The sequence below is a fragment of the Pelobates fuscus genome, chromosome 3 (assembly GCF_036172605.1).
Source record: "Pelobates fuscus isolate aPelFus1 chromosome 3, aPelFus1.pri, whole genome shotgun sequence".
NCBI lineage: Eukaryota > Metazoa > Chordata > Amphibia > Anura > Pelobatidae > Pelobates > Pelobates fuscus.
Window position 1 is genome coordinate 130,365,087 of NC_086319.1, and position 144,179 is coordinate 130,509,265.

The following is a 144,179-nucleotide window of genomic DNA, read 5'->3' on the forward strand; positions in this document are numbered from 1 at the left end:
TCTACTATTGCAAATGGTATGCCATCATAGGGGTAATTTTCATTCTTGGGCTACCATAGGGTCATAAAGGCAACGTAAGCAATCTGGCGAATTTTAATGTGAAAAAAATTAAACACAAGCCTTATATTTGACGCTGTAATTTTTGAAAACACCATAAAACCTGTACATGAGGGGTACTGTTGTACTCAGGAGACTTCGCTGAACACAAATATTTGTGTTTCAAAACAGTAAAAAGTATTGCAGCAATAATATCGTCCCTGTAAGTGCTGTTTGTGCGTGAAAAATGCAAAAACCGTCACTTTTACTGGCGATATCATGGTTGTAATACATTTTACTGTTTTGAAACACTAATATTTGTGTTCAGCGAAGTCTCCCGAGTAAAACAGTACCCCCCATGTACAGGTTTTATGGTGTCTTGGAAAGTTATAGGGTTAAATATAGTGCTAGCAAATTAAATTCCCTATACTTTCGGCATGGGTGGTCAGGCAGGTCCCGCTAATTGTAATTAATTAGGATACCTAATTATGTAAAATTATTACATAAATATATGTGTAGAATTAATATATGTATATATATACATATGTGTATATATACGTATATATATATATATTTTTTTTTAATATTTTTATTTATATATAGGTATATATATATAGTGATATATACGTATATATTTATGTATATAGATATATATATTATTTCGTTATAAGTGTATTTTGATATAAATATATATATATTAATATCAGAATACAGTTAGAACGAAATAAAACACATCTATATATTTTTTAATATTTTATTTTTAATTATTTTTTTTATTTAATTTTTTTACGTATTTACATATTAATTTTTTTTATATTATTTATAAATATATATATAACAATAATTATATATATATTTAATCAGTATCAGTCTACGTGTAATTTGATATTAATATATATATATAATTATATATATATTAATATTAAAATACACCTAGACGGTGTATGTGTATGTGTGTATATGTGTATATATATACTTAGATCATATATATATAATATATATATATATGATCTAAGTATATAATTTATTTATTTTTACACTGTTTTAACATTTTTTTATTTGATTTTCAGCCAGCAGGGGGACCAACTGTCATTACAGTTGGTCCCCCTGCTGGCAATGCAGCAGGCAGCTATACCGGCCATGTGATTGTGAGGTCCTCGCAAGGACCTCACTCTCACATGGCCGGGAGGGCTCCTGGAGGGCGGACGTGCCGCGGGGGGCTCCCTGGGAGTCCCCCGAACCGCGATCGCCGGCGTGGGACCGCCAGCGACCGGGTAAGTTACTAAAAACCGGAGGGCGTACTATTACGTCCGGCGGCGTTTAGAGCCGCTTTTAAAAGGACGTAATAGTACGCCCTCCGGTCTTAAGGGGTTAATAAAGGAATATTTATATGAGTAAAAAATAGTCACAGTGCATATGCAAAATAGATGATAAACTATTTACACCAACAACAGATAAAAACAAAAAGGATAAAATTACAGACGTCCTAATCACTTACTCAGCTTTTCAAGGTAAAACTTCTGCCCCAGGGGGTATATGGTAAGACACATGGTCACATAGAATTAGATTCTGGCCCCTCAGGCAAGTACAAAGACACATTTCAGAATCATATATATATATATATATATATATATATATATACCCTGTGGATTACCGAGCCCCACCCAGAAGTGGAGATAAAGCGTACATACAGTAACTATAAGTGCTGGTCACATTCCAAATATAACAAAAATGAGACTTAATTATTATTCTGTGGTAATATTATTAATTTAGGGCCCCCACCCACCGCTCAGGGGTGGGGGCCAGGGGGAGACAATAGGTACCCCCCCCATTATTTTACTTTAGGGCCCCCCACCCGCCGCTCAGGGGTGGGGGCTTGGGAGGGGGGACCCAGTTTAAAAAAAAAATGTTTTAATCTTTACTTAGTTTTAGTAAATTTGGCTTAAAGACCAATTCAGATCTTTCAGCCTTTTAGTAGATAGCTCCCTAATAACGTGGGAATTAGGGAGTTATGTACTTATTCATTCCTGTCATTACACTGACTGGCCAAGTAACTTACATTTTATATGAATGTATGTTACTTGATTGTTGTAAGTGTTGCAAATGCTTACAGCTGAATCCTGGCTATGTTTGTATACTTTTTATTTAAAATTGTATACAGTGTAACATTCTTCTTCTTCCACTGGGTAAGTATATTAGTACTTGGGCAATAGTGTGCTTCTGAACTTCGGCAATTCGACACTTCGGAAATTCGGAAGTACCCGAATGTCCGAAATTCGTCTGAATTCATATTCGGCCCGAAACAAATTGCACATGTCTAGTAGAATCTCACACTCATCCATCCAAATGGTAAACCATCTGACCCCTTTCACATTCCTATGCAATTTACATTACCCCTTCTGTCATCTGACCTTTGTGGGGGTCCCAGCTTCAAAGAGGAATTAAGGCTATAAACCTTCTGACCTCCCATACAATCAAATTAACCCCTTTTGACATTGACAACACCACCTCTACCAGGCAGGCAGGTCATCTATACACTACAAAAATTACATTATAGGACAATAATACATAGCGCAATAATAAATTATTCACCCTTGCCATAACAATATATATCTATAAAAATAAAATATAAAAAGAATGGAAAAAAATTAAATGTGTATATATATATATATATATATATGTGTGTGTGTAAACACGTAATTTCAATTTACAGTTGCAAGAAAAAGTATGTGAACCCCTTGGAATGATATGGATTTCTGCAGAAATTGGTCATAAAATGTGATCTGATCTGGGGGCGTGGCCGACAGCCGAGCTACATGGCAGCACACTGAGCGAGCTCCTGTGATACACGGACAAAAAACGCGAAAAACTGAGGTAATCAGCAAAGATGGGGAATCACAAAAAAGCCCCAACGGCGTCTCAACACACAGGGAAAACCCCTGCAGGGAAAACAGGCACTGTGACCCGCTTATTCCGGGACTATTCCGACCGCGTGTCGGAGCTCGGCGAACCCAATATGGCGCAGGCGGCAGCACACGCAGATTCAGACCCGCCAAGCCCCATGGGATCGGAGACATCACACACCGCGGTAGATGTCGATATTAAAGACCTACTACGAAACCTGCCATCCAGAGCTGACCTGGCACAGATGCTGGGTAAACTGGAAACCAGCTTTCAGCACAACTGGAGGGCCTTAGCTCAGACATAAAGCAGGTAGGCCGCAGGGTGCAGAACCTAGAGGATGAGGGATGAGAGGGGGTCCCACCAAACCCTAATGCACTCTCTCTCAGCTAAAGTCCAAGCCCAAGAGAGGCACCTCTCTATGTTACAACGCTCCTTAGACGACATAGACAACAGGGGCAGAAGAAATAATCTTCGCATAAGGGGGCTGCCTGAAACGGACGGGGAAAATCTCTATAACATTCTGACTATGTTATTTAACTTAATACTTAACCGTAAACCAGACTCCCCAGTGGTCCTAGATAGAGCGCACCGTTCTCTGAGACCCAAAACAGTACTGGTGCTGTACCATGAGATATTATATGCCGTATTCATTATTATGCTCTAAAAGAAGATGTACTAAAACACCTCAGAGATACCTCAGCCCCCATGTTGTTCCAGGGACATGAGATACAGATATTCCAGGATTTATCCTGGCACACCCTACAAGCAAGGAGAGCCCTTCGGCCCATAACAGACCAGCTCCACACACGCAATCTGAGATACAGGTGGGGCTTCCCTTTTGCCCTCATCGTAAACACCCGCGGAACCACGTTCACAATCTCTACGCATCAGGACATCATACCGTTCACCAAAGCGCTGACTCTTACAGAAACAACCATCCTGGACGGGTATGCACCGGACCCAGCGCTAACCACCCCATCAGCACAGCAAAGACCACGCTGGAGATCCCCGGCAAAGAGGCAAAGGCTGGCTCAAGCTGAATAAGAGCAGAATAACACCACCGATGACTAGAAGATCTCATCTAATAGTTCTCAGACAAGCTTCCCTACTACTCATCTATGTGAGACCACCTTATGACCCACGGACGCTGGACTGTCTACCTACATCGAACTCTTTCCTCGGATTGGGACTCTAGTCACATTACGATCTTCAATGGGACTCAGCCCTTACATTTACATGAAAGTACCTACCCCTCTCAGGTCGTATGATTTTGTGTGCATTTTGCTAATTGTGAATATATCATTGACTAATTATGGTACAACTAGAGGTGACTAGCCACCGCGCCCAGACCAGACCACAGACAAACCCAAGACATTTGCACAAAGGGAAAATGTTACGTCACCAGCTGAAGTGGGAAACCTTAGACAAATGACTGACTCAGGCTAAACCAATTACAGGGAACGGCAAATCCAGACTTGAACCTGACACTATCTAGCTAGGCAATAGGAGTTGGGGACAACGCAGCCTGACATGACAAAAAGAAGGGCCTATATAGGCCAATTCCCTTCCCATGCCCGGGACTAGCCCAAACGTCTCTGAACTTCAGGAGATTTCACTCTTTTTTCACCCCCTAATGACTGACTTGCCAATATACCTCCACGACGCACACACAAGCTCAAATGCGGTTGTAACCAGTGTGCTCCGCGAGCCCATTATGTTGCGGTAGAACACAAACGGTAAATATAGATAACAATTACAGACATAACAGAGTTGAGAAAGAAATTATAAAAAAAAATAACAGTAACGATAAACCCTACCCCCATTTCAACGGGGTCACTTAAAAAATAGCCCACTGCAGACTACGGGACTTCTCAGGGGCAGACCCCAGTTGTTTTCATAGTTGCCACAGAGCAACCACTGTTCACACACATTACCATAATATTTGACTTCGCCGACCGACACAACTTATTGTACATAGTTCTGTTACAATTCTATAACGTTTATATTGTATGCTGATTCTGCTTGCTACAGGAGCTTCTGCCTGTCTATGATATTTTGTTCAACACCTCACATTGTGCTCAACACCTACTGAGCTAATTTTCTTAGGCAGTGTGCTTCACGTACAGTAGCTAAAGGATAGGATACGAATACCCTGATCACACTATCCCAATATCCCTTCCCTCAACTTCCTTCTCCTAACTGACATAGTTATGGCAACAATTACGGTACTATCACATAATGCAAGGGGACTGAATACCCCCGAGAAACGCCACATGGCGCTCACAGACTACCACAAACGCAAAGCAGAGGTAGTATTCATACAAGAGATGCATTTTCGTAAAAAGCCCCTCCTTTGAAATCTAGACACTCCACTAAGGGTTATTTTAGCAACTACACAGAATCAAAATCGAGGGGGGTAGCGATACTCCTCGCCCCACACTTACCTTTCACATACAAGGAACATTTGTCAGATGACAATGGAAGATATATATTTCTCAAAGGTCACGTGGGAACAACTCCAATTATACTGGCTAACATCTACCTCCCCAACAGGAAACAATTCTAGGCCTTACGCAAGATAATCAAGAAACTAGAAACCTTTATCCCAGGCCTAGACTTACCAAGCCGCAACGCGAGCGCTTATCCCAAAAACTTCTAGACTCACACCAGCTTTATGACTGTTGGCGAGTTCTACACCCTACCGAACGTGAATACTCATACTATTCACACTCCTCATGCTCATACTCATGGATTGATTTGCTTCTCATGCCACACAGATTCTTAAACCTGGTCGGTTCATGCAACTATGGCTTAATCACATGGTCCGACCATGCGCCACTCTCTCTCTCCGTCACGATCCCATCCCTCCATCCCACTAGGACGCAATGGAAGCTCAATGACACTTTACTCAACTACCCAGACAAATTGAGGTCTCCCTAGGCCACTACTTCGAGCTTAACACACACCCAGACTCCGCATTTCCCATAATCTGGGAGGCACATAAGCGTACGATAAGGGGAACGCTCATTCAGGCAGCCTCTAGACTCAAAAAGCAGAGGGAATCCCGCACATTCACTCTGACCGAGGAAATCAGGAAATTAGAGGAAACACATAAAAACGATCTAAATCTGGCCACATACAAGATTCTGGTAGAGAAAAGGACCGAGCTAAACACGATCCTTAACGTTAACACTAAGCACGCTCTAGCTAAAACGAGATGTACATTCTACGCACAAGGTAGTAAATGTGGGCGCCTTCTGGCCCACGCATTAAAGAAGCAAAGGGAACATACCTTCATAGCAGCCATTCGAAATAAGGAGGGAACACTCTCACATTCAATGACTGACATTCTCAAGGAATTTAAAGAATTTTACTCTTCACTATATAATTTGAGACAGACCCCTCCAGAGGCTGCAGATATCCATGATTTTCTCTCTCACAAGATACACAGCACCCTACCACATAATATCCGAGATTCCCTAGAACAGCCCATCTTAAGAGACGAATGCCTACAAGCAGTTAAACACCTCCCATTAGGGAAGAGCCCTGGCCCAGATGGGCTGACAGCCAAATATTACAAGACGTTCGCCACCTTATTAGCGCCCCACTTTCAAAACTCGTTCAACTCTCCCTCCACAGGCTTTGAACGCAACAAACACACTACTTCCCAAACCTGGGAAGGACCCGACCCAATGTGGCAGCTACAGGCTGATTTCTTTGATAAATATTGACCTGAAGTTGTTCACAAAAATTCTAGCCAACAGGCTCTGCCCACTGCTGCCTGGACTGATCCACGCTGATTAATCAGGTTTCATCCCCAATAGGGAAGCCAAACACAACACTACGAAACTACTGAACCTCATACACAAAGCCACGAGAGAGAAATGTTCCGAATTGGCTAAAATGGTACAACACAATCTACTCACAGCCCACAGCTAATATACGCGTCAATGGCCAACTATCGGAGCCGGTAAAACTAACAAATAGCACTAGACAAGGGTGTCCCCTGTCGCCCCTACTCTTCGTCTTGGTCCTGGAGCCCTTTCTGCAGGGAATCAGGGACAACACTCATATCAGAGGCATTACAGCAGGCAAAGAAGAGCATAAGATTGCAGCATTTGCAGACGATATGCTTTTTACAATTTCGGACCCCTTAACATCAATACATCACCTCATGACTGAGATGGACTCATACGGCAAGATCTCCAATTTCAAGGCCAATCTCAGTAAATGCGAGATACTGCCACTTCACGTTACTTAACATGATCAGGTCTCCCTACAACGAGACCATCCCTTTGTCTGGGCTCCCCGCAGTATTAAATATTTGGGAATTCATCTAACAAAAGAAGCATCCCACCTATTTGAGAGTAACTTCCCCAACTTGATGAAGGGCATAAATTCGGATCTCAGCTCTTGGAACAAACCTCAATTTGGTTGGTTCTGCAGGCTGAACATCCTAAAAATGAATGTCCTACCGAGATTACTATATGTCCTGCAGGTATTGCCAATAATGCTGCCGAAATCATGGTTTACGATGGTTCGGAAACCATTTACAAACTACATCTGGGCGCACAAAAACCCACGGATCGCATACACACTCCTCACGAGACCAAAAGACGAAGGAGGCCTTGGCCTCTCGGACATAGAGAGATATCACCGAGCTATCCTTCTTACCCAACTGTATGACTGGACATGCCCACATCCTGCCACGCAATGGATAAACATAGAAGATACCTTTTTCAGAGCACCCATTTGCACAATACCCTGGCATAAATCCGGACAGTCACTATTGCAACACGCTCCCCACCCCACAATCTCACCAACCCTACGCATGTGGGCCAAGACGAGAACACACCACACAATATCTCCATACCCCTCCCCGCTATACCCACTCACCCACAACCCTTTATTCCAACCGGGAGAAGACGGAAAGGCATACAAACACTATCACAATTCAGAATTCCTGCACTTACCGTGTTTCTCCAAAAATAAGACCGGGTCTTATATTAATTTTAGTCACAAAAAACACACTAGGGCTTATTTTCAGGGTAGGGCTTATTTATTTACGGTACCGGTATGTACATTGAACCCCCCCTTTAATTAATCCACCCCCCCTTTAATAAATCCACCCCCCTCTAATTAATCCACCCCTCCTTTAATAAATCCACCCCCTCTAATTAATCCACCCCCCTTTAATAAATCCACCCCCCTCTAATTAATCCACCCCCTCTAATTAATCCACCCCCTCTTTAATTAATCCACCCCCTCTAATTAATCCACCCCTCCTTTAATAAATCCACCCCCCTCGAATTAATCCACCCCCCTTAAATAAATCCACCCCCTCTAATTAATCCACCCGCCTCTAATTAATCCACCACCCCTTTAATTAATCCACCCCTCCTTTAATAAATCCACCCCCCTCTAATTAATCCACCCCCTCTAATTAATCCACCACCCCTTTAATTAATCCACCCCCCTCTAATTAATCCACCCCCTCTAATTAATCCACCCCCTTAAATAAATCCACCCCCTTAAATAAATCCACCCCCTCTAATTAATCCACCCCCCCTTTAATTAATTCACCCCCCCCCCTTTAATTAATTCACCCCCCCTTTAATTAATTAAGTCCCAGACATAAAATACCGGTATTACACACAGTTCAAAGAGTCCGACCACTGGGTGCCTCACCGCCCGGAATGGATCCTTCCGCTGAAGATCCGTGAAGGCAGACTGACAGCGCTGCGCACGTCGTCATCACGCTGCGCACGTCGTCATCACGCTGCGCGATGCCGCGGCCCGCAACGCACCTCCCCCTCCTCCTCATAGAAGAAGGAAGTCCTGCCGGGCCACAAAGGTAAAATGCCTAGGTCTTATTTTCGGGGTAGGGCTTATATTGCAGCCCACCCCGAAAATTCAGCTAGTGCTTATTTTCTGGGTAGGTCTTATTTTCGGGGAAACATGGTAGAAACCGTCATGGACACCTCGGGTAAACAGATCAAACCACTACATGCTATCACAGATAGACAAAACGCAATTCAATTACTCCAATATAGACAACTCACTCACTTTGTTCGTACAGGCCCGCTCGCCCACAAACCATTTCGTACTCACACACAATTAGAACAACTGTTTAAACATCACACTCTAAAGAAAAAACTAATCTCAGTGATGTACTCAACCCCCCTCTAATTAATCCACCCCCCTCTAATTAATCCACCCCCTCTAATTAATCCACCCCCTTAAATAAATCCACCCCCTTAAATAAATCCACCCCCTCTAATTAATCCACCCCCTCTAATTAATCCACCCCCCCTTTAATTAATTCACCCCCCCCCCTTTAATTAATTCACCCCCCCTTTAATTAATTAAGTCCCAGACATAAAATACCGGTATTACACACAGTTCAAAGAGTCCGACCACTGGGTGCCTCACCGCCCGGAATGGATCCTTCCGCTGAAGATCCGTGAAGGCAGACTGACAGCGCTGCGCACGTCGTCATCACGCTGCGCACGTCGTCATCACGCTGCGCGTCAAAAGTGAGGGGAAATGTCTGTGCGTCTTATGGAGCGACTATGAAGTTTTACTTACCTGTCTTGCAGCGTTGGCCGGCAGCACAGGGCGCACCGCGGTAGTGGAACTTGAATTTCATGTTCCGGTTTCCGGCGGGACTGAAAGGAAGTGTGCACAAGCTGAGTGCGCACTTCCTTTCAGTCCCGCCGGAAACCGGAACATGAAATTCAAGTTCCACTACCGCGGTGCGCCCTGTGCTGCCGGCCAACGCTACAAGACAGGTAAGTAATTATGGGACAAGGGGAGGGGGACAGTATGGGAGAGAAGAATATGGGGAGGGGGATGAAGTCTATGGGGAGGGGGGGATGAAGTCTATGGGGGGGGATGAAGTCTATGGGGAGGGGGGTGAAGTCTATGGGGAGGGGGGGATGAAGTCTATGGGGAGGGGGGGATGAAGTCTATGGGGAGGGGGTGGGTGAAGTCTATGGGGAGGGGGTGGGTGAAGTCTATGGGGAGGGGGTGGGTGAAGTCTATGGGGAGGGGGTGGGTGAAGTCTATGGGGAGGGGGGGTGAAGTCTATGGGGAGGGGGTGGGTGAAGTCTATGGGGAGGGGGGGTGAAGTCTATGGGGAGGGGGTGGGTGAAGTCTATGGGGAAGGGGTGGGTGAAGACTATGGGGAAGGGGTGGGTGAAGACTATGGGGAAGGGGTGGGTGAAGACTATGGGGAGGGGGTGGGTGAAGACTATGGGGAGGGGGTGGGTGAAGACTATGGGGAGGGGGTGAGTGAAGACTATGGGAGAGAGGAGAAGACTATGGGAGGGGGGGACACTATGGGACAGGGGAGAAAAAAATATTCTGTACAAACTGTCCCATAGTAAGAAACACTATGGGACAGTTTGTTCAGAATATTTTTTTTCTGGGTTTCTTCCTCTAAAAACTAGGTGCGTCTTATGGTGAGGTGCGTCTTATGGAGCGAAAAATACGGTAATTCTCAGGATATTGACCTAAACTAGACTTAGACCTTCGAATCCCAGACCCACCACATACCCTCTCCTTCTCCCCTCCCCTCCCCCCTCACATGCAGACACCCTGGGAGGTGTCAATGTAGATCAGGTACTAACAGATGCCTTAAATAATACGCATTGTGATACTTAACCGATGTTATCCACCACAATCTAAACTGAACCAATAGTGGTATGACCGCGTATTCTTTAACCCCTTCAGGACCGCTGACGGTTCAGGACCGTCAGCGGTAAAACGTGCGTTTGGACCGCTGACGGTCCTGAACCGTCATAACGGTCTGGGGCTACTTACCTGATCGCCGTCGGTCCCACGGCGGCGATCAGTGCTCCACTCGGTCCAGGGGGACTGCCTGTCTGCCCGGGCAGTCCCCCCATGGCAGATCAGGACCCCACGGCCATGTGATCACTCGATCACATGACCGCAATAGGTGTCTGTGTATCTGCCTGCAGGGGGACTGTCTGTGCTGACAGGCAGTCTCCCTGCAAGTGAAAAATCCAAAAAATAAAGTAAAAAAAAAAACAGTGTAAAATCAGTGTAAAAATAAATAAATAATATGTGTATATATATATATGATATATATACACATGTATTATATCTATATATAATATATGTATATGTATCATATATATAATGTCATATTAAGTGTATTTTTATATTTATATATACGTATATTAATATAAAAATACACTTATATTTAAATTACACACGAATATATACAATATATATATAATTGCTATATATATGGTATATATATATTATTATAAAATACAAATAATATGTTAATAAAAATAAATAACAAAAAATAAAAATAATTTTTAATAATTATAAAAAAATATTTATATATGCAATTTTATTCTAACAGTATTTTGATATATATATATATATATTTATATCAAAATATACTTAGAATGTAATGATATATATATCTATGTATAAATAAATAAATAAAAACAATACGAAATATACATATGTCCATATACATAATTACATAAATAATTTCATAAATATACACGTAGACGTCAAATATATAAATATGTATATATATTAAAATTCTACATGTGTATTTATGTAATATTTTTACCTAATTAAGTAATTTTAATGATTGCAATTTGAGGGACCTGCCTGCCAACCCAGGCCGAAAGTCCAGATAATTTAATTTGCTAGCACTGTGTTTAACCCTGTAACTTTCTATGACACCCTAAAACCTGTACATGGGGGTACTGTTTTACCTGGGAGACTTCGCTGAACACAAATATTAGTGTTTCAAAACAGTAAAACATATCACAGCGATGATATTGTCAGTGAAAGTGAATTTTTTTGCATTTTTCACACACAAACAGCACTTTCACTGAGGATATTATTGCTGTGATACATTTTACTGTTCTGATACACTAATATTTGTGTTCAGCGAAGTCTCCTGAGTATAACAGTACCCCACATGTAGAGGTTTTATAGTGTTTGTGAAAGTTACAGGGTCAAATATAAGGCTTGATTTTACTTTTTTTTTTTTATTGAAATTTGTCGGATTGGTTAGGTTGCCTTTGAGAGCGTATGGTAGCCAAGGAATGAGAATTAGCCCCATGATGGCATACCATTTGCAAAAGAAGACAACCCAAGGTATTGCAAATGGGGTATGTTCAGCTTTTTTTAGTAGCCACTTAGTCACAAACACCGGCCAAAGTTAGCGTTTCTTGCATTTTTAACACACAAACAAATATAAATGCTAACTTTGGCCAGTGTTTGTGACTAAGTGGCTACTAAAAAAAACTGGACATACCCAATTTTGAATACCCTGGGTTGTCTACTTTAAAAAAAATATGTACATGTTAGGTGTGTTTCGGGGATTTATGACAGATAACGGTGTTACAAGGTCACTATTGATACATTTAAAATATATATATATTGAAACAGCAATTTCCTACTTGTATTTATAGGCCTATAACTTGCAAAAAAAAGCAATAAAGCATGTAAACACTGGGTGTTTTTAAACTCGGGACAAAATTTTGAATCTATTTAGCAGTTTTTTTCATTAGCTTTTGTAGATAAGTAAAAGATTTTTCAAGTAAAAGTCCAAAAACATGTTTTTTTTTTAATTTTTCACCATATTTTATTATTTTTTTTAAATACAATATTGGACATAATACAAATAATGGTATGTAAAGAAAGCCCCTTTTGTCCTGAAAAAAACAATATATAACTTGTATGGGAACCGTAAATGAGAGAGCGGAAAATTACAGCTAAACACAAACACCACAAAAGTGTTAAAACTGCTCTGGTCCTTAACGTACAAACATCGCAAAAACAGGCCGGTCCTGAAGGGGTTAAAGAATTCTACTGTATACAGCACGTTCTCCTGTCGCATTACTGTTAAGAGATGCAATATTTTTGTTACTCAACATATTGTCATACACTGATTCAATGTCTTATAACGTGGACCTTTTTTTGACATATTGTTGTAAATGTTCTAAATCTCAATAAAAATTTATAAAAAAAAAAATGTGATCTGATCATCATCTAAGGGAAAACAAGGGACTGGCTGCACTCACCTACATGCTTAACATGCTTAAATGGGGTGCTGCTGGGGGCCAATAAGTACAGCAAAAATAGAAATCCATGCTGACAGATTTGACTAGTTTTATTAAAAACACCTAATCTAGGCAAAAAATAATGGGGGTTTAGTTACACTATATGATCATACATTGCATAAGCCTGCCACAAGCGTCAATGTATCCCATCTTTGGCAGGTCCTACTCTCACTGCCAACTGTCTACTAAATGAGCGACTCACTTGGGAAAATCCTTCCATCTCCAATTCTCTGCAGTACAAGGCTTAAATAGAGTCCTGAGATGAGACACCTGTGACAGGGGGCGGTGCAAAACCAAGGAGCTGGCTAGACTCCTAAATATATATGGGAAAACTGATCATCATCTAAGTCACAACAATAGACAATCACAGTCTGCTTAAACTAATAACATACAAAGAATGAAATGTTGCCATGTTTTTATTGAACACACCATGTAAACATTCACAGTGCAGGTGGAAAAAGTATGTGAACCCTTGGATTTAATAACTGGTTGAACCTCCTTTGGCAGCAATAACTTCAACCAAACGTTTCCTGTAGTTGCAGATCAGACGTGCACAACGGTCAGGAGTAATTCTTGACCATTCCTCTTTACCAAATTGTTTCAGTTCAGCAATATTCTTGGGATGTCTGGTGTGAATCGCTTTCTTGAGGTCTGCCACAGCATCTGAATCGGGTTGAGGTCAGGACTCTGACTGGGCCACTTCAGAAGACGTATTTTCTTCTGTTTAAGCCATTCTGTTGTTGATTTACTTCTATGCTTTGGGTCATTGTCCTGTTGCAACACCCACCTTCTGTTGAGCTTCAGCTGGTAGACAGATGGCCTTAAGTTCTCCTGCAAAATGTCTTGATAAACTTGGGAATTCATTTTTCTTTCGATGATAGCAATCCGTCCAGGCCCTGACGCATCAAAGCAGCCCCAAACCATGATGCCCCCACCACCATACTTCACAGTTGGGATGAGGTTTTGATGTTGGTGTGCTGTGCCTTTTTTTCGCCACACATAGTGTTGTGTGTTTCTTCCAAACAACTCAACTTTGGTTTAATCTGTCCACAGAATATTTTGCCAGTACTGCTGTGGAACATCCAGGTGCTCTTGTGCAAACTGTAAACTTGCAGCAATGTTTTGTTTGGACAGCAGTGGCTTCCTCTGTGGTATTCTCCCATGAAATCCATTCTTGTTTAGTGTTTTACGTCTTGTAGATTCGCTAACATGGATGTTAGCATTTGCCAGTGACTTTTGTAAGTCTTTAGCTGACACTCTAGGATTCTTCTTCACCTCATTGAGCAGTCTGCGCTTTGCTCTTGCAGTCATCTTTACAGGACGGCCACTCCCAGGGAGAGTAGCAGCAGTGCTGAACTTTCTCCATTTATAGACAATTTGTCTTACCGTGGACTGATGAACAGCAAGGCTTTTGGAGATACTTTTATAACCCTTTCCAGCTTTATGCAAGTCAACAATTCTTAATCGTAGGTCTTCTGAGAGCTCTTTTGTGCGAGGCATCATTCACATCAGGCAATGCTTCTTGTGAAAAGCAAACCCAGAACTGGTGTGTGTTTTTTATAGGGCAGGGCAGCTGTAACCAACACCTCCAATCTCATCTCATTGATTGGGCTCCAGTTGGCTGACATCTCACTCCATTTAGCTCTTGAAGATGTCATTAGTCTAGGGGTTCACATACTTTTTCCACCTGCACTGTGAATGTTTACATGGTGTGTTAAAAAAAAAAACATGGCAGCATGGCAACAATTCAGATGCTGTGGCAGACCTCAAGAAAGCGATTCACACATCACACCAAGAATATTGCTGAACTGAAACAATTTGGTAAAGAGGAATGGTAAAGAATTACTCCTGACCGTTGTGCACGTCTGATCTGCAACTACAGGAAACGTTTGGTTGAAGTTATTGCTGCCAAAGGAGGTTCAACAAGTTATTAAATCCAAGGGTTCACATACTTTTTCCACCTGCACTGTGAATGTTTACATGGTGTGTTCAATAAAAACATGGCAACATTTCATTCTTTGTGTGTTATTAGTTTAAGCAGACTGTGATTGTCTATTGTTGTGACTTAGATGATGCTCAGATCACATTTTATGACCAATTTGTGCAGAAATCCATATCATTCCAAAGGGTTCACATACTTTTTCTTGCAACTGTAAGTGTAGAGAGAGATAAATAGATCTAGATCTAGATATCAAAATACATTTAGAATTACATTTTATAAAACACTTAGGTACAGAAATATTTGAGCACTGACACAATTTGCATAATTTTGGCTCTGTACGCCACCACAATGGATTTAAAATGAATCAACCAAGATCCAATTGAAGTGCAGACTTTCAGCTTTAATTCAAGGGGTTGAACAAAAACATTGTATGAAACATTTAAAGGGACACTATAGTCACCTGAACAACTTTAGCTTAATGAAGCAGTTTTGGTGTGTAGAACATGCCCCTGCAGCCTCACTGCTCAATCCTCTGCCATTTGGGAGTTAAATCCCTTTGTTTATGAACCCTAGTCACACCTCCCTGCATGTGACTTGCACAGCCTTCCATAAACACTCCCTGTAAAGAGAGCCCTATTTAGGCTTTCTTTATTGTAAGTTCTGTTTAATTAAGATTTTCTCATCCCCTGCTATGTTAATAGCTTGCTAGACCCTGCAAGAGCCTCCTGTATGTGATTAAAGTTCAATTTAGAGATTGAGATACAATTATTTAAGGTAAATTACATCTGTTTGAAAGTGAAACCAGGTTTTTTTTTTTTCATGCAGGCTCTGTCAATCATAGCCAGGGGCTGCATAAACAGAAACATAGTGATTTAACTTCTAAATGACAGTGAATTGAGCAGTGAAATTGCAGGGGAATGATCTACACACTAAAACTGTTTTATTTAGCTAAAGTAATTTAGGTGACTATAGTGTTCCTTTAAGGGGCTCAATTGCTTTGACAGTACATTTTGGGTCATTGTCCATTTGTAAAGTGAAGCACCATCAAAATCAACTTTGCTAAATTTGGCTGAATCTGAGCAGTCAATATATTCCTATACACTTCAGAATTCATCTGTCTGTCTTCTGTCACATCAGGGAAGAAATGGCACACCATAGTGCAAAACTGTATACTTTTTTTAAAATTCTTTAATTATAGAGTGCAAATAAATAACATAGTGTTCAGTAAGCCACAACTGCCTCTGTACACAGATTGATAACAAGTCATATAAAACAGAGTTATGGCATTTTACAGGCTAACTAGTAGATGTGTGGAGCTACTGTTAAGGGAGAGTGGCTGAGCTTTGCATATACATAGGCATGTTGCTAATCATCATGAGATCATGAGAAAATGCATAGAGCTAATAGCTAATAAAGACATACTGAGTTGTTATGCTCGACAAGTAATGCCCGACAAGTAATGTTCCGATAGCCAAGAAGAGTGTTCTTTATCTGCCATGCCAGATAGACATGTGCAATTCGTTTCGGTCCGAATATGAATTCGGACGAATTTCGGAAATTCGGGTACTTCCGAATGTCCTAATTGCTGAAGTGCCGAGGTCCCGAAGTTCCGAAATTACCGAATTTTCGAAGTTGCCGAAGTTCCGAAGCACAGTATTGCCTAAGTACTAATATACTTACCCAGTAGAAGAAGAAAAATGTTACATTGTAAACAATTTTAAATAAAAAGTATACAAACATAGCCAGGATTCAGCGGTAAGCATTTGCAACACTTACAACAATCAAGTAACATACATTCATATAAAATGTAAGTTACTTGGCCAGTCAATGTAATGACAAGAATGAATAAGTAGATAACTCCCTAATTCCCACGGTATTAGGGAGCTATCTACTAAAAGGCTGAAAGACCTAAATTGGTCTTTCAGCCAAATTTACTAATACTAAGTAAAGATTACTTAGTATTAGTAAATTATGCCCGTACTCGCTATACCGCGAGTAGGGGCATGTCTATTAAACAGTGAGCAGCCTGTGGCTGCTCACTGTAAAAAAACAAACAAATTTGACTCATAACTCTGATTGGTTACTTAATCCACCAATCAGAGAGTTATGAATCAAATTACAAAGCATGGGAAAATTCCAAAGAACTTTCCTACGCTGTGTAAAATGACACAGAGCACTCTGGTGGATTTCAAACAAACCAATCAGAGTGCTGTGACAGGTAAATGTAGAGACTTACCTGTCAGTCTCTTCATTTACCTGTCAGAGCACTCTGATTGGATGGCTTAAACCCACCAATCAGAGTGCTTTGAGCCTAATTGCAGGGCGGGGCAAGGCTTATACAGAGCTCAGTCTGCGCGGAGCCCTCCATGGGTGAAGATGGATTATTATTTTTTATATAATTGCGTCGGTTATTATGGTTTTTTATTTGGCCTTTTTGGGGCTGAAAAAAGAAGATTTTAGAAGAAAGAAAACATTGAATGGTAAGTTTTTTTTTTAATATATTTTTTTTTATACAGGTACTTAGTTAAAGGTCCTCCCCTCATTAGTTTTTAGGGTGAGGGGGGTAGGTAGGGGGATAATTTGTATTGGGGGGAGGGGGTGACTTGGGGTTTGGGGACTCCTAGTCACCTGGGGGGGCGGGGACATTTTTCTTTAGGGCCTTCATAGTATTTAGGGCCCCCACCCGCCCCTCAGGAGTGGGGGCCAGGGGGAGGACATTAGGTCCCCCCCCCCTTATTAGTATTTAGGGCCCCCACCCGCCGCTGAGGGGTGGGGGTTAGGGGGGAGGACACTAGGTTCACCCCCCCTTATTCTTGTTTAGGGCCCCCACCCACCGCTCAGGGGTGGGGGCCAGAGGGGAGGACATAAGGTCCCCCCCCTTATTCTAGTTTAGGGCCCCCACCCACCACTCAGGGGGGAGGACATTAGGTCCCCCCCTTGTTCTTGTTTAGGGACCCCACCCACCCCTCAGGGGTGGGGGCCAGGGGGGAGGACATTAGGTCCCCCCCTTATTAGTATTTAGGGCCCCCACCCACCGCTCAGGGGTGGGGGCCAGGGGGGAGGACAATAGGTCCCCCCAATCATTTTACTTTATGGCCCCCACCCGCCGCTCAGGAGTGGGGGCCGGGGGGGCACTTCTTTTTTCTTTTTTTTTTTTAAACAGTGAGCAGTCACAGGCTGCTCACTGTTTACTAGACATGCCCCTACTCGCGGTATAGCGAGTAGGGGCAAAATTTACTAATACTAAGTACTAAACCTAAATTGGTCTTTCAGCCTTTTGGTAGATAACTCCCTAATATTCTGGGAATTAGGAGTATCTACCAAGCGGCTGCAAGAGAAGTCCCGAAATGCCGAAGTTTTGAAGTGCCGAAGTCCCGAAATGCGAAAATCCTGAACCGAACCGAAAATTTTAGTAGTGTGTCCAGTGGGGAACGAGGTGTCTGTGGTTGTTTCCTAGGATGCGTGGTCCGAAGCAGGAGATTGGCCGCCTTCCCCAGCCGTTGGGCCTGCAATCCTGGAAGGCCGCAGAGCTAGAGGGTAAATTACTTTGTCTGGAGCAAGTAGTTTTGGGATCATCTGTGTCCCTGTCGTTTGAGGTGCCTGTGGAGTAAATTTCTGAGCCTCCTGCCACTATTTTGTAGTAGATTAGTTGCTTTAAAGTTTGTGCTGGCAGGAGCTCCCAGTGAACATGTCTGGCCAGCTTGCGAGTCAGGCACCGCCCCCACATAACTGTATATTTAAATGATTTAACCCCTTAAGGACCAAACTTCTGCAATAAAAGGGAATCATGACATGTCACACATGTCGTGTGTCCTTAAGGGGTTAAAATTGTGTCAAATGGCCACTCACAATTTGTAGGTAAAAAGGCCTTCAATGTGTTATATGTGGATACAGGTCTGTTCGTGATCTTGAGCTTTCAGTGTCTCTGAGTAAGAGGAAACAGGAAGTAATCCGATTATAAGGCAACAAAATAACGTGCACAGTGCAAATTTATTAACTTACATTCAAGTTATCATAAGCAGATGTAGATGTCAGCATGAAAAATGTAGTCCTACGCTTTTCATCCCGTTCAAGGTCTTCATCAGGGACAATTCAATATATTTTAACAAATTAAATATATAAAATCTTGTGTGGGGTCTTGTTCTAATATAGATTATGTATCTCGATCATCGAATATTAGATCAAGACCCCACACAAGATTTTAATCAAATCTTAAAAGAAATACTACATTAGCACAACAAAAGGATTTAATCTCTAAAAAGAATGTAGAGTATCTCTTTAATCAATATCCAGTCATCCCAATATTTTATTTTCTCCCGAAGTTGCACAAAAATGCACGAGAACCACCAGGGAGACCTATCATAAGTGGGATCAACTCCATAACGGCACATCTGTCTGAGTTCATAGATCATCATCTGCAGAAATAGGCACAGGAGGCACCCTCATATTTGAGGGACTCCTCACATATTCTTGAAATTATGGAAAATGTCAAATGGGAAAATGATTTTATATGGGCAGCAATTGATGTGACTTCATTGTATATGGTAATCAAGCATAAAATGGGGGTAAAAGCAGTAGAAAAAATTATCAAAGAGGATATATTGGTATCTGATGATTTAAGGAACTTTTTAATTGACGGCATAATTTTTATTTTAAATCATAAATATTTTATATTTTATGGCACATTTTATTTACAACAAACAGGCACGGCCATGGGGACCAGGTTTGCCCCCAGCTATGTCAACATATACATGAGAGACTGGGAAGCCAGCTCCGTGTGGAGGGGGCATGGCTGGGTAGCAAACCTGGTCCTCTGGAGACGATTTATAGATGATCTCCTTTTAGTTTGGAAAAGAACATCAAGTGAATTGATAACGTTTTTAGATTTTGTCAATATTCACAATTATGGTCTTAAATTCACACACACTTTTCATACTGAGAGAATCAACTTTTTGGATATCACCTTTTATGCAGAAGGTCAAAAAAATCAATCCAGTTGTTATTTTAAAGAAACAGAAGGCAACAGTTTTATTCACAAAAAAGCTACTGTTATACTCAGGAGATTTCGCTGAATACAAATATTAGTGTTTCAAAACAGTAAAACGTATCACAACAATTATATCATCCGTGTAAGTGCCATTTGTGTGTGAAAAATGCAAACAATTTCACTTTCACTTATATCGTCGATGTAATACATTTTACTGTATTGAAACACTAATATTTGTGTTCAGCGAAGTCTTCTGAGTAAAACAGTACCCCCCATGTATAGGTTTTAAGGTGTCTTGGAAAGTTACAGGGTTAAATATAGTGCTAGCAAATTAAATTCCCTGGACTTTTGGCCTGGGTTGTCAGGCAGGTCCCGCAAATTGTAATTAATAGTAAGAGCTAACTTAACTATGTGAAATTATTACATAAATATATAAGTTGAATTATTTTTTTAATTATTTATATATAGGTATATATATATATATTGTGAGCGTAAAAGTGGCATTGTGGTTGATGGAAGATACATCAGGCCGGATTTGCTAAACTGCAACCTGAGATTTTTCAGTTAAATGCCCCAGGGAGATGTTAGTGTTTGCAATCTACATTGCTGAGGTTCTGCAAAACATGGTATGGGTCCCTGGGGCGGAGTATTTGGAGAGTAGGGTGGGCCAATGCTCCAACAGCCTTAGTTGCTGTGTAACAAACCACACTTTAGATCTGACTTAAGAGTTAACTAATTGACACTCACCTGTAGCTGGTCAATTAGTAGACAGGCCTTTAAATGAAGAGGGCAGCCTGCTGCAGGGTGAGGGAGGAAAAGACAGCTAGGAGAGTGAATGACAACTGTGTTTGTTGCAAAGACATTTCTTTTGTTTGGAAAATTGGTAAGTGGGAAAGCCACCCAATTGCAGATAGCAATTTCCTGTCTAGTAAGAGCTCTAGTAAGAGCAAGGATTTTGTTTGTTTTTGTTATTATTTAAAGCACCTGTTTTCTTATTGAATAAAAAAAGGAAAACCGAGCTGACTGTGTCCTGGACTTTATATACCCTAGAAGGCGGTGGTTACTGCAAGATCTGTGACAACCCTACCTGTAAAAGAGGTGGTTTGTTACAATATATATATATATATAGTGATATATACGTATGTATATAGATATAAATATTCGTTCTACGTGTAATTTGATATCAATATATATTAATTTTAAAATATAGTTAGAACGAAATTGTACATATATATATTTTTTATTTATTTTTAATTTTATTTTTTACGTATTTACATATTTATTTTATATATAAATATATATATATATAATGATAAATATATATATTTAATCAATATCATTCTACGTGTATTTTGATATTAATATATATAATTATATATATTAATATTAAAATACACTTAGACAGCATATGTGTGTGTGTGTGTGTGTGTATATATATATATATATATATATATATATCCCACACTTCTGAGGAAGCCTTCTACAGGTGAAACACGTCAAGTGGATTGCTAGAGACTATATACTTATAATTTTTATCTCTTTTTAATATTTTTGTTAATTAAACTATCCTTATTTATTATATTTGGATTTTATTATTTTTTTTCACTCCTGGTTACCAACTTGTTCCTTGGTGGGGACTACACCACCTATGCCATTAATACTAGAGCAAGTTCTGCTCTAGCAAATGTGAGTATTTTATTTTATTATTTGTTCACATATTTTACCTATACATATTGCACTATTTGAAGTCCTCTTATCTTTTTATATATCGCCCATCTGAGATTGTGAAGACACCTACATATCCTCAGACGGGGATTGTTCCATCCAGGCGTGTTAACAGCTGAGCTCTAAGTTAGCTCTGGGCCATGTGAGTGTGGATTACTTACCACTACTTATCCACCCACTATACTCGACATACTACACCATTATTGTTTTTATGTTTTATGCTTTCTTTGAGGTCAATTGGTTTATCAACTTGTTCCTTGGTGGGGACCATACCACCTACGCCATTAAGACTAGAGCAAGTTCTGCTCTAGCAAATGTGAGTACGATATTTTATTATTTATTCACATATTTTACCTATACGCACTGCACTATTTGGAGTTCTCTTATCTTTTCATATATCGCCCATCTGAGATTGTGAAGACACCTACATATCCTTAGACGGGGATTGTTCCGTCCAGGCGTATTAACAGCTGAGCTCTGAGTTAGCTCTGGGCCATGTGAGTGTGGATTACTTACCACTACTTATCCACCCACTATACTCGACATACTACACCATTATTGTTTTATGTTTTCTCTGAGGTCAATTGTATAAGAAGACTGTTTACTACTACCTTTGTGTACGTATATTTACTTATATTTTTACATATTTATATATTGAGGGCGCGGTTTCCTTCCCTTTTTTCTTACATCTATTCACTACAAGGTTGGGGTTCCTTGTATTGGTTACTGCTGCCATATAATCTTAGACCATATAGTGAGCGCCTAATCCAACAAAACCTATATATATATATATATATATGATCTAAGTATATATAAGATCTAATATGATCTAAGTATATATAATTGAATTTTACACTGTTTTAAACAATTTAAAAAAAAATTCAGGCAGAAGGGGGAGTACCCCCTGCTGGCACTGACATGGACGGCTATGCCGTCCATGTGATCGCAAGGCCCTCACAAGGGGGGCCGTAACGGACAAAGTGGTACTCCCTGGGCACCCAGGTAAGTCCCCACACCGCGATCGCCCTCTGTCTGTAAGGGGTTAAAGAGCTGTAATTTATAAATCCTTCCTCCAATTTGGATGTGAATACCCTCAAATTAAAGCTGAGAGGCTTTGTCAGTGTCCAAATTTTTCCAGACCTAACTGTGTGTGTGTGTGTGTTTGTATATATATATACACACATACACACATTTATAGTGAGGGAATATAAGAGCTATAGTGTGTGTGACTGTGTTTATGTGGGTTAAGGGTTGCAGTGTTTTTGTTGGGGGGTTAGGGGCTGTAGAGTGTTTGAGTTGTGCATGGATGGGAGCTGTAATGTGGGGCAGGCCCGGACAGGCCATCGGGCACACCGGGCAAATGCCCGGTGGGCCGCGGTGACCATGGGCCGAGGCCGGCAGAGGAAGGTCCCAGGATCTCCCCTGCCGGTCTATGCAGGGCCGGCACTTTCCGAGCGACGGCCCCGCTGTTTTCAATGAAGGGCCGGTGAGGAGATCAGAGATCTCCCTCACCGGCCCCCTTGGAGAGACATGCGGCTGGGGAGGGAGGTAGAGGACCCGGCGGAGCTCTATCTTGCAGCTCCGCCGGGTTCCTCTCGCGAGATCCGGCGCGTTGCCATGGCAACGACCGGATCTCGCGAGAGTGAACTCTAGCCCTCAGGCTAGAGTTCACTCACCACTGGACCACCAGGGATGGTGTCGGAGTGCCGGTCCCCCCCTCCCACTCACCAGCATGCCGGTCCCCCCCTCCCTTCTTACCTTTAGCCTAGGAGGGGGGGACCGGCATGCTGGGACATAATGCATACTCTTTTATTTTATTTTACCCCCCCAACACTCAATCCCTTCTAACATTCACACACAGCACACACATCACTATCACACACAGCACTCTCACTCCCATCACACACAGCACTCTCACTCCCATCACACACAGCACTCTCACTCCCATCACACACAGCACTCTCACTCCCATCACACACAGCACTCTCACACCCATCACAGCACTTTCACACACAGCACTCTCACACACAGCACTCTCACTCCCATCACTCTCACTCCCATCACTCTCACTCCCATCACACACAGCAGTCTCACACCCATCATAGCACTTTCACACACAGCACTCTCACACCCATCACACACAGAACTCTCACACACATCACACTCAGCACTCACACACATCATCCACAGCACTATCACACTCGGCACTCTCACACACATCACATTTAGGACTCACACACACATCACACTCAGCACTATCACAAAACACATCATACACAGCACTCTCACACACATCATACACAGCACCCTCATACACAGCACCCTCACACACATCACACACAGCATCCATCATACACACATACTGCACCCCTCACATACACACCGAACCTCCCCAACACACTGCACCACACACATACACAATACTTCCAAATATATATATATATATATATATATATATATATATATATATATATATATACACGCACACACACACTACATTCCTGACATACACACTCTGGATACCCTATACACACACTAGATTCCTTGTAAGCAAACACATACTACACCCCTAAACACACACTCTCTACAAACACTACATCACATATACACACACACACACACTATAGCCTTTATGCACACACTTGCTACATCCCCTATACACACATTCTTTACAGACCCTAGCCACATATGCATTACATTACACCACAAACACAACACGACTAAAACCGACCTTATTACACAATACCACACCACAATCAGCTCACTCTATACACACACACACACAATCCCACAAGCAGGCTCCAAGCACAGCACGATACTCTTTCCTGGCATTTTTGTCTCCTGGTATCCATTTATATAGACACCAGAGACAAGTTGCAAGGAAACACAGTGCAAGCATGTTATTAAATTTGCTTGCACTGTGCAGAACCAATACAGGGCTTTTTTCTCATGCTAGAGCTCTTTAGCAGAGCTCTGCGCATACTCTGCCCTGGCCTGCACTTTGAGAAGGGGGCGTGTTTGTCGTTAGTGACGACAAAACACACCCTCTCTGCACCGCCCCTTCTTAGTGGGCCGCTGTGATAAAAAAATGCCCGGGCCGAATTTTTATCCCAGTCCGGCCCTGATGTGGGGGATTCGGGTTTTAGTTTAGGTGGGTATAGGGTTAAAAAAAATTAGGGCATATTGCAAAAATAATGGTGTCATTTTAATTTGGGGGAAAGGGGCTGTATTATGGGGGATATATGTGCATATTTGTGTGGGGGATAGAGGCAGAATTATGAAAAACTGTGAGCTGATAGGGGTTCAAAATATATATATATTTTTAAAAAACAACAACTAAAGTTTATTCCCCCCTTCTTGTTACTTACCTTGGCCAGGGAGGGGAGAAAGTTGATTCCTGTTGGTGTGGTGGGCGCATTTAGGACTCTCTCAATCAGAAATCACAGCGTTACCGTGATAACCTGTGGCAATGCTCTGATCTAGTACAGGGGCCGATTCCCACAGTCTGAATCTGCTGGAGGTGCAAACCCCCGAGGTCTTCATAGCACTATACCAGGCCAGTATGCTGGCATCAGAGACAATACGTTTTGGCAGACCGGTGCATGGTGGTAGTTGCCTTCTTTTGCCCCACTTCACTATGCCTCTGCCCTGTTTCAGAAATCAATGTGTGGCATCCAGTGTGCACATTGAAACCTTAGTTAATGGAACACTAACTTTAAAAATAAAGTTTCATTTTTTGCTCACATATAGTGGTAGTACCGTTTTCATGTTTGTTCATTTGTTCCTTTAGATGTCTGGGGACTTCCTATTTTAAATAAAAAAGTAGAAAATGCTATTACGCTTACCTGTTATCCAGTGAATATGTCCTTGCAGCCTCTCCTCTTCTTCTGAGATCACAAATGCTGGTGATCTCGGTCCAATCCAGCGCTATTTCATGAGACCTATGGCACATGTGTCAATCGTGGTGCTCAGATAATTGGATGCCTCCCCCCCCCCTTTTATACCAGGCACAGATTTTTTGTGTGCACTGGTGAATACTCCAATCAGAGTTGTAACTGCAAGCGTGCACATGCAATATCCTTTTTCTAATTCTTCTCAATGAGAATGAAAACTGAAGCTAAGAAAATCTACATGGCTTTCCAATTATAAAAGTGCAGATTTCTATTGATATAAGTACTTTTATATACTGTTCAATAAGTGGCAGAAAAGCATTTAAAACACATTAAAAACAAAAAACACACGTGCTTTAGTGTCTGGGGTGTTCCTTTAACATAGTTCGGCATCAACACATCCAGCATGATGACGTGGCACACTGTTAAAGCTTTGTGAAAAGTTTTGATTGTCGAAGGTCTTTGTGAGGAATATCCTCTAGGGACCGTCAGTTTGACACCTGCTAGAGGCGTGGTTTAGCCAAAATTTTAGCACTTACACTGCCTCTTTAATATAACGCACTGAATTTGTTTAGTTTTCTGTGTAACTGCTTCTTAGCGGTCAAGTCCGTTTTAAAATGTATTGCATTGTCTGGCAATTTGTTTACTTCCTTCATTTTATTATTGGTCTCAATTTACTCATATTTTAGTCTGGTCTGTTTTTATCACTTTAGCTCAGCAACAAAGTTACAAAATTAAAGCTTGCATGAGTCTTTTTTTGTATGACGCAATTTCACCTTTGATATGAATAAAGCATCCAGCCTTTGACTCTGTTTGCTGCATCAGATAGCAGCGTGTATAGAACTTTGTACTCTGCTGATAAAAATACTCACACCATCATGAGTCAGATTGTGCAAAGGCCTTGTGATTTACCTTTACTGCTACAAAAAGCTGACTATGTGTGTATATATACAAATATTTTGTATTGCTCGAAATTACCTAATCTACAGAAACACATTTCTAAAACATTTTGTGCCTATTTGCATAAATATGTGTCCAATATTACAAAATGCTATTTAGGTCTTACATAAATTTAATATATACAGTTTTTTTTCTTCAGAAATGTACGGGTTAGATATGCTGTGAGTGTGTCCTGGAGTCCAGAATGTCTGAAGAGCTTGCCCTATGCCTAAGGGCATCTGTCTATAGTTTGTCCCAGCAACTGGGTTCCTAGGGCAACCCCAGGTGGTTATTGCCGGACAGTCCTATTACAGTGAAAACAATAACTATCCCTTACTGAGATAGTGAGTGATATACTAAAGTGCCTGAATAAAAGCAGCTCAACACAAAAAGTGGAATACCTTAATCCACAATAAAGTGCAAAATATAAGAATAAAAAGGTATAAACAATATACCAGCGAGTGGAGCGCTATAATGAATATTAATATAAATAATGAGGGGGTATACTCACCCCTCCAACATAGTGATACAATGTGTCCAAATGTACATACAAAGTAAAACAACAAAAAGAGAGAATATAGTGCAGATGGTTTACAAAAATAAAAAATGAATAATAGTAGCAATTGGTTGAAACCACTCACGTGGGTTGGAGCCTATAAGCTATTGGCTCCGTAAGTGACTCCTTTTTGCTCTTGAGGCAGCAACACACCCCTTTATCCCAAACGATGTTCTCCCGAAGATATGGAACAAGCAGAGAGAGAGAACCTCATAGGTGGTATTGTACAGATAGTGTATACAAAATAGTGAGATAGTAATGGTTATGCTCACCTTAGACAGAGCCTTGAATTCCTGGCTCTGAGGTTTGTTGGCAATATGCTAATTTATTGGGATAGCATTCCCCACATAGTGTTCCTGGAGGCTAGAAAGGACTATATGGACTGATATAAAAAAATAACGATTTATTGTAGAGATAAAAAATAATAAAAACAATATTAAGACTTCTCAAAAGCATATAAGCTAAATGGTAGAAAGTCCAAGTATAAAAGTCCAAACTCCAGCTAAACGCATTTCACTCTTGTATGAGCTTCCTCAGCTACTATCATATCATAACATTAGTGTGGCATACTGTAGCAGACATTGGCACAATTTTATTTTTATATTGTGATATCGTTATCTGCAGGTTGATCCACTATGGTGTTCGGGAGTGAGAGTGCTCAGCTGGGATGTTCGATGTATAGCGAAATCCTATCTGTGGACAGTTGTGTACACTAGTGGATGAGGGTTTAATAACAGAAAAAAATAATAGTAAGAAGTCAGCGAGTAGTGGAGACTGAACTCGCGATCCCTGTGTAGTGTAGGGTGAGGTGTGACTAGTAGTTAGGGGGTGTCGCGGGTCTCGATCCTCTTGCGGTGCATGAGAGTATACTTGCATATCAATTGAGTGGCAAGAGGGTGGCACCCACATCGGTCATATATTAGTGCTGCTGCAAGAGAGGCAGCTGAGTGAGGGGGTGATAGAGGGAGTGTACTCCCTTTTCCAGCGTGTATCTGAAGGTAAGGGGATGTGTCCCTGGGAGTATGTTAGTTGCATCAATGTGTAGAACAAACATCAAAAATAAAAAAACAGAAAGAGTGAAAGTAGTGTAAACCACATAACAAGCAATAACAAATATAAGGAATAGTCACTGGTTGCAGTTCGTGGCCGTTCAGGGCACAGCAGTTGTGGCAGGATCACCCTGCAGAGCAACAGGAACAAACGGGCGGACCTTCGAGGTGTCCCAGGTGCTCGGCTGTGTGACCGGAGCTGAGGTCGGCGATCTCTCTGGGGTGGTTGGTAGCCTGAGTTTCTGTAGAGTGCTGGGTATGTCTTCAGCCTCCAGCACTTTCAGTGTCCCGGATTCTTGGGCAATCAGAAGGCTCCTTGGTGTTCCCCATCTATAAGGCACCTGGAATTTTGTAAGCACTGCTGTTAGGGGTCTCAGGGACCTTCTCCAATCTAAGGTCGCTCTAGAGAGGTCCGGGAAGAAAGTCAGTTGGTGTTCCTCAAAGGTGTAGGGCGATTTGTTACGAGTGGCTGCCATGAACGCCTGTTTGTCAGGACCATTTCTGAAGCAGATTATGACGTCCCTATGCCCTCCTGTAGCACTTGCAGGTGGTGCTGGGAGTCTGTAGCTGCCGTCTAGTTGCATTATTTTGACTTGTTTGGCTGAGAATAATTGGGTCAGGAGCCTCCGGATTAGGTGAGGTATTTACGCTGTGGTGACTGTATCAGGTAGGCCGCGGATCTTTACATTCTTCCACCGCCTCCGGTCTTCTGCTGCGGCCATGCGGTGTTGTATCTTTGCTTGCTCACACTCAAGTGCTGTAAGTCTCGTGGCCTGCTGTAGTTACCTCCGTGTTATGGAGACGGGCCGAGACTCCTCTGATTTCATCCCGAAACGCGGAGATGTCTGTGGCGATGTTACGTCGTAGTTCGTCCAGGAGGGCCTTTAGGGTGTTCTCCAGGTCTTTCAGATCGGTGAGGGAAGTTTCGCTGGATGAGCACGACGGCCCATCTGTGAGAGGCGCCATGTCAGGCCTCATGGAGCTCTGGGGCCTCCAGAGGAGATCGCCGATATCGGCAGTTGTCAGGGGCTTGTCTGCCCGGTATTTTTTCGACTTGCGCCCCATCGTGGTTGCAAGCTGTAGCCCGTCTTTGGGCAGGATTTTCGGGTCAAAGCTAGGTTTTTTGTCTCTTTTGGCTGTTTGTGTAGCCAGAGCTACCGCAGGACGCATCCGTTCGCTTAGGCAGCTGGCTCCGCCCCCGCTATCTCAATTTTGAATTCCTACATATAATACAACAAAAATATATAATTCTTTGTTTGTTTTAGGTGAAAAGTTTTCAGTCACAAAACCATACAATTTATGTTTTGTGTACTTTCAAAATGATTGATAAATGCATTGTTACTTGCTATGTTTTATAAAAAAATATTTATTTGGCATAACAATGAAGTGGCCTGTGTACAGTGGTCCTGTCATTTTAAAGGAACACTATAGGGTCAAGACCATATATCCCTGATCTTATAGTGTTAAAAACACTATGAACCCCCCTCCTCCCGTAGCCTCCCTAAATTTCTGAATGATGTTGATGGAGGACAGGTCAGCAGCGCCAAGAAAGTCACTGCACTGGTAAAATGTAAGTAATAAACTTAATTTTTATGGGACACAGGAGGTGAGGGGATAGTGACCTCTATAACTGGGGACAGGGACACTAAAACGTTAGAAATACAGGTATGCATTCCTAACGCTTTAGTGTTGTTGTTTTTTTAAATAGTGCTAGGATTGCATGTATGTTTTGTGGGGATATTGAAGAAAGCAAAAGAGAAACTCAATGCTGGAGAGAGACAGAGCACCGAACAGGCTCAGTAACAAAGAGGTTAAAGGTAACCTTTTTATAGAAATACATGAAAATGTGCAACTTTTCATACACTTATTGCTAAAAGATGGTCAGAATTGTGTTGCTTTATGTATTTACTCAAAATTATATCATAGAGAAGCATTAAAACAAAACAATAGAGAAGCGTTGAAACCAATGTGTCTCTTGAGAAGGACTTGCTTCCACTTTAAACTGTAGTGAGTGAAGAAGGAAATCGACTGGCTGTCTGCTTGACAGTCAGGTCATCTTACTAAGGGATTACTAAAGTGCCAATTTCTCTTAAAATCCGATTTATTACAAAAACTTGCAATAGCACCACCAATTTACGAGAAGACTGGATTTTAACCTGTCCTGCTCCAGCTGAATGGCTGATGTTCAGAACTGAATTATGGAAATACTCAACTGAATCTTTAGATATAGTTTAACTTGGACCGAATTAGCACTTAAAACACTCAAAAACGGTTTGATTTCGTACAATGGGAGGAAGGGGGTGCCAGGGCACTCCTGGAAAAGTAACCACTACAGAGGGTTGTAGTAGTTATGGTGTTTGAAATGTTTCGTTAAGGGCTCTTTTAAAAAAAATATATGCGATTTCCATGCCTAGGGGCAATTTCAAACAAATAGCCATAATCGAGAGCAAACCAGTACATTATCCTATCATACTACACTTTCTTTCTTAAAGGTACACTATAGCATTAGGAATAAAAATCTGTATTTTTCAAGGTCTGTCCGTTCCTGTTGGTGAATAATGGGTTACTAATTAGCTCTCCTCCTCTTGCGATGTCACAGCGATGGGGAACTGTGGGGTATTTGAAGACGTTCGATGTCCTCATGTAAAGTGTGAGGAGATCCAATGTAATTTCATGTAATAAAACACTATTAAGCATCAGGAAGCGCCTCTAGCAGCTGTCCGAAATATAGAACACTAGAGGTGGACTTAAAGAGGCACTGTCAACCCTCTGCAAAATGTGTATTTCATAAAGATGAAATCTTTATGAAATACTTATATTGACTGTGTTGGAATTTCACTGACTATTAGGGACTACTTTGTCTCAGTAATTTTCCTACGCCCTACACTTCGGGGCACAGGCTGTAGTTAGTGTCACCTAGAAGTGTCAGTCCTAGTGACTCAAGCAGGAAATTGGCTCTATCTATGGGATCCTCCATCGATCTATATGGGATCTCAAGGGATCCTCCTTAGACTTCAATGCTGTACTCTGCCTCTTGCTGAAGAGCCAGGAGCAGATGAGGACAGACTGGAAGGGACAAGATCTGATAAATTAAACTCACCTTTGCCTGCCCCAGAGGCACTGACACAGTTGGAGGTCTTTGCAAAGTCCCCAAAACCGTGGCAGTCCCGATCTAACCCTGCTGAGTAAACATTGCAATTTCTCTGAAACGGCAATGATTTACATTGAAGGGTTAAACAGGCAGGAGCACTGCACCCAGACCACTTCAATAAGATGAAATGGCCTGGGTGTCTATTGCATCTTTTTTTTTTTTTTTTTTTTAACTAATACTGCAAAAACCATAATAGTAAAAAAAAAAAAAAAAAATGTTTTTTATATGTTATTATTGTGATGTAGGCAGCAGTCCACAATCATCTAAATTCTAGTTGCTCATGAACATTTTCTCCCCTGCCCCCTTGCCAGCACTTCCCTGCTGTTGTTTGAGCCCCACATTCTCCTGGCAGACTTGTAACAGGGATCACACACTCTCAGATTTACTCAACACAGTAACATAGTAGCTATCTTACTGTAATATGTCTTTATTACTCGTCTGTGAGAGACTCCACATACATATAAGTGACAGGTGTATGTCTGAAGAGCTGTGTGAGCAGATCACTGAGTGACAGCGGAAGCTCTAATCAGCTGTGTGAGTGCAGAGGTTGCAATGAAAGGGAGGAGACTGCTGAATTCCTGGGATCACTGCAAGTGACTGTCTCTAAATCGAAGGAACTGGTGGTGACTGCCGTTTCGAATCCCTAGCTGACCTTTCCTGCCAAAGGTGACCACATTTATAATAACCACTCTGATTTCCTATTTTTTTTACCATCTGACTGAAGAAACTAATGATTACTTTCTCCGATCCACCTGTTGATTTCTCTTGAATTGCATTCTGATCGAGTGTAAAGATTTATTGCGGTTATACAATCTCTTTCTGTTTTACTTGATGACTTTTTAACTCTACCCACTGTATCTACTACTTTCAAATATGTTTATGGATATGAAGCCATTTTGAAACAATTGATTCTGACTGGTGGTTGAGTTAGTACAGTTTGAGAATTCTGTTTACATATGAAATCTGAAATCATATTTTTAAAATCTGTAAAGTGTAGATTTATGAAGCTTCTTATTTGAAACAGCATAAAGAGTGCCATTGAGAAAAAACTTAGTTGGGATCTGTTGTAGCATCTAAGATCCAATGTAAGATGCTAATAAGGAAATCTTACTTTTTCAAATGCATAATGTATTCAGGTGCAAAAACACTTACATGAAAAAAGATCACTAAATTTGTGTCAAATATCTTATGATCTTGGGAGACCATGTGGATTGATTCTAACAGGGTTATTCGCTAAAATGAGAATTTAAAATGAATTTAATGTAAATTTAAAGTTTTTAAAGCCAAAATGGCCAAACTGGAAGAATTTCCTAAGTCGCATAAGCTTTGAAATCAGCTACTCTTGCCTTTGATTTGAAATTCACTTTGAATTCTCCCTTTAGTAAATAATCCTGTAATTCAATTGAACCAGCAATACTTGCAGAGAATTCCCATGCAAACACAGTTAAATTACAATGTACATTCTAATATTGTACATTTTATTATGAGAAAATATGTTTATGCTTTTTTGGATGGATTTCCCTATTTTCTTAAGTTTTATTGTTATTGTTTGCTTGCTAAAAATTTGAAAAAACTTGAATAAAAACTAAAAAAGAAACCTTTTTCTAACTTAGTATAGTAGGGTATCTAATTTTATATACCCTATATAAAACTATATCCTTTCTGTTAAAAAAAAGAAAAGAAAATGCAAATCCCTTTTTGTAAACTTTATAATACAAGTTATATGCGATTTTTATATATGTGACTGCATATACCGATAAACGTCCATAATTTTTATCAGGCTTGTCTAGTCTAAGCTACTTGATTTCTGCTTCCTACTGGGCAATCATGTATAAAGTTGTTTTTTTTCTGCTATATTCCCTCTTGTCGATCAGTTCTGGTGGATCATGTTTAATTGATAATAAATAGATTCACTATGTAGGTATAAAGGGGAATATGTCACTGTACAGATAAAAATATATATGTTAACATAATTCAAAACATGAGACAATGTTTTTGCAGTTGCTTAGAATCACTCTGTAAAACCCCCTATCGTGTAATGAATAACCTTCTCTAAGATAAGTTACTATCTTTATACGCAATCTTGTTGGCTTGTACTGCTGTACTTGTGACTTTAATGCTTGTCATTTCCTATCGAAGTGTTTCAAACTAGAATCATTCTGTTGTATCCCATCAGCTATGAGAATTAATGGAGCCCTTCTCCAATCTTGACATTTCCATTTGCTTGAGATAGAACTGCTGTAACTCCAGTCTACTGTTCCTGTCCATATAGATCAAATGTTTTCCATCCTCATATTGAAAAATATAATTAGCTAACGTTTATTTGTGTTATGTTTGAGATTAGAGAAGCCACACCAGTTTAAGTCCAATATCAAGTTTGGAAGTGATTTTCTAGGATGCTACACAAAAAAAAAACCCATATCATCTGCATAAGTTTTGACTGTGTGTTCAGTAAGTCCATGCTGACTTCCTTTAAATTAAAAATAAATAAATTATAAAAAAAAAAAAAAACAACAACACAACGTACTGTTTAATAATAATAGTTATGCCACACAATGAAAACATGCACTCATTTAACAATGCATTTTGTTTGCATGCTGGGTATATCTAAAAACAGCTTGCAAAAAATGCAAATTGTGTGTCTGCATCCTTTACAAGCCCTCTCCTTCTTCCTCAGTCTAGATTTTCCCAATGCAGCTCAATGAGAAGTATTTGCAAGGCAGGTGCAATTTCTGCCTCTTGAGTTTAGCTCTACAGAGCTAAGCATACAGGAAGTAACCATGCCAATTGTCAAACTGACAGTCAGTGGGTGTAACAGGATTTATTTACAAAGGTTCCTGTTTCTATTGACATATGCACAATAAACAATAGGACATACTCATCATACATAAAGCATCTCAGCAAGCTAAATTGCTTTAGGTGTTTTGAGTGTTGCTTTAATGATATGATTTTTCCTGACTTCTTCACGAAGGGACTCCAATGATAAGGCAAAAAGCAGAGGGGAAAGTATACCTTGATAGTTACCATTTGTAAACTATATGGTATGTGAAAGGGCACTGTTCAGTAAGACACATCTTCAAGTCTGTTCTCCAACCACTATCTTCTTCAGTGTGACACCAAACATTCAACTTGTAAGTCTACCACCTTTGTTTAAATTCTCATAAAATAATCCTTAGAATATTGCAAGGCTCTATGGAATCTCTGCAGGAGAATAAACTCTGTACTGGCCCCCAGCAGGTCCTGGTAAACCACATGTATCAATTAGCTTTTCTATAACATTTTAAGTTCCCATACCTGTCTGGTCAGTATTTCCTGTTGTGAATGATGTTCAGAAGTCTGCGTAACACACATTTTTGTGTTTCCCTCAGGTTCAATTTAGGTTTAGTGAGTGCATTCCAAGAAATGGTGTTTGAGTTGAGGGCCCGCAGATCAGGAGAGTATCATTTAATTTCCACAGCCATTTATTTGATACTGTACAGATGACATGGATATATAAATTGAGCTACAGTTTGACTAAGTAATCGGGCCAACATAGTGCGGCTTCAGGAATACCAGAAATTCTTGTTGTATGAACAGGTAATACATACTAACATACAGATTATGTAGAATGGAATAAAGATTGTAATCTACACAATCTGGTTCAGGGTTGTCCTACTGTGCAATTTAAGATCTAGGAGAGCCCTGTCGATTTTTGCTGGAAACATCCATTCAACTAGTGATGAGAGGTTTGGGATCAAAGCAAAATGTTAGAAATATCTTACAACAAACACAACCCTGTTGCGATTTTTCTCTATACCAAAGGGCCACTGTCTCCTCCAGGGACTTCCCTTCACACATTCATATAGGAAATGTGATTGTCAGCAGTCTGACTGAAGATATAAATTAGTCCCACTGAGTTGCACAGCGTTTTATGAAATTGCATCCAACAAACTACTAAATTCCGTGTGGGTGTTTCTTTCTCCCTTCCCCTGATGTGTAGGCCTAGGAGTATCTACAATCAGCGGGACTGTTCACACCATCACAAAATGCAATATACATCTTATTACCTATTAACATTTTGTGAAAATTAACCTCAGGAAAACATAGTGCGCCTGTACTGGCATTTCTGTTATGGAGAGATCATTATCCTTAGGTAAGCTTAAATGTATTTTAAGACTTGCCGGAGAGCCTTAGAAACGATTAACAAATCTGAGAACATGTGAGAATATGTGTGTCTAAAGCAAAGAATGCTTACCATCCCTGGTGGTGTACCAGATGGGGATGCTGAGAACTTAATCCAGTAAGTTCGACAATGTGAAGGGTGTCATCTGTGCATCGAGTACAAGTGTAGGTTTAGAACTCCAGTTTGTTGCCTTTGAGATTTTATGAAACAACTCCGAATGAAGGTGCGCTGTGTCTTTAAGACCAAATTTCTAAAGTGCCACAAGTGCAAATTATAATAAAGTGCAAAGTGATATAAAGTGCACTCAATGTGTTAAAAAAACTTATATATACATACATACATATATGTGTCCTCTCCAATGGCAGTAAACATATGAAAGGGAGAGACATAAAAAAACAATAATAGTGTAAATCTGTTTAAAAAACCAATTAATAGTATAATACAAAAGTTTACACTCACGAAGATAGAGCAGAAAAAGCCTGCTCTAACTGTATCAGCTTCTTCAAATATTTATTTAAGGAAAAGGACTGCACGGACGAATAATTTCATTCACATATTTAATGCCCAACTCTGCACAGGTACTTCACCTTCCTCTGCATACAGTACACGATAAGTGGGTGTCGACAAGTCCCTCAGTTTTCAGCCGATACTGTCGCTGCTGTCTCGGGTCCAGACTTCCGGGAGGAGAAGTTACTGGTAGTGCGTGATGCGTGGTGCGTGATTTGCGTGATGACGCGTTTCGCCGTGTTCACGGCTTCATCAGATCTATCCGTTCTCGTCCTCTTGGATCTTGTATACACATCTCCATGGGTGTGTTTAGATTATTAGCATCAATAGTCTTTATTGCAATCTTCCAGCCACTCATTTACACTTAAAGAGTTAATATACCTCTTAAATATGCAAAAAAACTTTAAAATTCAACTTTATTCAAAATTCCATCTATTAAAACGTTTATATATAGAAATGTTGGCTTAAAAATGTATTGGCTTAAAAATTTATATAGCCAATACCAATATATCATAGTCTATATAAACTTATATATAAGTAAATACATTTAAAGGAACAGTACTAAACATTCTCTGGTCATATAAAAAAAAAAAAAAATCAAATTTCTTAAAAATTATATCTCATTTGAAGAAAAAAAACAACATGGAGAACTCCAGAACATAAAATACAAGGGGAATGGACTAAGGTAAAAGCAAGAAATAGCTCCAATTATACAGAGTATAGAAATCATAGCCCTGATAAAAGACGAAATACAAGGGACATTGAAACTAAAAATCGTTTTGAAGTCCTATCTGAAGAAACACCTAAACATGTATGCAATGATTTTTTAGAGAAAAGAAGAGAGAGAGTAGTTTTTTCACCACAAAAAAAGAAGGAGGAACAGAGACCAAGAGGATGCTGAGGAGGAGTCAAATTACAGATTCGGAAAGAAAGGAAAAATAATGATAAAGGGCTTAAATTTGCCCCTAGTAGGAAATTTGACTCCTTCTCTGCATATGTGGATATGTTGAAATATTCAAGAGGTTTAACACTTAAGAGTTTTTTTTTTATCTAAATAAATGCAAAGAAAAGGTTATAGATAATACGCATACAACTCTGAAAAACAAATCCAGTTTTTATCCTAGGAATTTTAGAACCAGTGATATTGACATCTTTGAGAAGTCAGTAATAGAAGATTTTGAGAAACTAGAGAAAAGTACTAAAAATAGAAGGAATAATTTAAACAAAGATGAAAAAGAAGCTTTACAACAACTAAGACGTAATAAAAAATATTATAATAAAGCCAGCAGATAAAGGGGGCAGTATAGTGATACAGGATTCCGATAATTATATAAAAGAATGTTATAGACAGTTACAAGATATAAATGTTTATAAAGTTCTGGAAAAAGATCCTATAGAAGAAATAAAAAAATCCTTGTATGGACTATTGGACAGGGGGAGGGAGGATGGCATCTTGAATGAAGATGAATATAAATTTCTACACAACGATTTCCCCAGGATGCTAGTCTTTTATACCCTGCCCAAGGTCCATAAGAATAAGGAGAATCCCCCCGGGAGACCTATTGTCTCGGGGATAAATTCTTTTTCGGCTAATCTTTCTAAATATGTAGATACATGGTTGCAAGATTTAGTCAAAATCATACCTTTTTATTTAAAAGATACATTAGATGTGATTAATTTTTAAAAAAATATTAAGTGGAAAAGTTCATATATATTGATAACAAGTGACGTATCTTCTCTGTATACTTCTATTCCACATATTTTTATTTAACCCCTTAAGGACACATGACATGTGTGACATGTCATGATTCCCTTTTATTCCAGAAGTTTGGTCCTTAAGGGGCTAATTCAAATTTTTATCTACAGTGTCAAGGAACTGCCATGGGGACCAGGTTTGCCCCCAGTTATGCGAATTTGTATATGTCAGACTGGGAAAATAAGTATATATATATATGAGAGCCCAGAATGGGGGGCAAACCTGGTCTTATATTATAGGTACATCGACGATTTGTTTTTTATATGGGATGGACTTGAGGAAGATCTTACCTGGTTTCTAGAAAGACTTAATAATAATAATTGGGGTATAACCTTAACTTGTGTTTTTAGTAAGTCAAATTATTATTATTTAGATCTAGAAATATAGAAATATACGTAGAAGATAATGAGATTAAAACAAAACATTTCTTTAAAAAGGTGGACGCTAATAATTGTGTTCTGTATAATAGCCGCCACTATACTCCTTGGCTTAACAATATCCCTAAGGGGCAGCTACAAAGAATTAGGAGAAACTGCACTGATAAAGAAACATTTGAGGAACAAGCCAAGGTAGTTATAGATAAATTTAAACAAAAAAAGTATCCACAGCAAGTTTTAGAAAAAGCGTATAATGAAGTGATTAATTTAGAACCTAGTTATTTACAAAATAATATAGAAAATTTAAATATGAGAAAGAAGAAAGGAGAAAGTATTACCCTTGGTTTTCAATTCTAATCAGGATTGTAATAAAATAAGATCTATAATCAATAAACACTAGCATGTTCTTAAAAAAGATGATGAACTCAAAAAAATAATCCCAGAGAAGCCTTTTATTACTTTTAGAGGAGCACCTAATTTTAAATGTATTAACTTTTAACCATCCAAAAAAGGTAATTCCCAAGACTTTTTTAGACAATAAAAAAGGGTTCTATTCATGTAATAAATGTGCAGGATGTAGATGTAGTAGGAATGCGACTTTAAAAGGCATTAGTAAGTTCAAAAGTAAAACAAATGAGGCCGAATTTTTTATAAAAGATTTTATTACTTGCTTTAGCAAAAATGTGATTTATTTATTAATATGTCCATGTGGACTTCAATATGTAAGGCGAACAATTCGCCCACTACACAAAAGAATATACGAACAATATTATTAAAGGTTACGATAATCACAGTGTTTCTGCACATTTTAAGAAATATCATAATAAAGATCCAAAGGGCTTAGCATTCTTAGGAATAGAGATGGTAAAGAAGTCGTGGCGAGGAGGAAATCATATTATAGATATAGGCAAAAAGGAGATGCAGTGGGTCTACAGATTAAAAACTTTAGAACCTAGGGGGCTCAATATAGAATTTGATTTGTTTATTTTTTTAGGTTAAAAAATTAATATTTTAGGCTTCAACTAAAAAGAAGGAAAAGAGGGGCGGAGCCAAGCAGCGCACAGGAGCGGTCGCCATTTCTTACAGCTCCTGTGTGCACCACTCATTAGGGCTAAATATCGCCGGAATCCTACTAGCCACGACATACCCGGCACCAGAGCTGCATTCAGGGCACCGACCGGGAACGGCCGATGCCTTTCTTTTCAACTCCGGGCAAAAAATACCGCAACCGGGGCTTTGGGGGCTACCGCGCGGCCGGCAGAACGCACGGCACCGCAGTGGAGCACTTTCTCTGGGGGGACCCGGACCTGATAGACCCGCTGCCACCCTGCCAGACGAGCAGAGGCATGGGGAGAAGATCACAAAAACCACCAGCGACCGCTGCTAAAACGCAGCGCGACATAGGCCAGATGTGGACGGCCTCAACGCCATCACGAGATTCAAGGGAGTCCTCTCCCACAAGAGACCTGACACCTCAACAGTCTGACAGTGAGTACTTACCCCAGAGCTCACATCGGGCCACCCACGACACAGCCAGCACATCAGGACTTATGACCCCTGCCACTAAACAGGACATACAGGAGATGCTTATAAGCCTCCAGTCTAACCTTAAGAAAATGTGGGAAGCTGATCTGGCAACATTATCCACTGAGGTGCAGGCTGTCACTGTACGCACAAACGCCACAGAAACGGAGGTACTAACCCTGAAACAGGAATTCCAGACACTAAGCGACAAAGTGCTTCAACTACAAAAGGCCCAACTTGAAACCAACAGACAAGTGAGCACTCTAGATGACAGAGGCAGAAGAAAAAATATAAAGATAAGGGGAGTTCCAGAAACCATCCCTCTAGAGGAATTACCACACTACATGAGACGGCTGGTGGCATCCCTCCTGCCGGCGAAACAAGCTAAGTACTTTACGTTTGACGGGGTATATAGAATAACCAAATCCCCTAGGGCCCCAGCCACAGTACCAAGAGACATAATCCTCAGATGCCAAACAGTGGCCGACAAACTAGGATTAACAGCAGCGCTAAAGGGGATAACTCCGTACAACTTTGAAAACGGCCCCCCCAACGCTCCAGGGTAAAGGGGTAGAAACCAAAGGGGCACAAACAGGATACCACATGACCTCTAGACGCCCGTAACATTCGACATAACCCACGTGGCACCTGACAACCCCATACTACCTTAGCCAACGACATACGACTCATTACTTGCTCCCCGGACAGACAGCTTACACAGCTGTAACAGAAGACAACGTAATGGAGCAGCACCTCCATGACATAACTCGAACAAATACAACGAACGACCACAGAAAAGTTCCACCCCGAGCTCACAATATATCTACACTGACTTGGAGGTAAAACGAACACATATACCTCACTCGGCTATCAGAAGGTACACAAAGCCCTCAGAGATTTGAGACTGGTGGACACATGGAGAGCGCTACACCCCGACGATCGGGATTACACGTACTACTCCACAATCCACGACAGGTACTCCCGTATAGACTACCTCTTTATCCAACAGGAGGGTCTCTCATACTTGCAAAAAGCGGACACCCTCACCACACCATGGTCAGACCATGGGGCAGCACAGATAACGCTGCTATCGCCCCTGTACCGACCCACCAGGATCTCATGGAGACTCAATGATGCGCTCCTGACGGACACGCTCCTCAAGACCCAAATCCCGGAACACCTCAACCACTACTTCGCCGAAAACGCAATAGAGGGGGTCTCGGATATGACGATATGGGAGGCACACAAAAGCGTCATCAGGGGACACCTGATCCAAATGGCCACCAGGAGGAAACAGGATGTCGGGCACCAAGTTGCCGACCTGACACGGAAGATCTCTGAACTGGAAATGGCCCACAAACGAGACCAGCAGGACCAATCCTACAGGGACCTGATAGCACATAGACGACAACTTTCCGATCTACTTGAGCACAAACACGCCAGTAACACCCGACGGTCGCATGCATTTTTCTACATGCATGCCAACAAGAGCGGAAGACTACTGGCACGGATGCTACGGGGCGAACACAAGTCCGCGCCATACGCACAACTCGGGGCACAACCACCCAGTTCCCGGAAGACATCGCAAACAAATTTCACAGGTTTTATACCCAGTTATACAACATACGAGGGGACGAGGTCGACCCGGTTCGGAATGTGAGAAAAGAGGATACAACACGATACCTAGAGAGCTTTCAACCGGACGCCCTCACCCAGGAAGAAGCGGAGGCATTGGAGGTACCCATCACCGAGGAAGAAATTAAACTGGCACTGAAAGCAGCAAAAACTGGAAAGGCCCCAGGACCAGATGGCTTCCCGATGGAATACCTAAAAAAATTCGGATCCATCCTCATACCCCACCTCACTAAGGCCCTCAACAGCTTGCGGGAAGGAACAAAGTTCGGCAGGGAATCACTGGCCGCCATAGTCACGGTTATCCCCAAACCAGGCAAATGCCCGGAACAAGTAGGCAACTACCGCCCAATATCACTCCTCAACACCGATATAAAACTCTTCTCCAAGGTGCTGGCGATGAGACTTCAAACGCACCTGCAGAGACTCATACACCCTGACCAGACAGGTTTCATACCGGGCAGAGAGGCTAGGGACTGCACCCTCCGTCTCTTCGCAGTACAACACTTGGCCAGATTAACAAAGACGAAACTACTCCTACTCTCCACAGACGCCGAGAAGGCTTTCGATAGAGTAGACTGGCACTTTATGACGGAGGCGCTACGCAAGATGGGCATAGGACTGGGTATGCTCACATGGATTACCGCATTATACAGTGGACCGAACGCTAGAGTCAGAGTGAATGGGGCCCTCACGAACAGCTTTGACATTCAAAACAGCACAAGACAGGGCTGCCCGCTCTCCCCACTCATATTTGCCCTCACCCTGGAGCCGCTTCTAGATCGCGTTCGGAAAAACCAAGGGATCACGGGCCTCAACTTTAGATCGCACGAACATAAAGTTGCCGCATACGCGGATGACATGCTGTTTTTCCTCCGGGACCCGACAAACTCCATCCCGCGACTACTCGAGGAATTCGATGAGTATGGAAGCATCTCAGGACTGAAACTCAACTTCACAAAGTGCGACATCCTTAACATCACGGTACCCGAAACTGAATGCACACAACTGAGAAGACAATTCCCTTTTCACTGGTGCCAGGATCGGATGAGGTACCTGGGACTGTGGATCACACACGAAGCAAAAGACTTCTATACGTGCAACTATCAACCCCTACTGACCACCATTCTGGGGGATCTGAAGAGATGGAGCTATGCACACATATCATGGCTGGGGAGGATAGCGGTAATTAAGATGAACATCCTGCCCAGGATTTTATACCTCTTCCACGCGGCACCCCACCCGGTACCTCCCGCGTTCTTTAAGACACTGAAAACGGCGCTTATACAATATGTCTGGAAGGGGGACAGAGCACGAATTAGCTACGAAAGACTCTGCCTCCCAACGAGATGGGGAGGGCTAGCTATGCCGGACATACGAAAATACCACCAAGCCACCATCCTCCAGAGAATAAGAGAGCTTCATGTGGTCCCTCCTGACAAGCGATGGGTGCGACTGTGGAGAGACTCTACAGATCACCGAATACACACACTGCTGTGGCACAGGGAAGATACGACACAGGCCACCCTAGGGGTTGACTCACCAGTGGCACACACGCTCAAACACTGGGATAAGCTGCGAAACGACCAAAGGATTTCGCCCAAACCGAGCCCACTGATACCCATAACCCACAACCCAAACCTGGGGGATGGACTCGCCCAGTCCGCATGGCCACTAGCTCATCAAGACGGATACATACCGATACATGCTGTGCTCACAAACACAGGAGTGAAATCACTAAGAGAACTATCGGACGATAGACCACCCACGCTCATGCACCAGTTTCACAACGCCCAATTGCGACACTATTATTTTAACCTTCCGCACAGAACCAAAATTCATAGAGAACTAACATGGTTCGAGACACTATGCTCGCAAACACCAGACTCAGACGGGAGAGTCTCAGTTCTGTATCAGACCCTGATAACCCGCTCGAAAAACAACCTGTTCAAACGTCCATGGGAGGAATGCACAGCCAAGACCTTCTCGGACGATCAATGGGAAATAATCTTAACCCTGCTGCACAAGAGTTCCTCTAGCACACACTTCCAGGAGGTCAACTACAAGTTGCTGGCACACTGGTACCGCACGCCAGCCCAACTCAACCGATACATCCGACTATCCCCAACATCTGCTGGAGGTGCCATGACGGTGAAGGCACGCTACGCCATATCTGGTGGGATTGTCGGAAAATTAAAGCATTCTGGAGGAACATTGGACAGGAAATAAACATCATACTAGATGAACCTCAGGACCTGACAATGGAAGTGGCCCTCCTACATTAGACAGAAAAACCCTTGCAGGCTTACAAAAAATCGATATTGAGGCACCTGCTAAATGCAGCCAAAGCCTTAATCCCACTTTACTGGAAGAAGGAGGACACACCCACGATGGAACATTGGAAACGCACAGTGGAGGAAATAAGAACGGCCGAAGCACGGATAGCAGATCTCCAGGGACGGGGAGAGCGACATACGGAATCCTGGAGGCCATGGCTATTATACATAACGTAGGAGTTCACACAAAGCGGATGACGAATTGGACCCCACTGAGTGGTGCGGGGAACGGACCTGGGCGCGCCGAGGATGCGGAAGCATACCCGAGACCTCATGGTCCTCCCCCCCTACCCACCCCTCAACCTCTAATTGTTCCCCACACCCCTACCCACATAGGACCCGCACACGAACACCTGCACTCACGACACAACAAGACACAAAACATTCAACACCGATGTCGCCTGGAAGGCGACTGGTGATGAGACTTGAGACATGATAGGAGTACACTTCATGGCTTAGACCGACTCACCACTGACATATAGGGACATGACGCCTCAACACGCCATATGGAGCCTAGGCTACAAAGTACAACTAAGATTCACAGAATATACCATCACCAAGCACGATACAGGGATTGAGGACAACCACAGATACACACCAACCAACACAAAGACGGACCGCTAGAAGACCGACATTACACCCAAGGGACCTAGAGACTACCCACACTTAGCCTAACGACCTCATGGCCACACTTGGAACCCTAATGAACATACACATAAACATTGACCGCACACGACAACACTGGGCTGTTCCCGAAGGGAGACCAGCAATTACAGTGCAATCTAGAAGACGATGACATCCAACATGACCTACTAGCAGGCAGATACGCAAGGGAAGAGTACCCTGGGGAGGGGAGACGGGGGACAAAAAAAAAAAAAGACTAGGGAGGACTGACCACAAAACACTCGAATAAAGCTTCACAACTACCAGAGGCACACCGGACACATTAGACAGACCTTAGATGTGACACTTCCCCGAAGAGTCGACAACGACTCATTCTATGACACGAACCCGGGACCCGGCATAGGGAACATATATCTTACATGGGAACAACACTACAACCACAAATTCCCTACGGAGGTCCTCATAGAGGGTCTTAGCCCACCAACCGACGACACGTCCTACCCTAGCTATACGACTCGCAGCCAGAGAATCACGGTCATTCACAATGAGCCAGCGAGTCTGATTAGGATACTTACCCAGAGAGGAGCACAGAGCACAAGGGACCCGAAAGGGAACCCATTACCAAGGGTGCCTAAGAATTTGCTACAGGTAGTCACACAATAGGCAGGGTTGTATGAGCACAAACCTGAGACCTGCGCGGCCTTACGCCCACGCAATCTATTACAGTATACATGCTTCCCCAAACACGAAAATCGTCTTACACGCCAGCAGAACACTGCTAGGTCATGTTGGAAGGACATCGAAATTGTTACTGTGCATCAATGCAAGACATATGCATACTGTATGAAGAACACTCAGTTTACCTTGAGACCTGTGTGTCTCCCTTACCATGGTTACACATGAGATCTGCGTATCTCGATTGAATAATTACTAATTGTTTTTTGTTCATTTGTTCATCTGAAACCTGCGCGTTTCTTAGCATTTCAACCTTTCTTGCTAACTATTCTGAGAATCTTTTCAATAAAAAGATATTTACAAAAAAAAATACGAACACATAGGTCACCCCGTTATAACCACACAGACCACCACCTCAAAAATGTGCAAATATACTGTATGCCACATCAGATGTTTAACTGTTATTCTTTGACCACATGGAAGTGGCACCTACAATGGTTATGTTATGTGTCACGCAACATGCACCAAAAATAAAGAATTTAAAAAAAAAAAAAAAAAAAGGGAAAGAAAAATGAGAAAAGAGAGAAAAGTTTCTTTGTTTTTTAAATGGTTTTCCTTGGAAATTGCTTAGTCTATATAGTACATTACTGTATTCTAATTGATATATGTACTAATTTTCAATTTTTTATATTCTATACAGCAGTTATGTATCTTCTTAATGTTATAAATATACTTCTTATTATCTTCAAATGAGATATAATTTTTAAGAAATGTGATTTTTTTTTTTATATGACCAGAGAAGGTTTAGTACTGTTCCTTTAAATGTATTTACTTATATATAGGTTTATATGGACTATGATATATTGGTATTGGCTATATAAATTTTTAAGCCAATAAATTTTTAAGCCAACATTTCTATATATAAACTTTTTAATAGATGGAATTTTGAAGTTGAATTTTAAAGTTTTTTTGCATATTTAAGAGGTATAATGAGTATGTGAGTGGCTGGAAGATTGCAATAAAGACTATTGATGCTAATAATCTAAACACACCCATGGAGATGTGTATATAAGATCCAAGAGGACGAGAACGGACAGATTTGATGAAGCCGCGAACACGGCGAAACGCGTCATCACGCAAATCACGCACTACCGGTAACTCCTCCTCCCGGAAGTCTGGACCCGAGACAGCAGCGACAGTATCGGCTGAAAACTGAGGGACTTGTCGACACCCCAAAGTATATACGGCCTGTTATATTTTATCGTGTACTGTATGCAGAGGAAGGTAAAGTACCTGTGCAGAGTTGGGCATTAAATATGTGAATGAAATTATTTGTCCGTGCAGTCCTTTTCCTTAAATAAATATTTGAAGAAGCTGATACAGTTAGAGCAGGCTTTTTCTGCTCTATCTTCGTGAGTGTAAACTTTTGTATTATACTATTAATTGTTTTTTTAAACAGATATACACTATTATTGTTTTTTATGTCTCTCCCTTTCATATGTTTACTGCCATTGGAGAGGACACATATATGTATGTATAAGTTTTTTTTAACACATTGAGTGCACTTTATATCACTTTGCACTTTATTATAATTTGCACTTGTGGCACTTTAGAAATTTTGTCTTAAAGACACAGCGCACCTTCATTCGGAGTTGTTTTGTATTGTATGAGTGTTGTGTTGGAGCTTTACACTTATTTAGGTGCAGCTTTTTCTGTTTTATAATATTCCTTGGTATTTGTATTTAGACTTTTAGACAATTTTTACTAGCGCCTATTCTTTACTTGCTTTTGGTGTATATATTTGAGATTGTATGGGTGGAGAGAATAACCGTTTAAAATTCAAAGAAAAGGAGTAATATCCTGATTTCCCAGCTTGTCAGCCTAAAGGGGAGCTAATTACATTATCTATGCTTCAGAATTAAAAAAAAAAATAATGGTAGGGACAGTCCTCAACCCTCAAGGGGCCCTTAAAACCCTGCTTAAGCTGATGAGGGAGGAGTGGCTTCCTGGTTCTGCTAGGTGTAATGTGGAAGCATGATCGTTCACAGCATAACTTTTGCCATTACTTGTATGTGCTTCCAGCAGTTGCAGTACTCAACTCTGTACCTAAACTTTAGATAAATATTTTAAATTTAGATTATAAAAATGAGCGGAGCTCTTCTGACCAGCACACTCTAACCTGGTGTTGCCCTTGTGAGCTTGGAGGCTGAATGACAAACCCCATTTACATTAAATACGTTTGTTTGTAAGCAGTCTTGTCACTGGGCGCCATGCTGTACTATTAGCTTTCAAGATGAGATGTAAAATGTCTTGAAATAAGGTGAAGCACCGAGTCTCACTCTCTCCAGAGGCATATAACCTAGCTTTTATCATAATGCAGCCAACAGAGTATGTCACTAGGGATTCCCTCCATGTGCTCAGATCACCCATTTGAATGCAGTCCTCTGATGGTTATCTTCAACCAGTCAAAGATTAAATAGGTTGCTGAAGACCTACTGCAGGTATTAACTTTCTGGGGTTTCAGGGATGCCATGGATTAGAATATAACATTAACATATATGGTTAAAACTGGCTCACCTCTTCCCTTCTACATGTTTCCCTGATTGCTAACTTCCATATCGGTGACCTGGTAGAACGGTGATCAGTGTCAGACTGGTGATTCAAGAACCTGTCCTTGGCATTCATTCAGGAAAGTAATTTCCATGTGGATGTTTTATTTTAAATCAGCCATGAGCAACACAAGATCAGGTTTTGTTGTCATTACTTTGGTTCTGGCTCTAAGGTCTACACCTATTTGAGCAAGTGAGACGTGCTCCATCAAGTCCTCTGAAGAATCAGAATTTGATGGGGATGAGGGTTTTATCTTTGATTTTTTTGTCATGGAGTGAAATGTATCCATCAGCCCTGCTTGCAGTTAGGGTGTGGGCTCATGAGCTGCACATTTCTTATGACATCTGATCATTGTCAAAATTCCTACCAGATCTATAGAAACTCACCTCGCAATAATAGTTATATGTGTCAACTAATATTACGCTATATTACAATTCAGTGTCAGTAACCAATCAATCATGTTTTCTGAATTTTTGGTCTAAGTGTGACCATTTTCAAAATATTCACAATCGGGATTTTTTACAAACCTTTATTCTATATGAATATGTTACAGGCGTTTTATTAACCTATTTTCGTTAACGTTGCTTACAAGTGGCAATTATTCGGTCTGGTAATGCTCTGACACTGAGAAATATTTGCGTATTGGTTATTGTTTTTAGGAAGGCTTTTTGCCCAAGTTATTTGAGATGTTAAATTCACTGACAGGTTTGTTCACTTAAGTGAGAATTCCTGGGATCTCACAGTGAGTTAAAAGTAAATTTTAAATTGACGATTAAAATAGCCAACCTGGAAAACATTTCCAAGTCAGCTATGCTCCCAGCTTGGCTATTTTGGCATTGCATTCCTGACAGTTTTTTTTTCTTTTTTGAATGGGCAGATTCTTTTTAAATGTTTTAAATATAATATTATAACCAAACAATAATAATGATAATACTAATATCAAATAAGCAAGGAAAAGGGGGAAACATACAAGTACTATTAATCATAATAAAATTAAATAATACTATTAAAAAATGAAAAATTATAAATAATTTAAAGAAATTGTACACTAATAAGTATAACTGTACCATTGGTAGTGCCTTATTTAACAACCATAATGCGGTGCAAAGTGAATTAACAATAAAAACATGTAATAATGCTTGGTGACTGGTCGGGGGGAAAGAACTAACATGATATTGATGCCTAATATCTTCCCAAATCGTCCAATCGAGTTGTAAGGTGGTTGTCATGGCATTCTTGTAGCTAGCTCACAATGTTTGTTTCAAAAAAGTATCTGTAATACCTCGTTAACTGAAGGGACGGTTAATGATTTCCAGTGTAGTAGGATCACAGAAGTAGCAGAAATAAGGAGTTGACCCAACATAACTCTATGGCTTTTGGATATATTTCCAGTACATTTATAAATAAACAAAGATGTGGATATATTTCAACTTCCTGACAGTTTTTTTTTTTTGCTGAACCTTTTAAAAAATGGGTAATCCCTTTTCTGCAGGGACAGTCCAGTCCCGAGCACGCAGCCTAGGGCAACGCCAGTCCTCTACTTAGGATGTTGCTGGTCTTCTGCCTTCTGCTTAAAGAAATATCTGACATTCTGCTCAATGAAGGAAAGCTTTAAGACAACAACAGCCGCATACGATGCATCTATCTAAGGACTCAAAACACAAACAGTGAGAGACTCTGATGCCAGAGTCAACTACTCTCAAACTGGTGAGACCCAACCATTATTATTGGTTTTTGTGTTTTTTTGGGGAGGGGGGGTTGGGTTTGGGGGGTTCTACCTTTTTTGGATTTTCTTTCTTTTTTTCAACACAATATCCCGAGACACTATACACACACCACTGTTTACTGGACTTCTATGTTGATTTTTTGTGGAGTCTCTTGGAGGCATACACATAGTGCTCAAGAATACGGTTTTCTCTATTGAGAGATTTACACAATATATATACTTTTTTTTTCATGAGGTGGATCCACCAGATCATAAATTACTGTTGGTGTACCGATGAAGTTATTCTGATGAATTTAGGTCTGATTTGTTTGATTTGTAGATAATATGATTTAGAGGTTTAATATCAACTGTTTGTATATAAATCATTTTTTTTGTATATAGTTCAATTTCTTGCACATATATCATCATATAGGAAATTATACAGCTCCTGTTACTGACTCCTTACAATGACAATATAATTTTTTTTTAATTTAAACTATTCTTTGCATCTATTGAGTGCGGTATCTTGGATTATTTTATTATTTTGCCAGAAATATCATCTAGCTGTGATGGTGTATTTCTGGATTCCCTGAAATGGTCATTCTATCTCTCTGTGCATTAAGCCTGACAATTCTAAGGATCAGTAATATGTTCTATCTCTACCTTATTTCTTGTATTCTGACACATTACTTAAAAAAAATTGTCAATCCCTGACAATTGCAAAGGTTATCATCAAATGAAAATTCTTGGGAGGTCTTTTCAGATGTCCATGCCTTAAGATTGATGTTATCTTTCTACAGATTGCAGCATGTCCAGTCTATATTTCAGGTCATTCAAAATTTGCCCATAAGCAAATTTCCTGTGTTATACTGTCGCTCCATAAGCCAAAATCACAGTATTGCAACTTACTGTTTTGTAAACCTTCAGTTCTGAGGTACTAGTGAATATAGCTATAACAGTGCTGGTTTCTCCTTAGAAACCCCTTTTCCCAGACTAGTAGATGCTTTTGGAAAAGCAATGCCTGTTCTTGGACAATTCATTTTGTGACTTTATGGGTATTATCAGAAACACATCCCATACTTAAGATATTTATATATTTTATTCCTCCTTCCAACTGTAACTGTGCTAGGTAATTACTTATAGAATTGATGTGCCATTTCAGTTGCTGTATTTAAAAAAAAAAAAATAATAATAATAATAATAATTACTGAATATAATTTTGCTTTCCCCACCTGGGTAACTCTGGGTACAGCTTTATTTGTATAAGAAGGCATATTGTTTTTTTGAGAGGAAAGGTGGAATATCAGTACTTGTAGTATGTGGCTGCTGGAGCTTCCCCAAAACCAGAGTCTCTTCTTTTCTGGTGATACGATAGGTGTATAACAATAAGGTCAGGAAGCAGCACCTGTGATGGTAATACCATGCTCGAAGCAATATAGGGAAGAGAAGGAAAAGACACAGATATAGTGTAGATCTCTGGTAATAATAAATGGAGGGAAAAGAGTTGCACTTCCAATTTTCTGGAGCTTATATTCATCTCCAGATATATGCGCCTGGATGATATAATTCCCTATGTCTATGTGTCTATGTGTTGATGATCCTTGGGTGTCTTCAGACAAGGCCTTCAGAGGTAGTTAGGCTGTTTTTCTCTCCAATAGCAGTAGGTTGGGCATTCAAATAATTTTTGGTATCTGTCCGTTACGCTGGTAGTCCAAGTCTAAGATGCTCTTAATCGCTTCTTCCAGATTACTTTCTCCAAACACAAAACTCTGGTGCTAGTAGAGATTGATGACCTTGTTGGGTCGATCCTAGCGGCCCAGACATATGACGTCACCAAGGCAATGAAGCTTACAGGGTGAGGAGGGGAGAGCGGTGCTTGCGAGCTAAACTGATTAGCCATGGCGAAACATATATAGAACACCACCCACACCTAACCATCAACAAATATATAGATATATGTTGGAAAACAACAGTAAAACTATCACTTCCCTACACTCCCTCCTTCACCGGAGTCATCTCCTTTACTGGAGACTTCAGTAGACTGCTCACCTACTGAGAGTAATAGGAAGAACCCATCAGACTTCTCGCCTGCTCCTGCTCTTCTGTCGCCTCACAAGAGACTTTACCTGACTTAAACTCCCTCCTCCACCTGAGTCATCTCCTTTACCGGAGACCTCAGTAGACTGCTCACCTAATGAGAGTAATACCTCACCACCCACGTTCAGAACCGAAGAGAGATATAGTTGGGAGTGAGATAAGGACAGAAATCAAATGTCATGTACTCACCAACTACTCTCTTTCGGCGCCGGAATGAGCCCCCATTTGTTAGTGAAGATTTCCTGCGTCAGGAATTTTCCTTTATGTCATGCCATGGACTTCTAATCAATTTGGAACTCTCTGTATTTCTCCTTGTCCCCAAACCAGCTTCTGAGGAGCCACAATGAACGAGACAAGACAATGCAAGGTTGAAAGTGACTTCTGACGTTTAATGGACTGTGTAACAGGTTATAATCAAAAGGAAACAGGGGTGGTCTTACAAGTATTTATCCAATCCTAATAAAATCATCTATCTTATCTTAACATCTTAACCTATAGCAAGCTTGCAGGTGTATCTTCATGTTTGGGCCTTGCACAAAAGCTAAGTTTCAATATAACTACGCACTTAGAATCAATATGCATACGCACATAGAATTAAAGATATTTACTATGCAGCTCTAAATTACACATCACTAAGCAGTTATGATCAAAGGGGGAAACACAGGAAATAAGCGAAACGGCAGAAACATGCAGGATATAACACTTGTTACACAATGTTATACAGCTCTTGACAAGGGGTATGTTCACTAAGCATTGGATATAGATAACGTATATTATTTCAAATAGCTGACATGTTCCAAGTTAGCCAATTTTAAACAGACTGAGCATGCGGTCATCTTTTCGCAAAGTGTATTATTCGCAACAGTCTCGTAACCAAAAATGAAGCCTCTTCAGGAGTAAAAGATAATTATTCCACGTCAAACGCCCTAACATCCGCAACTCGACGGAACAATACCAAACAAAGTAACAAGGTAAGTTTTTGCAGAAAATTGCCTTAAGGACGAAGACGTATTGCCCGGCCAATCCCGCAAAAAAGGCATGACCACCTCTGTATCTCAGAGATGGGAATATTTCGGCATTGGTGGCCGCGACAAGCGAATCCCTCTCAGTAGTCTGCAGATCAAAGAATCCTGACCTACTGGAAGACCTTGACCTGGAATGTGTGCATCTGAAATTGCAGATCGCGTGACTTTGATGGATCAATAGGAATGTCCTAAGGAAAAGGAATGAGATAAGAAATTGAGAATCTTAGGGATAGGTGCTGTAAAGGGATCAGAATCGCTCTCCACACACCAACAAGCCCATTTGTTCCAGGCGGCAAGGTAACAGCGTCTCATGCCTGGTGCCCATGAATCCCATAGCGACCTGTGATAATCCTTCTGTTAGAAACTTAGAAACATAGAATGTGATGGCAGATAAGAACCATTCGGCCCATCTAGTCTGCCCAGTTTTCTAAATACTTTCATTAGTATTATCTTATAATTAGGATAGCCTTATGCCTATCCCACGCATGCTTAAACTCCTTTACTGTGTTAACCTCTACCACTTCAGCTGGAAGGCTATTCCATGCATCCACTACCCTCTCAGTAAAGTAATACTTCCTGATATTATTTTTAAACCTTTGTCCATCTAATTTAAGACTATGTCCTCTTGTTGTGGTAGTTTTTCTTCTTTTAAATATGGTCTCCTCCTTTACTGTGTTGATTCCCTTTATGTATTTAAATGTTTCTATCATATCCCCCCTGTCTCGTCTTTCCTCCAAGCTATACATGTTAAGATCCTTTAACCTTTCCTGGTAAGTTTTATCCTGCAATCCATGAACCAGTTTAGTAGCCCTTCTTTGAACTCTCTCTAAGGTATCAATATCCTTCTGAAGATATGGTCTCCAGTACTGCGTACAATACTCCAAGTGAGGTCTCACCAGTGTTCTGTACAATGGCATGAGCACTTCCCTCTTTCTACTGCTAATACCTCTCCCTATACAACCAAGCATTCTGCTAGCATTTCCTGCTGCTCTATTACATTGTCTGCCTACCTTTAAGTCATCAGAAATAATCACCCCTAAATCCCTTTCCTCAGATGTTGAGGTTAGGACTCTTATCAAATATTCTGTACTCTGCCCTTGGGTTTTTACGTCCAAGATGCATTATCTTGCACTTATCCACATTAAATGTCAGTTGCCACAACTCTGACCATTTTTCTAGTTTACCTAAATCACTTGCCATTTGGCTTATCCCTCCTGGAACATCAACCCTGTTACATATCTTAGTATCATCCGCAAAAAGACACACCTTACCATCCAGACCCTGAGGTACCCCACTGGTGACAAGCCCAAGCTTCGAATATACTCCATTGACTACAACCCTCTGTTGCCTGTCACTCAGCCACTGAAGAACCTGTGAAGTTGTTGGTTGGTCCGTGATGCAAAGAGGTCTATAATTGGTGGGCCCCTGTGTTCGAAGAGAGTGTTGAAGATTGTTACGTGGAATCGCCAGTCGCTGCCATCCCTCCATTCTCTAGAGTACCAGTCCACAGTGAGGTTGGCTATGCCGAGAGAAGTCCCACAAACCTCGCTAGAAGGCGTAACATGTGATCCACGCAAATTACCTTTCGGATTTCCTTCCTCATGGCCGCGATCTTCTTGAGCGGTAGACGGAGTGTGCAGGAGGTCGAGTCTATCTTGAATCCCAGGAATTGGACAACTTGTGAGGGATCCAGTGCAGGTTTGTCTAGGTTCACCACAGATCCTAGTGATTTGCGAAAATCCAAAACCAATTTCGTGTGAGAGTTCAGCCATGATGGTGTGTCACAAAACAGTAGCAAATCGTCTATGTAGAGTAGATGATACATCTGATGCCTAGGGATCTAAGGCGGGCCAAGACCGGTTTCAGTAATTTCGTGAAACCCCACACGGCTGAGCTTAGTCCGAATGGGAGGCATGTGAATTGACATGGTCAGTTGTGCCATCGGAATCGTAGATACTTCCGGCAGGATGGATCCACTGGAACCAAAAGGTAAGCGAGCGTCTTTGAGATCCAGTCGAGTGAACCAGTCCTCTTTGAGGAGTAGATTGCGAAGTAGATGGATCCCTCCCATTTTGAAGTGATGGTATACCACAAAATAATTGAGTTGTTGCAGATTGATGACGGGTCGGCACTCTCCTGTCTTCTTCCGAACTAAGAATATGTTGCTGAGGAAGCCGTCGTCGTCCTGCACGTGTTCTACTGTGCCTTTGAAAAATAAGATTTGGATTTCCTCTGTGTACGTGTGCAGGGGCTGTGCAGTGGTTGTGCCTGATATGGTTGGGTATGGAACTCAATCACGTATCCTTGCACCTTTTGTAGGATCCAGGCGTCTGACGAGATCTCTTCTCAGCTCTGTAAATAAAGGGAGAGTCTGCCTGCAGTCAAGGTAGAAATGGTTGCATGAAATTCTGAACTGACCTTTTGTGGGAAAACGTCCTTGACCTCTTCCCCAATAGCCTCTGGCTCTGTCCGCAGGGAAAACCCTAAAACTAGCGACGCCAGCCCTGGGTTAGTACTTAGGGTGAGGGGAAAGCAGGGAAGCACTTAGTCAAATGTAGGTGCGCAGAAGGGAAATAGAAAAAATACATATAAGGGGGACAAAGCCCCAACAGGAGGGTTAACACACTAGTAGGAAGGGTAATCAGTGACAGCTCAGTAAAAGTACCCCAGAATTCACAAAATATATAGATAACATCAGTATAAATGTAGTAAATCATAAGGAGCAAATACTCTGACCTGTGCCTCTGCGAGGAGCCGCAAAGAAAGAGGGAGATTGAGGGGCTGGACTAATTTTATATATGTGACGTTACTTGTTTTTGATTGGTTTAACCCCTTAAGGACACATGACATGTGTGACGTCATGATTCCATTTTATTCCAGAAGTTTGGTCCTTAAGGGGTTAAACTTACTTGATTGATCTGTGCTGCTGGAGATTTATAGTAAAGAAAGTAATGCAAATACGAAACCTCCTGTCATGTGGTAAAATTAGAGCAGGCTCCTCTGCTCTATACTTGTGAGTGTTGCTTTAATTTGATAATACACTGTTGAGTTAGCAATGATACTCTATGTTTTCTTTTATTTTACATGATATTCCCTGGAAATTCTTTTCATTCTGTACATGTGTCTTGGACATTGAATTCTCTATGTAAGTTACGTGTGATTTTCACTTAACACCTGCATTGACATAATATTACACTGTTTGTATATTTGTATGGCACACGTGCACTTTGTATACAGTACAGTTTCTTTTATTATATATTACAAATGCATTTGTATATTTTGCAAATTACACTTGATTACACATGCACTTTGTCTGTTAGTTATTGCATAGTGCACTTTGTATATTATATATTGCACTTTCGAATTTATGGTTCAAATTATGGTATATATTAAAGACACAGCACACTTTTTGTTTTTTTTAAGGCAGTGTTTTAAGTAATGTAAACACTACCTTTTCCTCTGCAGGAACAGGCAGGGACACCAGAACAATTACATTAAGCTGTAGTTGTTCTTGTGACTATATTTTGCATAGTTTCACCTATAATCTTAGTCTAATCTTTAAGGGACTCTATAGTGTTGGTAATGTAAATCTGTATTCCTAACACTGTAAAGCCCTCTGGTTCCCCCCCCCCAACGCCTCTTTTTCCAGTGTCTTGTCCCATCCAATTTCACTCGACACTGGTAGACATCCACTAGAGGCTGTCTTTTACATTGCAGAACTAAGTGTGACAGGGACATTGCACCCAGATTACTTCAATGAGTTGAAGTGGTCTGGGTGTCTATGGTGTCCCTTTAATAACCCTTTCTGAAAAAAATGACATGTCATGTTAAAAAAACTTTTTCTCTATACCTAAAAGGGTTAAACCACATAAAGGCATACATATTGATGGCTTAAATCCATACCACAACATTGTTTACAAAAACATATTTATAAATTGATAAGCTTAAAAGGTACCCATCATTGTAGTTTGAACTGATGCTCATTTGAAAGAGTTATTATTGTTATACATTGTGTTAGCAGATTTACTATCAAATGTGTAGAGTGAGAGAAAAACTTAAATTTTTTAAAATTGATTTGTCTCCTACCTATCACTCAGTTCTTTGGGAAAGATTCTGTGACGAACAAGTAAGTGACATGGAGAGCAGAAAAGACCTTCTACAGGTTGTCAGTCTGCTCACCAAGTATAACAATCATTGTACATGCACCGTGATTGACGCAGCTAGCACTGATATCACTCCTTTCAGATTCTGGCATGCTGGCAAATAGGTCATTGTGATGGTGTCACAGAGAAAGTTTGTTCTGCCTGATAAAGTGTTTCCAAGCAGGGCAATTAAAAGAAGATAGCGGATAAAGCTCTGGTGGACCAGAGGTGGATGTTACAGAAGAATGTGGCAGCAGTGAGATAAGTCTTAATATTTTACATTGAATACATCGTAATATTTTACATTGAATACATCATGTTCATATGTATCTCTGTTATATATGATGTATTCAATGTATTGGGGGGATTTATGGTAAAGTGGACCTGTTATAACAGGCAGCATATCCTAATGACTAAGTGACTATTTTGTACATTTTTAAGAAACAGCAATTTTTGTAAATACAAATGTAAATATTACTCAGTAAATCATTAAAATAAATAGCTTACTGCTTAATTGTGGATATATAAATGGTTCGACTTGTTAAAGCAAGGTCAGCTTTGAGCTCTATTTATGGAATCCTGAAAGGTAATGTCATGATATGTGGGTTTTGTAACCATGATGACTAAAAGTATGCTGGATCTCGGTGACTCACGTCAAATGAATGGGCTTCCTCCTTTACTTTGTAACTTGATTCTCCTGCTGCGTCACCATGTTTCTGATTTTTTGACAGGTACCTACAGGCATTTGATTATTGGAGTTTTGAAACAAGTGAAACTGCTGACGTGTATGTTCAGATATTTCAATGCCTTTGACCTTTGCTTTAAAATGTGCTCCACTAGCATTTATTTGGCAAACAGTATGAAGCGTTCATAGCTTACCTGCTTCTTAAAAAATATAATTCTACATTTATTGTTTGTTCATTATGCCAATAAATTATACTTTAAAGTGTGCCTGCCATGGATAGATATACTTAGCTTACAAATGCTAGCAAATGTATAATAAAGTATGTGATTGTGGGTGTTATTGGAGAGTATGTTCATGTTTTTAAATAAAGTAGCAAAGGTCCATGGGGCCCTACGTAGGGAAACCATTTAAAGGAGCACTTTAAATAGGAGACGTCAATTCCTCACTAGTATAGAAAGGTTTGTGTGCTGTAAAATTGAATTCAATGTGAATTTCAAATATAATGTCAAAATAGTCGACCTGGAAAAATACTCCATTATGCTTTTAGTTCAGATACTCTGGCTGTAAATTTGAAATTCACTTTGAAAACTCACTTTAGTAAATAACCCTGGCATTATTTTAGTTATTGCAGTATTAGTATAAAATATTTAATATCAAATTAAGAATTGTGGAGTGTCATTAGACATTGTATTGGTTTGTCCTCAAATTGGCCCTACTGGTCAAATGCAGCCAGCCCTACCCTGCTAACAGGATTATTCACTAAAGAGAGAATTCATAGTGAATTCAAAAGAGAATTTGAAAATTAAAAGGACATGCAATCGCTTGCCAATTTTTATTTTTTTAAACCAGCAAGCAAACACTTTTTAACAAAAACACAAACCAAAATAATGCAAGAAAAACTTAAAAAAAAGAAATGTATGTAATAGACATTTATAAACTTTTTATAAACTTGGTCAGATTGTATTGTGGGGCACAACTCTCAGCTGGGGGAGTTTTTTTTAGCCCCAAACTCCCCTAACCCACCCATCTCAGTTTCAGACCATTTCACTAATGACAGAAACAGGGCATGACTGTGAGGAGCAACAAAAGCAGGGAGAGAGAAATCTGACACCGGAGCCTGCTCTGTATGAATCACACTGATCAAACTCCCTCTCTTAATAACGGGATTGATCTCACGCAGTGTTCGAAAAGGGTCATTAAATCTGGGAGACAGTTTCATAGTGGATACTCGAAGATGGATTACGAGTAGGTGAGCCAGACCCGATCCCCCACCACATATGAAGGAGCAGCGCAACAGTGCCTATTGGCTTGTGCCTTCTGTCGAGTGGAGGAACCCACCGAGAGATGCTAGACATAAACCAGTTGTTCATTTAGAGCTGGCATTCCCCATAAGGAGAAAACAAATGGGAGAACAACATGATCTATAAGGTTCAGGTGAAGGTTGCAATAAACCACAGGGAACCCTATGAGAGGATTTAGCACTAACACAGATGCCACAGGCCTGTACGTAATCTTAAGTATCTTTATGCATAGAAGGCCACCAAGAGTTGTGAGAAATGGCAGATAAAGTCTTGGAGATACCGGGATGCCCTGCTGTCATGATGTCTTGTCTTTTTGTAGGAGAGACATATACCGTATATACTAGAGTATAAGCCGAGTTTTTCAGCACATTTTTTTTTGCTGAAAAACCCCAACTCGGCTTATACTCGACTCACTGTCTGTATTATGGCAACTTACATTGCCATAATACAGACAAGGGGCTGTGGGGGCTGCAGAGCGTTTACATACCTCTCCTGCAGCACCTGTCAGCTCCCTCCGCCTCCGCGCCGGTCCGGTCAGCTCCTCTGTCAGCTCCCAGTGTAAGTCTCGCGAGAGTCGCGGGGTCATAGTGCGGCCGCGAGACTTACACTGGGACTTACACTGGGAGCTGCACGGACCGGCGCGGAGGAGGAGGGGGCTGACAGGAGCTGCAGGAGAGGTAAGTAACAGCTCTGCCAGCCTCCTTCTACACAGTGCCCATCCACTGGACCACCAGGGAGTGAGAGCCCCCCTCCCTGCCATGTATCAAGCAGGGAGGGGGGACGATTTTTTTAAAAATAATAATAAAAAATTATAATTAAATAAAATAAAAAATAATAATAATAAAAATTATTAAAATAATTAAAAAATAATAATAATACAATTGCCCACCCCCCACCAAGGCTCTGCAACACACACACACACACACACTGCACTCATACACACACACACTGCATTCATATACACACACACACACTGCACTCATACACACACACTGCACTCATACACACACATTGCACATGTACACACACTGCACTCATACACACACTGCACTCATACACACACACTGCATTCATTATATACACACACTGTAAATAAATATTCATTTAATATAATTTTTCTAGGATCTAATTTTATTTAGAAATTTCCCAGTAGCTGCTGCATTTCCCACCCTAGTCTTATACTCGAGTCAATACGTTTTCCCAGTTTTTTGGGGTAAAATTAGGGGCCTCGGCTTATATTCGGGTCGGCTTATACTCGAGTATATACGGTAGTTTCTCTGCTCGTTTTTCAATAGCAGCCTCGTTTTGCTTGGCTTGAATTCCAAAACAGAGGAGGAAATAGTGAACAAAGTGGTTGCAATGATCCTTTCAGGAGGAATGGCAGAAGAAGGTTCTATCAAGGCCTGTATAGAGGCGATTTTGGTGATATTGGCCCAATGCAAGGTGGCAGGGAGAAGTGATCAGTTTAGAGGCAAGAGTGGGGACTCTGATGTTACACCCAATGCCAGTCCCCTGAGCAACCTTAGGTGCTAGAGTTTTCCAGATGAACCAGGCATCTCGACTCAATAAAGAGGACAAGAAATTCCTCTTAAACTGTTTTTCTGCCTCAGTCAATTGTTTTGTTAACCCTTCTTGCATTTGTTCTAGGCATAACCGCATCTGCAGTGCGTCTGTTTCTATTCTTAGTAGACCCTCTCTGATTCTATTATCTATATCAATTAGGTAGCCTATAAGTCTCTCTGGTAGATCTCTGGCAGCTACCTCATCTAATATCAGTCAGTCCTTCCATGACTAGCTGATACTAATCCACTGTTAGTCCAAAAAAAATGTTTTCCTGGCACTTGAGAGTCCCTTTACGTATCAATATTGTTTAGCTTCTAATTATAAAACAGCTCTTAACCATATAAATACATGTAGAGATAATTATTCAGTTAAAGAAAGGGATCATAGGGGCCAGCTCGTATCCACCACAAAGCTAGCTTATTAGAAGGAAATGAAGCTATCAAATTGTCCAATTCTTGCTAGTTCTTTAGGTCTATTTTTCTTAAAATAATCTAATAAACAGTTGTGAACATGTAGTAATACCGGAGGCAAGAAGCTGTAGTATTCCCAAGTTGATTATATATATATATTTCACAACTGGACTGCTAGCAATAGGTATATATAAGAGTTAATTCAGTAGATTGCCCCTATTCTGATATTGAGCACAGTATCAAAGAGTGATAACAGAGTAGTTTAAATAAGATTAGTAATAATGATTAGAGGTATTTCAAATATATTTAGCTTGTCTAGATATCCTATAGATAAAGTACTATGGTATTCATAACAGACAGATAAGGTAGTAAAAACGATTAAAACATTGGAATATAGTGGATATAAGTGATATTTCAATAGTTCAAATTTAGAAATAGGCTAGGTGTATCAGCTCCTTTGTATATAGGACTCCAATATGGTAATATAATATGCCGAAAGATTGAATGAACCCCAGTCTAATGAATCCACCCCCTGCTGCTTTGAGGTAGCCCCTGTATTGCTATTAGGGTCACTTATCTAAAGAGTATAGAAATCTCCTTATACTTAACTGCTTCGAGGCATTCCCGTTCCTAATGATTTAAACCGAAAGAGAGAGAGTCCTTGGTCTACTTAAGTGTCCAATTGTCTAGACTATCCACAATTAAAAACAACCGACACGCGTTGGGGCTAGAGTTCACTCTTGCGAGACCCGGAGCGTTGCCATGGCAACACAGCAGGGCCAGCACTCAGATAGCGCCGGTTCTGCATGGACTGGCCAGGGAGATCCTGCAATCTCCCCGGCCGGCCTCGGCCCATGGCCATTGCGGCCCAGCGGGCATTTGCCCGGTTTGCCTGATGGCCAGTCCAGGCCTGCAAGTAAGATTTTGATATATTTAGGGAGGCGAGAAAGGGCCAGGGGGGCTAAATGGCGGTTTTAACACTATAAGGTCAGTAATATACAGTATGTTTGTGTTCCTGACCCTATAGAGCTCCTTTAAGCTTCTTTGTTGCAAATGTTATAACATTGCAACACTATAGCCAATACAACCATATAATCCTATATTTACATTGAGATATTATTCATTTAATTAATATAAGTGTCCATCAGCTATCCTACATTTAAGTATTGCGTCTTTCAAATTTTTCACATTTGATTCACTTAAGCTTCATTTTTGTATGTCTGTTATTTGGAACCTAAAAAAGTTTATATTTTCTATATTTTTTACTTTTTTTCTTGTGTTTTCGTACTACTTCATGCTTTTTGAACTTTTTGTTTAATATTAACTCTATTGTAGGTAATATTGTTGGTATTGTGTCCTCTCTTTTGAGGCCTGATCCAATTTATCTATGTAATACGTCAGTTTGTGAAATTTCATCCCTGCTAAATATTTTACAGTCACCTGTAAGTGGTATTATTGGAAAGTTGAAGCATTTAGGAACAGCAGCGACTCAGCCACGAAGAGGAAGACCACACAAAGTGACAGAGTGGGGTCGCCGAATGCTGAGGCCCATGGTGTGTAAAAGTCGCCAACACTCTGCTGATTCCATAGCTGAAGAGGTCCAAACTTCCACTGGAATTGATATCTGCATAAAAAACTGTGGTGGAAGCTTCATGGAATGGGTTTTCATGGCCGAGCAGCTGCATGCAAGCCTCACATTGCTAAGTGCAATGTCAAGCATTGAATTGAGTGGTGTAGAGAATGCTAACTCTGAAGCAGAAGAAACTTCTTCACGCTTCTTTGTTTACAGTCTGATGGGCGTGTATGGGTTTGGCAGAAGCCAGGAGAATGTTACCTGCCTGACTGCATTGTGTTAACTGTAAGGTTTAATAGAGGAGGGATAATGGTATGGAGGTGTTTTTCAGGTGTTGGGCTAGGTCCTTACTTCCAATGAGGGGAAAATCCTAATGCTTCAACATACCAAGACATTTCTGTTTAAGAAACACTTAAACATTTTATATACAATATAAACTTTTTCAAGACTCCTTTGAAAAGTTGTCATCAACAGTAAACAAGATTATCCAAAATACTGTTTAGTTGTACTGTATAAGAAGCCAATGTAAACCTACTTTAAAAGATGTAATAGAAGGTCACATGGGGCAGATGTACACAATGTCTATTACAATGAGAAGGCAGTAGTAGTACAAAAGTAGTATGGCAGGAGCAAAGTCCAGTTACTAGGAACAGGTTTGTTAACAGGAAACTGAATACAATCTACAGCACAGAGCATTGATCTATAGCAGTGATGGCGAACCTTTTTGAGCCCGAGTGCCCAAACCGCAATACATGCCAATTTTTTTTCCTTAAAGTGCCAACACGGCAATTAAACCTGAATATTGAGGTTTAAGTTTAGAAAAAACAACTCGGACTGTTGTCCGAACTAATTAACAACTTTTGTTTTAAAAGAACACAACAACAGAGAGTTCAATGATACAAATTTTAAATAATGATATAAATAGATAAAATTAAGCTTATATTTATTAGTATCTCCAACAAATGCAATACATACACACACAGACTGCTGAATACATACACAGACTGCTGAATACATACACAGACTGCTGAATACACACACACAAGACTGCTGAATACATACACAGACTGCTGAATACACACACACAAGACTGCTGAATATAGAGACTGATGAATACACAGACAGACAGTCTGCTGAGTACACAGACAGACAGTCTGCTGAGTACACACACACAGTCTGCTGAGTACACACACAGACAGTCTGCTGAGTACACACACAGACAGTCTGCTGAGTACACACACAGACAGTCTGCTGAGTACACACACAGACAGTCTGCTGAGTACACACACAGACAGTCTGCTGAGTACACACACAGACAGTCTGCTGAGTACACACACAGACAGTCTGCTGAGTAGACAGACAGACAGTCTGCTGAGTAGACAGACAGACAGTCTGCGTAGATAGACAGACAGACAGTCTGCGTAAATAGACAGACAGACAGTCTGCGTAGATAGACAGACAGTCTGCGTACACGCAGACACGCAGACTGCTGCGTACACGCAGACTGCTGAATACACGCACACACACTGCATTGAGGGGTGTGTGTGTGAGGGTTTCTGTGTGTGAGGGTTGCTGTGTGTGAGGGGTGCTGTGTGTGAGAGGGGTGCTGTGCTGTGTGTGAGAGGGGTGCTATGCTGTGTGGGGAGGTAGGGGTGCTGGGCGGGGGTAAGGGTGCTGTGTGTGGGGGTAGAGGTGCTGTGTGTGGGGGGAGGGTTGGGGTGCTGGGTGTGGGGGAGGGGTGCTGGGTGTGGGGGGGTAGGGGTACTGTGGGTGTGTGGGGGGGGGGTAGGGGTACTGTGTGTGTGGGGGGTAGGGGTACTGCTGGGGGGGTAGGGGTGCTGTGTGTGTGGGTGGGTAGGGGTACTGCTGGGGGGTAGGGGTGCTGTGTGTGTGTGGGGGGTAGGAGTACTGCTTGGGGGTAGGGGTGCTGTGTGTGGGGGGGGGCAGGGGTGCTGTGTGTGTGGGGGGTAGGAGTACTGCTTGGGGGTAGGGGTGCTGTGTGTGTGGGGGGTAGGAGTACTGCTGGGGGGTAGGGGTGCTGTGTGTGGGGGGGTAGGGGTGCTGTGTGTGTGGGGTAGGGGTACTGCTGGGGGGGTAGGGGTGCTGTGTGGGGGGGTAATGGTTCTGCTGGGGGGTAGGGGTGCTGTGTGTGTGGGTGGGTAGGGGTACTGCTGGGGGTAGGGGTGCTGTGTGTGTGTGGGGGGTAGGAGTACTGCTTGGGGGTAGGGGTGCTGTGTGTGGGGGGGGACAGGGGTGCTGTGTGTGTGGGGGGTAGGAGTACTGCTTGGGGGTAGGGGTGCTGTGTGTGTGGGGGGTAGGAGTACTGCTGGGGGGTAGGGGTGCTGTGTGTGGGGGGGTAGGGGTGCTGTGTGTGTGGGGTAGGGGTACTGCTGGGGGGGTAGGGGTGCTGTGTGGGGGGGTAATGGTTCTGCTGGGGGGTAGGGGTGCTGTGTGTGTGGGGTAGGGGTTCTGCTGGGGGCTAGGGGTGCTGTGTGTGTGGGGGGTAGGGGTACTGCTGGGGGGTAGGGGTGCTGTGTGTGTGTGGGGGGTAGGGGTACTGCTGGAGGGTAGGGGTGCTGTGTGTGGGGGTAGGGGTTCTACTGGGGGGGTACGGGTGCTGTGTGTGTGGGGGGTAAGGGTACTGCTGGAGGGTAGGGGTGCTGTGTGTGGGGGGTAGGGCTTCTGCTGGGGGGTAGGGGTGCTGTGTGTGTGGGGGGTAGGGGTACTGCTGGGGTGTAGGGGTGCTGTGTGTGTGTGGGGTAGGGGTACTGCTGGGGTGTAGGGGTGCTGTGTGTGTGGGGGGTAGGGGTACTGCTGGGGGGTAGGGGTGCTGTGTGTGTGTGTGGGGTAGGGGTTCTGCTGGGGGTAGGGGTGCTGTGTGTGGGAGGTAGGGGTACTGCTGGGGGGTAGGGGTGCTGTGTGTGTGTGGGGTAGGGGTACTGCTGGGGGGTAGGGGTGCTGTGTGTGGGGGGTAGGGGTTCTGCTGGGGGGTAGGGGTGCTGTGTGTGGGGGGTAGGGGTACTTCTGGGGGGTAGGGGTGCTGTGTGTGGGGGGTATGGGTTCTGCTGGGGGGTAGGGGTGCTGTGTGTGGGGGGTAGGGGTACTGCTGGGGGGTAGGGGTGCTGTGTGTGGGGGGTAGGGGTACTGCTGGGGGGTAGGGGTGCTGTGTGTGTGTGGGGTAGGGGTACTGCTGGGGGGTAGGGGTGCTGTGTGTGTGGGGTAGGGGTGTGGTGTGTGTGGGGTAGGGGTTCTGCTGGGGGTAGTGGTGGGGGGTAAACGTTTGAAAAAAAAAAAAGTACATTAAATTATCTTCTCCCCCCCCTTCTTACCTTTAATGAAGGAGGGGGGGGGAGGGGGGGAGGGGGGGGGAGGGGGGGAGGGGGGGGGAAGGGGGAGGGGCACAGTCATCCCTGGTGGTCCGGTGGTGGCAAATAGTGCTTCCGGTTCGGGAGGCAGGGGAGGGATCTTTGAAGCAGCTCCCCTGTCCTCCCGCGCGATGCTGTGTGGAGCGTTGCCATGGTAACGCGCGGCAACGCTCCACACAGCTTGCTCGCGGGAGGACAAGGGAGCTGCTTCATAGATCCCTCCCCTGCCTCCCCCTGCCTCCCGAACCGGAAGCAGAGTAGGCGCCTGCCATTTCGGGCAGGCAGGTGCCTACTCTGCAGTGATGCCAAAGGGCCCGGCGTGCCACCTGTGGCACGCATTCCATAGGTTCGCCATCACTGATCTATAGCCATAGTCAGCATATCGGAGCCGAGGTCAGAAGCCAAGAAGTGCAAAAAGGGATAATCTATAGCATAGTCATGGTATTGGAGACAAGCTGACAAGTAACCTGAGGAGTTGTTCTGGACAGGCCACTTTTACACATATACAACACAGACTAGACAAGACTCAATAATTTAGCAATGGGTATCTGCTGAACTGGGTTTTTGTAGCAAGTTAATCAGAAACCTGAACCAATCAACTCTTAAACAAAATGATAGCTTATGCAATGAATCAGTAAAGAATAGCAATCCCTTTTTCAGCTGCTACCTGTTCTCAGTATTCTCTTGCGCCCCGTTTTTTGCTCTTCATAAGTTTAAAGGGTAATCCAGACCCCTTGCTCACGGTGCCTAGAGAGATATCAGCTATGCCTCACTGATGATGCCTAACAAGGCTGAAATGATCGTCTGGGGTTGCTGTATCTCTCATGCAGAGGGAACTTGCTGGCATTTCGGATCTGGACTGCCCGTATGGGTGAGACGAGTCTGATATGTTTCAGAGATGTTCTCTCTGTAATGGCACAAGATGAGCTAAAACCAGCTTGAGAACTGAGCGGGGACCCACCGAAGGGCAGGCTATTTCAGCTGCTGCCTGTTCTCAGTATTCTCTTGCTCCCCGTTTTTAACACTGAAAAAGGCCCACAGCGTTGCCCCTCTTTGCCGTGGGACAGGTCCAACTTGGAAACATGTCAACCTTCTTTCTCCACCACAGCTAGCTAATATAACGAGGGTACTATGCTAAAAACAGCACTGGCAGTTCATTGTGTGATTGTTACAGTTCCATTAATGGGTTTCACCAGTGGTTTACAAACTTTTTAGGTTTAAGGCGCCCTTAATATTTAAATATTTTTCCAAGGTGCCCCAAGTCAAAACAATTTCTAAGTTGTATACATGTACAGCGCTGCGGCATAATCTGGGCCCCTGTTCAGCAGAAATGTTTCCCTGTCAGGTGAGGATCCAGAACCTAATCTCGGGAGGGGCATTGGTAGATTATTTAAAGAAGCAATCTAGGCACAATAACCACTACAGCACGCGGCAGTGATTATGGTGCCATGAGTGCCGTTTTGCCCTCCCAGGGTTAGTAGTCAAACTGTTTAACCCCTTAAGGACACATGACATGTGTGACATGTCATGATTCCCTTTTATTCCAGAAGCTTGGTCCTTAAGGGGTTAAGAACAGTTTGAGAACTTACCTGGGGTCTGCCAGGATCGGGGCTGTAGTAGGGGATAGGGGCAGTGGTGTGTGTGAGGAACGCAATGTATGTGTGTGTGTACAGGGTGCATTGTGTTTGTGAAGGATGTAGTGTGTGTGTGTGTGAGGGGTGCATTGTGTCTGTGTTTTTGAAGGGTGTAGTGTGTGTGAGGGATACAGTGTGTGCATAAGGGGTATTGTGTTTGTGTGTGTGTATTGAGGGATACAGTGTGTATTGAGGGATACAGTGTGTGTGTGAAGGGGCAGAGTGTGTTTGAAGGAGGCAGTGTGTGTGAGGGGTACAGTGTGTATATGGGGGCAGTGTGTGTATGGTGGCAGTGTGTGTGTATGGGGGGGCAGTATGTGTGTGTGTATAGGGGTGAATTATTGTGGGTCTGTGGGGTTGGAGGGTAGATTAATAAATATATTTTTTTGAATTAAAAAAATAAAAATTATTTTGATATCCCCCTTACCTGCTTACCTTGCCTGGGAGGGAGGACGGTACAAGGCAATCCCTGGTGGTCCGGTGGAGAAGTTCACTCTCACGAGATTTGGAGTGTTGCTGTGGTAACCGCGGCAATGCTCCGAGCTCGGGAGATGAGAAACCCAGTGGAGCTGCAGGTTAGAGATGGCCCAGGTCCTCTTAGCCTCCCTCCCCTGCCTGCTGCCAGCAATACACTGCTAGCGGGCCGGTGAGGGAAATATTTTGCGGCGCCCCTGTGCACACAGTTCGAGAACCGCTGAGTTACATGATTACACATCAGCTATCATATAATGAGAGAGGTATATGGACCCCTTTTTAGCTAGGACAAAAGTGGTATTCAATACCTCAATACCTGGCAACAGTGTTGTCAAGGTTAAATAGTGCATATTAACAGTTTGCATTATTTTGGAAGTTAATGGGACACTAAGGTCACCAGAACTATAACTATAGCTAAAAGTTTGTAATGAATGCCGCCGCCAGACTGATTTTCCTCTCCAGTCGGTCCTCTCACACCTCACATCTCTGCCAGTCCTTACATTGGCTCCCTGTATCCTATAGGACTGGAGTCAATTCAAAGTGCTAACCAATACATTTAAAGCACTGAGCAATTCTAGCCTCTCTTATATCTCTTCACTGATCCATAGGTATGCCACTCCTCGTTCCCTCCGCTCTGCCCATGACCACCTCCTGACCGCTGCTCGCACCGATACAGCAAACTCGCGCTAGCAGGACTTCTCGCGGACGGCTCCTTTTCTATGGAATAGCCTGCTTACCGCCATCAGACTCTCCCTTAGTCTTCAATCGTTTAAGAAGGGCCTTAAAACCCATCTCTTCAGGAAAGCTTATGGCCTCCCAGAGTAACCTCTACTTTACATACCTGTCTCTTGCTCTCTCCTTCATGTCACAACTGGCACCAACTAGAAAGGATGCTTGCCTGGATCTCGTTATAACAAACAATGTTGATCTTTTAACCAACATTCAAGTAGGGGAGCGTTTGGGAAATAGTGATCACAATATGGTAACTTTTGAAATAAACTCAAAAAAGCAAAAGCATGTGGGGCATATTAAAACGTATAATTTAAAAAAAGCCAATTTTAATAAGATTAGGGCAGCTCTACAACATATCGACTGGCATAAACTCCTTAGTGATAAAAACACTGAGGAAAAATGGAAACTATTCAAACAAATGTGGCTTAGTAGAGAAGTAAAACAAGAGATTAAAAATAAGAAAAGGGCATTTAAATCTGACAAATCAGAGGCATCCTATATAAGATATAAGGAAGCCAATAATACTTGCAAAAAGGCAATTAAAGTGGCTAAACTAGAAAATGAGAAATTGATAGTCAAAGAATGGAAAACCAACCCCAAATTTTTTTCAAGTGCATCAATTCTAAAAAAACAAACAGTGAAAGTGTAGGTACACTGAAAACAGAGATGGGTCTGTTAGTTAATGAAGACCAGGAAAAGGCAGAAATTTTAAACAACTATTTTTCTTCAGTATATATTAATGAGGATTCTATGGCAAGAGATAAGCAAATGATTGCTGCAACAAACTTGCAGATAACTTGTGATTGGATAACTCGAGACAAGGTGTTACAGCTATTAAAGAGAATTAATGTAAATAAAGCTCTGGGGCCTGACGGTATCCACCCACAAGTACTTAAGGAGATAAGTGAACCTCTGTATTTAATTTTTCAAGATTCTTTTGTTTCAGGTATTGTACCGGAGGATAGGAGGAAGGCAGATGTTGTTCCTATATTTAAAAAGGGTTCAAAATCCTTGCCTGGAAATTATAGACCCGTGAGCTTAACTTCTGTGACTGGGAAATTATTTGAACGGCTATTAAGGGATAATATTCAGGAATTCATTGGGAAGAACTGTGTTATTAGCAATAATCAGCATGGTTTTATGAAACATAAGGCATGTCAAACTAACCTAATTGCATTCTACGAAGAAGTAAGTAGAAGTATAGATCAGGGTGTTGCAGTGGATGGGATCTACTTGGATTTTGCCAAGGCATTTGATACGGTTCCTCACAATAGGTTAGTCTTCAAACTAAAAGGAATTGGTCTAGATCAGTGATGGCGAACCTATGGCACGCGTGGCACAGGTGGCACGCCGGACCTTTTCTGTGGGCACGCGGCCATAGGTTCGCCATCAATGCAGAGTAGGCACCTGCCTGCCCAAAACGGCAGGCGCCTACTCTGCTTCCATGTCGGGAGGCAGGGGGAGGGATCTGTGAAGCAGCGCTTGCCACCACCGGAACACCAGGGATGGCTGTGCCCCCCCCCTCCTTCATTAAAGGTAAGAAGGAGGGAGGGGGGGGATACTGATTTAGCATACTTTTTTTTTAAAACACCTTTACACCAGCCCCACACACATAGCACCCCTACCCCCCACAGCACCTCTACCCCCCCACAGAACTCCCCCCCACAGCACCCTTACCCCCACACAGAGTACCCCTACCCCCCACAGCACCCCTCCCCAGCACCTCTTCCCTCCCCATCACCCCTACACCCCCAGCATTCAGCAGTCTGTGTGTGTGTACTCAGCAAACTGTGCGTATGTATTCAGCATTTCAATGGAGCATTTTAGTTATGAAGAAAGGTTAAAAAATGTAAATCTCTTAAGTTTGGAAAAACGGCGCCTGAGAGGGGATATGATAACATTATACAAATATATTCGGGGCCAGTACAAACCATTATCTGGAAATTTATTCATAAACAGGGCTATACATATTATTATTATTATTATTATTGCAATTTATATAGCGCCAACAGATTCCGTAGCGCTTTACAATATTATGAGAAGGGATTTAACTATAGATAGGACAATTACAAATAAACTTACAGGAACAATAGGTTGAAGAGGACCCTGCTCGATCGAGCTTACATTCTATAGGAGGACACGATGTCACACATTTAGGCTGGAAGAAAGGAGATTTCATCTAAGGCAAAGAAAAGGTTTTTTTTTACAGTAAGAGCAATAAGGATATGGAATTCTTTGCCTGAAGAGGTGGTTTTGTCAGAGTCTATACAGATGTTTAAACTGAAATTGGATACAGTTACATAGTTACATAGCTGAAAAGAGACTTGCGTCCATCAAGTTCAGCCTTCCTCACATTAGTTTTTTTTGCTGTTGATCCAAAAGAAGGCAAAAAAAAAAAACAGTTTGAAGTACAATTTTGCAACAAACTAGGAAAAAAATCCTTCTTGACCACAAAATGGCAGTCAGATGTATCCTTGGATCAAGCAGTTATTACCCTACATTGAAAGATTATATCCTTGAATATTCTGTTTTTGCAAGTATGCATCTAGTAGCTGTTTGAACATCTGTATAGACTCTGATAAAACCACTTCTTCAGGCAGATAATTCCACATCCTGATTGTTCTTACAGTAAAAAAACCTTTCCTTTGCCTTAGACGAAATCTTCTTTCTTCCAGTCTAAACGCATGGCCTCGTGTCCTATGTAAAGTCCAGTTTGTGAATAGATTTCCACACAATGATTTGTATTGGCCCCGAATATATTTGTATAATGTTATCATATCCCCTCTGAGGCAACGTTTTTCTAAACTAAATAGGTTTGCATTTGTTAACCTTTCTTCATAGCTGATATGTTCCATTCCTTTTATTAATTTTGTAGCCCGCCTCTGCACTTTTTCTAGTGCCATAATATCATTTTTTAGAACAGGTGCCCAAAATTGCACAGCATATTCAATGTGTGGTCTTACCAGTGATTTATAAAGAGGCAAATTGATATTCTCGTCCCGAGAATGAATGCCCTTTTTCATGCATGACAATACCCTACTGGCCTTGGCCACTGCTGATTGACATTGCACATTGTTGCATAGTTTGTTGTCTATTACAATTGCCAAGTCCTTTTCGTGTGTTGTTATCCCTAATTCGCTTCCATTAAGGGTATACGTTGCTTGTGTATTCTTTATGCCGAAGTGCATAACTTTGCATTTTTCAACATTAAATTTCATCTGCCATTTGAGTGCCCAGTCCTCCAGTCTATCTAAATCCATCTGCAGCAAAGTAATATCTTGCTCACATTGTATTATTTTACAAAGTTTTGTGTCATCTGCAAACACTGAAACATGACATGTTGTGTGTATGGGTGTAAGTTACGTAGTGTGTATGTATAGGGAGCATAGTGTGTCTGTACGTTTTGTAGTGTTTGTGAGTTATCTAGTGTGTATGTGTGTAGAGAACATAGTGTGTTTATAGGGGATGTTGTGTGTGAGTAGATTATGTAGTGTGTGAGTGTGAGTAGATTATGTAGTGTGTGTGTGAGTAGATTATGTATTGTGTTTGTGTAGATTATGTAGTGTGTGTGTGTGTGTGTAAATTATGTTGTGTTTGTGTGTGTGTGTGTGAGTAGATTATGTAGTGTGTGTGTTATGGAGTGTGTGTAGCTAACAAAGTAAGGGTGGTATAATGATGATTTGTGGGTAGGAGGGGTGACATAAAGCTTTAAATGATGAGGTGGGAGAGCAATTTCATGTTTTGTTTTCTTAAATTAATTAATGTTGATTCCCCCCTTCTGCTTCCCTCCCTCTTGCATACCTTTGGACAATGATGAGAGAATACTAATTACCTGGTGGTCCAGCGGTCTCTGCCAGCTCTTGAAGTTCTGCACCTTGCAGAACAGGAGCCCTCCTCTCGCGAGCTCCGCGTTGATAGTATGAGAGCGTTGCCGTGGTAACACCGCGGCAACACTCCGAATGCCGAGCTCGCGAGAGAAGGGCAGAATCAAAGTGCTCACTGCTCGCTCCTCCCAATTATGCAAACAGCGGGCCGGTGAGGGAGGTCCCCAATCTCCTCACCGGCCAATACCAAAGCAGAGCTCACTGTCTAAGGGTCGGCCAGCCGGGGCGCAATCTTTCATCCACCAGGGCGCCCTGAGGTAGGACAGGACGTGGTTGTGCGTGCCGTGTCGGTTGCCCGGCGCCCCTGTTGGCATGCTGCCCTGTGCAGCAGCACAGCTCGCACACCCCTAAGGCCGGCCCTGATTGGATAAATACTTGCAAAAACATAACATATAGGGATATAATTTCTAATTAGTGGGGTAATAGTTGCTTGATCCAAGGAGATATCTGACTGCTATTTTGGGTTCAAGAAGGAATTTTTTCCTAGTTTGTTGCAAAATTGGAAGCGCTTCAGACTGGGTTTTTTGCCTTCTTTTGGATTAACAGCAAAAACATATGTGAGGAAGGCTGAACTTGATGGACGCAAGTCTCTTTTCAGCTATGTAACTATAGGGCAGTGCTTTACTCTCTCCTCTAGCTCTGCTTCACTCCCACCCTATTTGATTGATATTTCCTTTCCTAACGTGTCTTATACCCCACCTCCTATAGACTGTAAGCTTGTTTGAGCAGGGTCCTCTTCAACCTATTGTTCCCGTTAGGGATCGACCGATATTAATTTTTTAGAGCCGATACCGATAATCTGTGAACTTTCAGGCCGATAGCCGATAACTTGCCGATATTCTGTACATTTACCATTTTGAAAAAATAAACTATTTCTAATGGTAAATGCACAAAATATACAGCCACATGTAGTGGATGAAGTGTATTTAGACAGGGGAGCGGTGTGTAGTGGATGCAGTGTGTATTTGTGTAGTGTGTATAGTGAATGCAGTGAGTGTTTGTGTAGTGTGTATATATAGTGTATGCAGAGTGTATAGTGAATGCAGTGAGTGTTTGTGTAGTGTGTATATATAGTGAATGCAGAGTGTGTGTATAGTGAATGCAGAGTATGTGTTTGTGTAGTGTGTATAGTGAATGCAGAGTGTGTGTTTGTGTAGTGTGTATAGTGAATGCAGAGTGTGTGTTTGTGTAGTGTGTATATTGAATGCAGTGTGTGTAGTGTGGGTAAAGTGAATGCAGTGTGTGAATATAATGTAGTGTGTGTGTTTGTGTAGCGTGTGTGTTTGTGCAGTGTGCTTGTGCAGTGTGTATGTATGTAATGCAGTGTGTGTGTTTGTGTAGTGTGTATGTATGTAATGCAGTGTGTGTGTTTGTGTAGTGTGTATGTATGTAATGCAGTGTGTGTGTGTGTTTGTGTAGTGTGTATGTAATGCAGTGTGTGTGTGTTTGTGTAGTGTGTATGTATGTAATGCAGTGTGTGTGTGTGTGTTTGTGTAGTGTGTATGTATGTAATGCAGTGTGTGTGTGTGTGTGTTTTGTAGTGTGTATTTATGTAATGCAGTGTGTGTGTTTGTGTAGTGATGTAATTTGTGTAAAATGGGGGGGGGGGTTTATGTTAATTATTATTATTTTTTTATATTTAAATTGTGTTTTTTTTGTTTCTTTTAGTCCCCCCTCCCTGCTTCTTACCAGGGAGGGGGGATATAGTATTCCCTGGTGGTCTGGTGGCTTGGAAAGTACTGTGGGGGGCCGGCAGCAAGCGCTGACTTACCTTGCCGGCAGCTCCTCCAGCTCCCTAGTGTAAATCTCGCGGCCCTTAGTGCCGCGCTGAGCATTGCCATGGTAACCCGTGGCCACGCTCTGCGGCCGCGGGTCTCGCGAGATTTAGACATGGAGCTGCAGGAGCTGCTGGCAAGGCCCCCCCAGCACCGCCAGGCTTGTAATGGGCCTGGCGGTCCTAGGAGGTATTATCGGCAATATCGGTATCTCTATTGGCCGATACTGATATTGACGAAAATACCAAATATCGGCCGATAATATCGGTAAAACCGATAATCGGTCGATCCCTAGTTCCCATAGGTTTTCTTGTAATTGTCCTATTTATAGTTACATCCCCCCTCTCATAATATTGTAAAGTGCTACGGAATCTGTTGGCGCTATATAAATGGCAATAATAATTATAATAACGTAGTTGTTCTGGTGTGTACAGCATGTCCCTGCTGACTTCTTAATGTAAACACTGCCTTTTCAGAAAAAAGCTGTGTTTACATTACTGCTTAGGAGCACCTCTAGTGGCAGTTACTCAGGTGGCCATTAGAGGTGTTTCCTGGGTCAGCGCTGCACAATGTGATAAGTTGCTGATTGGAACAGCGTGGTGTTGGGATAGCATTGAATTGGCTGAGATCATCAAGTCTTATGACCTTAGCCTAGAGACGGAGGCAGCCCGAGGAGACCCGCATGGCGCTGGAGAAATGGTGAGTAATGACCTTTTAAACAGGGGACAGGGGACCAAAACTGCACATTTGTATTGCGGACACTATAGTATTCCTTTAAAGGTTCACTTCAGACACCTAAAAACGTTAGCTTGCTGAAAACCTTTATACATGAAGAGTGTGTTCTCTTTTTCATTTTGCAAAAAGTGCAGATTTCAATAGAAATTTACACTTTTACAAATTATACTGGTTACATCACCTTGGCTTTCAAGCAGACAGCAGGTAATGTTACTTCCTGGTTTTGTTAGCTCAATGCAGCTGACCTCAAGAGGCAGCAATTGCCCAGAGCACCTGACTTACAAAGACTTCTCATTGAGCTGTATTGGAAAGTCTGTGATTGGACAGCCACAGAAAGTCTGGGAGGGGTTAGAAGGGGAGAGCTTGCAAAGGCAGCAGACGAGAGAACTTAAGGTTTTGCAAGCTGATTTTAGATATAACACAAACATGTATAATTAAATAATTGCAAGTTTTTATTTAGGGTATATCTACTAAACAGTGATTTAAAAAAAAAATCGATTTTGTATTTGGGCAGTGGAGTGTTCCTTTAACCCCTTAAGGACCGCTGACGGTTCAGGACCGTCAGCGGTAAAATGTGCGTTTGGACCGCTGACGGTCCTGAACCGTCATAACGGTCAGGGGCTACTTACCTGATCGCCGTCGGTCCCACGGCGGCGATCAGTGCTCCTCCCGGTCCAGGGGGACTGCCTGTCTGCCCGGGCAGTCCCCCCTCGGCAGATCAGGACCCCACGGCCATGTGATCACTCGATCACATGACCGCAATAGGGGTCCATGTGTCTGCCTGCAGGGGGACTGTCTGTGCTGACAGGCAGTCTCCCTGCAAGTGTAAAATCAAAAATAAAGTGTAAAAAAAAAACAATCAGTGTAAAAAAAATAATAATATGTGTATATATATATATATGATATATATACATGTATTATATCTATATATACCTATATATAATATATGTATATATATCATATATATAATGTCATACTAAGTGTATTTTTATATTTATATATACGTATATTAATATAAAAATACACTTATATTTATATTACACACGAATATATACAATATATATAATAACTATATATATGGTATATATATATTATTATAAAATACAAATAATATGTTAATAAAAATAAATAACAAAAAATAAAAATAATTTTTAATAATTAAAAAAAAATTATATATATATATGCAATTTTATTCTAACAATATTTTGATATTGATATATATATATTTATATCAAAATACACTTAGAATGTAATGATATATATATCTATGTATAAATAAATAAATAAAAATAATACGAAATATACATATGTCCACATACATAATTACATAAATAATTTCATAAATATACACGTAGACGTCAAATATATAAATATGTATATATATTAAAATTCTACGTGCATATTTATGTAATATTTTTACCTAATTATGTAATTTTAATGATTGCAATTTGAGGGACCTGCCTGCCAACCCAGGCCAAAAGTCCAGATAATTTAATTTGCTAGCACTGTGTTTAACCCTGTAACTTTCTATGACACCCTAAATCCTGTACATGGGGGTACTGTTTTACTCGGGAGACTTCGCTGAACACAAATATTAGTGTTTCAAAACAGTAAAACATATCACAGCGATGATATTGTCAGTGAAAGTGACGTTTTTTGCATTTTTCACACACAAACAGCTCTTTCACTGAGGATATTATTGCTGTGATATATTTTACTGTTCTGATACACTAATATTTGTGTTCAGCGAAGTTTACTGAGTATAACAGTACCCCACATGTAGAGGTTTTATAGTGTTTGTGAAAGTTACAGGGTCAAATATAAGGCTTGATTTTACTTTTTTTTTTTTTAATTGAAATTTATCAGATTGGTTAGGTTGCCTTTGAGAGCGTATGGTAGCCAAGGAATGAGAATTAGCCCCATGATGGCATACCATTTGCAAAAGAAGACAACCCAAGGTATTGCAAATGAGGTATGTTCAGCCTTTTTTAGTAGCCACTTAGTCACAAACACCGGCCAAAGTTAGCGTTTTTTGCATTTTTAACACACAAACAAATATAAATGCTAACTTTGGCCAGTGTTTGTGACTAGGTGGCTACTAAAAAAGACTGGACATACCCCATTTTGAATACACTGGGTTGTCTACTTTAAAAAATATGTACATGTTAGGTGTGTTTCGGGGATTTATGACAGATAACGGTGTAACAATGTCACTATTGATACATTTAAAATATATATATGTGATGTAATTCCAGTAAAATACAAGTTTAGCAGGCTAAGATTGCCACAAGGCATATGTATGTATATGTGTTTGTAGTATCAGTTAGTTAATTACACGTAGCTAAGATACTGTCATCACTGTACTGACCAGGTGCAGGAATGTAAGAACTGGAATTACGCGTCCCTCTCCTTTGTATCAGATGAGCCACGTGGTTAGACCGGATGGATGAGTTTAGACTCTATTCATTAAATAGGTTAAGGGTATGTGTGGGTGTAGTTAATTGTGGGAGGAGCTACAGTGCTATATAAGGAATGTACTCTATGTATTCAGTACTCAGACTTTGCTGTATTTTGGTGACGCTAGTCCCTCTGAGTCCCGATCGGTGATCCAATAAAGAATCTCTTCCTTCCTGAAGAAACCTGTGTCCATCTCTCTGTGCTTGGCTTCCGTCAGTTTCTCCGGTATCATTTGGTGCATTGGCCGGGAAACTCATCGTTCAACGGTAGCTGAGAGGCAGAGGCGTGAGACGGTCTATCTTTGCCCACGTTCTCTACGGCTGCACCCCTGAACTTCTGCGTGGACCTCCCTTCGTCTCGGCGCCACTGGTCTGTTGTCCAGGAGATCATCGGCCTCTACGTGAGAAGTGCTGGGGTGTCCCCGTCGATGAGTGTGAACTCAGGTTCAGGAACGAGGAGGTAAGACAACTGCTGTTTTAGACGGCAGGACCCACTAGGGGTATACCGATTGTGCGGTAGGCCCAAAGGGGTTTTGAATCTGTGTATCTGCCCCCTCTGTCGGAGGGAAGGAGCGAAGGCGCACCGCTCGATCGAACGCTCTTTAGTCAGACCGTTTGATTTGGTTAGTCAGGCGGGGTCCTGGTGTAAATAGCCCTAGCCGGACACCGGTGTCTTGTCTAGACTAGCGTTCTAGGGTGTATATTACGTTCGCTAGGTCGGAGGGACCGGGAGACTAAGCGGCGCCTGTGTAAATTCGGTTCGCTAGTTCTCATCCTATCTGGGCTAAGTGGGAAGGCGTGTAAATTTGGAACCCACTAGACTTTTGATAGTGCGACTAAGAGGCGCCTGTGTAAATTCGGTTCTCTAGCTCGCTATATATGTGGTGATTGGGCAGTGTGGCTAACCAAAACGGGTGTATATAGTTTTAGGTAGTCCATTCAAGGTACTGGCCAATAGTTTAGTTGGGAATTGTAAATGTGTTAACGATTGTTTTAGTAAAGTGTATATCTTGTTAGATAGCGCGAGCTCAGCCGTCTAGCGAGAGTGTTAATAGTGTGTTGCTGTATTATAGTGCACGGTACCATAACCCTGTATATTTACTGACATTATATAATAAGTACTAATCATTGTCGTCCATTGCATGTTTAACACCATAACCACTAATAATTGTATTGTGACCTTAACTTGTGCTTTGACCTATGCTAACCGTACTGTAACCGCTATTTGTAAAAGACGATGTTACTGGGGTGTGTTATAGACGGGTAATTCGTATATAGAGAATTATAGCGTGGGTGACTGTGTAGTTACGCCAAAGGGCATAATATTGATTATATAGTGACTGGTGTAGCAGCTGTGTGTGTACGGGAATTCCCTGAGTGTTTATTGTTATTGTGTACGTTTCACTTGGTAACCGTACCACGTGGTGCTGTTGCCAGAGGAAACGGGTGTGACTGTTGAATAGTACGCGTGTATAGTAATCGTTGTCGACGACGTTCCACTGTTAAATATGGGTGCGTCGCAGTCAACGATTCCGGATCCCTTAGGATGTATGGTTAAGAATTTTAAAAAGGGATTCAAAGTTTGTGATTTTGGGGTTAAGATGTCCCCTGTACGTTTGGTCACTTTGTGCACTAGGGAGTGGCCTACTTTGGTTGCGGCATGGCCGCCACGTGGCAGTTTGGATCCAACTCTGGTACAGCGCTTACACGTGGCTGTATCAGGTAGGCCTGAACTTTACGGCCAGTTTCCTTATATTGATTGTTGGAGACAGGCCGTAAATGACTCGCCAAAATGGCTCCGGACATGCCACGAGGAACAGTGTCGCCTCATGGTAGCTAGGACTTGTTCGTCCACTAGGGCTGGTGTTAGGCCCATTTTGGACACGCCCCCTGAGTCCGAGATCCCTTTGCCGCCCCCTTACTTTCCGGTAAGAGGAAGTGACGCAAATACAGGAAGTCCTGTAACCCTTCCCTCATTACCCTCATCCACTTCCGCTTCCTCCTCCAGTACAGGATCCACCCCCCCTCGTACTAAATCTCCCCTTCCGGAACCAGAATCCACCCCCATTAGAAACGAATATCCTGATTTGGCGCCACTTCAGACTTCCGGTCAAGCTTCATCTAGCTCGGCCCGAAGTGTTCTATTTACCACCTTTTCCCAAAACCGACCTCCCACATCCCCATACCCTATCTCTCCCCGACCGGAACCCATGACTGACGCCTCTCTACGTAGCCCCATCCAAACCCGACAGTTGACTGGTGCCCAACAATTGAGACACTATCAGATGCCTCTTCGTCTGAATCCCGGGTCAGCCTATATTAATGCCGCAGGTCAAATGGCACAAGCTGACCCTGTCTTCGTATATGTCCCTTTCACCACTACCGACCTTTTAAACTGGAAGACCCATAATTCCTCGTATACTGAGAAACCACAAGCCATGACTGATCTGTTCACCTCAATAGTACAGACACATAATCCGACATGGGCTGATTGCCAGCAGTTATTAATGACTTTATTTAACAGTGAGGAAAGGACAAGAATAAATCAAGCAGCCATTAAAGCATTAGAGGATAGAGCCCGTGCTTTGAACCAAGCTAATCCAGCAGCATGGGCCGCAACACATTATCCCAACACTGATCCCGATTGGAACGTAAATGGTGCTGATATGGTTCAACTCAGAGCCTATAGAGACGCTATAATTGCTGGCATGAAAGCCGGAGGAAAGAAAGCCATTAACATGTCGAAGACAGTTGAGGTGATCCAGAAAAGCGATGAAGCGCCCAGTGTCTTTTATGACCGATTATTGGAGGCGTACCGCTTGTACACCCCCTTTAATCCGGAAGACGCAGACAATTCCCGAATGGTTAACTCCGCCTTTGTCAGCCAAGCTTACGGAGATATTAAGCGCAAGCTACAAAAGTTAGAAGGGTTTGCAGGTATGTCAATCTCCCAACTAATGGAGGTAGCTAATAAGGTCTATATGAATAGGGAAACAGAAAGCAAGAAAGAGGAGGAGCGCAAGATGCGTAAAAAGGCTGATATGCTAGCGGTAGCGATCGCAGGCGTAGATAAACGGGGCCCAGATAGAGGCAATAATAGATGGAGTAGGGAGCCTTTGAGTAGGGATCAGTGTGCGTATTGCAAGGAAGAAGGGCATTGGAGGAACGAATGTCCGCAAAGAGAGCAGTACGAGAGAGACCAACCCAGGGCAGGCTACGGAAACTTTAGAGGTAGAGCGAGAGGTAGAGGAGGCCCCGGAGGGAGTAATGGTTATAGAGGGAGTAATGGGAACAGAGGAAGTGTTAGGGAAGACAGGTATATTCCAGCAGCGCAAAGGTCCCGCGATAGAGAAGGTAGGGACTTTGTAGGATTGGCTGACACTGTCATGGAGGACTATTGATACCGACCGGGCTCCATCCCCCTTGGTCGAGCGGAGCCTATGGTCGATGTATCAATAGGGGGGAAAAGGAGTGCGTTCATGATCGACACTGGTGCTGAACATTCAGTGGTGACTAATCTAGTTGCTCCTCCATCTGGAAGGACTATTACTGTGATAGGAGCAACTGGAAGAAGTGCTGAAAAACCGGTTCTTAAAAGTCGACTCTGTACATTGGGAGGCCACGTAGTAAAACACCAATTCCTTTATATGCCTGAATGTCCAGTCCAATTGCTGGGACGTGATATGCTATCAAAATTACAAGCGCAGATTACGTTCCTACCAAATGGAACAACATCCTTAAAGTTTAATGGACCTTCAGGTATTATGACTTTATCCGTACCAAAGGAAGAAGAGTGGCGACTTTATACAGTGTTGACTAGCCAAAACCCTAGGAGTGATGAGACATTGTTTAACATACCAGGAGTTTGGGCAGAGAACAACCCACCAGGACTGGCCCGCAATATTCCACCAATAAAAATTGAACTGAAACATGGGGTTTATCCAGTGAGCCTAAGACAATATCACATTCCGCAGAAGGCTAAGAAGAACATCCAATCCTATCTGGATAAGTTCATACGGTATGGTATCCTAAAATTCTGTACTTCCCCCTGGAACACCCCATTGCTGCCTGTTCAAAAGCCCGGCACAGATGAGTATCGACCTGTGCAGGACTTAAGAGCAGTCAATGATGCGGTTGTTAGTATACATCCAGTTGTACCCAATCCATATAACCTGCTTGCTTTAATTCCGGGCGGGGCTACTTACTTCACAGTTTTAGACCTCAAAGATGCCTTCTTTTGCCTCCGAATTGCCGCAGAAAGTCAATGTATTTTTGCTTTCCAATGGGAGAACGCTGTAACGGGCTCAAAACGCCAAATGACTTGGACAAGACTGCCCCAAGGGTTTAAAAATTCACCTACCCTATTTGGTTCAGCCCTAAGTCAAGATCTATTGGATTTCGAGTCCATCCCAGGAGAGTGTGTATTGTTACAATATGTAGATGACTTGTTGATAGCAGCAGTTACAAAAGAAATCTGTCAGCAAGCAACGCACGATCTACTACACATTCTCTGGAAGGCAGGATACAAGGTGTCTAGAAAGAAGGCTCAGTTGTGTTTGCCAACTGTCAAGTATCTAGGATTCCATATCTCTGAAGGTCAAAGAATTATGGGGCCAGAGAGAAAAGAAGCTGTCTGCCAAATACCAATACCCAAGAATAGAAGACAAGTGCGAGAATTCTTGGGGGCAGCAGGCTTCTGTAGGATATGGATTCCCAGCTATGCGATACTAGCAAAACCTCTGTACGCAGCTATCAAAGGTACAGAGCACGACCCCTTCTTATGGACCCAAGAACAGCAAACGGCATTTGAAGATGTGAAGAAGGCTTTGATGAGTGCCCCAGCATTAGGTCTACCTGATCACACACGACCATTCTACTTATATGTACACGAGCAAAGAAGAATGGCTGTGGGAGTATTGACACAGTACTTGGGATCATGGCAAAGACCTGTTGCCTACATGTCTAAGCAACTGGATGCAGTGGCCAGCGGACTTCCACCTTGTCTAAGAGCCGTAGCTGCAGCCGCCCTGCTAGTAGCTGAAGCCGATAAACTCACTCTGGGTCAAGAACTTTATGTACGAGTCCCACATGCAGTACAGACGTTGTTGGATTACAAAGGAAATCATTGGTTTAGTAACAGCCGTATGACCAAGTATCAAGCAATGTTGTGTGAAAACCCAAGAGTGCATTTAGAGACTGTAAACACCTTAAATCCAGCTACCCTTTTGCCACAACCTACTGAAAGTCAACATGATTGTTTGGAAGTAATGGATGAAGTATTCTCAAGTAGACCAGATCTTCGTGATTTTCCCATCCAGAACCCCGATGTTCAATATTACACCGACGGCAGTAGTTATGTGAAAGAAGGGATCCGCTATGCAGGATATGCAGTGACAACAATAGACAAGGTGATAGAAGCTCGGCCACTGGCGAAAGGAACATCAGCACAAAAGGCAGAATTAATAGCACTAACACGAGCGTTACAATTGGCTGAAGGTTTAAGAGTAAATATCTATACGGACTCTAAGTATGCGTTTTTAACCACTCATGCCCACGGAGCTTTGTATAAAGAAAGAGGACTACTGAATTCAGAAGGCAAAGAAATCAAGTACGCAGCTGAAATCCTACAACTATTGGAAGCAGTGTGGGAGCCGAAAGAAGTCGGTATCATACATTGTCGAGCGCATCTGAGAGGAGATGGTGATGTAACCAAGGGAAATCGGATGGCAGATAGTGCAGCTAAGCGTGCTGCTGAATCAGGAAGACAGGAGTATGTAGGGCATATAGCTGCTCTTATACCAACTCCACTGTCCCAATGGACTCCAGTTTATACAGCTCAAGAAGAGGAGTGGTTAAAGACTGAACCGGGAAAGTATCTGGAGAACAAGTGGTATCAGCTAGAAGATGGAAGAATAGTTATACCAGCATCGCTAGCGGTAGAAATTGTCCAAAATTATCACAACGGGACACATTCTGGGAGAGACAGTACTGAAGAATCTCTTAGAAAACATTTCTACATACCAAGATTGTCCAACTTGACTCAGGCCATTGTACGCAGATGTGTAACGTGTGCTAAGAATAATGCAAGACAAGGACCAGTAAAGCCACCAGGAGTCCAGTTTATGGGGGGACTCCCCATGTCCGATCTACAAATAGACTTTACAGTGATGCCTAAATCGGGTGGACATCGTTACCTGCTGGTAATTGTGTGCACCTATTCAGGCTGGGTAGAAGCATGTCCTACTCGTACAGAGAAAGCAGGAGAAGTTGTAAGATTCCTGCTACGAGAAATAATACCCCGATATGGACTACCCTGTTCTATAGGATCGGACAATGGTCCAGCTTTTGTTCATCAGTGCCTACAACAACTGACTCATATGCTTGGTATAAAGTGGAGGCTTCATACTGCATATAGACCCCAGAGTTCTGGTAAGGTAGAGAGAATGAATAGAACTATAAAGAACCAGTTGGCTAAAATGTGTCAGGAAACCCAACTTAAGTGGAACGTTCTCTTACCCATAGCTTTATTGCGAATCCGCAGTACCCCTACCAGAAGGATGGGCCTCTCTCCTTTTGAAATCATGTATGGGCGACCACCTCCCGTACTTGGTAACTTAAGGGGGGACTTGAGTCAGTTGGGAGAAGGAATTACCCGGCAGCAGGTTGTAGAGTTGGGTAAGACTATGGAGGAGGTACAGAAATGGGTACAAGATAGATTACCTGTGAATATTTATCCCCCTGTTCATAGTTATCATCCAGGAGATCAAGTGTGGATTAAAGAGTGGAATAATGTACCGTTAGGGCCCAAGTGGAGAGGTCCTTATGTTGTTCTTTTGTCTACCCCTACAGCGATAAAAGTAGCCGAAGTAACTCCGTGGATACATCACTCCAGGGTTAAACCAGCAGCAGTCGATTCTTGGCAAATTACAGCAGATCCAGAGAATCCCTGCAAGATCCGGTTGAAACGCACTACTCAGTCGGAGTAACGAGGAATTATTGTGGATTACAAATTTTATTGTTACAGGTGTGAGTGAGAAGGCCATAATAAAGCCTGTCCGCTTACCATCACATAGTGTATAAGCCAGGAAAGTCTCGAAGGGACACCTGTGAAGATGAGCAGAACTCCATTCCCTGCAGCCCCTCACATCCTGGAAGCTGAGGCGCCATCGCACGGACGAAGACTGAGGATGACGGCGAAAGATGTGCTTTTGATTGTGTTTATTTATATGTGTTTTTATATTCAGGAAGGTAGAGGTACCGACACTCCTAGCTGTGAGGTATGCATTAAGACTACGAGAACAGGTAACCATATTTCCCAAACCCTAATTTGGCATTCACAATACGAATGTAAAGGAGAGGTATCAAGATGTAGATACCTAAATATAGACTATAGTGTGTGCCATTTAGGAGTAGGAGAACCTAAGTGCTTCAGTCCAGAGTATCAACCTCGTACAATTTGGTTGACTCTCAGGAATGGAGATCCTCAGGGGACCCTAATTAATAAAACGGTGTTAGAATCCGTACATTCTTCGGGTGTTCTGCTATTTGATGCATGTAAGGCGATATCAAGTGGTAGAAAACCGTGGAATGTATGTGGGGATCTTAGATGGGAGAGGACGTATGGGTCTAATGATAAATATATTTGTCCCAGTAGTAAAAATAAATATGTGAGTCCTAGATGCCCAAATAAAGACTATAACTTTTGTCCATATTGGTCTTGTGTGGGGTGGGCAACTTGGGGACAGACAGTAGACAAAGACATGATAGTGACTAAGTTGCCGACTAGCCCTTATTGTAAGTCTATGGAATGCAACCCAGTCCATATACTTATTAATAACCCCGACAAGTTCCTAGATAAGTATGGAAATTTATTTGGGTTTCAGATATACGGGACGGGTTTAGATCCTGGGACATTATTGTTTATAGGAATAGAGACTGATACGGTATCCTCCCAGACTCATCAAGTATACCATTCCTTTTATGAAGAGATGAGTATAGATAATAAGATCCCCCATAATGCTAAAAACCTGTTCATTGACCTAGCTGAAAGTATTGCCGGTAGTCTTAATGTTACCAACTGCTATGTGTGTGGAGGTACTAACATGGGAGACCAATGGCCTTGGGAAGCAAAGGAGGTAATGTCCGGTTCTGAGGCAGTTGACCAATTAATATCTACACAAGCCGATTATCATATGAGTGTTAGAGGTAAATCTGAGTGGAGATTAAAGACCTCCATCATAGGTTATGTTTGCATAGCAAGGAAAGGAATAATGTATAATACTTCTGTAGGAGAATTAACTTGTCTAGGGCAAAAAGCTTATGATGATGATACAAAGAATACAACTTGGTGGTCGGCTTCAAATGTCTCAGAACCATCTAACCCGTTTGCTAGATATGCCAATTTAAAGGACGTGTGGTTTGATCTATCCATCACATCTACCTGGAGAGCCCCAGCAAATTTGTACTGGATCTGTGGTAAGAAAGCCTATTCGGAGCTGCCACAGGACTGGGAAGGGGCATGTGTGTTGGGTATGCTCAAACCATCCTTCTTCTTGTTACCGATTGAAACAGGTGAGACTTTAGGTGTTAAAGTGTATGATGTGAATCATAGGAAGAAAAGGGGACCCTTAGAGATAGGCACCTGGGAAGATAATGAATGGCCTCCCCAGCGTATCATAGATTATTATGGGCCAGCCACGTGGGCAGAAGATGGTACCTTTGGTTATAGAACCCCTATTTATATGCTCAACCGTATTATAAGGTTACAGGCGGTGGTTGAGATTATCACTAATGAAACATCACAAGCGCTCAATCTTCTAGCGAAGCATAACACCAGGATGAGGACCGCAGTCTACCAAAATAGATTAGCCTTGGATTACCTTTTGGCAGTAGAGGGAGGTGTATGTGGGAAGTTTAACCTAAGTAATTGCTGTCTTCAAATAGATGACGAAGGGCAAGCAATAGCTGAGCTTACTAGCCATATGGTTAAACTAGTGCATGTGCCTACTCAGGTATGGAAAGGGTACAATCCAAGTAGTTGGTTTGGTAGCTGGTATGAGTGGTTTGGAGGGCTTAAGGCAGTGGTAGGTGGAGTCCTACTGATTTTACTGTTGTGTCTACTCCTACCGTGTCTTATACCCTTAGTAGTTAGGTCTGTGCAAAGCCTGATAGGAAGTATAGCAGAGAGGAAGGCTGCTGCACAGATAATGGCGATATATAAGTATAAGGCTCTAGATCAGGGAGAACCAATGCAAGAAGATGAATGTTGAAGATTCACATCATAAGATAAGTCTGGTCTGGTTCATGGTAACCTGAGGTATATGCAAACCAAGGTTAAGTGATGCCTCAAGTAATTGTGAAATATCAGAGGCATCAAAGGGGGGAATGTGATGTAATTCCAGTAAAATACAAGTTTAGCAGGCTAAGATTGCCACAAGGCATATGTATGTATATGTGTTTGTAGTATCAGTTAGTTAATTACACGTAGCTAAGATACTGTCATCACTGTACTGACCAGGTGCAGGAATGTAAGAACTGGAATTACGCGTCCCTCTCCTTTGTATCAGATGAGCCACGTGGTTAGACCGGATGGATGAGTTTAGACTCTATTCATTAAATAGGTTAAGGGTATGTGTGGGTGTAGTTAATTGTGGGAGGAGCTACAGTGCTATATAAGGAATGTACTCTATGTATTCAGTACTCAGACTTTGCTGTATTTTGGTGACGCTAGTCCCTCTGAGTCCCGATCGGTGATCCAATAAAGAATCTCTTCCTTCCTGAAGAAACCTGTGTCCATCTCTCTGTGCTTGGCTTCCGTCAGTTTCTCCGGTATCATATATATTGAAACCGCAATTTCCTACTTGTATTTATAGGCCTATAACTTGCAAAAAAAAAGCAATAAAGCATGTAAACACTGGGTGTTTTTAAACTCGGGACAACATTTTTAATCTATTTAGCAGTTTTTTTCATTAGCTTTTGTAGATAAGTAAAAGATTTTTCAAGTAAAAGTCCAAAAACATGTTTTTTTTTATATTTTTCACCATATTTTATTATTTTTTTTAAATACAATATATGACATAATATAAATACTGGTATGTAAAGAAAGCCCTTCTTGTCGTGAAAAAAACAATATATAACTTGTATGGGAACCGTAAATGAGAGAGCGGAAAATTACAACTAAACACAAACACCACAAAAGTGTTAAAACTGCTCTGGTCCTTAACGTACAAACATCGCAAAAACAGGCCGGTCCTGAAGGGGTTAAGCATAGGACTTGTATTTATTGACAAATAGACTATAGAGAATAGTTAATTGTTATAGATCTAGCTGACTCATTTTTTATGCATTCTTCTTTATGAAATTAACACGTGACCAAAAGATAGATTATCTGATTAATCTGAATATTGAAAGTGTTCTTTGCTCAGGTAATAAAAATCTGTTTCTTTTCACTCTCTGCTCCTAGCCGATATTTTCTGTATATAATAAAACCAAAAGGGACAAACTTTATTAAATTTAGTTCTTTTTTCTGTTTCAGGCTCATTAACATCTGGACATGTCCTTCATATTTAGTTGGATTTACAATGGTTTTAGCAGTGTTCTACAGTTTTTAGGTAAGGTATCAATTTGAAAATATGCTAAATCATGTTCTACACAGTAACTTGATATACTTTAAACAGGTAAGCAATCTTTGCTTGGCTCTCTGCTACTGGACGTCACACAAATAATGTATTTTTTTGTGTAGCAGCAATACATTATTTTGTTGAATGTATGTCTCAATCCCTTTCAGGTGGAGTAATGACTAAATGACCTAACATGACTTTTTATGGACGTTTATGTTCAATGTTGTTCAATATTTATAAATGTATAGTTATCTGTATGTATTATTTGTCATTGTGTTAGGGATCAAATCAAATGTTTGATAATCTTTGTATATCTGCCCCTGTCCAAATGAATAAGTATATGCGTGCAACTTCCTTAAAGTAGTTCACATCGGACACAAGTTGCAGGTTGCTGAAAGACTTGGGGAATGTGTTTATTCCGAGGGATGGGAGCCCCTTATAAGCCAGAAATACGTTAAATGCATAGTCATAGATAACAGAGAATATACTTCAACAATTGGCTAAAAGTTAAGAGGTCTTTCCTGATACCATCCCACTGGGCGTGACCCCAGCATCGTCACATGACATTCCTTTGTATCCCAGCACCATTTTATTACACATGACAAGTTCTTGAGAGTGCCGTTTGCTGAACAAAGAAGGAGGGGGAGGCCAATTTAACACAGTGAATCTCCATTTTGTTACACAAGGGCTTTGCTCGATGGGAAGGCGGGAGCAGGATGAGAAGGGTTAGAGAGGAAATGGCTACTAAACGCACAAAGGGGGAGGGGAAGCAGTTACTGAATTTAGCACAAATACACAGAGTAAAATAGACATTTTATTCATTCAAGTATTTTGTCCATAACAGTTGTAAACCAGTTACCGGTAATTCCTGGCCCAGCCAGGGCACATATTGCATTTGATAATGACACAAAGAATCAACCAGAATATTAATTTCATTGTTTTCCATAATGGCTGCTCCACTTTGCACCAAAATTCTTCTTTTTTTTTTTTTGACATTCTTTTTTTTTTTTGTCATTGATGTCATGGCATTAAATATTTTTAAAATGTGAAACAATGCATGGGTAACTTTTCATTAGTAACATCCAATACCTTAAAAATGCAATCCTGGGGGGCGGGGCCGGACCGCCATGCTGACCGGTCGCATGCTGGAGAGGCTCATGAGGGAATCAGCCCCATAAGCTGAAAAAATGCGGCTACTAAGCCTAAATGTATTTAAAATAACAACAAAAACACTACTTGGCTGTCGGTGATGCAGCAGACCCAGAGATTGGGAGTTTTTGGAGCCCGGGAGGGCGAAAAAAGACTTTGGTGTCTGCAGCCTAATCGAGGAAGAGGCAGGGTGGACGGCCACCATCCTGCTTTCTCCCCTGGCTATCACACACCGGCTCTTTGATGTGGTCCTGGTCCCGTTCCCCCCCCCCCCCCCCCCTTTGGACCGTGGGGGTTATCCTGGTCCCCACTGGAGGGCCCGCGGCAGCGGGGAAGGGAATGCTACAATTTAATCTCCCGCACTCTGAAGCTAAAATGGCCGCCACCTATGCCATCACGAAAAAGCCAGTTTTGAGCAGCCTGCAAGAGGAATCCCTAAAGAGGCTGTGGAAAACCTCTGCCCTCACTCACGGGCTCCAAGGAGCAGAAAGACCAACAGTTGAAGACATACTATCGGCAGCACCCACTCGCACCCCAGCACAGACTCTCCAACGACCACTCACCTAAACCGGGAGCCTCAAGGAGGGAAAAACCTCACATTGCTGCCAGACTTCTGGGTGAAAACACCTGTGGACTCTGATGCCGACTCCAGATAGAGCTCGATCGGAGGATGCCAGAAACGAACTTGTGCTGCGACCTGAGACAGGCAGAGCCAAACTAGCTGGGTTTACCACTATACTGGGACGCCTCACCTATCACCCTTAGCCAAGCCGATGGAGGGAGGGGGCAGAGGGGTAACCCAGATCAGCTACTATGTAGATGTGCCGTTAGCATTATCCTTTGTCTCCCTGTGCAGCGGGTCCCCAGAGGCATACTCACTACTTACCTATGTAACCTAGTTGCTACTCCTACATTACTCTATTACTTAAAACAGGCTTAGGCTCTTACACATGTTTGGGTTTATAATATGCTAGATTGAACCTACAAGGCATTACAAACAAGCATAAAGTATGTAGCAAGCCTGCTACTCGACGTTTACCTGCAATTTGAATTTCCTGTATTTACCGTATGTTTAAACATACAATACTCTGACATGTTGCGCTCACCCTCTGACACATTGCTTGTGCAAACTCACTGACATGTTACTGCTCAACTATAAGCTAACGTAAAACATGTGACCACTCTTCTTTAGACATCATGACACTTAAGCCTCATGAATATACTCACTCACTTAAGAGAAAAAATGTGCACGTTTTATCAATGTTCCTAATGATGTATGAAGTAATGCGCTTGAGGACTGCTGTCGGGGCACCACCAGCTTATATGTTAAAATCAAATATGCACAATAAAAAATATTAAATATAAAAAAGAAAATAGTAGAATCCACAACACAAAATAGAGCAGTCTAACATCAACATTTATTTTTATAGATAGGTGTGTGGGCTTTGTTACCCAGGATCTTTAAAACATAACCATTATTAAAACTTTTTCGTTGGATCTATGATTAACGTGTGCACCTTAACGCTTGCAGGGGCTTATCTAGGGCTTTGTTAAAGGCCACAACCTGTGCGCACAGGTACGTGCAGTGTTCTGTGCAACATGCCGAATTCGACTATCTCTGATCAAAATTATTCTTTATACATAACTTCCTTTGTTTCTTTTTCATCACACTTTGTGCTGACTGTCAGGTGTAAAGGGCATATCTTTTAATAATAATAATTGAGAGAGAGCCAAGAGAAAGGCACTTAATTCCACGATAGAGGTAAATAGAGCATTGTGAATTTCTATATTTATTATTTGCACAAGAATGAGTCGATAAGTACATGAAGTCCAATATATCAGTTAAGTAGCCAAAACACGTGTGCTGATAGATCATACTGATTAAACTGTGTAAATGTGTGACATAAAACTTGGCAGACTAACATAGAAAAAACAACACCAGGCTTCCATACAATGGTTTAATATTACGAGTGAGAGGGCCCATCTTGACTAATCTCAGATTATAAAAGAAGTATGGAGGGAGACTGCAGTAGCTAACCAGGGCACTAATGTACACCTCCCACCCTGACACAGCAAGCCTTTACCCGATACCCATGCTAGCTATCTGGGTTATGTATGGAAAAGGTGTCCCGGCTATCCAAGACTGGCTACCCCACCGTCCCCAGGTCTTCCCAAGAGCCCATGTGCAGGTCCCACTGCTCCGGTCGCTCTCAGTACCGCAAGCAGTGTCTCGTGAGGTTGTAGGTTGATGTTGCTCCTTCTGATAGGGTAGGATAGGTATGAAGGTCTTCCCCCTCTGGGCCCTCAGCCTAGGAAAGCAGTAGCGGTCATTGGACTTCTCGGGACGTGAATAGGTAGCTTTCAGGGGGGTCTTCTTCCTCTTTATTTTATTGTTATTGCCTGTAAGATTACGTGTGACTTCAAGCAGTGCTTTTCATACCTGCTGCCATTTGCAAGGTCAGCGCAACCATAAGGTGAAACAGAAGGCTACCTTCTTGCCCTGGGGGCACAGAGTATGGGTGACCGGCAGTAGGGGAGAGTGGTAGGGAAGGGGAGTAGTAGGGGAGGGTATACGCTACCCATCTGACAGGAAATGATCTATGAGAGCAATAAATAGCTTCCTGTCAGACCAGGTAAAGGATACAGCAGATTCTATACCGTGATACACTTGGCCATGCTACATAAGGCAGGTGTCCTGACACAGGAAGGGAGAGGGGTAAGAGAGAACACAATGGGCTGAGGAATGGAAAAAAAAGACAATGTGTGGGTGGAAAGAGCCACATAGAGAGGAAGGAGCAAAAGAGACACGCTTAAGGAGAAGAGACAAAAAAAAAGTGGCTGGGGGAAAAGAGACACATAGACAGGCTGGGGGAAAGAAAGAGACAAACAGAGGGCATGTGGAAGGGGCAAAAAGAGACACACAAAGAGGATGGAGAAAATAGACAAAAGGGAGCTGGAGGAAGAGACACAAAAGAGGCTAGGAGGAGGGGAGAGACACAAGAGGCGCTGGGGGAAGAGACACAACAGGGGCTGAGGGAATATACAAAAAATGGTCTGAGTGGGAAGAAAGAGACACATAGAGGAGAAAGGAGAAAGAGACACACAAAGGGTCTGAGGTAGGGAAAGAGACACACAGAGAGGCTGGGAAAGATGAAAAGAGAAACACGAAAGAGTCTGTGTAAAAAAGAGACACAAAAGGGGCTGTGTAAGAAAGAGACACACAAATGGGCTGGGGAGGATAGACACACAAGGGCCTGGGGAGAATGATACACACAGAGGGGCTGGAGAAAATAGACACACAAAGGGGTTGGGGGAGAAAGAGACTCACAGTGGGGCTGCTTTCCTAAAGGACTTTAAGGCCCATAATGTCTGAGGTGGCAAGGAACGTACTAATGAACTTTTAGGGTGTTAATTTAAAATTAGACATCTATGCCATCAACATATTTTGTAATAATACAATCGCCATGTGTGTTTTTCTAGGTTTATACAAAAAAACTGGAAAATTAGTATTTTTAGGATTGGATAATGCTGGAAAAACAACACTGCTGCAAATGCTCAAAGATGGGCGAATGGGCCAGTATGTTCCAACACTTCATCCAAGTAAGCATTGCTTAGTGCTAAAGTGTTCTTTTCTTTACGTTCTGTATTTTATAGGCCCACTTGTAAATAGTTACATTGTCTTCATAAACAACAACAAATTAATATTCAGAAAATAGAATGGATAAAAAAGATAAACAGATATGTACAGTATTTAGATAGATAGAACTATGAATAGTAGGTATATGTATGTATAGTATGTAGATAGATCGAGCTATATATAAAGATATTTATCGTCCATGCATATATCCATCTATTTACTATACATATATCTAATTGTCTATGTATTTATGCATCTATCTATCTATCCATCTATTTATCTATCTATATATCTGTGATAATAGCACAATATTACATTTACTGCATATTGTTTTTTTAATTCACTGAGTTTTTATATGAACCTTTTCATTTAGCCTCAGAAGAATTGACCATAGCTGGAATGACATTTACTACATTTGATCTTGGTGGTCATGCCCAAGGTAAGACAGAACTATGCTGCTATCATATCTACAGTCTTACAAATGCTTTATGAGATAGTTTAATATGCATAATTCGAATAAAAAAGAAAAATAAGCCTAATGAGATTCAGTACTGGTAGATAATGCAAAAAAATGGGGGGTAACCCCATAATAGTTAATTGTAAAAAGGAAAAAAAGAAAAAGAAAAGAACTACCAGTAGGTGTCTAAATAGTGTCAGTTATCACAAATGGATAAAATTTAACTTTTAATAAATCTTGTATAAAATCGTTATAGAACGAAAACTGGTCAAAAAATAATCAATAATAAACGAAGACCGAGATATTCAGTCCAATTTGGATTAGTGGGTATTGCTAGAACAGCACAAAAAGAAGAAATAAGAAAATGAATAGTCAATAAACTTATTTCTAATTGTAGTGTCCAAATAATCAGGACTAAATGGTGAAACGAATGTTTCTATTAGGCAGGATCTATATAGATCGCCTAATCACCTTAAAGTCTTAACGAAGTTATTCGGAACAAGAGTGCTATAGAGGGAGAAGACAGAGTGTAAAAAGTGCCTATGATAAGGTGTAGCAGGTAAATCTAACTTGCCTTCGTGGGCACCCCTTATCAAATGTCTACTCTAACACTAGTCACCCCCGTAATAGTAGCAATTAAACAGTGGACTGTTAATAGTGGACTGTCACTCGGTCGCAGGATGCCCATAAGGAGTAAGATAACTCGCAAAGTACCGGCAATGCTGGTTGAGAAAAATGAGCATTGCCGAATAGGCATTTGATAAGGGGTGCCCACGAAGGCACGTTAGATTTACCTGCTACACCTTATCATAGGCACTTTTTACACTCTGTCTTCTCCTTCTATAGCACTCTTGTTCCGAATAACTTTGTTAAGACTTTAAAGTGATTAGGCGTTCTATATAGATCCTGCCTAATAGAAACATTCTCATTTTTTACACTAGTCTCTCCCTGCAGAAGAGTCTAGCTAGCTAATTGTGAAGACAATTGTCTCCTAGCTTTGTGCAATCGATAAACATATATATATATTCTTTTCACCATTTAGTCCTGATTATTTGGACACTACAATTAGAAATAAGTTTATTGACTATTCATTTTCTTATTTCTTCTTTTTGTGCTGTTCTAGCAATACCCACTAATCCAATATGGACTGAATATCTCGGTCTTCGTTTATTATTGATTATTTTTTGACCATTTTTCGTTCTTTAACGATTTTATACAAGATTTATTAAAAGTAAAATTTTATCCATTTGTGATAACTGAACTATTTAGACACCTACTGGTAGTTCTTTTCTTTTTCTTTTTTTCCTTTTTAGTTTAATATGCAGTTGTAAGGTTACCTTTATGTGACTGCAGCAAGTCACAAAGCATGCATAATTTTCAGGTCTATATGGACACTGTTTATCCTTCTTGCATCCATGCTGATGTCATGCAGCGTCACAAATTACACCAGGACGTTGAACACTCATGCATCAAAACAATACCATGCCATCCATCAAAATAAATACATTTATTTTGTGTATTCACTTTAGCTCGAAGAGTGTGGAAAAACTACCTCCCTGCCATTAATGGCATTGTTTTTCTTGTTGACTGTGCTGATCATGAGAGATTAAATGAAGCTAAATCAGAACTTGATGTAAGTAAACAAGAAGATTGTTAATATTAGGTTCAATACTGTTTTTAATAGTGATCTCAACTAAGTAATATTTCATCATTTGTTCCATGAGTAGTTTACCATGCAATTAAAATAAAAAAATACCAACTATTATATTTACAATTATAATATCCACATGTAGAGTATGAAGAAATGGCCTGTTTATGATATACTGAAGACAGAAATAAAATAAATAAATACATTCCATACAAAATTATTACAATCTGATGTTGGCGACTGATTGTAAACATTTTATGACTTTGACAACAGTTATCGTAGCGATTACAATCCAAATTCCACTGGTTGTTTTTCTAAAAATAGCACTAACGGAGTTAGAAAATAAAGTGGTATTAAAATGTGATTTTATTGTTTGCTTGTGCTGTCAAGCTTTATTAACGGTTATGACAAGGTTAAAGGACCACTAAAGACACTCAGACCACCTCTACTTGGCTCATTGTCCCTTTAGTTTTAACCTTGCAGTCACGCACTAGCCTCCCAATGCTTTCCAACAGAATCTTGATGATCTCAGCCATGTAAAGTGAAGCGGCTGTAGCAGGACCAGTGCGGAAAGGGAGTAAAGGTGAGTAAAACTCAACAAAAGAAGCAGCACAACGTACGCTACACACTACCATGGATGACACAATCAGAGCCATTTAACCCCTTAAGGACCAAACTTCTGGAATAAAAGGGAATCATGACATGTCACACATGTCATGTGTCCTTAAGGGGTTAAATATTTCTGAATTCTATTTACCTAATTCAATGGGGTATGTGACCATTTTCGCACCTTTTTTGGTATTCTATACCATAGCTTGACTACATTTATACATGTTACCTGTTTTACCAGTATTTTTTATAACCTCCCTGGATGTATTTGCTGCTAAGCCTGACCACTCTAAGATATTATTATACTTCTTGCTATCATTTTACCTCTTTTCTGCATAGGTGCATCCAACCTGTAATTCTGCGTGTTATAAAACCTTACATAACTTTAGCTTCATTGTTTGATTTGGATTTAAAGCTGCAACGTGCAGGGTAAATTACACATTTCTGTACTTTGAAAGACATAACAGAGGAAAGTGAAACTTAAGTATAATTAAGTTATTGTGCTCAGGGCTGGCCTGTCCATTAATACTGGTGGGACCATGGTTCTAGGTGGCACTTTGACAGGGGCGGCATTTTGATGCCCATGTACACGTTAACTTGCCTGCTATGGGGCCGTCTGCTACATTTTCCTGTGAAGAGATCTTATCTACCCCACCAGCAGCATGTCCTCTTCCCTTGCGGGTCGCAAGAGCGTTGCCACAGGTTGCCATGGCAATGCTTTGGCATACTTTACATGCTGCTTGGTGTGTTGCCATGGCAACTCACAACCACACTCATGTGGCTCGTGAGAGAGGAGGTCATGCTGCTGGTGGGAAAGATTAGATCTTTGGGCCCTATCTTCACATGACACAGCATGCTGTGCTACCAGACCACCAGGGAATAAAGTGTCCCCCCGCCCTGGCCACAGTTTAGAGACATGACGGGGAGAATTAACCTAATTATACATTTTAAAGAAACTGCTCACTCCTCGCAGCCCCTATCCGTGCACAAACTACATACACTACATAAATACAGACACTGCATCCACTACACACACTATCTATATATTCACTCTGCATACACTACAAATAGACACTGCATTCACCACACACAGACACTGCACCCAGGCAACACAATGTGTTGGGCCAGCCCTGGTTGTGATGTATAGACTTGATTGTGCAGTTTCACAGCTCAATTCTCTATCATTAAGAATTAAATCACTTTCAGTGTTATGCAGGAAAGTTTGAATGGTGAATATCAACTTTAAGCTCAAAATAGTAGAACTGGAAAAATCCAGCCATTTTTAGGATTAGGGTAGGAATTAAAACATACAAACCCAGAACTCAACAAGGGAGAAACTATCCATGTCATGGGCTACAGGAGAATAGTCAGAGAATGAGCTGAGGCCAAGGACAGGAGAAAACAGGATAAACGGAATTCAAGTCACATCAAAGAGTATAGAGGTCAGGATAAACAATAAACAAGCCAAGAGTCAAATATCAAATGGGCGGAAAATACAAGAATGCACTACTGGGCTAAATAAACACAACAATGCAATCATGACGGGATAATTAGGTAGGGCTTGCTTGATATTGGAGAATGTCATTTTAGAGTTCCAAGTGAGTCCTGTGGATTCAAAACTGTGTCAGCTCAATCCGTGACATCATCAGACTACACTCGATTTGGTTTGGCAAATGTGTCATTCTGACGCAAATTTGGAAGCAAATGCAGGTGTGTGGCCATTCGTTTTTGGAGAGGACTCATGGCCAGCCTTTTACCTTGGTATTATGGTCCCTGTGACTCATTTGGTTTTAAGGCACTGTTTCTGCCTCTTTAAATACTGTTGGAACATATTTACACTTTCGAAGTAGCACTTCAGAAACAGCCGAAGTGTTGAAGTAGCCGAAGTGGCCGCCATTCGACATTCGAACACGTGGCGACAGCCATTTTAATTAGTCGACCGAGGTCAGCGGTGTTATGTCGTCAAGTTCATGGAACTCAAATTGGACACGCGACGGCACGAACACTGCTGAAACTTTACCTTCTCTGGGACTTCGACTCTTCGACGGGAATGCACTTTTAACATTGAAAATAGACCGGCCGCACAGCCTAATTCTCTGGACCTGTTTTGGGCATGAAAATGTGCGTGCGTGCGGTCGGTCAAAAGAGACTTCCAGGAATTTCCTGAACCCCTGCTCTGATCTGTGTGATTTTTTGGATATGTTGTTCACCCAGATCAGGGCTATCAGGGGGATATGTTATGTTTTGGGGTGTTTTCCAGACTTTGTAAAAATTTATGTTTTTTCTGCTTAAAGTTAATTGAGTTAGTCTATTGCCGTCGTTAATTGTATCACAGGCAGAGGGGAGGGATTGTGTACACTGTATGGGAGCATCTGAATGTAAACCTCTGTTTTTATTGACTTGTATGTTTTGTATTCGGTGCCCAACTAGGTCCACCTGGGCGTCACCTTTGCTGTGAAAACCGTATAAAAGGCCAGTGTGTTCAATAAACCTTCTGTTCTACTTCACCCTCAATACTGAGTTCTGTCTCTTATTGAATAATCACTAGCTCTCCTAAGAGCTGTTCCTGCTGAAGGAAGAGAGGTTCACCCACTGGAGCCTTGTCCAGGGTGGATAGGAGACAGCGAGACCCGAACCAAGCTGCGGCGGTTCGTGGGGTCTGCAGTGCTTATGGTGTCTGGTGCGGTGCTAATTGTCCTTGGTAAGCACTAGTAGCATCGGTTGACGGAGGGTCTGTTACAAGGTGTTAATAAAAGAACAGACTTAGAAAGTGTGCAGCATCCAAGAGAACGCTGGAGGAATCCATGCTTACTCATTCTGGCCTTAAATTTAAAGTTATCCATTTGGCAAATAGCCCTATGCAGGCCTAGCCTCACCTCCCCTGGCTGCGACTCACACAGCTTCGGTGAGAAAAAGGTTAAATTTTTACAGCACAGTGTATTTACCTTATACGTTCTTGTCTACTGCTCTGTTAATTGAACTGTAATCACAGACAGGAGGCTGCTGTCGATTCAAGCAAGCAATTAACAGAGCAAGAGATAAGAAACTCTAACTTGAACACTGTACAATAGGGGGTTATGAAGGTCAAAAACATCTGGCGCTTAAGCCCAATAATAATTTGATGACCCCTTATTATAGGCCCACCTCTCATGCCTCCCCAAATCCCACTCGTGCCCCTCCCATATTCACATACTTAACGCACCTCTTGGTACACTCACTCATAGTTATTTACAGTAACACATTTAGACACAGATAGGAAGACACACACAAAGGAACAGATTGACATACACAGGCACACATAGACACATAGGCACACAAGCACACACAATAAAAAAAAAAAAAAAAAGGAAGATTCTTGGAGATTGGTCAAGAGGATGCAGGGAGACAGCCACTACTTCACCAGGGCCAGCAGCTGCTAGTGTTCTGTAGGGAGAGTACTCGGTCAGTGTACCACCAACCCTGCACTTAATTGATCTCCCAAGGTCTCCTCTGCTGCAACAACTGCCAGGTTGCTCTGCTCTCCATGCCTGCACCCGGTATTCTCAGTGAGGCTCAGCTGGGAGCGGAAGCAGAGCTATGCTGTCACATACCCACAGGGAATATGACACATCTTCTGCCAGCCAACTCTAACACATAGGTGTCCATGAGTTTCTGGTCAGTACCTGTAGTGTGTGCAGACCACATAAATTGCTTCCGCAAGTGTATCAGAGTGTTGCTATGGGTTATACCAAGTGCCAGGATAGGAGGGAGCACATCCCACTTGAGTTGCAGACCAAGTTATGCATCCACCAGGCCACCAGGGATAAGCATTTCCCCCTCCCTGGTCCAAGGTAAGCAAAAATAAAAAATATTTTTATTTCAATATTAATATTTTATAACATCTGCTTTACACACAAATGTCAACCCCTTTTCCAGGTATAGCAGAGCAGGTAGACTACAAAAAGATTTTGGGCCATAAGGTCCACATTTTTGCTGGAGCCCTCCTTAGCGATGCCCCTGCTGTGGAATAAGGAAAGCTACAAAAATTGGGCTCTTTTTCAGGAAGTGTGTAGGGGAGGTTTGGCTAGCGCTGTATAAACAAAGTAATTTAACTGCTAATTGAGCAGTAAGATTGCAGTGAAATGACCTATGCAAAAACACTTCTTCATTAAGCTAAAGTTTATTTGGTCCTTATAGTGTCACTTATGAGTTATCTTCATTAAATATTGGGATTACATACAGCTGATGAGTTCAGCCTGTTATACAATCAAGCTGATGAGTTCAGCCTGTTATGCAGCAGGTTAAGTACACTGTGTTCTTGTATCCCTTGAAGGAAATACACTACTTTAGCAACTTATTGTTTACATTTCATAAGCGATATTTACTCTACATTTACTGTATTTTCCATTTAACCTTTATTTCCCGTGCTTAGTAGGGCCAAGCAATTAATTTTAAGTTTACTGTCAAGGATGTGGTTCATGCCTTATTAACGCATGCACAAAGGAGCAATTGAATCTTTTTGTAACCCACAAGGCTGTGCAGTCAGAATGTTTCTCTGTTTGTGCGAATATTGGCTGCAGCGTTATACATGCTATAAGTATTCTAGTTTATTGATCTTCAGTTCTCTTATATTGGAAGACAATGTCACCCAACCCAATCTGATTGTGTCATTACATTTCTGCAGAAACATTTTCTGTTTTATTAAAGGGACACTGTAGTCACCAGAACAACTACTTATCGTATTTGTTCTGGTGAGTAGAATAATCCCCTTCAAGTTTTTTGCAGTAAACATGGTCTTTTCAGTGAAAACACCGTGTTTACATTACAGCCTAGTGATAACTCCACTGGCCACTCCTCAGAGGGCTACATGGGATGCTTCAAGGGGCAGTGCTGCACATTGTGCAGTACTCTCATTTAGTGTCTCCACTCATTTAGACACTGAACTTTCCTCATAGAAATAAATTGATTCAATTCATCTCTATGAAAAGATGCTGATTGGCCAGGGCTGTGTTTGACATGTTCTAACTCTACGCCTTATCTGCCTCCTTGACAGTCTCAGCCAATCCTATGGGGAAGCATTGTGATTGGCTCAGACCACCACTTCTGATGATGTCAGCATTGTTTACATTACAGCCTAGTGATAACTCCATTGGCCACTCTTCAGATGGCTATTAGAGATGCTTCCTGGGGCAGTGCTGCACACTGTGCAGTACTGCCATTCAGTGTCTCCACCCTCTGCATAGAGACATTGACCTTTCCTCAAAGAAATACATTGATTCGATTCATCTCTATAAGAAAGATGCTGACTGGCCAGGGCTGTGTTTGACTTGTGCTGGATCTGCCCCTGATCTGCCTCCTTGACAGTCTCAGTCAATCCTATGGGGAAACATTGTGATTGGCTCAGACCACCACTTTAGATGATGTCAGCAGACAGCAGTCAGTTCAAGGGTAGAGGCAGCAGCTGTAGACTTGAATACAAGTAATATTGTTACTATATTTAGGGAGGCAAGGGGGGCCAGGGAGGCTAGATGGTGGTTTTAACACTATAGGGTCAGGAATACTTTTGTGTTCCTGACCCTGTAGTGTTCTTTTTATATATCACAGCTATATTTTGCATGTTTTGGAATAGTTACTTATTTCTTTGTGTAAATGTATTCATTTTGTTTCAGCAACACCTTTAAATGCAGCTTTTAGTGTCTTCAGTTAAACATGTCCATTTATGTACCTGATTCCTTGCAAATATGCAACTTGAAGAAACCCATCATAAATGAAATGCCAAACTAACACCTTAATCACATTAATTTGATAATTATCTACATGTTAATGGCTGCCAATGAGTTGTTAATGCTGTTACAATCACTATCAATGGTTCTACATCAGGCCTGGACCTAGATTTATTTTTAAATAGTAATTTAAATGCCTTAATCCTTCAGGCATTGATGACTGATGAAAGCATTACCGGCGCCCCAATCCTCGTGCTTGGTAACAAGATTGACAGACCCGAGGCAATCAGTGAAGAAAGACTTCTACACAGCTTTGGAATCTATGGTTTAACAACAGGCAAGGTACATAAACGTTTGCTTAATTCCTAGTCATACTGATAAAATGGTGATTTGTAATACGACTAAGAATACATTTAGAGTCACTTATTTTTTTTTTAAAGCACAGTACATTTAATGCACTGCTCTTTGCAACCATTTTTTGTATATGAAACATAAAATATATGTTGGCTAAGTGGGAGTTCTGTGAATTCACTCGTGTACATCTATTGTTTATTTAAAGCAAGACATGTTAAGTTCTCAGAATGTGTATATATATATATATATATATATACTGATCAGCCACAACATTGAAACCACTGACAAGTGAAATGATTACATTAATTATGTCATTACAAGGGCACCTTACAAAGATTATAAATAGAAAGGTGCGCTGTACCTTTAAAAATTTAAAGTGCAAATTTGTGCATCAAAATAGTGCAAAGAAGGAGTGTCTGTCCAATATAATCACACTCAATATAACAAATGTGCAAAATTGCAGGTGAATAGTGATTAAAAATAAAAATAATAACTTACAATAGATGGCATACGGTTATTCCAAATAGGAGATATGGTACATAAAAAGGAAAAGAAACATAGCATAATACTGTATAAAACTATGTAAAGCAACCAAGAAAATGGAATAAAACTCACAAGGGAAGAGCAGTAAAAGTCTGCTCTAACTTCTCCAGCATGTAGTCCACAACATAGGACTTTGATGGTAGTAAAAACAGCAGGACGCCAGCTGAATAAAACGATCTTTATTTCTTCCAAATAAAAAGCTCCCTTTCCCACATAGAAGGCCAGTGTCCAGTTCAATACATTGCAGAGATGAACGCACCAAATTTTCGCGGTCTCTACAGCTTGCGGCACTATGCAGAGCAGGTCCCTGAAGAGATGGATGCCCTCCATCTTGACATGTCATTAGACGACATATGCGGTGAGGGCACACAGCTTGATCACAGGGTGGAAGTCTCCTGGTTTCTTCCTTACTAGGAAAATATTACCCAAGAAAAGAGAGGGGCCATGACGGAAGTCTCCTTGTCGATACGAATTGGCCGTGGATCGGAGGCTTGTATCGGAGTTTCGGCTAAATTGACACTGAATCCAGACACAGTCTGTAGAAACCACTTCAGTGATGGCCTTCCACTGAGGAAAAAAGCGAGACTTAGAAATGGAAACATGATGGTTCAATTCCTTCATGAAGGAGCCACCAAAGAGCCCTTTGAGCCACCGAAGAGACCTCCCGTGTAGGGCATCATTCGCTATAAGGAAAAGTTGTGTCAACGGCCCACTGAGATCTAGCAGTTTATCCTGGGCTGGGCGTATGCCCCCATTCCAGGCCTTTGTGAGGCTCCTTCCCAGGTCTCGTCATGTAGGTGGTGACCTACGGGACAAAATCAGGGGTAAGGGCCACATTATCCAGCAGTGTTGGACGGGGCATTCAGCCTGAAGTTTTGCCCGGACCTCCTTGTCCAAAGGGCAGCAAAGCCAACAATGGAGAAATTCCACAATGTTGCCTAGGTGAGCCCATTCTGCAGAGCAAAGATGTATGAGGAGACTTGGATCGAAGAGAGGGTGACTCGAGGGGTCCAAGATTTCTCCTGGGGTGTCAGCAGTAGCCGCAGGAGCCCTCAGCGAATCAGTCAGAGGGGAGCCCAGGATAGTCTCTTTCACATAGCGTAAGGGTCATTCAAGGACCCACCTGGGCCTGTCAATTGATAGACACTTGACATTCCGGCTCATTCCCACTTTAGTGGGCCTTGCCAGTGACAGCGCCATGACCTGTCCAAGGTTTTGCGCATGGAGCCCATGTGCGTAGAGCGGAGGGAGCCGCCTGAGTCAGGTACCAGAGCCCTAGAGGTGCCGGGTGTGGTTCCCGTAGAGCAGGAGGGGCATCCCCGTGCATGGCAGCAAGGGCTTCAGGTAGTGAGTCTGCCAGTGCGGCACGTAGCCAGGCTTGTAGGCAATCAGGTGCATGGAAGCTAGCTTCGGCAGCCATGACTGATGAGGCCGCTTGTGACCCATGAATGAGTGGCTGAATGCCTCAGGATAGAGCTGGGGAGTGTGGGAAGGGGGAGGAGTGATGGTACCCTGGAGGTGCAAGGGCCGGCCAGGAGGGATCTCCAGGGGAAGCCCCAGGATTGCGGGCAGCCCAAACAGACCCGGAACCTAAAGCATACAGGAGGATCATGCATCCGCAACATCCCAGCACACAGCATTATGAAAAACAGTGACTATACAGATAAGAACCAACAAGAGTAAGCATTATATACAAATAAAATTACACTCTCTGAGTTGGAAAGTGCTCACCTGGAGGCAGCAGCAACGAAAGAGGAAGTGGGAGGGTCTGACTGAGGGATTTTATACTGCTATTTTGTACTGATTGGTTGTTTGGAAACGTTATGTTAGCTATTTCTTTGCTGCTGGAGGTTTCAATAAAGAAGGTAAAGCAAATATGAAGCCTCCTGTCTTGCCATAAAATTATACAATATAAAACTACAACATATTACTTACAAAAGGCTATAACAGTTGCTAAATGTTACAATGGAAGCACATGGTACAATATAAAACATGAACAAACTTACACTGGTCCCAGCCTCTGCTACATTCCTAGGCAGTCAAGGGCAGAGCAAAAGAGAGCTAACATGAGTTGTTTACTGTTAGGACAACACTGGGACAGATAGTCCAGGAGAAGCTATTTCATCTACAATTATCTGCAATTCGGATAATGTATGATTATTGGTGTCATCATTCTTTTTCTATTGGGGTACACATGTTAACAAAATTGGTAATTGCTAACAGTGGCCTTATGGGGAATGGATATTATTTTATATGTCATTCTAAATATATTTTGATTTAAATATATATGTATATTAATATAAAACAGTACAGTTAGAACAAATTTAAAGTACCACTATAGTGCCAGGAAAACAAACGTGTTTTCCTGGCACAATAGAGCCCTGAGGGCCCTGAAGTTGGAGGAAGGGGTTAAACATTTACCTTTCTCTAGTGCCGGGCTCCCTCGGCGCTGGGGACTCTCCTCCTCCTTCCGACGCCATCGGCTGAATGCGCATGCGTGGCAAGAGCCGCGCGCGCATTCAGTCAGTCCATAGGAAAGCATTCTCAATGCTTTCCTATTGACACTGGCGTCTTCTCACTGTGAAAATCACAGTGAGAAGCGCGGAAGCGCCTCTAGCGGCTGTCAATGAGACAGCCACTAGAGGCTGGATTAACCCATATGTAAACATATGTTTACAGCAGGCAGGGTTAACCCTAGATGGACCTGGCACCCAGACCACTTCATTAAGCTGCAGTGGTCTGGGTGCCTATAGTGGTCCTTTAAACCAGTATATAATTTTGTAATTTTTTATTTATTTATTTATTTATTGATTATTATTTTTTTTATATATATATATTTACACACACACACATGCATATATATATATATATATATATATATATATATAGTTAGAGGCTTGCATGCACAGTCTTTTCACGTAGTAAAACTCCTTTATTTCATATCCATATTAAAACTGATCAACGTTTCAGCCAGGGCCGGATTAATATAGGGGCTGATGGAGCTGCAGCTCCAGGCCCAGGCCCATGGAATAGGCCCATTGATTTAAAAAAAAAAAAAAAAAAAAATTTTTTACATTTTTTTTTCCACACACACACTACTCTTAGGGATTCCACCTTTCTTTTATTTTATTGGCACAGCCAGTATTTGAGGCTGCCTTGCTGGTGCCAATATTGCCGTGATACTGGCAATACAAATGCTGGTATTTTTCTCAGTATAAACAAGAGATTACTCTGCAATACCAGCACTGGCCAGTAGGGGTCGCTGTGTATGGAGACAGGCAGGGATAGGAAGTTCCAGCATATGGAGTCCAGACAGCAACTCCCACCCTGCAGAGACAGCCTACAGCTCAGGGAAGTAAGAGATGGGGGAAAGGCTGCAAGGAGACATACACTGGGACACTGGGAGACATTATGGCAGACACTGAGACACTAAGGGACATTGGGAGACATTATTACACAGACACATGGGGACACAGTGTCCCTAGTCTCCCAGTGACCCCAGTCTCCCAGTGACCCCAGTCTGCCAGTGTCTTACTGTCCCCATGTCTCCTTGTGCCTCCATGTCTCCCAGTGCCTCAAGTGTCTCAATGTCTCCAAGCTAGAGTGTCCCTGGTGTCTCAGTGCCCCCAGTCTGCCAGTGTCTCACTGTCCCCATGTCTCCTAGTGCCTCCATGTCTCTCAGTGCCTCAAGTGTCACAATGTCCCCATGTCTCCAAGCTAGTGTCCCTAGTGTCTGTGGCCCTGGTGTCTCAGTGTCCCCATGATTCCCAGTGCCCCATGTCTCAATGTCCCCATGTCCCCCAGCCAGTGTCTCTAGTGTCTGTGTCCCTGGTGTCTGTGTCCCCATGTCTTCAAGTGTCCCCTATTTTCCCAGTGTCCCCACGTGTCCCAACCAGAGTCCCCTAGTCTCCCAGTTTCACTGGTGTCTCCGTGTCCCTAGGTCTCCCCGTGTCCCCAGGTCTCCCCGTCTTCCTAGTGTCCTAGTGACATGGGGACCCTGGGATACATGGGGACACAGGGAGACATGGAGCATTGAGACACTGCGATACATAGGATCACTGGGAGACCTGGGGACACGACACTATGGGACACTGGGAGAAACTGGGAGACATGGGGCACTGAGACACTGATACATAGGAACACTGAGACCTGGAGTAATCGACACATGGGGGCACTGAGTCATGAGTGCAATGGGAGACATGGGGGGCCACTGGGAGGAATCCATCTATACAGCAGAATCAAACTAAGTAGTTTTTTGGTGATTTTACAGCATTTTCTCTTATGTTACTCCTTGTGATTTACATCATGTGATGTCACCCATACATATTTTATTAAGCAAATTAGTAAGGTCAGTATGTTTTTCCAAGAAAGGTGGCAACCCTAACTACTTTTCGCATACTCTTACTTAAGTATGGAAACTTAAGAGGGATGTATGGGAACAAAACTTGTGTAGACTGGCTGACAATGAATAAAGTTAAAGGGACACTATAGTCACCAGAACAACTGCAGCTTATTGAATTTGTTCTGGTGAGTAGAATCATTACCTTCAGGCTTTTTGCTGTAAACACTGTCCTTTCAGAGAAAATGCAGTGTTTACATTACAGCTTAGTGATAACTTTACTGGCCACTCCTCGGATGGCTGTTAGAGATCTTTCCTGGGTCATGGCTGCATAAAATGCATCCAAACATTCAGTGTCTCCTCACTCTGCATGCAGACACTGAACTTTCCTCATAGAGATTCATTAATTCAATTCAACTCTCTAAGGAGATGCTGATTGGCCAGGGCTGTGTTTGAATCATGCTGGCTCTGACCTGCCTCTTTGTCAGTCTCAGCCAATCCTATGGGGAAGCACTGTGATTGGATCAGGCCACCACTTCTAATCAAGTCAGCAGACTGCTTTTTTTTTCTGAGTCTAACAGCATGCAGAGTTACAGCTTCAGGCTTGAATATAGTAAGATGTTGCTATATTTATGGAGGCATGAGGGGTCCGGGGGGGGTAGATGGTGGTGTTAACACTATAGGGTCATGAATTCATGTTTGTGTTCCTGACCCTATAGTGATCCTTTAATGTAATGCTGACTTTGGTCTCTCTAACACTGTGGCATGTTCCCTTTCTTCTCTCTCCCAGACTAAATACCAGGAACTTCTGCCTGCTAGTAAGAAGGTAGAGGACAGTCCTTAGAAAGCGTTGAGCGAGCGCATCATTAGATGCATTTATGCCAAGCTCAGGGTGCTGTCTGCATAGTATGCCCTTAGTTGGCCAGCTGCAGGATTGGCAGGCAGTCTGACATGCATTCATGCCAGGCTGGCCTTCTAATTCTTTGGGCAGACATGTTTTTGGGCATGTTCGCCCCTTTTGGCAGGTTACGTGATTTGTGTCAGTGGCCAGCCCTTTTACCGTGCCCATTGACTTCCTGCTTGACTGGACACTGCTGTTAGGGGTTTTGGATTTACTTGAAAGATGAAAACATAAATTAGAGAGATTAGCATAGGGTATGTGTTTTTTTATAGCTGCTGTTTTCTTTCTCTCCACCACCATCAGATACATGATGCTTGGGACTGTTTTACTGTTTTTGGTCGATATGATTCTGTAATTAGGCCCGTCATAATTGTCAGCACCAGTCCCACTGGGCTCTTAATCTGGCCCTGGTTTCAGACCCCCATCCATGGCTTTCCTCAGGATCAATACGGTTTTAACATTAATATATATATAATATATATATATATATATATATATATATATATATATATAAATTAACGTTATTCTAAGTATATTTTAATTGAATATATATATAATTATATAGATTAATATTAAAATACACTTTTAATAATGATTTATGTATGTATATATAAAAGTACTCAGATCACATATATATAAATATAAAGATGATCTAAGTGCTTATATTTACTATTTTAAACTTTTATTTAAGTTTTACATATATATACTACGTGTGACATACTGACACACACACACAGACATACTAACAGACAGACATACTGACACACACACTGACAGACATATTGACACACACACACACACACACACACACACACAGACAGACATACTGGAACACACACACAAACATACTGTGTGTGTCCATATGTCTGTCTGTTAGTGTGTGTTTCAGTATGTGTGTGTCTGTGTGTGTGTGTGTGTGTCAATATGTCTGCCAGTGTATGTCTGTATGTGTCAGTATGTCTGTCTGTGTGTGTGTCAATACGTCTGTCAGTGTATGTGTCTGTGTGTGTTTCAGTATTTCTGTTAGTAAATGTCTGTGTCTGTCAGTATGTCTGTGTGTGTGTGTATGTCTGTATGTATGTATGTGTGTCTGTATGTATGTATGTATGTGTGTCTGTGTGTGTCAGTATGTCTGAATGTGTATCAATAGATCTGCTAGTATATATTTGTGTGTCAGTGTATGTGTGTGTCAGTATGTATCTGCAAATTTGTCAATATGTGTGTATGTGTCAGTATGTCTGTAAGTGTATACAGTGGTGTATCCTGGTTTTGTGCTGCCCTTACCTTTGGGAATGCTGGGGGGAGGTCTCTTTCTCCCTGGTGGTCCAGTGGCTGCTGGGCGGCGCTGGCGGGCAGGCGGCTGGCAAGGGAGAGCTCCCCCTGAGCTGTCTGCTCAGCTCCCTCGCGCGCCGCCCGCAGAGTGAGGCGGGGAGCCGGAAGATGATGTCATTTCCTCATTTTATTGCTGGATGTGGGGTTCTGCCAGTGGCAATCTATAAGGCTTTAAGACTGTCTAAGCATCATAGCGTCCAACTTGTCTGGTTACAATTACATGTTTGTTAGTCCACCCATTGTACAGCGCTCCGGAATTTGTTGGTGCTATATAAATAATACTAGTAATAATAATAATAGAAACTGCTGTTGATCCAAAATCTATAATTGGGTTAACTCTATTAAAAAAATATAAAATTAGTGCTTTATTAAAAAGTTGATCTGTACAACCCAATGGCTGCAACTGGAATGCATCCAAAATCCAGTATATTTGTCCACCATTTTATATGGCTTGCTACAGTGGAACATTGCTATCTGATTGGCTGGAATTTGGCTTGAAGCAAAAAACAGTCAGATGACAAGAAATATTATTGGCTGGTTTGAACAGTCCCCCCTCCTAAAATGTTGGATGTTGGTCAAGTGAGGACAACTGAGATTTTCCTGCATTTATAACTGTCAAGCCAGTACCCAATGTGCATAGATGGGAAAAAGGGAGTGCAAGTAGTATGCGCCCCATATTTTAATAAGTTAGTTAGTCTAGATTTCGTGGATGGATTACTCTTAAGTGAATCTTAAGTGTAATAAATATTTAAATTGTAGATTTTATATATGAGACTTACCAATTTTAAAGCAGACACTGGATGGTACTTAAAGGACCACTATAGGCACCCAGACCACTTCAGCTTAATGAAGTGGTCTGGGTGCCAGGTCCAGCTAGGTTTAACCCTTTTTTCTATAAACATAGCAGTTTCAGAGAAACTGCTATGTTTATAATAGGGTTAATCCAGCCTTTAGTGGCTGTCTCATTGACAGCCGCTAGAGGCGCTTCCGCGCTTCTCACTGTGATTTTCACAGTGAGAAGACGCCAGCGTCCATAGGAAAGCATTGTGTATGCTTTCCTATGGACTGGCTGAATGCACGCACGCGCGGCTCGTGCTGCGCATGCACATTCAGCCGAGGTGGAGGAGAGTCCCCCGCCCGGCGCTGGATAAAGAGGTAAATTTAACCTCTTCCACCTCCTAGAGCCCGGCGGGAGGGGGGCCCTGATGATGGGGGCACACTCAGGGCACTATAGTGCCAGGAAAACGAGTATGTTTTCCTGCCACTATAGTGGTCCTTTAACCCCTTAAGGACACATGACATGTGTGACATGTCATGATTCCCTTTTATTCCAGAAGTTTGGTCCTTAAGGGGTTAATGGGAAGTTCTCATTCTGTTGAAATAACTGAATTTCAACCGTATTTGTCATTAGTAAATATAAGAATTGAAAATCCAGCTAAAACTCACTGTTTAGTGAATAAAAGGAAGTGTCTGGTGGAGAATTTTGAAACTACAGTTTCCTTTCTGAAGATTTCAAACAGTTCTTTTTAATAACTTCTGTTGCTATATGTGTTTTTTAAAGTATATCTTAAAGTATTATTCAGTCTAATTCTAACCTTACAAAAATCATGTAAAGCCTTTTTTCTGCAATAAATTTTAGAATTTTTTTAAAAATGATCCATCTATGCACACACGGTTTTCACTACTCCAGTAATGTAGTTGTGTTTTGTTTTTGTTTTTTTACCTTATAGGGTAAAGTCCCATTGAAACAGCTTAACAGCAGACCACTAGAAGTCTTCATGTGCAGTATATTGAAGAGACAAGGCTATGGAGAAGGATTCCGTTGGTTATCTCAGTACATTGATTGATAATGGTCTTTGTGCCTATATATTAAATACATTGTTTTGTTTATGTTATATTTTCTTGACATATATTTTATAACTTGAGCTTAATTTAAACTAGCAAATATGGTATTGTAGATTTATGTGATCAAACGTGCAATACACTATTTTAAATCTGATTGAATACAATGTAGTAATTTGTAATATTACTGTATATTTAAGAGGTCTACTTGCATAAATTGACATCATGTATTCAAATAACATGCAGACCATCTGGATTTCTCATTGTAGTTCTTTAGTTAAAATGGTAAAAAGAAAATTATCCAGGTAAAGTTTACTTTTGTTATTGAGCAAAAACCAAGTATTCATTTTTAAACTAGAATTTTCAAGGATACAGAAATAAGGTATACAAATTATACCAAACAAGTGGAGCGCTCTAAACAGTAGAGGGGTTTACTCACCCCTTTGGTACAGTGACAGTCTTGAAAAACTTGAATGTACATATAAAAGGAAACAAGAGAAACAAAAATATAGTGCAGATGTTCCAAAATGGATAATTGGTAGTAAGTAATGACTGAAACCACTCACATGGACAGGAGCCTATATGGTATTGGCTCCGTAAAAGGATCCTTTATGCTTTTAGGGCAGCAACACACCCCTTTATCCCAGGTAGTGTTCCTCCAGGAGTATACAACGAGAAGAAAAGCAGAAAAACAACTGTGTAGAATTGCACATACTATAATGGTATTTTGAAATATAAATAGTTGTGCTCACCTTCTGCAGAGCCCTGAAATCCCGGCTCTGAGGTTGATAAACAGTGTGCTACTTTAGAGGGGGAATAGCACTCTCCCCAATGGAGTTCCTGATGGCTATAAAGGACTTTGGACTAAAGTATAAAATAGTAAATAACATTTATTGTTAATACATTAAAAACAAAATAAATGGGTACTTAGAAAGTAAAAAGATCCAATAAAAGTCCAATAAAAAGTCCAGAATAATCAGCTAAACGCGTTTCACTCTATGAGCTTCCTCAGTAGCTGCATGATAGCCTCAGGAATCCTTCTTTTTAAATGTTTGAAAGTCCTTGTGGATCCTCCTCTTGAAGTCACATGGTGTGGAATTAATCACAAATTGGAAAACAGGTTACGCTCTACATTATATGTTACAAGAGAAAACATCTGTGGTAGAGAATTTCCATTTGTTGATAAAATTGTCAATCATCAGTGATGTTTAGTTACGTAATGTTCATTGGTAGTGACATAATTTTAAATATCCAATGGTGTGAATGGTTGGCGGAAGTGACATCACTAAGTGATATTGCCAACCATCTCCATCCTCCATTTTAAATGGTAACATGATTTTATATATCCAATGGTGTGAATGGTTGGCGGAAGTGACATCACTAAGTGATATTGCCAACCATCTCCATCCTCCATTTTAAATGGTAACATGATTTTGTATATCCAATGGTGTGAATGGTTGGCGGAAGTGACATCACTAAGTGATATTGCCAACCATCTCCATCCTCCATTTTAAATGGAAAAAAAAAAAAAAAAAAAAAAAAAAAAAAAGGAAGCTCATAGAGTGAAACGCGTTTAGCTGATTATTCTGGACTTTTTATTGGACTTTTATTGGATCTTTTTACTTTCTAAGTACCCATTTATTTTGTTTTTAATGTATTAACAATAAATGTTATTTACTATTTTATACTTTAGTCCAAAGTCCTTTATAGCCATCAGGAACTCCATTGGGGAGAGTGCTATTCCCCCTCTAAAGTAGCACACTGTTTATCAACCTCAGAGCCGGGATTTCAGGGCTCTGCAGAAGGTGAGCACAACTATTTATATTTCAAAATACCATTATAGTATGTGCAATTCTACACAGTTGTTTTTCTGCTTTTCTTCTCGTTGTATACTCCTGGAGGAACACTACCTGGGATAAAGGGGTGTGTTGCTGCCCTAAAAGCATAAAGGATCCTTTTACGGAGCCAATACCATATAGGCTCCTGTCCATGTGAGTGGTTTCAGTCATTACTTACTACCAATTATCCATTTTGGAACATCTGCACTATATTTTTGTTTCTCTTGTTTCCTTTTATATGTACATTCAAGTTTTTCAAGACTGTCACTGTACCAAAGGGGTGAGTAAACCCCTCTACTGTTTAGAGCGCTCCACTTGTTTGGTATAATTTGTATACCTTATTTCTGTATATTTGTTTTTTATTGTGGGTAAGGGGTATTCCACTTTTAGTGTTGAGCAGCTTTTACATTTTGGGCACTGTAAAGAAACACTTTCTATCTCTTTATTGAGGTAGTTTTCTCTATTTTGATTAGAATTTTCAAGGAGTTTTAAACAAACAAAATTAGAAGTGCCAGGACAGAGAGTATGTCAATTTTAATTAGACAATTGTATGTACATCTTAACTAACACTGTATTTTTTTTTTGTTAAAAAAAAGTATGTATTACAAATTGTTTTTTTTTTATTTATTTTTTTATTGAGTTTAAATGAAAAAATATTAACAAACATATAAGTGTTCCAGGCAAAGTGTTATTTTTAACTAGTGTTTGTAACGTAATGAAAATAGTATGTACGTTACATACATTGCATTGTCTCCCTCTTCTTGCATTTTAGCTGATTTTGGCCAATATGCAGATTTCCTCACTTCTCCTGAGGTACAAATTGCGTTTCTTCTTATTTAAAGATGAAATAACCAGTAAAAATTCACACCCTGTTCCAAATTATTATGCAAATGATATTTTTCGCATATTTACTGAAATCAAAAACCATTTCAATCAAACTTATAAAAACATTTTAACTTTTTTTTTTTTTAATTCTTTATTTTTGAGTGCATGAATGAAACAAGACAGCTTACCTTGCTACAATAGCGTTCGTAAGCATAAACAGGTCACGTTGGTATTACAATTGTGGCATTTAAACAGTGCACATTTTTTATGTATAGATGCATAAACAGATCTTGGATTAATATTGGTCACTCATTTCAATGGTACTTACTGGCTTAATCTGCGCTTTTTGTGAAGGGTGTGCATGCTGGATTAGTACAGTGCTTGCAGGTGAACAGTGTGTAACAAGATGTGTGAGCGCTGCTAAGTGTGCAAGGTTATGATATAGGCCACTGAAGTCTATTTCGCTGTGTTGCAGGTACCCAGTCAAGTCAGCTTTACAGATAAGCATAGCGCGAATGAAGTGCTCAATACAAGTAAAGGCCGTTTTAAATGGGTGACCTAGTGCAACATGAGAGGCTAAAGCATGCGGTCACTAGACAGGCTAATCCACACTATAAAAACATATAATAACATTGCTAACAAGTGCAATCAGAACGAGTGTTACATTGACAAAGTGATTGACCAGGGTAATAGACATTTGAGAAATCATGCTTATTCTAAGTGTGCTAAGTTTCGTCTATCTCAGGGATGCATAGCTTGAAAGTATTGCGGGACAAAGTCCTCCGTGGCTGCATGGACGTGGTGGCGTGGCAGCAGTCCGGGCCGCCATGCGGAAGTGAGAGTCAGTGTAAATCAGCCTATTCCTGTTATCGGCACCAGCAGGGCACATATCAGAAAATCCCGTGGGGCCTCTGTGTCGCGGAGCATGGAAGTTGGAGGGGCTCTGCCGCTGCCATCCGGTCCTGCGTGAGTGCCTTGGGTGGTGAAGGTGTGTGCTCGGTGGTATGGGAGTTTCTCTGCTCTCCGTGGCTTGCGGTATCGGGTGCTTGGTCTGCGGCTGTTAGGGTTAAGTGAGGCTCTTGTTGCCTTCTGCTGCTTCATGTTGGTCGGTGGCATTGTTATGCGTTTCTGCGCTGGTACCCTTGCAGGGGAGGTGGCGGACAGTTGGGTGACCACTGTGGTTGCTCGATTTTGTGCCAGTATGGTTTGCCACCGTGTCCAGAAAAGGTTCAAGGCTGCCGTTATGCGGTCCTCTTGAGGGTGCCCGCTTGCCAGCTGCGTTGAGGTTGGGCCGTTAGGGGCCTAGAGGCTCGGTCGGCAGCCGCCATCTTGGCCTCTGGGTACATGCTGCTTGCAGTTTTGGAGGTTTGTGGGGTTCTGTAGCCCTCTGAAGTCCGGACCAGGATAACCCCTGCTGGTCCATGGGGGACAGGACAGGGGCCCGTAGTTTTCGTGGTGGCTAGTCGCGGCAGTGGTATACCGGTCGTCCCTCCTGTGCTCGCCATGTGAGTAGGCCTCACTTGCTTAATCGGTGAAAGTCGCTTGTAATGCCGTTTGTGGGGTATCATTCTATTCTGCTTAGTATCCCCTTACAGTCAGTGACCTTTGTGGCCAGATTAGTCGACTTTTGGAGCAGAAAAAATAGCTTTTAAGTGTAGCTTTTGCAGGAGCTCTTGTGGTTCATGTCTTTCCAGCTCTGCTGTCAGGCCCCGCCCCAACATTTGAACTTTTTAAACATTTTAACAGGTCACGTTACATTTTAACATAGGACCCCTTATTTGATAGCAGCTTCACAAGTCTTGCATCCATTGAACTTGTGAGTTTTTGGACAGTTTCTGCTTGAATTTGTTTGCAAGATGTCAGAATAGCCTCCCAGAGCTGCTGTTTGGATGTAAACTGCCTCCCACCCTCATAGATCTTTTGCTTGAGGATGCTCCAAAGGTTCTCAATAGGATTGAGGTCAGGGGAGGATGGATGCATTTATCCCCATAGCAGCCATTGATGCAGAGGTATTCTTTGCAGCATGAGATGGTGCATTGTCATGCATGAAGATGATTTTATTACGGAAAGCATAGTTCTTCCTTCTGACTTTGCAGAGGTCATCTTTACACCTTTGGGGATCCTAAAGGGGCCGACCAGCTTTTTCCATGATTCCGGCACAAAACATGACTCCACCACCGCCTTGCAGACGTCACAGCCTTGTTGGAACAGGGTGGCCGTCCACCAACCATCCACTACTCCATCCATCTGGACCATCCAGGGTTGCACGGCACTCATCAGTGAACAGGACTGTGTGACAATTAGTCTTCATGTATTTTTCTGCCCAATGCAGCTGTTTCTGCTTGTGAGCATTGGTTAGTGGTGGCCGAATAGAAGGTTTATGCACAGTTGCAAGACTTTACACCTTGATGTCCCTGGGACTCCAGAGGCACCAGCAGCTTCAAATATCTGTTTGCTGCTATGTAATGGTATTTTAGCAGCTGCTCTCTTGATCCGATGCATTGATCTGGCAGAAATCTTCCTCAATGTGCCTTTATCGGCACAAACCTGTCTGTGCTCCGAATCAGCCACAAATCTCTTAATAGTGCGATGATCACTAAGTTTTTCATGTAATATCTAATGTTTTCATACCTTGTCCAAGGCATTGAACTATTTCATTCTTTTCTGGAGCAGAGAGATCCTTTTTCTTCCCCATATTGCATGACAATGGTGCTCTGCTTAATAATGTAGAACACTCTCCTTTAGTAGTTTTTCCTTAACCCCTTAAGGACTGGACTTTTTTTGCGATGTTGTACATTTGCGACCAGGCATCTTTTTGACACTTTTGTGGTGTTTATGTTTAGCTGTAATTTTCCGCTCTCTCATTTACTGTTCCCATACAAATTATATATTGTTTTTTTCAGGACAAAAGGGGCTTTCTTTACATACCATTATTTATATAATCTCATCTAATTTAATTTAAAAAAAATGAAAAAATATGATGAAAAATTGAAAAAAATACACGTTTTTTGAATTTTATGTGAAAAATCTTTTACTCATCTACAAAAGCGAATGAAAAAACTGCTAAATAGATTCAAAATGTTGTCCTGAGTTCAAAAATACCCAGTGTTTACATGCTTTTTGCTTTTTTTTTGCATGTTATAGGGCTATAAGTACAAGTAGGATATTGCGGTTTCAAAACATACATTTTTAAAATGTATCAATAGTGACATTGTAACACTGTTATCTGTCATAAATTGCTAAATAACACCCCACATGTACATATTTTTTTAAAAGTAGACAACCCAGGGTATTCAATATGGGGTATGTCCAGACTTTTTTAGTAGCCACTTAGTCGCAAACACTGGCCAAAGTTAGCGTTCATATTTGTTTGTGTGTGAAAAAAGTAAAAAACTAAATTGAATGCTAATTTTGGCCAGTGTTTGTGACTAAGTGGTTACTAAAAACGACTGGACTTACCCCATTTGCAATACCTTGGGTTGTCTTCTTTTGCAAATGGTATGCCATCATGGGGGTAATTCTCATTCCTGGGCTACCATACGCTCTCAAAGGCAACGTAACCAACCTGGCCATTTTCAATGTAAAAATATTTGACCTATATATTTGACCCTGTAACTTTCAAAAACGCTATAAAACCTGTACATGGGGGGTCCTGTTCTACTCAGGAGACTTTGCTGAACACAAATATTAGTGTTTCAAAACTGGAAAATGTATCACAACAATTATATCATCAGTAAAAGTGCTGTTTGTGTGTGAAAAATGCAAAAAAAGTCACTTTCACTGACAATATCATCGCTGTGATATGTTTTACTGTTTTGAATCACTAATATTTGTGTTCACCGAAGTCTCCCGAGTAAAACAGTACCCCCCATGTACATGTTTTAGGGTGTCGTAGAACGTTACAGGGTAAAATACAGTGATAGCAAATTAAATTCTCTGGTCTTTCGGCCTGGGTTGGCAGGCAGGTCCCTTAAATTGCAATCAATAAAATAACTTAATTATGTAAAAATATTACCTAAATACGCACGTAGAATTTAAATATATATGCATATTTATATATTTGAAGTCTACGTGTATATTTATATAATTATTTATGTAATTTTGTATATCGACATATGAATAGTTCGCATTCTTTTTATTTATTTAAATATACATAGATATATATACAATTTCATTCTAAGTGTATTTTGATATAAATATATATATATTAATATCAAAATACAGTTAGAATAAAATTTCGTATAGATATATAATTTTTTTTCAATTTTTTATTATTATTTTTAATTTTTTTAATTTAATTTAAATTATTTATTATTCGTATTTTATAATAATATATATATACAATATATATAGTTATTATATATATTATATATATACGTGTGCAAATTAATTATAAGTGTATTTTTATATTAATATATGTACATATTAATATAAAAATACACTTAGCATGACATTATATATATGATATATAGACATATATTATATAGGTATAATATATGTCTATATATCATATATATACACATATATAATAATATTTTTTTTTTTTATTAACTATAACTTTAAATTTTTTTTTGGATTTTACAGTTGCAGGAAACTGCCTGTCAGCACAGACAGTCCCCCTGCAGGCAGAGTCTAGGACACCTATTGTGACCATGTGGTCGCCCTGTTGGGCGATCACATGGCCCCAGGGGTCCTAAACCGCCATGGGGAGACTGTCTGGGCTGCAGGCAGTCTCCCCACAACGGGAGCACCGCCGATCGCCGCCGGGGGAACGACGGCGATCGGGTAAGTACATTTTTAATTTAGGACGGTTCAGGACCGTCGTCGGTCGGCAACGCAAAAATGCCGATGACGGTCCTGAACCGTCCTGCGTCCTCAAGGGGTTAAATTGGGCTCACCTGGCAATCTAATTATAACAGGTGTCCGAGATTGTTTTCAGTGATCAAAAGAGCCATGAGACACAATGCCATCCATGAGTTAAACTGAAAAACAAAATATTTAATCTTTGTGACACTTAAATAGAATTTGCATAATAATTGGGAACAGGGTGTAATTCATCAGTACTGGTGGAAACAATGCAAGTGTAGTGAGACATTATCATGAACCAGACCCACTCTTTTCAATAAGTTTAAGCAGATACTAGTTGCTAGAAACATAGTTTGTTGCTTTGAAATAACCATCTGCTTTCTGAAATGATCCAAGATATATTTTAAATATATATATTTTAAAGGACCACTACAGGCACCCAGACCACTTCAGCTTATTGAAGTGGTCTGGGTGCCTGGTCCAGCTAGGTTTAACCCCTTTTTTTATAAACATAGCAGTTTCAGAGAAACTGCTATGTTTATAATATGGTTAATCCAGCCTCTAGTGGCTGTCTCATTGACAGCCGCTAGAGGCGCTTGCGTGCTTCTCACAGTGAGAAGACGCCAGCGTCCATAGGAAAGCATTGTAAATGCTTTCCTATGAGACTGGCTGAATGCGCGCGTGGCTCTTGCCACGCATGCGCTTTCAGCCGAGGAGGAGGAGAGTAGGAGGAGAGCTTCCCGCCCGACGCTGGAGAAAGAGGTAAGTTTAACCCCTTCCTCCCCCTAGAGCCCGAGTATGTTTTCCTGGCACTATAGTGGTCCTTTAACTGTAAACTAAGAAATTTGTGGATTACAAAATTAAATGTTTTATATAATCACCACCTTTTGTTCCAAATGCAGCCAGTGATTTACTTAAAATACCCCTTACCCCCCTTGTTTGTGGTGGATTACAGACTTTCTGTGATAAGTGATTTAAATCAGTATTTCTCAATCTTTTACAGAAAGTAAAAAAGTACCCTTGCTGGTCTAAAAAAAAAAAAATCCTAAGTACCACTACGTAGAGATATTATTTTATATTTATTTAAATTCCAAATGAAATGTGTAGACACTGATATGTAAGTTAATCCCATATTGGAGAACAAGCCAGATTAAAGTTAGTAAATAATTTTTTTAATATACATTTTTTTAAATGAATGTGACATGAATATTGGGTATGTAAGGACAAGTGTATGGACTATTAATCTGAAGTATAAAAGTCACAAAATGAAAATATAATACACACATAGTAGTTACAACCAGGGGGGAGCAAAGCCTAACCGTGAGCCAGAGCGGACGCCATCTCGCTACGCTCCGACCGCGAAGCTGAAAAACAGCCTGTTTTCGGGGGACTCACCCATCACCGCCTGCATAAACACCGACATACCAGTGGCGGATCCAGAACCTGATCTCGGGAGGGGCTCTTGTAGATTATTTAAAGAAATAATCCAGGCACAATAACCACTACAGCTCAGTGTAGTAGTTATGGCGCCAGTAGTGCCAGGATCCCATCCCAGAGTAAGTAGTCAAACCGTTTAAGAACAGTTTGACAACTTACCTGGGGTCTGCTGGGATATTGGGCATAGGAGCAGTGGTATGTGTGAAGTGGTGAAGTGTGTGTGAAAGGTGCAGTGTGTGTGTGTGAGTGGTGAAGTGCGAGTGCGTGAGGGCGGCAGTGTATGTCAGGGTTGCAGTGTGTGTGTTAGGGGGCAGTGTATGTGTGGGGCAGTGTGTGTATGAGAGAGCTGCAGTGTGTGTGTGTGAGGGTGGCAGTGTGTGTGAGAGTTGCAGTGTGTGTGTGTTTGGGGCGGTGTGTGTATGGGGGGCAGTGTGTGTAGTGTGTATGGGGGCAGTGTTTGTGGGGCAGTGTGTGCAGTGTGTGTATGGGGGGCAGTGTGTGTAGTGTGTGTATGGGGCAGTGTTTGTGGTGCAGTGTGTGTATGGGGCAGTGTTTGTGGGGCAGTGTGTGTAGTGTGTGTATGGGGGCAGTGTTTGTGGGGCGGTGTGTGTATGGGGGCAGTGTTTGTGGGGCTGTGTGTGTAGTGTGTGTATGGGGGCAGTGTATGTGGGGCAGTGTGTGTATGAGGGCAGTGTTTGTGGGTCAGTGTGTGTAGTGTGTTTATGTGGGCAGTGTTTGTGGGGCAGTGTGTGTAGTGTGTGTTTGTGGGGCAGTGTGTGCAGTGTGTGTATGGAGGCAGTGTGTGTAGTGTGTGCATGGGGCAGTGTGTGTAGTGTGTGCATGGGGGCAGTGTTTGTGGGGCAGTGTGTGTAGTGTGTGTATGGGGGCAGTGTTTGTGGGGCAATGTGTGTAGTGTGTGTATGGGGGGCAGTGTTTGTAGTGTGTGTATGGAGGCCAGTGTTTGTGGGGCAGTGTGTGTAGTGTGTGTATGGGGGCAGTGTTTGTGGGGCAGTGCATGTAGTGTGTGTATGGGAGCAGTGTTTGTGGGGCATGGTGTGTGTATGGGGGCAGTGTTTGTAGTGTGTGTATGGGGGCCAGTGTTTCTGGGGCAGTGTGTGTATGGGGGCAGTGTGTGTAGTGTGTATGGGGGTAGTGTGTGCATGAGGGCAGTGTGTGTATGGGGGCAGTGTTTGTGTGGCAGTGTGTGTAGTGTGTGTATGCGGGCAGTGTTTGTGGGGCAATGTGTGTAGTGTGTATATGGGGGGGCAGTGTTTGTAGTGTGTGTATGGGGGCCAGTGTTTGTGAGGCAGTGTGTGTATGGGGGGCAGTGTTTGTGGGGCAGTGTGTGTATGGGGCAGTGTTTGTGGGCAAGTGTGTGTAGTGTGTGTATGGGGGCAGTGTTTGTGGGGCAGTGTGTGTAGTGTGTGTATGGGGGCAGTGTGTGTAGTGTGTGTATGGGGGGCAATGTGTGTAGTGTGTGTATGGGGGGCAGTGTTTGTGGGCCAGTGTGTGTAGTGTGTGTATGGGGTCAGTGTTTGTGGGGCAGTGTGTGTAGTATGTGTATGGGGGGGCAGTGTTTGTAGTGTGTGTATGGGGGGCAGTGTGTGTAGTGTGTGTATGGGGGCAGTGTTGGTGGGGCAGTGTGTGTATTGTGTGTATGGGGGGCAGTGTGTGTATGGGGGAAGTGTTTGTGGGGCAGTGTGTGTAGTGTGTGTATGGGGGGCAGTGTGTGTAGTGTGTGTATGGGGGCCAGTGTGTGTAGTGTGTGTATGGGGGCCAGTGTTTCTGGGGCAGTGTGTGTAGTGTGTATGGGGGTAGTGTGTGCATGAGGGAAGTGTGTGTATGGGGGCAGTGTTTGTGTGGCAGTGTGTGTAGTGTGTATGGGGGCAGTGTTTGTGGGGCAGTGTGTGTAGTGTGTGTATGGGGCAGTGTTTGTGGGGCAATGTGTGTAGTGTGTATATGGGGGGCAATGTTTGTAGTGTGTGTATGGGGCCAGTGTTTGTGAGGCAGTGTGTGTATGGGGGCCAGTGTTTGTGGGGCAGTGTGTGTATGGGGGCAGTGTTTGTGGGCCAGTGTGTGTAGTGTGTGTATGGGGGCAGTGTTTGTGGGGCAGTGTGTGTAGTGTGTGTATGGGGGCAGTGTGTGTAGTGTGTGTATGGGGGGCAGTGTTTGTGGGCCAGTGTGTGTAGTATGTGTATGGGGGGCAGTGTATGTAGTGTGTGTATGGGGGACAGTGTGTGTAGTGTGTGTATGGGGGCAGTGTTTGTGGGGCAGTGTGTGTATGGGGGCAGTGTTTGAGGGCAATTGTGTGTAGTGTGTGTATGGGGGCAGTGTTTGTGGGGCAGTGTGTGTAGTGTGTGTATGGGGGCAGTGTGTGTAGTGTGTGTATGGGGGGCAATGTGTGTAGTGTGTGTATGGGGGGCAGTGTTTGTGGGGCAGTGTGTGTATGGGGGCCAGTGTTTGTGGGGCAGTGTGTGTATGGGGGCAGTGTTTGTGGGCAAGTGTGTGTAGTGTGTGTATGGGGGCAGTGTTTGTGGGGCAGTGTGTGTAGTGTGTGTATGGGGGCAGTTTGTGTAGTGTGTGTATGGGGGCAATGTGTGTAGTGTGTGTATGGGGGGCAGTGTTTGTGGGCCAGTGTGTGTAGTGTGTGTATGGGGTCAGTGTTTGTGGGGCAGTGTGTGTAGTATGTGTATGGGGGGGCAGTGTTTGTAGTGTGTGTATGGGGGGCAGTGTTTGTAGTGTGTGTATGGGGGGCAGTGTGTGTAGTGTGTGTATGGGGTCAGTGTTTGTGGGGCAGTGTGTGTAGTATGTGTATGGGGGGCAGTGTTTGTAGTGTGTGTATGGGGGGCAGTGTGTGTAGTGTGTGTATGGGGGCAGTGTTTGTGGGGCAGTGTGTGTATTGTGTGTATGGGGGGCAGTGTGTGTATGGGGGAAGTGTTTGTGGGGCAGTGTGTGTAGTGTGTGTATGGGGGGCAGTGTGTGTAGTGTGTGTATGGGGGCCAGTGTGTGTAGTGTGTGTAGTGTGTGTATGGGGCCCAGTGTTTCTGGGGCAGTGTGTGTAGTGTGTATGGGGGTAGTGTGTGCATGAGGGAAGTGTGTGTATGGGGGCAGTGTTTGTGGGGCAGTGTGTGTAGTGTGTGTATGGGGCAGTGTTTGTGGGGCAATGTGTGTAGTGTGTATATGGGGGGCAATGTTTGTAGTGTGTGCATGGGGCCAGTGTTTGTGAGGCAGTGTGTGTATGGGGGCCAGTGTTTGTGGGGCAGTGTGTGTATGGGGGCAGTGTTTGTGGGCCAGTGTGTGTAGTGTGTGTATGGGGGCAGTGTTTGTGGGGCAGTGTGTGTAGTGTGTGTATGGGGGGCAGTGTTTGTGGGCCAGTGTGTGTAGTATGTGTATGGGGGGCAGTGTTTGTAGTGTGTGTATGTGGGGCAGTGTGTGTAGTGTGTGTATGGGGGCAGTGTTTGTGGGGCAGTGTGTGTATTGTGTGTATGGGGGGCAGTGTGTGTATGGGGGAAGTGTTTGTGGGGCAGTGTGTGTAGTGTGTATGGGGGTAGTGTGTGCATGAGGGAAGTGTGTGTATGGGGGCAGTGTTTGTGTGGCAGTGTGTGTAGTGTGTGTATGGGGGCAGTGTTTGTGGGGCAGTGTGTGTAGTGTGTGTATGGGGGCAGTGTTTGTGGGGCAATGTTTGTAGTGTGTATATGGGGGGCAATGTTTGTAGTGTGTGTATGGGGGCCAGTGTTTGTGAGGCAGTGTGTGTATGGGGGCCAGTGTTTGTGGGGCAGTGTGTGGATGGGGGCAGTGTTTGTGGGCCAGTGTGTGTAGTGTGTGTATGGGGGCAGTGTTTGTGGGGCAGTGTGTGTAGTGTGTGTATGGGGGCAGTGTGTGTAGTGTGTGTATGGGGGGCAGTGTTTGTGGGCCAGTGTGTGTAGTTTGTGTATGGGGCCAGTGTGTGTAGTGTGTGTATGGGGGCAGTGTTTGTAGTGTGTGTATGGGGGGCAGTGTGTGTAGTGTGTGTATGGGGCAGTGTTTGTGGGGCAGTGTGTGTAGTGTGTGTATGGGGGCAGTGTTTGTGGGGCAGTGTGTGTAGTGTGTGTATGGGCACAGTGTTTGTAGTGTGTGTATGGGGGCAGTGTGTGTAGTGTGTGTATGGGGGCAGTGTGTGTATTGTGTGTATGGGGGCAGTGTTTGTGGGGCAGTGTGTGTAGTGTGTTTATGGGGGCAGTGTTTGTGGGGCAGTGTGTGTATAGGGGGCAGTGTTTGTAGTGTGTGTATGGGGGCAGTGTGTGTAGTGTGTGTATGGGGGCAGTGTTTGTGGGGCAGTGTGTGTAGTGTGTGTATGGGGGCAGTGTTTGTAGTGTGTGTATGGGGCAGTGTGTGTATGGGGGGCAGTGTGTGGTAGTGTATGTATGGGGGGTAAGGAGGGTAGGGAGGCTTTTTTTTAAATTTAATTAAAATTAATATATTTATGTCCCCCCTCCCTACTTACCTTTATTGATGAGGAGGGGGGACATATTTAGTTCCCTGGTGGTCCAGTGGGATTCCCTGGTGGTCCGGTGGTGGTGAGGTGAACTCTAGGCCAGCTACAGGGCTAGAGTTCACTCTCGCAAGATTTGGAGCGTTGCCGTGGTTACCATGGCAACGCTCCGAATCTCGCAAGAGGAGGACCCGGAGGAGCTGCAGGTAAGAGCTCCTGGGTCCTCTCTCACTTCCTCCCCTGCCGGCTGTCAGCAATGTGCCTGCGGACCGGGGAGTGAGATCTCTGATCTCCCTCCCCGGTCCGCAGGCACATTGCAGGGCTGGCACTTGAGCAATGCCAGCCCTGCATTAGCCGGCAGGGGAGAATCTCGGGGGAGGCAATTGCCCCGTTGCCCCCCCCCCCCGGATCCGCCACTGCGACATACCCTGAGGTGCACACCAAGAGGCATTCTGTGCCGTTCCTACACACTGCCACAGCGAAGCAACAAAAGCGGAGGTCTGGGGCCTACAGACCACCCACAGGCCTGGAACTGTCTGCACTACTTGATGGCCTAGAGCCCTTTGAGGACTCAGACACAGAGGCTTACCCGCCCGCTCCTTTACCTAACCGGACACCAACCATAGTTACATAGTTACATAGCTGAAAAGAGACTTGCATCCATCAAGTTCAGACTTCCTCACATATGTTTTTGCTGTTGATCCAAAAGAAGGCAAAAAACCTAGTCTGAAGCACTTCCAATTTTGCAACAAACTAGTAAAAAAATTCCTTCTTTACCCCAAAATAGCAGTCAGATGTCTCCTTGGATCAAGCAGATATTATCCCACTAATTAGAAATTATTTCCCTGTATGTTATGCTTTTGCAAATATTTATCCAATTGCAGTTTAAACATCTGTATAGACTGACAAAACCACCTCTTCAGGCAGAGAATTCCATATCCTTATTGCTCTTACTGTAAAAAAAACTTTTCTTTGCCTTAGAGGAAATCTCCTTTCTTCCAGCCTAAATGTGTGACCTTGTGTCCTATGTATAGCCCTGTTTATGAATAGATTTCCAGATAAAGGTTTGTACTGGCCCCCGAATATATTTGTATAATGTTATCATATCCCCTCTCAGGCACCGATTTTCCAAACTGAACAGATTTACATTTTTTAACCTTTCTTCGTAACTAAAATGATCCATTCCTTTAATCAATTTTGTAGCTCGTCTCTGCACTTTTTCTAGTGCCATAATGTCTTTCTTTAGAACAGGTGCCCAAAATTGCACAGCATATTCAAGGTGTGGTCTTACCAGCTATTTATAAAGAGGCAAAATTATATTTTCATCCCGAGAATTTATTCCCCTATTTATACATGACAAAACCTTACTGGCTTCAGATTTTAATATTGATTGGCTGAATCCTAAAAATAATAGTTCTTGCACGCTGTTTAAGACTTTGCAGCTAACGCAATTAATCTCCTCCCCAACTCGCATAAACATTAAAAGCCTAAATTGGATTCTCTCCACTTCTGATAGAATCCAGGAGGCCGGTGTTCTCCCAAACACTTTCAGTGATCACTGTTTAGTGTACTGTGTGCGCAAAATAAAGGCTATTAAATCCTCTCCCAAGGTTAAAATAACTAGGTCCTTCAAAAATGTAATCTTGAATCCTTTCTAAAGGACATCAAGAACCTCCCATGGCACATATTAAACATTATCCCAGATCTAGACTGTGCTGTTGAATTATTTCAGTCTGAACTCCTACAAATTTGGTGAGGGTAAAAGGAGCACATATGAACTGTATCACAGCTGACCTCATCCAAATGTACCAGTTTCGGGATTCTTTGTGGTCAAAGATTAAGCGTACTGGCTCTATGAATGATCACTGTGCGTATAGACAATGGCGAAATATATGCACAAAACAAACAAAATTGGCTAAGGCCCAATATTTCTGTGAAAATATGAACAATAACATCTCAAACCCTAGAAACTTTTGGAAAGTCATAAATAAACTACAAACTCCCCCCAATCCACTCCCAACCCTCCACTATCAAAGTGGATAACCAAACCCTGCAACTTCCCTTAGATGTAGCAAATGCCTTTAAAAATTATTTTGTCAGATGCTCTACTACCCTGATTGCCAAGCTAATAAATGGCACACATCCTGAAACTACAAATGTGGATCAGGTCTCACTAAATTTTCAAAGGCCCAATATAAACAAGTTCATTTTTAGACCTGTACCTGTTAGTGTCATTGAAAAACATCTTAATAATCTAAAAATGAAAAACCAGTCCGGACCTGACCAAATCCCAGCAATGCTGTTGAAGCTCAGTGCGCCGGCAATTGCTAAACCCGTCGCAACTCTAATTAACGAATCCTTGGTGTCTGGATACATACCCAAACTTTGAAAGACTGCGAGAGTAGTGCCTATCCATAAAAGTGGTGACACTACTTTGGTTTCTAACTATCGCCCTATATCATTGCTCCCGGTATTGTCAAAAATCTTAGAAAAATGTGTCCATACGCAACTATGTGAGTATTACCAACAATCAAACTATCTGACCCCTGATCAATCAGGCTTTCGCCAGAATCACTCCACTACAACTGCCCTCTTAAAAGTTTGCAATGACATCCAAACTGGCATGGAACAAGGAGACCCAACTGGAGCTATTTTCCTTGATTTTGCTAAGGCCTTTGACACAGTGGACCATGACATTCTACTGCACAAACTCAAAAACTCAGGTATTGGTGATCATACGCTAAACTGGTTTCGATCGTATGTATCTGATTGCTCACAATATGTGTCCCTTTCTGACAGCGACTCCCTCCCTCTCCCAGTCACGCGTGGTGTTCCCCAAGGTTCCATTCTCGGCCCCCTACTATTTTCATTATTTATAAATGATCTGCCTAATGTCTGCAAATCATCAAATGTACACATGTACGCAGATGACACGGTAATCTATGCGAGCAATTCCGATCTACCGCAGCTTGAGGCTGTCCTCCAAGACCAGTTTACAGAGGTAGAAAAGTGGATCGCAAAAAACAAACTGTTCCTGAACACTGACAAAACTGTCACAAGGATCTTTGGAACAGTACCTAAATTACACAAATTACACAATTCCCACCTATCCATCAAAACAATTTCAAATGGCACACTGACCGCAGTCCACTCTTTCAAATACTTGGGTATGATGTTAGACCCCAATCTATCTTTTGGCCTGCACATAGAAAAGCTTGCATCTAAACGTTATCCAAAACTAGGTGCCCTGTACAGAAACAAATCCTGCCTAAGCCCTTCAGTAAAGGAAAAGATTGTACAGCAAATGCTGATGCCAATCATTGGTTATGGGGATGTAGTATATGGATCTGCATCGCAATCCCACATTAATAAACTCAACACATTGTATAACTCGTTCTGCCGATTTGTGCTACAATGTACTTACTGGACCCACCATTGTGACATGCTAAAAGAACTAAACTGGCTGTCACTGGAATCCAGACGCACCCTTCATCTTTCCAGCCTTGTGCTTTTCTGGGAAACTCCCACCCTACCTGAACGCAATGCTTTCCCCGGCTGTTCCCACTTCCTATAACCTCTGATCCAGTACCAACACTTTACTTAGTCTACCTCAATACAAAAAGAAAGCAGCCCGATCCTCCTTCTCCTACAGAGCACCGCATTTGTGGAACGTCCTCCCGCACAAATTAAAATCTTCCCTAAGCTTAAAGTCCTTTAAGAGATCCCTCTCTACATACCTCAAAACAGAATGCACCTGTCATGGTTGATTATATATTTCCTACCTGTTCTATGTTAAATTTTGTATATATTGTATATTAATATTGTTTTTGTATTTTATTGTACACTAACTGTAACAATGCAATGATTTGTGGACCCAGGACATACTTGAAAACGAGAGAAATCTCAATGTATCTTTCCTGGTAAAATATTTTATAAATAAATAAGCCAAGTCATTTGTCCCTAGATGGACAAGTACATCCAATTTCCTTCCTGCTTTGCTCGCTTAACAATATTACAGATACGTCTCCTTTCTCTGTGAGCAGTAGCCCCGGGAAGACACCTCACAAGACCACCATTGTCCATCTCCACACCTCTTATGATGGAATCCCCCAACAACAACTGCTTTCTATTAGGCCTCACCATAGTCTCCAAGCCTGTCTCCACAACACCACTAGCCTCAGTGCCTCTCTCCAAAACACCACTAGCCTCAGTGCCTCTCTACACAACACCACTAGCCTCAGTGCCTCTCTCCACAACACCTCTAGCCTCAATACATCTCTCCACAACACCACTAGCTTCAATGCCTCTCTCCACAACATCACTAGCCTCAGTGCCTCTCTCCAAAACACCACTAACCTCAATGCCTCTCTCCACAACACCACTAACCTCAGTGCCTATCTCCAGAACACCACTAGCCTCAGTGCCTCTCCCACAACACCACTAACCTCAGTGCCTATCTCCAGAACACCACTAGCCTCAGTGCCTCTCCCACAACACCACTACCCTCAGTGCCTGTCTCCATAACACCATTACACTCTGAAAGTGCAGAAAATGAATTATGTAGAGCAACAGACTGTGAAATATGCCTTTTATCCACAACTCTAAATTTACCAGATCCTACAGTGATCCATCTGCCATTCCTAGTATGTCTCTGCGCCAGTGGCTTTGCAGCATTTCCAGGTTGAATTTGTTTACCAGATAATTTACAAATCTAAGACTTCAAAAATACAATCTTCTGCCACAAGATAGAGAACTGTCTACAGATTAGACAACAATCAAACCTCCAAAAAGTGGAACGTGAAACAAATGCATAGCAACTATTACACTGGACTAAGTCTGCCATTCCAATGAGGTAAATAATTTAAATCAAACGAATCTTAACTTTTTATTTATCCTCCTGAATACCTCAGATTACCTCCAGTTTCTCTCCAGAATATCTCCAACCACACACTTAGAAGCAACACTTAGATGAAGCAACCAAGCTATATTAGCCAAGCGAATGACAACAACCCTTATATAACTCCTAAAAGCACCACCCACTAGGAATGTTTAACACCTGGGTAGGCCTCTGCTTATTTGCAAACAATAGCTAATTTAAACAGCAATCAATATCAAGTAGCTAAGTAACAATAAAACAATGTGGGGGGTGCAAACCAGAAGAAAACAAAATATTTATACTTAATAGTTGTAAGTCTTGAAGTTAATCTGAAAAATATAACATTGTATACATAGCATAATACTGTATGTGTACAGATTTAATATATGACAGAGGTAATGGGTCACTCACGATATATAGAGCCTGTATATTTATTTATGTTATATATTTTTACTGCTGTTCTTTTACTGTTGTTCATTTTTATTTGAGTAAATACTTTTTACACTTCATTTATCCTGGTTTGCCATTCATCTTTTACGCATCTGGGTAAGGACATCAGTCAATACAGGAAGATCGTGGGTATAGCTGGAAAAAGCGTATTTTTCAAAAGTGATGACAACTAGAGCCTGCTATCCTAGGCTCTATATATCGTGAGTGACCCATTACCTCTGTCATATATTAAATCTGTACACATACAGTATTATGCTATGTATACACTGTTATATCTTTAAGATTAACTTCAAAATTTACAACTATTAAGTATAAATATTTTGTTTTCTTCTGGTTTGCACCCCCCACATTGTTTTATTGTTACTTCACTATTTGTTAGTGTCTTTTAGTGATTTTTAGACACTGGGGGTAGTTGCTGTTTTGTACTATTTAGCGCCAATCCACCTATACTTTTTCTCCTTTGAGGTGAAAATTGTATTTAATAGCAAGTAGCTAGCTAATCTAATCAAATGCCTTATAATTACCAACAGGAAATCAAACCTTGTGCAATCAGTAACATTTTCTTACAGATGAATCTTACCTGTAACAGTAAAATAGAAAACTCTTAGCACAACTCTTAGACAGTTGAAGCTTCTGTAAAACTCTCCAGAATATCTCCAACCACACACTTAGAAGCAACACTTAGATGAAGCAAAAACAATAAAACAAAAACTAAAAACAGAAGGGTCACAACAAACAGAACCCAGTGGAGCGCTAATTCAATTGTCTAAACTCACCCTTTGAAAAAGGGGTATGCCAAACAAGAAAATCTAGAGGGAAAAATATAAAATGGGAACAATGGTGCAGTATATCTGGACTGGATGTTCTTTAAACAGAGCTGTATATATAACAAACTCACATGGTTTGGAGCCAGGCAAAGATAGGCTCAGGTCATAAACGCAGGGGTATTTTAAAGCAAATACCAGGCTTCTTCAATAGCTTAATGGTAGTCCTCAGAGAAAGGGAGAGAAAGGGAACAATGGACCAAAGTCCTAGTGTATTATCTTCACCCAATATGTCAGAAAATCAAATACAAGTACTTGCTCACCTTTAAGAGAGCCAATGCAAACTGGGCTCTCAGTGTGATGGGTATTGTGCCTTTAAGAGGGCACTACTCTTCTTTGTTAAGCAGGAAAATAGATGCAGGACGTAGGCTCATATAGACAGTATAAAATTTATTGTAATAAAACACTTACATAAAGTAAAAAATAAAAAGTCCCATAAAATAATGGTGAGTCCTCGTCCGAGACGCGTTTCGCCTTATAGAAAGGCTTTTTCAATCGGTATCCTGCTCGTAAAATCCCGCCGGTTTAGATAGCCCAAAAACCTTTCCCATTGGTGCTTGTCGCCTTCCGAATCAACCAATGGAGGGAGGGGTGTGTTCGTCATCTGTTGTACATGTTCGTAATTGCGGAAGTGACGTATCGTACTTGCCGCAACGTCACTTCCGTTTTTCCCATAGCTGCCATTTTGCTCATATCGCATTTGTATGCCCATTGTTCAATATATAATGTGGACATGAAAACAAAAAAAGGAAAAGAAAGGAGGAGTCAGACATAATATGTTAACTTCATGGACATTAAAAATAAATAAAAGGAAAAAAAGGGAAATGAAAATCAAAGGAGAGACAAAAGAGCTCATTTCAAGATATATCCCAAACAAAGGTGTATATTTGCATACCTTCAAACAACAGTATTCTCTATATAGGGCAACTTGCCCTGTATAAGATACATAAATATGTATGGGTATAATCATTATCGTTTCTTCCCTTAAAGGGATATACATCAAATCTTTGTTTTTACAAAATCTGAAATTGAACTCAGATTCATGTAGTCCATATGTGGACATTAACCCCATCAGCCCTGTAAACAGGGTACATAAGTATAAGAATTAGTCTTTAATATAATAGTTGTTTTTAAAGGGGTACACGACCGATTTGTTACATAAATGGATTGAATTACAGATATTCTGTTTGTTCACAATGGGAGACATGCGCAAAGGCAGAGAAGAAAAGTAAAATAAAAATAAAATAAAATTATAAAAAATGGCAGAGTTCAAAATCATAATTAAGACCTCTAGGATGTAGAGTGTCTAATTGAAAAATCCATTTCATCTCAGCCTTGCCCATTTTTTTTTCACTAAATCGTCTCCCCTCCAATCTGTAACAACTTTCTGAATGCCCATAAATGACATACCTTTTGGATCACTATTATGTACGTTTTTAAAATGGAGTGATACATTATGCTTCACAAATCCATTTTTTACATTTCTGACATGCTCCTGTATCCTCACCTGTAAAGGGCGTATGGTCCGCCCAATATACAGGAGGCCACATGGGCACTTCAGCATGTAAATTACCCTTTTAGTGTGACAGGTGATAACGTCCTTTATTTTATAATTCTTATTGGGGATATTGGGATCTGAAAATTCCCTGACTGTTCTCTTATGGTTGTTAGTATTCTTACAAGCCCCACAGACTCCGCATCCATAGAAGCCTTTAGACTCATTAAAGGGATTCGAAACTTTAGTTTTAGTCGAATTATTGTTAGAGAGGCTATTTCTTAGGTTGGATACTCCCCTGTAAATGATTTTTGGCCGTTCTGGTAACAGGATGTTTAATGTCTCATCATTTTTGAGAATTGGCCAGTGTTTGTAAATGGCTTTTTTGACTTGCTTACTCTGTACATTAAAGTCGCAAATAAAGGCTAATTCTTTATCTGCAGAGATGGTTGGTTTCGCCTTATATTGCAGAAGGGTTTCTCTCTCTCTAAGACTTATCTCGTCATGAGCATTGTTTAGTAGTTGGTTATTATAGCCCTTATCTGAGAAATCCGTCTTGATTTTTTGGGCCTGTTTATGAAACATGGCAATATCAGTGCAATTCCGTCTTATTCTAAGCAGTTGCGCCTTTGGTGCATTGAGTAACCAGGGTGAGTAATGGCAACTTGTGCCTTCGATGTAACTATTTACATCGACCTTTTTAAAGAAGGTACTAGTCTTGATGATGTTATTTTCAATAAAGATGTTAAGGTCAAGGAATTCAACAGAATTTCTACTGCTGTTTCTGGTGAGTTTAATCCCCCAATCATTATCTTCGATATGTGAAAAAAACACATCTAGGGATTCACTACTGCCCTTCCAAACGAAAAAGATGTCATCAATATAGCGATGATAGGACACCAGGCCTGCACCCCATCTACTGTCGCCAAAGATGAAAATTTGTTCCCAGTATGACATGAACAAATTGGCGTAGCTGGGTGCAAACCTGGTGCCCATCGCCGTGCCACAGACTTGCAGATAGAATGTCTCGTTGAACCAAAAATAATTGTTGTGGAGGATCCAATTTATTCCCTCCAAAATAAAGTCAACCTGGGACTGTGGAAAAAGTTCAGACTTTTCAAGAAAAAATTTTGTCGCTTCGCATCCCCTGTTGTGTTGTATGATAGTGTATAATGAACTAACGTCGGCTGTTACCAGCTAACATTCATCATCCCATACAATATCTTTAAGTACTTGAAGGACATTGATGGTGTCCTTCAGGTAGCCTGTGCAGTTCTTCACTATGGGCTGTAGGCACTGATCGATATACTGGGAAAGCCTACTGGATATAGATCCAATCCCTGAAATAATTGGGCGCCCTGGGGGCTTGGTAAGATGTTTGTGGATCTTCGGCAAATAATAAAAAACTGGGATCCTAGGATGTTGAATACTTAAAAACTCTGCTTCCTTTTTGTTCAGAATGCCCTCCAACTTGCCCTTGTCTATCAGTCTGGTGTAGCTGGCCTTAATTTCGCTGGTTGGGTCCTTATTTAAAATGGTATATGTTGTAATGTCTCCCAATAGCCTATTTGATTCTTCGATGTAATCACTCTTCTCAATAAGGACGATACCCCCCCCCTTTATCAGCTGGTTTGATGACCAGTGTATCATCATTCTTGAATTTCTTTAAACTATCTCTCTCTTGAAAGGTGAGATTGTATTCGTTTATACCAATAGGTTTGATACGTTTAATGTCTTTCATAACCATTTTTTCGAATGTTGCCATCTCATTAGAGATGCAGAACTTGGGGAAGAAGTGGGATTTATCTTTAAGCTCGGTATGTACGAATTCGTCATTGCCCTCACTTGTCATAGATCTTAATGATGGCTTCTTATGAAAAAATTTCTGCAAACACATTTTTCTTTTGAACCTATTTAGGTCCAGATAGGTACTAAATTTATCTAATGTCCTAGTCGGGGCGAATTTGAGGCCTTTCTCGAGTAGTGACTGCTGTGATTTTGAAAGTACTCTATCCGTGAGGTTAAAGATACCATTTTTGACTATTTTTTGTCTCTTTTTCCTCTGTTGTAGAGACATTCCTCCTCTAGTTCCCCTTCTTCTATAGATCTCCTCCTCTTTCCTAGTGGGGAGCATTTGTATCTTTCCCTCTCCTGAAGCTCCCAAAAATCCTCCTGTCTTGGTGACCGATCTAAATGTGAGAATCTGTTGTACGAGAGGACATTGTCCTCCACTCTTCTCTTAGATCTATTGGAATCTGATTGATGTTTATCAAAATGTACAGCCTGTTTTTTCCATCTATATGTATCACCTACATTTGTATGGTCGTTTCTTTTGCTGTTAGGAGAGATATAATCTCTTCTATTACGGCTAAAGTTGTCCCTTAGTTGATGATTTGATCTATTTATTACTTTTGTTTGAGGTTCTTTGTAAGTAAGGGTATCTCTGTTGGAGTGACTCCTAACAGAGGGGCCTTTGTAGATATTTGTGTGGTAGGTAGTATTCCTCTCTGAAATGTTTCTTTTCGGATACCTTATTTTTTGGAAATCATTTTGATTATATTTGGAATATGTTCTGACTCTGTTGTTGGCATAGTCATTTTTATCTCTCAAATATTTTCTCTTTTTGACTTCAATAACAGTTTTTTCCATTTTTTCTAAATTGGTTCTTATATCCTCCGTAATGGAGGTATATTCCTCTGAAGAGGTGTTGTTAATTAGATAATTCTGTAATTAATTTATCTTATTATCTAGTTTTGCCAGATTGTGTCGGCGTCTTTCAATAATTAGATCCATTAGTCCAAAGGAAAAACTTTCTAATTTATTATTCCACTCGGTCATAAAGTCTTCTTCCTCTTGGTCAAAGGAAGGATCCTTTGAAAACCGTAGGCCTCTCGGTGTAATTTTTTCCCTATTATACTTCTCAAGGGTTGCAATTTCCCACTTATTTTTCATCTCTTTTCCTAATGTTTTCTCTAGCATAAATCTACAGTCTTGTAGTTGTATTTTATTTAATTGGTTAGTATTAATGGTATCTAGTTCTTCATCATTAAACAAGGCATCAATATTTTGCCACATCTGTTTCTATTTTCAAACAGTGACATCTTACAAATAGCAGCCTGCACAGGTACAGAGGTAATAAACAATAGACAAGTAATAACAAATAAACCGTGCACGCCCTTTACAGGTGAGGATACAGGAGCATGTCAGAAATGTAAAAAATGGATTTGTGAAGCATAATGTATCACTCCATTTTAAAAACGTACATAATAGTGATCCAAAAGGTATGTCATTTATGGGCATTCAGAAAGTTGTTACAGATTGGAGGGGAGACGATTTAGTGAAAAAAAAATGGGCAAGGCTGAGATGAAATGGATTTTTCAATTAGACACTCTACATCCTAGAGGTCTTAATTATGATTTTGAACTCTGCCATTTTTTATAATTTTATTTTATTTTTATTTTACTTTTCTTCTCGGCCTTTGCGCATGTCTCCCATTGTGAACAAACAGAATATCTGTAATTCAATCCATTTATGTAACAAATCGGTCGTGTACCCCTTTAAAAACAACTATTATAGTAAAGACTAATTCTTATACTTATGTACCCTGTTTACAGGGCTGATGGGGTTAATGTCCACATATGGACTACATGAATCTGAGTTCAATTTCAGATTTTGTAAAAACAAAGATTTGATGTATATCCCTTTAAGGGAAGAAACGATAATGATTATACCCATACATATTTATGTATCTTATACAGGGCAAGTTGCCCTATATAGAGAATACTGTTGTTTGAAGGTATGCAAATATACACCTTTGTTTGGGATATATCTTGAAATGAGCTCTTTTGTCTCTCCTTTGATTTTCATTTCCCTTTTTTTCCTTTTATTTATTTTTAATGTCCATGAAGTTAACATATTATGTCTGACTCCTCCTTTCTTTTCCTTTTTTTGTTTTCATGTCCACATTATATATTGAACAATGGGCATACAAATGCGATATGAGCAAAATGGCAGCTATGGGAAAAACGGAAGTGACGTTGCGGCAAGTACGATACGTCACTTCCGCAATTACGAACATGTACAACAGATGACGAACACACCCCTCCCTCCATTGGTTGATTCGGAAGGCGACAAGCACCAATGGGAAAGGTTTTTGGGCTATCTAAACCGGCGGGATTTTACGAGCAGGATACCGATTGAAAAAGCCTTTCTATAAGGCGAAACGCGTCTCGGACGAGGACTCACCATTATTTTATGGGACTTTTTATTTTTTACTTTATGTAAGTGTTTTATTACAATAAATTTTATACTGTCTATATGAGCCTACATCCTGCATCTATTTTCCTGCTTAACAAAGAAGAGTAGTGCCCTCTTAAAGGCACAATACCCATCACACTGAGAGCCCAGTTTGCATTGGCTCTCTTAAAGGTGAGCAAGTACTTGTATTTGATTTTCTGACATATTGGGTGAAGATAATACACTAGGACTTTGGTCCATTGTTCCCTTTCTCTCCCTTTCTCTGAGGACTACCATTAAGCTATTGAAGAAGCCTGGTATTTGCTTTAAAATACCCCTGCGTTTATGACCTGAGCCTATCTTTGCCTGGCTCCAAACCATGTGAGTTTGTTATATATACAGCTCTGTTTAAAGAACATCCAGTCCAGATATACTGCACCATTGTTCCCATTTTATATTTTTCCCTCTAGATTTTCTCGTTTGGCATACCCCTTTTTCAAAGGGTGAGTTTAGACAATTGAATTAGCGCTCCACTGGGTTCTGTTTGTTGTGACCCTTCTGTTCCACTTTCATTACCCCACTTTCTTGCATGCTATTGTGTTAAGGTTTGGAGGTACCTACACGTGTGTGAGCTGCTTAGCGGAACCAGGTTCTTCACCACATTATATTTGAAGCGCCTAAAAGCACGGTTTATTTGTTATTAAAAACTAAAAACAACCTAAGAATATACAGTACCCACTTGTGGTGAGCTGCTAGCAAAGATTTTTCAGAAGCTCTAATGTTGCAGTGAAGAGGGCATGTGAAGGCCCTTGAACATGAGAATTTCAGCCAGTGGTGAGAGAATAAAAAAATAAAAAAAAGTTTCAACAAAAATGAGAAGGTGTGTACAGGTATTCCTGTCTGGATACGGTTGGATCCTCAGTGTAATGAGTGGTAGATGTATTCTGTCAGGAGGAAAATGGAGGTAAGAATCCTTAGAGTGGCACTGTAGTATTATTTGGGTTCTTGCAGCGGCCCAAAGCATAGCAGAGGCCTATGTAGTGGGTATAGCAAGTAATAAAGTGCAACTGCAAGTGATATTTTTCAGCAGCCAATAATGAAGAACAAAAACAAAAGTCAACAGAGGTATGTACAATGCATGTAAGCAGACATTTATGGTCTTTCCGAAGACTTTTTGTGAGCTAGATTCACTGTGTACAGAGTGGTTATCAGATATCAGTGCTGCATCTTTATGTTCTTTGTGCAGTGAGGTAAGAAACAATAGAGATAGGAAATGAGTATATAGAAATCCTTCTACTTGTGACATCTCCCAGTTGGTATTATTGATAGGCCTGCAGTACAAGTGAAGTGACAGTTTGCCACTGGTCCCTAGAATGGCACATGCTTGAGAACAAAGTAGTAGGGAGATCAGTAACTGGTAGCCAGTAACAATTGCATGGGTAAAATAAAAATAGTAAAAATAAAACAAAAACAAAAAATAAAAACAACCTAAGTATATACAGTACAAGCAGCTGTATGTTGGCGCTATATAAATAATAAAATAATAATAATACTCGTAGCGAGATACCACCACTATACACGCATTCGCCACATACTGCATGCAGACCAGACAAAGCGGTCCTAAGGGGCAACAGGGGTGGGGGGTGGGGAGGTGTGGGGGGGCCCCGGTGGCTGGGGTGCACGACGACGTCTCATGGCGCCACATTGATAACGGCACCGCCTTAGGGACCAGAATACTATATAAGGCCACCCTCTGTTTACGGACACTGGTCGGGAGGGGCTCCCCATGGGGGCCGTTTCGTGACGAGAAGACGATTCCAGGGGGCCATGGGTCATGGGTGGGCGCCTAAGCTAGCGGGCGACATGAGGACTGCGCACTGACGAGCGTGAGCAAGCCGGGATGAGCCGCGGGGCGATGGGAGAGCACTGACGGGCACATAGCACACATTCAGAAACCAATGCTGCCCACGCAGGGACAGGAACAGCAGATATGGACAGTGGGTCAGACAGACGTACAGCCCCCATAGCTCGAATCAGCCACCATACACTACCAAGTGCAGCCCCCGCAGGTTGGGTGTCTCCAAAGGGGACCGCAGATAGGACACAACACCAGACATACGGACACACCTCCTTCGGTGGCTACACTGAACCTCACTGTGACAGACCCTACTAGTATATATTACCGGGGTTGCGGGACAGAGACAATCCTCTGCCCCTGCAACGACTGTCCCCGGTACCGGGACATAGTCACATCAAAACCCTCCCCCATACTCCGCATCCACACCACTAGACGGAGACAACAACCCTAGACGCATTCCTGACTACAAACCACACCCCGCTATGCCCTCTCCTTCCCCCGTGCCTTCCCCGGGGTGGGTGCGGGGCCGCCCCCCTGCGCCGGCCGGGGGCAGCTTTGCGCCGGCCCAGCGAACATACTGGTCAAACAATGTCCAGTCAAACACTTGCTCAACAAGCTGTGGGCCGCGAGGGCGTTGATAGTGTTTTTGCAGGAGACGCACCTCAGAGGCAGCGATGCACCCAAACTAGAGAACCGGCGTTTTCCAGCAGGGTACTATGCGAATCACCCGGATGCCAAGAAGGCGGGGGTAGCAATACTGTTCGCACACACTGTACCGTTCCAGTGCGGTACCGTTCCAGACTACACCCACTACTTGGCAGTCCACTCGCACTACAGTCGCATTGATTACATATTCTTAGCGCAAGAATACTTGAACCTGCTGCATAATACTAACATTGAACCAATGGATCACTCCGACCACGCGCCTGTGGTGGCTCACACACGATCTCCTCTGTTCAAACCCAGGGAACGACAGTGGAAACTTAACGAGTCCCTTCTCAACGACCTCGCAGTCAAGACCACGATAGCCGAAACCCTAACCCAATACTTCGCTAACAACGAGCATTCGGAGGTGCCTCCACTAATGCTCTGGGAAGCGCATAAATGCGTCATCCGGGGCCGCCTCATCGCAGAGAGCAAGAGACGCAAGAAAGACCGACTCGCACGCCTAACCACCCTGACAAAGCGCATAGCCGACCTGGAACACGAACATAAACACACACTGGATGAAGGCACATACCTCCACCTCACAGTGGCCCGTAGGGAACTTCGAGACATCCTATCGCAGGGACAACTACACACAGCTAGAAAGTCAGCTAGATTCTTCTATGAATACTCTAATAAGAGTGGCAGACTGCTGGCACGGATGTTACAGGATAAAAGAAGGACACAACACATCCACAAGATCCACACACGTGACAGAGGCGTCACACGCTTGCCAGAGGGTCTCCTGGAGGCATTCCAAGAATATTACGCGGTGCTATACGCAAAGGCACGAGCAAGGGAGGGACCCGCGGGACAGCACCATAGAAACAGAGTTCTGGCATACCTTGAAAGACATGTGGCTAGAAAACTCACTCCGGAGCAGGAGGCGGAATTAGACCAACCTCTGACGATGAAAGCCTGGCCATGAAAGCCTCCAAGCCACATTGGGCTCCATGTCCGGACGGGCTACCGCTATCGTACCACTGCACCTTCAAGGACGTACTATTGCCGAGACTCTTAACAGGCCTCAACTCAATCCTAACGGGTGGCTGTTTCCCCATGGACACCTTGAGTGCCATCGTCACCGTCCTCCCGAAAGAAGGTAAAGATCCCACTAACTGTGCCAGCTACCGTCCAATCTCATTACTGAACGCGGACCTGAAGATATTTGCTAAGGCAATGGCGCTTCGGTTCACCCAAGCTCTACCTGATCTGGTACATCCAGACCAGGTCGGTTTCATACCCGGGAGGGAGGCCAGGGACAACACCATCAGAGCCCTCAACGTAATCCACGCGGCCAGGTCTGGTAAGCGGGAGGTTATGCTCCTGTCAACGGACACTGAAAAAGCGTTTGACCGGGTGGATTGGACCTTCCTCGCGGAGACGCTACGCCATATGGGTTTCGGCCCCAACTTACGAACATGGGTGGCCGCTCTGTACACCAACCCAATGGCATGCATCCGGGTCAACGGAGCACTGACAAAACCATTTAGCATTCACAATGGCACCCGCCAGGGCTGCCCCCTGTCTCCCCTCCTGTTTGCCCTCACTCTCTAACCATTTCTGGAGGCGGTCAGACGGGACGGGGGCATCGTATGGACCCAACTGGGCGTGGCGGAACATCGAGTTGTGGTATATGCTGACGATATGCTCTTCTTTATAGAACAACCCAGAATCTCGGCCCCGAACTTACTAGAGGCGTTTAAACAATACAACATAGTCTCTAACTTGAAACTTAACTTAGAGAAATCGGAGGCAATGCCGTTGACACAGGACAGAGCCCTAACGCAACACATCGAAGCACACTTCCCTTTCAAAATCTGCACAACAAAGCTTCGATACCTTGGAGTCTGGCTGCCGAAAGATCTCTCACAGATATACCAACTGAACTTTGCACCTCTCCTCGTGACGCTACAGCAAGACTTAAAACGATGGACATCCAAGTACATATCGTGGTTTGGCCGCATAAGTGCTATAAAAATTAATATTATGCCGCGTATCCTATACTTATTTCAGACGCTGCCTACCACCATCCCCCAAGTCTTCTTCCAGACGCTAACCACAAACGTTAGACAGTTTGTTTGGAACCAACGGCCTACTCGGGTCCAGAGATCAATACTAGAGCATCCAAAAAGCGATGGAGGAATGGGACTCCCCTCCTCACTCATGTACTATCAGGCGACCCACCTACATAGACTGGTCGACTGGCACGCCAACCGAAACACTAAGCAATGGGTGGACATGGAGCTCCAACAAACACAAGGGAAGATCCCCGCGCTACTGTGGCTGGGTGAGCACAGGCAACCTGATGATAGACTACTCTTAGGGTCTGGTGCGGGATACGGTACGCCAAACAGCTCACCACATCACCCAACCCGCTCACACCCATAACTAACAACCCAAAATTAGCGGGCGGTCTAAACTCTGCTGCTCTTATAAACTTCCAGGCGACGGACTGGGTTTACCTACACCAATGGTGTAGTGGCCGGAACCTTGAACCCTTGAGATACCTGACACAGGATCGTGGAGTGACCAGGCTGGATGAATTCCACTACCATCTACTTAAAACCTACTATAACGCTATCAAGGGCAAGGATCATGTACACCGCCCACTCCTATATCTGGAACAACTATGCACAGCTAGACAACACCTCTCACACGGCGTATCAACTATGTACTCAGCACTAATAAATAGCGGAGACAAGGGTGCTTTAGGCTTCACGGAAAGGGAAACAGGGATTTAACTCACGGACATGGAATGGAACAAGATCTTCCAGTTGACGCACAAAGGAACCATAAGCTCAAAGTACCAAGAATGCAACTATAAAATCCTGACGCACTGGTACAGGACCCCGGACATCTTAAGACATATCCACGACATGATTCCCGGCGAATGCTGGAGATGAAAGGTACAGCCTACCATGTCTGGTGGACATGCCCACTCATAGTCCCATACTGGCAAATGGTGAACCGCACAATAGAAGAAATCACAGACACCGAGCTACCACTGCAGCCCCTGATGATGTTGCTTAACCACACGCACAGGCCACTGATAGCATACAAAAAAGGGCTCACCATACACCTGCTCACGGCGACTAAGACGCTCATCCCCACACACTGGAAAAACACGACAGTACCCTCCCTGGGGCAGTGGATTGCCAGGGTGGAAGACATCTACAACATGGAAATGATGACGGCCTCACTGCAGGGACAAGTGTGCGCTGACCTGGTACCCGTGGATGGACTATGTGGCCAAGAGAGCACCGGCGGCGGGGCCACGCGGGGGGTGGGGCCTGCGCCCGCGCCGGGGAGGCCGGAGGCTGGGGACTAATACAGACCAGACTCACACGAACAAGAGGACAACTTACTGGTATCAAAATAACCCATGTCCCCGACCCCCCAGACTGCTGACAGACATAGCTCTGACATACCATAATTCACGATTGTTGAACCCCTCACCATGACCTCAGTCTGACAAAGAACGGAATCCAAGTCATGAAGACTAAGGGACACAGGCTTCACCTGCCACGGAACTGCTGCTCATTTGATAGGGAAATTGATAGCTATTGCTAGGCTAGGGTATTCGGTGTCCACTACAGTCCTGAAGGACTCATCTGATCTCTGCTGTAAGGACAGCACCCCAAAAAGCCCTTGAAAAAAAAGGATAGAACAGTGATGGCGAACCTTTTTGAGCCCGAGTGCCCAAACCGCAAGACATGCCAACTTTGTTTTCCATAAAGTGCCAACACGGCAATTGCGTGTGTGGGGGGGGGGGTGCGTGTGTGTGTGGGGGTGCATGTGTGTGTGGGGTGCGTGTGTGTGTGGGGGGGTGCGTGTGTGGGGGTGGGGGTGCGTGTGTGTGGGGGTGTTGTGTGTGTGTGTATGAAGGGTGCTGTGTAAGTGTGTGGGAGGTGCTGTGTAAGTGTGTGGGGGGTGCTGTGTGTGTGTGTGGGGGGGTGTTGTGTGTGTGTGTGTGGGGTGCTGTGTGTGTGTGTGTGAGAGGGGTGCTGTATGTGTGTGTGTATGAGGGGTAATGTGTGTGTGAGAGGGGTGCTGTGTGGGGGGTAGGGGTGCTGTGGGGGGGTAGGGTTGCTGTGGGGGGGGTAGGGGTACTGCTGGGGGGTAGGGATACTGCTGGGGGGGTAGGGGTACTGCTGGGGGATTAGGGGTACTGTGTGGGGGGTAGGGGTACTGCTGTGGGGGGTAGGGGCGCATGTTGGGGGGTAGGGGTACTGCTGGGGGTAGGGGTACTGCTGGAGGGATAGGGGTGCTGTGTGTGGGGGTTAGGGGTACTGCTGGGGGGTAGGGGTGCTGTTGTGGGGGGTAGGGGTACTGCGGTGGGGGGGTAGGGGTACTGCTGTGGGGGGTAGGGTTACTGTTGTGGGGGTAGGGGTACTGCTGTGGGGGGTAGGGGTACTGCTGGGGGGTAACGGTACTGCTGGGGGCAAAGGGTACTGCTGGGGGTGGTAGGGGTACTTCTGGGGGGTATAGGTACTGCTGGGGGGATAGGGGTGCTGGGGGGGTAGGGGTACTGTTGTGGGGGAGTAGGGGTTCTGCTGTGGGGGGAAGGGGTACTGCTGGGGGGATAGGGGTGTTTGGGGGGGTAGGGGTACTGTTGCGGGGGGTAGGGGTGCTGTGTGTCAGTAACCCCCCCTCCTTCTTACCTTTAATGAAGTAGTGGGGGGGGGGGGCGGCACAGCCATCCCTGGTGGTCCGGTGGTGGTAAGCACTGCAGGGGGAGGGATCTGTGAATCAGCTCCCCTGTCATCCCGCACGATGCTGTGTGGAGCGTTGCCATGGTAACGCTCGGCAACGCTCCACACAGCATCTCGCGCGTGAGGACAGGGGAGCTGCATCACAGATCCCTCCTGTAGCGGATTGGTACCGGGCTGTCCCACGACATGTATGAGAATAAGTGTATTTGGTCATATGGCTGGTTTAATGTGTATGTACATGTATAGAAAGCATGGTATCCGGGTATAATGACAGTTAAATGTATGTAAAGAATTGTATTCCTCTAGTTGTTCGGTAGAATCATTCAAATAAAACAAGGGAATGAAACTACCGAACAACCAGACCACCCAGGAATGAGTGTGCCTCCAATTACCGTTTGCAACAATGTTGCAAACAGGTAATTGGCAATCAGTGCAGTGTGGTCTTTGTCCTCTGGGTGGCCGCCATTCGGGAAACAAACACGTGGCGGCGGCCATCTTAAACTACCGAACAGCGGTGTTTTGCCGTCGAGTGTCTGGAACTAAAATCGGACACTTGACTAGGCAAACACCGCTGAGACCTCCATACTTCCAGAAATTCGTATGGAAACTACCGAATGACCCGCCGTTCGGTAGAAAGAGCCCCATAAACAAGGGAATTCATTCAAACCCTCTCCAGGCTCTATAACACAGGCAATTCGCCTGTTTTCATTCCCTTGTTTGTGACCGACCGCAGGGCCAAAATGCATGGAACTGTTTTCGGATACTTTACCCATGCGGTCGGTCAAATCTTTGGAACCCCATATCTCACGAACCATTCATCTGAATGGGCTAATTTTTAAGTATGTTGGTCCCCCAGAATAGAGCTATCTGGGGATGTTGGATTTGTGGATGTACCCCAAGTATTTAGGGTACATCCAAAACTCGGGGAAAACTGTGTACACAATAAGGGGATTATAATGCTAGAGGAGGGGAGGAGATCTGTGGGAGGTTACTACTTAGAGATTGGATAATGTCTTAAGTGTTAGAACCTCCTCCCTTGCATGGGAGAGGGCTTTATAAGGAACTGTGGAATAAAGCTTGTCAGTCTACTCCTGAAACTGTGTGTCGTCCAGTTATTGGGATTGCGATGGGGATACTGCTGTATTACTTTACCTGCTGGAAACCTTGCCTATGGACTTAACATCACCTTGTTCCTGAGCCTCACTGGAATCTCTAGTGGAGAATAGCTGTGCAAGATCGGCTCTCCGCTACATTGGTTGGCAGCGCTGGGATCCAAACTCACAGAGGAACAAGCGTAAATGGAGTACGGATGGAGATTGATTTTTCTGCGCTAAAACGCTCCACGCTAAAGGACCTCCTAGAGGCAAGGGGTATACAAGCCAGCAATAAGAAGAAAGCAGTACTTGTTACAGAACTCATGGCAGAGTACAGAATGGAGGGCGATTCAGTTCCGGC

The 144,179-nt window shown here is 42.3% G+C and overlaps 1 protein-coding gene across 1 annotated transcript; it reads left to right on the forward strand.

Annotated features, from left to right (window-relative positions):
- Positions 1-31,855: 31,855 nt before the first annotated feature.
- SAR1B (secretion associated Ras related GTPase 1B) lies at positions 31,856-110,271 on the forward strand. Its single transcript, XM_063447475.1, has 7 exons — positions 31,856-31,963; positions 87,591-87,666; positions 92,305-92,424; positions 92,835-92,900; positions 94,448-94,551; positions 101,088-101,219; positions 110,077-110,271. Exons 2-7 carry the CDS (start codon positions 87,609-87,611, stop codon positions 110,191-110,193), a joined length of 597 nt encoding a protein of 198 aa, XP_063303545.1. The 5' UTR covers positions 31,856-31,963; positions 87,591-87,608; the 3' UTR covers positions 110,194-110,271.
- Positions 110,272-144,179: the final 33,908 nt, after the last annotated feature.

Bases quoted from the DNA above. Each gene is read 5' to 3' on its own strand.
- SAR1B (XM_063447475.1), top strand. From the start codon at position 87,609: ATGTCCTTCATATTTAGTTGGATTTACAATGGTTTTAGCAGTGTTCTA. The intron at 92,425-92,834 runs GTAAGCATTGCT...CTTTTCATTTAG, and splicing joins TGTTCCAACACTTCATCCAA to CCTCAGAAGAATTGACCATA. The intron at 94,552-101,087 runs GTAAGTAAACAA...TTAATCCTTCAG, and splicing joins AAGCTAAATCAGAACTTGAT to GCATTGATGACTGATGAAAG.